Source organism: Salmo salar, chromosome ssa01 (genome assembly GCF_905237065.1).
Source record: "Salmo salar chromosome ssa01, Ssal_v3.1, whole genome shotgun sequence".
Taxonomy (NCBI): domain Eukaryota; kingdom Metazoa; phylum Chordata; class Actinopteri; order Salmoniformes; family Salmonidae; genus Salmo; species Salmo salar.
Window position 1 is genome coordinate 76651817 of NC_059442.1, and position 105252 is coordinate 76757068.

The window sequence follows — 105252 nt, forward strand, 5'->3', positions numbered from 1 at the left end:
TAAAAGGCTGACATCGGTAAAAAAGAATAGGCTATTTTTAGAGAAATGGAAAGGGCATCTGCTAAATGACAAATGTAAATGTAAATGTGATCGTGATCTTAGAGACACCAAGTAACAATAGTCTATAATTAAAGGGATTGCATGTCAATCTATTACTGGGCTCTCACCATCAAGTCACATGCACAATTATGACCTTTCTTATTATTTTGATTACCATTTATTAATTGACATCATAGTGCTGTGCGACACATCTCCTTTCGCATAGAGTTGTTCAGGCTGTTGATTGTGGTCTGTGGAATGTTGTCCCACTTCTCTTCAATGGCTGTGAGAGGTTGCTGGATTTTGGCTGGAACAGGAACACGGTATCGTACACTTCGATCCAGAGCATCCCAAACATGCTCAATGGGTGACATGTCTGGTGAGCATGTAGGCCATGGAAGAACTGGGACATTTTCAGCTTCCAGGAAGACATCTGTGGCATTGTGTTGTGTGACAAAACTGCACATTTTAGAGAGCCGTTTTATTGTCCCCAGCACAACTTGCACCTGTGTAATGATCATGCTGTTTAATCAGTTTCTTGGTATGCCACACCTGTCAGGTGGATGGATTATCTTGGCAATGGAGAAAGGCTCGCTAACAGGGATGTAAACACATTTGTGGCCAAAAAATTTGAGAAATAAGCATTTTGTGCGTATGAACAACGTTTGGGATTTTTTATTTTAACTCATGAAACATGGGACCAACACTTTAAATGTTGCATTTATATTTTTGTTCAGTATAATATGAACCCACTGTGGAAAGGGAAGACTCTCATGAAGACAAAAGTATTATCCATTTTGCCCCCACAAGTGTCACGGGACTCTGAAGGTAGTCCGTACAAATAATGGAAGTATTCAGATAGTTTTGTGCCAACAACAAAAAATCCTGAACTTTCTTATATCTCCTATACGTAGGATAGACACTTCATAACCTGATTCCTTATGATTTATTTTGTGACAGTTTTTGCCAACTATGAATGTGTTTTCAATTTGTATTTGGATTAATTAAGGATACCCATTAATTGCTGCCAATGCAGCAGCTACTCTTCCTGGGGTCCAGCAACATTAAGGCAATATGCAATTTCAAATATTACATGACATTACATTTCATAACACTTTTCACAACACATTAAGTGTGTTCGCTCAGACCACTACTCTACTATCACATATCTACAATACAAAATCCATGTGTAAGTGTGTAGAGTGCGAGTCTATCATTTGTATGTGTAAGTGTGTGTCTGTGCCTGTGTGTGTGTCTCTTCACAGTCCCCGCTGTTATAAGGTGTATTTTTACCTGTTTTTTAAATCTGATTTCACTGCTTGCATCAGTTACGTGATGTGGAATAGAGTTCCATGTAGCCATGGCTCTATGTAGTACTGTGCTCCTCCCAATCTGTTCTGGACTTCGAGATGCTGAAGAGACCTCACTATCAATGTGTTTCTATGGGCTACAGTAGTAAAGGCAAAATGATCCATGGTGTGACCACCTTAAAACAATTCCATATGTTAGCTTAGTTTCCCAGTTCCATTGAATGTTTAAAATCATAGTGTAAGAACACTTTTAAAAGCATCAAAGGATAAGATGATCCAACTTTCAAAACAAGTCATTTTTAGCTAGCCAACATAGTCAACTAGCTGTTTCGCTTTCTAGCACATTCACTAATTTGTTTGTAAACAACTAACAAACAAGCCAATTAGTTACTACATATTCTTGTCAAAATGTCAACAGAGTAGTTAGCAAGCAACAAGACATTTAGTTATTTTATTTAACTAGGCAAGTCAGTTAAGAACAAATTCTTACTTACAATGATGGCCTAGGAACAACAGATTTTTACCTTGTCAGCTCAGGGATTTGATCTAGCTACCTTTCAGTTACTGGCCCAACACTATAGGCTACCTGCTGCCAACTGGGAAACTAAGCTAACATATGGAATTGTTTAAGGTGGTGGATCATTTAGCTATTTGATAACGAATTTAAGGATCTCTTTAGGTATAAAAAAATATATAAAAAAATGATTTGATAAAATATGGAATTTCACCTTTACTACTGTAGCCCATAGAAACGCATTGATAGTGAGGTCTCTTCATAATCTCAAAGTCCAGAACAGACTCGATATGCCAAATGACAGTCTAAAAACCACTTGAGGGCAAACAAATAAGATTTGAAGATTCAGACACATGGCCAGGAATCCAATTTGTATCTGATTACAAACCATTTAAAGTGGTTTGAAATGTGGCTTAAAAAATCTGATTCATTGTGCTTTTTGGCTGTTCAGACTACAGGAAAAATATGAGATTTGAATTGTATATGCAAAAAAAAATTGATTTGACTCACTTCAAACTGCCAATGTGTATGTAACCATTTGTGAAATGGCTAGTTAGTTAGCGGTGGTGCGCGCTAATAGCGTTTCAATCAGTGACGTCACTCGCTCTGAGACCTGAGGTGGTTGTTCCACTTGCGCTGCAAGGGCCGCGGCTTTCGTGGTGCGATGGGTAACGATGCTTCGTGGGTGTCAGTTGTTGATGTGTGCAAGGGTCCCTGGTTCAAGCCCAGGTTGGGGCGAAGAGAGGGACGGAACCTACACTGTTACATTGGTGCTGTGACCCGGATCATTGGTTGCTGCGGAAAAGGAGGAGGTCAAAAGGGGGGTGAGTGTAACTGATGTGAAATGGCTAGTTAGTTAGCGGTGGTGCGCGCTAATAGCGTTTCAATCAGTGACGTCACTCGCTCTGAGACCTGAAGTGGTTGTTCCCCTTGCGTTGCAAGGGCCGTGGCTTTTGTGGCGCGATGGGTAACGATGTGTCGTGGGTGTCAGTTGTTGATGTGTGCAAGGGTCCCTGGTTCGAGCCCAGGTTGGGGCGAAGAGAGGGACGGAACCTACACTGTTACATTGATGCTGTTGACCCGGATCATTGGTTGCTGCGGATGGGTAACGAAGCATCGTTACCCATCGCGCCACAAAAGCCGCGGCCCTTGCAACGCAAGGGGAACAACCACTTCAGGTCTCAGAGCGAGTGACGTCACTGATTGAAACGCTATTAGCGCACACCACCGCTAACTAACTAGCCATTTCACATCGGTTACACTCACCCCCCTTTTGACCTCCTCCTTTTCCGCAGCAACCAATGATCCGGGTCAGCAGCATCAATGTAACAGTGTAGGTTCCGTCCCTCTCTTCGCCCCAACCTGGGCTCGAACCAGGGACCCTTGCACACATCAACAACTGACACCCACAAAGCATCGTGGAACCCACCAACCACACCAACTGACATCCACCAACCACACATGGAAAATGAAACATAGAAACAGAAAACTAGAACAAATTCCCCTAGAAACAAACCAACCCCAAAACACACAAACCAATGCCCCTGCCACGCCCTGATCATACTACTATGGCAAAATGACCCTTTTCACTGGTCAGGACGTGACAGATATAGTATAGTCTGTTTTCAGACAAGTTTAAACAGCCAGCTGTGTGTGCGGGCGGACGTAACAGTCGCCTATGAAGGAGTTCACGTTTTCTGCAGCATTCGCTGTGAAATATAATGCTCTGCTGCGGTGCTTCGATCATGTGCATACTTATATTACGGTATATAAGGAATGGTACATTGCAGTCATTTAGCAGACAGTCTCATAAAAAGCCTTTTACAGTCAACAAATGTGGCCTTGGCTAAACCAGCATTACAGCAAATCACCTGAAATGACGAGTCCAGATTCAAACCCATTACCTCTGTATTTCTGTTCCTTTGCCTGGCAGACAGTATAGAAAACCCCACAGTATCTGAGCAGTGTTAGCTTTGTGTATCTCAGCCCTAGCATGGCAGGTGTATGTAGTATAGAAAACCCCACAGTATCTGAGCAGTGTTAGCTTTGTGTATCTCAGCCCTAGCATGGCAGGTGTATGTAGTATAGAAAACCCCACAGTAACTGAGTGTTACTAAACCGGTGTATCTCTCAGCCCTAGCCGACCCCCGGCTGATGATATTGACAGCTAATGTTAACGCTCCTCGCCTGATAGAGTGGCGGAGACTAGCGTGAGATTGCCAAGATCCGTCAACGTCTGCGAAACACACACCTCCCTGCATCCCCACCTCAACCCCCCCCAGCCCCTCCCCCCTCAGCATTCCCCTCAGCCTCCGGCCTCCAGACTCCCCATCTTCCTGCCTTAGTCTTAACATCCGGATTGTGTCACCGTTTGATCTGACCCCCGTCCACCACACCTCCCTTCACCGGAGATGGACACATCCCTTCATTTTCTTCTCGTTTCCCATTCTCTCGTATTCAGGATCGATCAACTGTTAATGTGGTAGCGCCACAGAGGGAGGGTAGGTGGGTGGAGGAGGGAGGGTGGCAGGGGGGAGAGGTAGCTACAGCAGCGACAGTAGGGTGACAGCCTGCTCTGTCTTAGGGAAATGGGGATGGGAAGTTCTGTTTGTTTTAGCCAGGGGCGTAAGCATTCTTTGAGAGACATGACGAGTAATTGTCCTGATTTATTGTGTGTTCCCCTCCCTACTTTTAGGTGTGTTTGTGTGTGTGTGTGTGTGTGGTGTGTATGTATGCGTGTGCGTGTGTGCGTGTGCATGTGCTTATGAGTGTCTGTGTAAGTGTGTAGATACGTGTGTGTAGAATGAAGTCGCCCCTAGACCGATCTAAGGTCAGTTTTGCACTTTCCCCCCAAATGATTACAACACTTAAATAGGGAGAATAAACTGATCCTACAGCTGTACCTAAGGCCACTTCTAAGTGCTGTGCGGAAAGGAGCAGTGAAATATGAAATGTAGGCCTTGTGCCTTACACACAAGGGCAATTTTAAATCATTGTTACATAAGCTAATGCAATTTATATTCCCTCTTTTATCTATTGCGGATAATTTCAGGTCAATGCATTAACTAAAGACTATCACTTGTAGTTCTCAGGGTTTCCTTATTTCATTTATTTAACATGACACACCACAGTATGTCTCAAAGAAAGCTCTCTTAACTTTTCTCTTCTCTAACTAACTGACTGTCAAGACAACTTTCATTTGTCACAATTCTTCTGAAAAGCACAGACACTGAGCAATAACAATGGCTAGATTTTCTCATTGATTTGACAAATTCACCGGTAATAGAAATAACTCTGAGAATAAGAATCTGAGTGATCTGATTTAGGCCTTGGGTTGGAGACTGTGTATGTGTTTGTGTGTGTGTGTGTATGTGTATGTGTATGTGTGTGTGTGTGTGTGTGTGTGTGTGTGTGTGTGTGTGTGTGTGTGTGTGTGTGTGTGTGTGTGTGTGTGTGTGTGTGTGTGTGTGTGTGTGTGTGTGTGTGTGTGTGTGTGTGTGTGTGTGTGTGTGTGTGTGGGCACGCCTATGGGTCCACATTGGACACGGTGTGTCCTTAAGCATACAATACACTGAGCTGTCAATCAAATGTTAAAATCAAATGTTTTTCAAACGCAAAAATATATAGGAGCAGATCAGGCCAAAAATGTAGGTCAGTCCAGTAGTCCTCATAGCACTGGCATAAAATTCTAGATGCCATCTCCTGCTATTGTGCCCTTGAGCAGGGCACTTAACATATACAAACTGCTCTAGGGGTGCTGAGCCATGGCTCACCCTGGCTTCGCACCCCTCGAGCTGTTGCTCATGTCTTGTCCTATAGCTGTGTGCATCAGCAAAGCGCGCACTCACTGAACAGACTACATCCTCCATACAAGACCCTCTCTCTCTCTTTCTCTCTCTTTCCCTCCCTCCCTCTCCTTGCCTTGTTGCATATCTGTCCTCCCTCTCCCTACCTTGTTCCAAATCCCTCCCTCTCTGTCTCCCTCCCTCCATACTACTGATCATCATTGTGAGTGAGCTCAATCTGAACTATTTATTTGCTTTATTTGCCGGGATCAGCAATAAACAACAAACACTATTAAGATGGTCAATCAATACAGGAACATCAGCGCTCTCCACACAATAGATTTATACTATCTGCCCCAGCTACATAAATCACATATTCATACATTAAATTAAAAACCTGATTGATAGAGGTGCGAGAGAGTGTGTACAAAACCGCATGATGTAAAAAATATTAAATATTATTTTGAGGGGACATTTTGTTCAGAGAGAGAGATTGGCAAACAAATATTTTTTCTTCGATAGGATTTATGTCCTGGTTCTTGTACTTTTCCTTGTTGGTCGGATGTTTAGAAGTTGTCTATATACACTGAGTGTACAAAACGTTAGGAACACCTGCTCTTTCTATGATATAGCTTGACCAGGTGAATACAAATGAAAGCTATGATCCCTTATTGATGTCACTTGTTAAATCCACTTAAATCAGTGTAGATGGAGGAAACAGATTAAAGAAGGATTTTTAAGGCGTAAGACAATTGAGACATGGATTGTGTATGTGTGCCATTCAGAGGGTGAATCGGCAAGACAACATTTTTAAGTGCCTTTGAATGGGGCATGCTATAAGGCAGGCCTGGGCAATTATTTTCCATGGAAGGCCACATTAGAATATATTTTTGCCATAGCGGGCCAGAATCATATTACAGGATTATACATAATGTGTATGACTGTGTTGACAGATATATCTACTGTAAATCACGTCCAGATATGCTACTTATTTAACTTTTTTAACATGCACAGAAATAAACCACATCCATGTTCTCCTTTTGGTAGGTATTTTCAATATTAAACATGCAATGAACTACACAGAGGGAAAAGTACACTGTGCATTCAGCAACACGGACAGAACTCTTGTTAACGGGTATGCACAAAAACACAAGAGAGAGAGCTCAACATTACATGTAAACTACTCAATTAAACATTCTTTAATGAGTTCGCCCTCAACGAATGGCTTGCTATGTTTAGCAATTTTGTGGGACAGTACACAGCTAGGTCTCGCAATTCCGTTGTTTGCTGAATGCAGTTTTGTGAAAAGTCCTTGCTGCTTTTGCAACTGAGAAAGCAACTCTTTCGATGAATTTGCCCTCTGCTCACAAGACATATTCATATATTTCTCTGCATACTTCGTCTGGAAGTGTCGGGACAAGTTGCAGTCTTTCAAGACAGCGATGCTCTCTTTGCACACTAAGCACACAGCTTTCCCTGATACCTCAATATAGAAATATTTCGATGTCCACTCTTGCTGGAACACCCTACATTCATTGTCTACTTTCCTTTTCTTTGAAAATCTTTGAAAAAGTAATTTTTGCGCAATTTCTAGCTAGCTACTATTTGTAACTGTGACGTGTGTGTCAGCTTGTCAGTCACTGTCTGTCCTTGTACAGTTGTTATTTATACGTGCCTTCAAAATAAATGTCCCACAAGTAGTGGGAGTTAAATCATTACACAAAGGCGATAATTCATTGGGCTTTTAATTTGAATAACAGATACATTTTTCAGAACTTTACTATCGCAAATTCTTTATGTGATCTGAGCATGATTCCGCGGGCAGTATTGAATCAGGTCGCGGGCCGCATACGTCCCCTTGCCCAGGCCTGGGATAATGTGACATCGCACCGGTTTGAGTGTGCCAAGAACGTTTGAAATAAAATCACATTTTATTTGTCACATGCGCGGAATAAAACAGGTGTAGACCTTACAGTGAAATGCTTACTTACAAGCCCTTAACCAACAATGCAGTTTTAAGAAAATACACAAAAAAAAGTATGAGATAAGAATAACAAATAATTAAAGAGCAGCAGTAAATAACAATAGCGGGGCTATATACAGGGGGTACCGGTACAACTCCAGCGCTGTTGTGTTTTTCACGCTCAACAGTTTCCCATGTGTATCAAGAATGGTCCACCACCCAAAGGACATCCAGCCAACTTGACACAACTGTGGGAAGCACTGACGTCAACATGGGCCAACATCCCTGTGGAATGCTTTCGACACCTTGTAGAGTCCATGCCCCTACAAATTCAGGCTGCTCTGAGGGCAAAATGGGGTGCAACTCAATATTAGCAAGGTGCATCTACACCTACAGTATTCCAAATTGTTGTATTACTTTACTGATAAGAATATAGGCATTGCACAGGAGGAATTTCAAGGATAAAGAGAGAGAGCGAGAGAGAGAGAGCGAGAGGTATAAAGGGGTGAAGAGAGAGTGCAGAAAGAGTGGGAGAGAGAAAGAGAGAAATATGGCAGCATCCAGGCTGGGCCGGATGGATGGAGGGAGGGAAGAGGTGAATGGAGGGAGAGAGGATGGGGAAAAGGGGGGGGGGTCTGCCAAGGACATTTAAGAGAGCTGTCAGAGAAAGGTGATCTACTGAGCTCCCTGTCGGTGGCTAAACCTACACACCAAGCAAGCAGCATGTCTCTGTCCCAAACGGCAGCCTAATACCCTACAGTATGTAGCCTTATGGGTCCTTATGGGTCCTGCACAAAAGTAAACTATAAAGGGAATACGCATGGTGCTATTTGGGAGGCAGCCCATGTGTATGAAGCATGATCTCAGCACTCAGCCCAGGGCTCTGGAACCCTGGTTCACAAACGCGCGAGCATGAAAGAACACACACACACGCACATGCACACATGCATTCCACACAAACACACACGCTCACACACTCACGTACAGTACCAGTCAAAAGTTTGGACACACCTACTCATTCAACGGTTTTAATTTATTTTTACTATTTTCTACATTGTAGTATAATAATGTTGAATTCATCAACACTATGAACTAACACATATGGAGTCATGTAGTAACCAAAAAAGTGTTAAACATATACAAATATATTTTATATTTCAGATTCTTCAAAGTAGCCACCGTTTGCCTTGATGACAGCTTTGCAAACTCTTGGCATTCTCTCTACCAGCTTCACCTGGAATGCTTTTCCAACAGTCCCACAAAAGGACTTTCCACATGTGCTTCTACACCTGCATTGCTTGCTGTTTGGGGTTTTAGGCTGGGTTTCTGTACAGCACTTTGTGATATCAGCTGATGTAAGAAGGGCTATATAAATAAATTTGATTTGATTTGATATGCTGAGCAATTGTTGGCTGCTTTTCCTTCACTCTGTGGTTCAACTCATCCCAAACTATATCAATTGGGTTGAGGTTGGGGGATTGTGGAGGCCAGGTCATCTGATGCAGCACTGCATCGCTCTCCTTCTTGGTCAAATAGCCCTTACACAGCCTGGAGGTGTGTTGGGTCATTGTCCTGTTGAAAAACAAATGATAGTCCCACTAAGCGCAAACCCGATGGGTTGGTGTATCGCTGCACAATGGTGTGGTAGCCATGACGGTTAAGTGTGCCTTGAATTCTAAATAAATCACTGACCGTGTCACCAGCAAAGCACCCCCACACCATAACACCTCTTCCTCCATGCTTCACGGTGGGAACCACTCATGCGGAGATCATCCGTTCACCTACTCTGCGTCTCACAAAGACACTGCAGTTGGAACCATAAATCTCAAATTTGGACAGATTTCCACTGGTCTAATGTCCAATGCTCTTGTTTCTTGGCCCAAGCAAGTCTCTTCTTATTATTGGTGTCCTTAAGTAGTGTTTTCTTTGCAGGAATTCGACCATGAAGGCCTGATTCACGCAGTTCCCTCTGAACAGTTGATGTTGAGATGTGTCTGTTACTTACACTCTGTAAAGCATATATTTGGGTTGCAATTTCTGAGAATGGTAACTCTAATGAACTTATCCTCTGCAGCAGAGGTAACTGGGTCTTCCTTTCCTGTGGCGGTCCTCATGAGAGCCAGTTTAATCATAGCACTTCATGGTTTTTGTGACTGCACTTGAAGAAACTATCAACATTCTTGAAATTTTCAGAATTGACTGGCCTTCATGTCGTAAAGTAATGATGGACTGTCGTTTCTCTTTGCTTGTTTGAGCCGTTCTTGCCATAACATGGACTTGGTCTTTTACCAAATAGGGCTATCTTCTGTATACCACCCTTACCTTGTCACAACACAACTGATTGGCTCAAGCGTGTTAAGAAGGAAATAAATTCCACAAATGAACTTTTAACAAGGCACACCTGTCAATTGAAATGCATTCCAGGTGACTACCTCATGAAGCTGGTTGAGAGAATGCCAAGAGTGTGCAAAGCTGTCATCAAGGCAAATGGTGGCTACATTGAAGAATTGCTAATATAAAATATATTTAGACTTGTTTAACACTTTTTTACTTTCTAGTAGATTCCATATGTGTTATTTCAATGTAGAAAATAGTAAAAAATAATGAAAAACCCTTGAATGAGTAGGTGTTTCCAAACTTTTGACCGGTACTGTATGCACACACTGATCTAAAAATACATACACACAGGGTGACAATTTAGTTGTCTTGTGGTGCAACAGCGTGGGACTATATATTAATGTATGCACTCATCCAGAGCAGTTTGCAGGGCAAGAACATATTAGAATTCAGCCTGGTGAACTGCACTGTGCTTCCAGTAAATAGAGTGTGCAGTTAATAGTCAATTGTATGGCCATTTATGTCCCTTCCGACCTGGCCATCTAGTGCTTGCTCTCTCCATCCCTCCCCAGCCCATAGCAGGCTAGTTAGCCAGCAGAGTGAGAGTCACCGTGCCAGAGGGTTCACTGCATGGGGACCATTACTAAAGCTTAATGATATGAGAAGTGTTCTCCCTTTCACCGCCCTGCACAGAGGAGATTCATCACAGCATGAGCACAGTGTGTGCGTCTAGATGGAGGTTGTGTGTGTGTGTGTGTGTGTGTGTGTGTGTGTGTGTGTGTGTGTGTGTGTGTGTGTGTGTGTGTGTGTGTGTGTGTGTGTGTGTGTGTGTGTGTGTGTGTGTGTGTGTGTGTGTGTGTGTGTGTGTGTGTGTGTGTGTGTGTGTGTGTCTTTGTGTTTGCAGTCATATAGTCGTTGATAACAGAGCTCAGAAGAGATTAATCAAAATGCTGTAGCACTAGACAGCCTAACACTATGAGAGGGACATTTCTTCTCACCGTAGCAAAACTCCTGAAAAAGGACTTCCGCTATTTTAAGATCAGGATAATTCCCACAGGGGAAGGGGCATGCTAGGTCTAAGAACGGTGTCTATGAGTGTGAGTGATAGATGCAGGGCTTTATTAGCTGAGTAAGGGGATGATTGGGAATTGGAATTTAAGACACACACACACGTTTCCCATGATTCAACTCACGCAGGACCCTGATTCTGCGACAGAGTCAGGAAGTCCTACTATCATTGAGCGATATATTCAGAATGGTGTGTGTGCGTAAGACATTGTTTCCAGGGTTTTTCCAGTCTGACGTTTGTCACTATGTCTCCCTGAGGAAAAGTCACTCTCTAACTGAAGGACGCCTCAATCACTCAACCATAGCTACCTTCAGAAAGTATTCATACCCCTTGACTTATTCCAGTTTTGTTATGTTACAGCCTGAATTAAAAATAATAATAATAACAACAACAATTATCACACATATACACACATAATACCCCATAATGACAAAGGGAAAACATGTTGTTAGATCTTTTTTTCAAATATATTTAAAATGAAATACATAAATATATATTTACATAAGTATTCACACCCCTTTGCTATGACACTCCAAATTGAGCTCAGGTGTATCTAATTTCCTTTGATCATCCTTGAGATGTCACTACAACATGAATGAAGTCCACCTGTGGCAAATTCAATTGTTTTGTCATGATTTAGAAAGAACCACACCTGTCTATATAAGTCCCACAGTTGACAGTGCATGTCAGAGCAGAAACTATACCATGAAGTCCAAGGAACTGTCCGTAGATCGCTGAGATAGAATTGTGATGAGTCATATCTGGGGAAGGGTAAAAACTTTTTCTAGAGTGTTGAACGTTTCCAAGAGCACAGTGGTCTCCATCATTAGGACATGGGAAAAATATGGAACTTTCCAGACTCTGCCTAGAGCTGGCCGCCAGACCAAACTGACCATCTGGGCAAGAAGGACCTTGGTCAGGGAGGTGACCATGAACCCAATGACCACTCTGACAGAACTACAGAGTTCCTTGGCTGAGGTGGGAGAACCTGACAGAACGACAACAGTCTCTACAGCACTTCACCAATCTGGGATTTATGGGTGAGTGGCCAGAGAGAAGCCACTCAAGAGAAAAAGGCACTTGACAGCACTCCTGGTGTTTGCAAAAAGGCATGTGAAAGACTTTGAGATCATAAGGCAAAATATTTTGTGATTTGATGAGACAAATTTAACTCTTTGGCTTGAATGCAAAGTGGAGAAAACCAGGCACAGCTCATCACCAATCTAACACCATCCCTATTGTGAAGCATGGTGGTGGCAGCATCATGCTATGGGGATGCTTTTCAGCAGCAGGTATTGGGTGACTGGTAAGGATAGAAGGAACAATGAATGGAGCCAAATGCAGGCAAATCCTTGATGAGAACCTACTTCAAAGTACAAACAATCCTAGACTGGGGGGTGAAGATTTACGTTCCAACAGGACAATGACCCCAAGCATACACCTAAAGCAACACTGGAATGGCTTCAGAACAAGAATGTGAAAGTCCTTGAATGGCCCAGCCAAAGCCCAGACTTGAATCCCATTGAACATCTGTGGAAAGACTTGAAGATTGCTGGTCACTGCCGCCCCCCATTTGTCAAAAGGTGGAATAAGTCAACGTGTATGAGTACTTTATGAAAGCACTGTATCCCAGTGTCCCACATAAATAACATTGTAACCAGCCACATGGGAATAGCACACAGAGTAAACCTGAAATGCAGGTAAGTTCCAATACATTTTTCTTACATTCTTTAATGTCGGCTTGTACTTCTACCCTACACGGTATTTTGAACTTTGCTGTGCAGATAAAAACAATATGAATGAACTTCCATCTGGAGATGTTATATATTTTGCTTACATAATTTTACAGGAATTTCCTGTTTTCAAATGATAAATTAAATTACTTTTAAATATCTGTAAGAATAGTGTGGAAAGATCAAAATTCTCAAAAAATTATTTATGTTCCAAACCATTTTCTTTATTTGATGGTTAATTGACAAGACATAGGGATTTACACGGTATGAGACAATAACAGTACATACACACACATACACAGACACACACACAGTGTATAACAGTATATTACAGAGGTACGTTACATGACCAAAAGTATGTGGACACCTGCTCGTCGAACATCTCATTCCAACATCATGGGAATTAATATGGAGTTGGTCCCCCATTTGCTGCTATAACATCCTCCACTCTTCTAGGAAAGCTTTCCACTAGATGTTGGAACATTGCTGCAGGGGCTTGCTTCCATTCAGCCAATAGAGCATCAGTGAGGTGGGGCACTGATGTTGGGCGATTAGGCCTGGCTCACAGTCGGTGTTCCAATTCATCCCCAAGGTGTTCGATGGGGTTGGGGTCAGGGCTCTGTGCAGGCCAGTCAAGTTCTTCCACACCAATCTCGACAAACCATGGACCTCGCTTTGTGCATGGGGGCATTGTCATGCTGAAACAGGAAAGGGCCTTCGCCAAACTGTTGCCACAAAGTTGGAAGCAGATAATTGTCTAGAATGTAATTGTATGCTGTAGTGTTGATTTCCCTTCACTGGAACTAAAGGGCCTGAACCATGAAAAACAGCCCCATACCATTATTCCTCCTCCACCGAACTTTACAGTTGGCACTATGCATTGGGGCAGGTAGGGTTCTCCTGGCATCCGCCACACTCAGATTTGTCCATCGGACTGCCAGATGGTGAAGCGTGGTGCATCACTCCGGAGAAAACGTTTCCACTGCTCCAGAGTCGGACTGCCAGATGGTGAAGCGTGGTGCATCACTCCGGAGAACACGTTTCCACTGCTCCAGAGTCGGACTGCCAGATGGTGAAGCGTGGTGCATCACTCCGGAGAACACGTTTCCACTGCTCCAGAGTCGGACTGCCAGATGGTGAAGCGTGGTGCATCACTCCGGAGAACACGTTTCCACTGCTCCAGAGTCGGACTGTCAGATGGTGAAGCGTGGTGCATCACTCCGGAGAACACGTTTCCACTGCTCCAGAGTCGGACTGCCAGATGGTGAAGCGTGGTTCATCACTCCGGAGAACACAGAGTTGGAGCAGTGGAAACGTGTTCTCCGGAGTGATGAACCACGCTTCACCATCTGGCAGTCCGACTCTGGCGAGCTTTACACCACTCCAGCCAACGGTTGGCATTGCACATGGTGATCTTACACTTGTGTGCGGCTGCTCAGCCATGGAAACCCATTTCATGAAGCTCCCGACGAACAGTTATTGTGCTGACATTGCTTCCAGAGGCACTTTGGAACTAGGTAGTGAGTGTTGCAACTGAGGACAGACGATATTTACGCTTCAGCACTCGGCGGTCTCGTTCTGTGAGCTTGTGTGGCCTACCGCTTCGCGGCTGACCCATTGATGCTCCTAGACGTTTCCACTTCACAATAACAGCACTTACAGTTGATCGGGGCAGCTCTAGCAGGGTAGAAATTTGACAAACTGACTTGTTGGAAAGGTCCCATTCTATGACGGTGTCACGTTGAAAGTCACTGAGCTGTTCAGTAAGGCCATTCTACTGCCAATGTTTGTCTATGGAGATTGCATGGCTGTGTGCCCGATTTTATACATCAGTCAGCAATGGGTGTGGCTGAAATAGCCAAATCCACTAATTTGAATGGGTGTCCATATACTTTTGTATACAGTATATAGTGTATATAGGTTCACTAAGTTTATGACCTCAGTAGTTTGTGTGTTTTAAGCATCCCAACCTCACTGGCTTTAAATTATGGTGGGAGATGTCCTTGAAGAAGTGAACGTCTCATTTCAGTGGGGAGTGCATACAAACACACGGGCGCGAACACACACACACACACACACACACACACACACACACACACACACACACACACACACACACACACACACACACACACACACACACACACACAATAAAACACACACAAATGCATGAGCGAACACAGACACAGACAAACACACACACACAGAGACACACACCACACATCTCATTTCGCTGGGGGTCTCAGGGAGGCTAGGTCATCAGAGCATGACCAGGGAATTATACAACTGTAGACCAGCAGCAATAAACCTGCAAAGGCACACACACACGTGTGCGTGTGTATGCGTGTTAGTCTGATCAGTGTCTAAGCAGCACCAACTCAATTCCAATCTCCTCACTTAGCTCTCTGTAGATAAATTGTGACTGCAGAGAGAGCAGGATCGCTCAGTGTTATAACACTGTTTGATGTAACATTACTTAGTTCACTGGAGGGTACTGCCATTCTGAAGTACAAGCCTATGCCTTGTGCAAATGTTGTGTTTCTATTATTCTACCCACAGTCTGTGATATGTTCCTTGCAAGTTGAGAGCAGAGAGATTCTCTTATCTATAAAAAATGACCCTGAGGTGGGATTGCTACTACAGGTAACATATCATAAAATGTTACCATTATTTAAATAGTGGAAAACTAGACAGACCAATAGCACCTGAGCTGCAAAAAGTTTTAAAGCCTATATTTGAGTGGATTCATTTTCACATGGATGTGTTTTTTTCTGTTTGGATTATTGCCATTACATATGAGGGGCAGACAACATGCTTTGATTGGTGAAAACGGTTAACCTATAGCCTATATTTGGGTATATAAGATGTAAAGAGTAGAAAAGTCTCACAGATTCTGTACGCACGTATGAATCATGATGAGGATGAAATGTAAAGGCATTGAAACATCCTCTTAGCCGAACAACCATCTCATCTCCCAGTCCCCGGTCCCCGCTGCAACTCATCTAATATTTTAATGAGCACCTGAGAAAATATACACTCCAGTCGCTCACGTCTCCCTTTCCGCACTATCCATTGGCTGCCTCCTAAAACTTCACGCACGTGTCTGCCGATTGGTTTAAATCTGACACAAGTGATTTCATAAAGCTTTTCTTTTCTAACTAGTGTAAATGGATGAAGAAGTCTGGTACCCAAGAGACACGTGAAGTGGCTAGTCTCTACAGAATTCGCTGACTCGTCCTCTCTTTCTCTTTCTGGCGCTGGAGGAATAGTTGCGTCGGGGTGTCCATGTGATTGCGAGTGAGTACCCTGGGTCTTTTGATAGTTCTGCGGCGGTAGGCTACTGTACTTAACTGGACAGCGCGCAGATAGGGTGCTCTGAGCGCGTCTGTGGAAAGTTTAGCTCGTCATCATTCAACACAGTGATATTCTGTTATATTCTATAATACGAGCGCATGGCCAATGATGTGTTGATATGGGTTCTATTCTAAGCATGTACAATATGTTTGTGTTAGGTAGGTAGGTAGGCTACTAGACTACAGTATAAAGTTGATACCCAAGTCAAAGGTTTGCGGGATTATGTAGCCTATATACAATATGCTGTAATGTTCAGTGATGCTGAATAGTCGCTGCAAAACTTTTCATTTCTGTGTTATATATATTTGATATAGGATAATAGTTGTTCCAAAGCTATTTGCAAGATAATCTATTATGGATTTGAAAGTAATGTCTGTGCAGGCTAAGTCATTTGTATCTAGGCTAGAATGGATTTATTTATTGTAATAATTACTTTAATTAATTCATGAATTAATGGTTGATGAAAAATAACATCTTATAACACCTATCCTAACCCTAAAGTTAACCCTTACCCTTATCCTAGCCCTAACCTTAACCTTTACCCTAACCCTCATTCTAAACCTAACCCTAACATTAGCAAACAGTTGCATATTAACAGATGGTATGGCCATCTGTAGAGCATCTACAATGGACTATCCAAATAAAGAGTGACTCATTATTATAATTATTTTTTTCTTTTTTCGAGCTAATCAGTTATTAATTATTTTTCAGAGCAGATTAATTATTTTTCAATCAGATGTGATTGAATTGTAGTGAAATGTTTAAATACATTCGTAGTTTGTGCTGAGTGTCAAGTTGGACCTATTTGAGAGCAGTAAGTGTTGTAATTGGCCATTAGTATGATTGTATAAGTGCCTTGGCTCTAATTTGAAGATGGTGTGTGTTTGTGTGTGTGATGAGGTCTCTTGCTGCTTTTCACTTTTACGGAAAATCTCCTGATGAAGTAGCATTCCTCTAAACTGTTGATTGGTCAGAATGATTATGACTGAGCTCAACTCAGTGTGTCTGGAACAGTGTGTGTGTGTTCATGCACGTGTGTGTGTGTGTGCGTTCCCCGTAAGTGTGTGTGTTTGAGGGGTGCAGTGATGGTGTCCTTCACAGAGAGGAGCCTCCATACAGCGTGTTGTGTAAGTGAAGATGCTGGTGCTGCATGGGGCTCTTTGTCGCAGTCTTATCAAGATTTGAGTATGGCGTGAACACTTGCTGATGTTTGCATACTGTACTGTAATGGCCTCTTTATGGCCCCATAAATAAAGTCCAAAACATCTCACCATTTCAAACGACAGTATTCCAATCTGTCAAATCATCTTATTTCGTAATTGAGAGTGATATTCTATTGTATTACAGCCCATTGAAGGAGAGAATTTGGTTATTTTCCATAAAGAAAGCAGGTTTTTGACTATATTTCTGTATTGTCCACTGATGTCCGAGTTGTTGGTTGTGTGAGAGTGGGTTTTGATTTAGTTGGCATATCAGTAACTGAGGTTACTCACAGCTCAAATACAACTATGATATATCATATATGACAAACATATTTCATATGAGTTATAGCTACGTACTTTAGAACTTCCTAAACTCTTGTAGGGAGGGGTGTGGAGGGCAATGTGATAAGGGACGTCCCAGAGAGTGTAATGTGTTTTACTGCAGTGGGAGGTAGTTGAGAAACAGGTAGGAGACGCAGATCTGTCCTCGAGGTACAGTAGTACCGTAGAAGCCTAATGTACTAGCAGGGTCCCGTCCTGTCCTTTCTGCTCCTCTCCTGTTGTGAAAGAGCTGGACTGGTGAAAGCAAAAATACCTGGTAGACGTTTTGTTGTCCGATCAGTGCAGAGAAAGGAGAAATGAGAAGAAAGATTCTTTTTTAGACTATTGAGATTAACACAGGTACAACTCTTGGATAAATGCAAATTAAGAAAGGAGGGGAAGAGAGGATGCCACGTTAGACCATTGAGATGCAGTTGCTGTCTCATTGCAGCAGTAGAGCTTGTGTAAGATCTGTGTCTTGGTTTGGCACCAAGCTAGCTTAACAAGGATCTAATAATAAATCAAATCAAATTTTATTGGTCACAAACACACGGTTAGCAGATGTTATTGCGAGTGTAGCGAAGTGCTTGTGCTTCTAGTTCCGACAGTGCAGCAATATCTAACAAGTAATATCTAACATTTCCACAACAAATACTTAATACACACAAATCTAAGTAAAGGAATGGAATAAGAATGTATAAATTAAAAAATATATGGATGAGCAATGACAGAGCGGCATAGGCTAAGATGCAATAGATAGTATAGAATACAGTATATACATATGAGATGAGTAATGCAAGATATGTAAACATTATTAAAGTGGCGTTATTAAAGTGACTACTGTTCCATTTATTAAAGTAGCCAATGATATCAAGTCTGTATGTAGGCAGCAGCCTCTCTGTGCTAGTGATGGTTGTTTAACAGTCTGATGGCCTTGAGATAGAAGCTGTTTTTCAGTCTCTCGGTCCCAGCTTTGATGCACCTGTACTGACCTCGCCTTCTGGATGGTAGCGGGGTGAACATGCAGTGGCTCGGGTGGTTGTTGTCCTTGATGATCTTTTTGGCCTTCCTGTGACATTGTGTGCTGTTGGTGTCCTGGAGGGCAGGTAGTTTGTCCCCGGTGATGCATTGTGCAGACCTCACCACCCTCTGGAGAGCCCTGCGGTTGTGGGAGGTGCAGTTGCCATCCCAGGCGGTGATACAGACAGTGATACATCTGTAAAAGTTTGTGAGGGTTTTAGGTGACAAGCCAAATTTATTCCGCCTCCTGAGGTTGAAGAGGCGCTGTTGCGCCTTCTTCACCACACTGTCTGTGTGGGTGAACCATTTCAGTTTGTCCATTTCAGTTTGTCCCTCACCTCCTCCCTGTTGGCTGTCTCGTCATTGTTGGTAATCAAGCCTGCTACTGTTGTGTCTGCAATCTTGATGATTGAGTTGGAGACGTGCATGGCCACGCAGTCATGGGTGAACAGGGAGTACAGGAGGGGGCTGAGCACACACCCTTGTGGGGCCCCAGTTTTGAGGTTCAGCGAAGTGGAGATGTTGTTTCCTACTATTCACCACCTGGGGGCGGCCCGTCAGGAAGTCCAGGACCCAATTTCACAGGGCGGGGTTGAGACCTAGGGCCTCAAGCTTAATGATGAGCTTGGAGGGTACTATGGTGTTGAATGCTGAGCTATAGTCAATTAATATCGTTCTTACAGAGGTATTCCTCTTGTCCAGATGGGATAGGACAGTGTGCGGTGTGATGGCGATTGCATCATCTGTTGACCTATTTGGGCGGTAAGCAAATTGAAGTGGGTCTAGGGTGACAGTTAAGGTGAAGGTGATATGATCCTTGACTAGTCTCTCAAAACACTTCATGATGGCAGAAGTGAGTGCTATGGGGCGACTGTCATTTAGTTCAGTCACCTTTGCATTCTTGGGTACAGGAATAATGGTGACCATCTTGAAGCATGTGGGGACAGCAGACAGGGATAGGGAGAGATTGAATATGTCTGTAAACACACCAGCCAGCGGGTCTGCGCATGCTCTGTGGACGCGGCTAGGGATCCTTGCGAGGGTTAACACGTTTAAATGTCTTGCTCAAATCGGCCACGGAGAAGGAGAGCCCACTGTCCTTGGTAGTGGGCCGCGTCGGTGGCACTGTATTATCCTCAAAGTGGGCAAAGAAGGTGTTTTAGTTTGTCTGCTCAGCCTTGCGGAGGGAATAAGTACAATGTTTGTATTCGGCCATATTCCCAGTCACCTTTCCATGGTTAAATGTGGTGGTTCACACTTTCAGTTTTGCCCAAATGCCGCCATCTATCCACGTTTTCTGGTTAGGGTAGGTTTTAATAGTCACAGTGGGTACAACATCCCCTATACACTTCCTTATAAACTCACTCACCGAATCAACGTATATTTTGATATTATTCTCTGTGTTACGGGTGTGTACGGGAGGCGAAGTCAGGTGCAGGAGAGCAGAGTGTAGTAACAGGCGCACTTTTTATTCCGGTCCAAAATGAAAGCACCTAAGTACATAAACGTGCCCAGAACACGGAACATGAACAAAAGTCTGGCGCGTGACAAATACCCACATAACATAAAACTATTTCACACAAAGACATGGAAGGGAACAGAGGACTAAATACATGCAGTGTGATTAGGGAATGAAAACCAGGTGTGTTTGGAACAAGACAAAACAAATGGAAATATGAAAAATGGAGCGGCGATGGCTAGAAAGCAGGTGACGTCGATTGCCGAACGCCGCCCAAACAAGGAGAGGAGCCGACTTCGGTAGAAGTCGTGACACTCTGAGGCTACCCGGAACATATCCCAGTCCGCGTGATCAAAACAATCTTGAAGCGTGGATTCCGATTGGTCAGACCAGCGTTGAATAGTCCTTTGCACCGGTACTTCCTGTTTGAGTTTCTGCCTATAGGAAGGGAGGAGCAAAATAGAGTCATGGTCAGATTTGCCGAAAGGAGTTTCCTTGAGGGCCGTTGTGGTATCAGCTTGAGGGGAGATATACACGGCTGTGACAATAATCGATGAGAATTCTCTTTGGAGATAATACGGTTGGCATTTTATTGTGAGGACTTTTAGGTCAGGTGAACAAAATGACTTGAGTTCCGGTATGTTGTTACAATTACACCATGAGTCGTTAATCATGAAACATACACCCCAGCCCTTCTTTTTCCTGGAGAGATGTTTATTCCTGTCGGCGCAACGCACTGAGAATCCAGGTGGCTGTACCGACTCAGACAGCATATCTCGAGAAAGCCATGTTTCTGTGAACCAGAGTATGGTACAATCCCTGACGTCTCTCTGGAAAGCAACCCTTGCCCTGATTTCATCGACCTTGTTATCTAGGGACTGGACATGAATATACTTGGAAGCGGTGGGTGGTGTGCCCGCCTCCGCCACTCCCTCTTCTCCGGCGGCATTGTTTTGGGTAGGCCTCTGGAATCAGTTAACCTCTTGGGGCTAGGTGGGACGCTAGCGTGCCACCCGTGGTGCACTCCATCAACAGCAGGTGCATTTCAAGAGCGGCAAATTTGAATCCAAATAAATGTCAAAATTCAAATTTTTCAAAAATACAACTATGTTACACCATTTGAAAGATAAACATCTCCTTAATCTAACCACGTTTTACGATTTCAAAAAGGTTTTACGGCGAAAGCATAAATTTAGAGTATGTTAGGACAGTACATTTACAAGAGTTGTGTGTAATGTTTTGTCAAGTCAAAGACAGGGTCACCAAAACCATAAAACCAGCTAAAATGATGCACTAACCTTTTACAATCTCCATCAGATGACACTCCTAGGACATTATGTTAGACAATGCATGCATTTTTAGTTCTATCAAGTTCATATTTATATCCAAAAACAGCGTTTTACTATGGCATTGATGTTGAGGAAATCGTTTCCCTCCAATAACCGGCAGTCAAGTCAGCGTAACAAATTAAATAATTAAAATTAGAAAACATTGGTAAAATATTATATTGTCATTTAAAGAATTATAGATTTACATCTCTTGAACGCAATCAACTTGCCAGATTTAAAAATAACCTTACTGGGAAATCACACTTTGCAATAATCTGAGCACTGCGCCCAGAAAAATACGCGTTGCGATACAGACTAGACGTCATGTTGGGGAGATCTAAAATCGAAAATAGTATGTAAATAATTCATTACCTTTGATTCTCTTCATCAGATGTCACTTCCAGGTATCACAGGTCCATAACGAATGTAGTTTTGTTCAAAAAAGCTCATCATTTATGTCCAAAAATCTCCGTCTCGTTAGCACATGATGTAAGCCAGCCGGACTTCTCGTCATGAACGAGGGGAAAAAATATATTTCCGTTCGTTCAAACATGTCAAACGTTGTATAGCATAAATCATTAGGGCCTTTTTTAACCAGAACATGAATAATATTCAAGGTGGACGAATGCATACTCTTTTATAACGTATTGGAACGAGGGTACCCAACATGAACTAGCGCCAGGTGTCTAATGGGACATCATCGTTCCATGGCTCTTGTTCGGTCAGATCTCCCTCCAGAAGACTCAAAACACTTTGTAAAGGCTGGTGACATCTAGTGGAAGCAATAGGAAGTGCCAAAATATTCCTAAACCCCTGTGTTTTTCAATGGGATAGGTTTAAAGTCAATACAACACATCAGGTATCCACTTCCTGTCAGAAAATGTCTCAGGGTTTTGCCTGCCAAATGAGTTCTGTTATACTCACAGACACCATTCAAACAGTTTTGGAAACTTTAGAGTGTTTTCTATCCATATATAATAAGTATATGCATATTCTAGTTACTGGGTAGGATTAGTAACCAGATTAAATCGGGTAAATTTTTTTTATCCAGACGTGCAAATGCTGCCCCCTAGACCCAACAGGTTAAATGACCTGGGTGGGAAAGTCGTATTCCTGGTCATTGTGCTGGTAAGTAGACGTCGCTCTGATATCCAATAATTCTTCCCGGCTGTATGTATAACCACTTAAGATTTTCTGGGCTCACAATGTAAGAAATAATATAAAAAAACGAAATACTGCAAAGTTTCTTAAGGACTAGAAGCGAGACAGCCCTCTCTGTCGGTGCCATCTTGCCACGGATCACCCCGGTACTGCTGCTCATTCCGTTCACCAGCTCTGGAGGTCTATGTCACCAGCCTTCTAGGCGTCACTGAATTGGTTTCCTTACCACCAACCCCGGACTGTCTTGTCTCATTACGCACACCTGGTTCCCTGCCTCCTATCATTATACAACGTGACACATCTTTAATCTTTGTAGTAGGGTAGGAGTGTGCAGCATCGGGTAATTATTAATTGATCAATACATGTATTTTGTTAGTTTGTTTCTATTTAAGTGGTATACCCTTAAACTTTCTCACCAACCACTGGCCAACATTACACCTATAAAACATAACACATTTTCCTTCATATTTTGTGAAGTTATAGTTATTCAGTCAAAGTTCCATTACTCATCTATCCCTTCCTGTCCTCCCCTTTTATAATGTATGTCCTGCCCTCTTATCTATTACAGAGCATTAGCAGGCCTGTAAAACGGCCTGTATTTCTCAGACTCATCAGTCATTATGCTCACTTCTAATGGGTAGAAACGGCCACATCTCTTCCCTTCTCTATCATTCATTAACCCAGAGGCGATGAACGCAAGACTGTCTTTGCTGAACGCTACCCTCTTATCACTGTGCTACCTACACACACACACACACACACACACACACACACACACACACACACACACACACACACACACACACACACACACACGGCCAAGGAAGCTGGTGGGAGGAGCTATAGGAGGATTTGTTCATTGTAATGGCTGGAATGGAATGAATGGAACTGTAACAAACATATGGAAAGCTCATGTTTGACTCCGTTCCATTTATTTCATTCCAGCCATTACAATGAGCCCGTCCACTTATAGTCCCTCCCACCAGCCTCCTCTGACACACAAATGTACACATGGACGTGCACACACACACACACACACACACACACACACACACACACACACACACACACACACAGCTTGCTATTACCCTACCATGATTACTGGGACAATGATGCCGTTTTATCTCAAATTGAATTGTTGAGGAGGATGTTAAAGAGCCATATATCACCCAGACAGAGGCAAAGCAGAACGGTGTGTGTAAGCACTAAGCAGTGAGTGAATCCACAGCACTAGGGGGCTGAGATGAGAATGGTTCTGTTGTATTACATTAGAACTGAGGGACTGTGATGATGGCTTATGGTGTTTATACAGTCAGTTGGTAAATCAAGTTGTCAGCTTTTATAAGGCCATCAGGTTCAGAGTGTGTATGTGTATGTGTGCGCTTGACATTTACAGTGGGAATGACCTTCCCCGGTGGTCAAAACTGGTTGCCATTTCCTCATTATGACATCATGATCAGGTTGTATACTGGTTGTAGAAGACTGTTTTGTTATCGTCTTTTTAGTGGTCAGAATTATTTTTTATGAAGACATGACGAGAGCCTTGCAACCAACGGGCATAATGTAGTGCTGTGCTACGCATTACAGCCCACAATAATAAACTAGCAGATCTGTGTCAGGTGATTATCATACCAGACAGCTGCTTCTAGGTTCTCTACTCCCACCCGCAATTAAATATCGAGCATCAGGAGCATCAAAAACCGTAAGGCTGTAAAATAAATTTGAGTATAAGAATATAGAAGGAGGCCTATATTTCATTCAAAAGTTTCATCTTAAATGGCAAAATAATACTGCATAATATATGCCATTTGAAAATAACTTTATTAGCCTAAATGTTATTTTGATAAAAAAATAAAAAAATAATTCACGAAATTTAGTTCCACATTTCAAATATGGACAGTCCAGGAATATTTTACTCCAGATCTTGATAAGAAATTGCCATACCAGACAATTTTATTTTAAAGACAGTGGTATTTAATGGACTACATGGATTGGAAACTGATTAAATAGTAAGAGTAGGGTACACCAACATAAGTTTTCCATTCATACAAAAATTGCCACAGTAGAGATTATTTCAGTTGTACGGAATGATTGTTAAATAGTCTGGTCAAAATGTAGGACTAAGTTGTTCCGATGATAATATCCACCAGAGGGCGAATATACAGTACCAGTCAAAAGTTTGGACACACCTACTCATTCAAGGGTTTTTCTTTATTTTGACTATTTTCTACATTGTAGAATAATAGTGAAGACATCAAAACTATGAAATAACACCTAAACAATTTAAAATATATTTTTGATTTTAGATTCTTCAAAGTAGCCACCATTTGCCTTGATGACAGCTTTGCACACTCTTGGCATTCTCTCAACCAGCTTCATGAGGTAGTCACCTGGAATGCATTTCAATTAACAGGTGTGCCATGTTAAAAGTACATTTTTAAAATGTCTTTCCTTCTTAATGCGTTTGAGCCAATCAGTTTTGTTGTGGCAAGGTAGGGTCATATTTGATAAAAGACCAAGTCCATATTATGGCAAGAACAGCTCAAATAAGCAAAGAGAAATGACAGTCCAGCATTACTTTAAGACATGAAGGTCAGTCAATTCAGAAAATGTCAAGAATTTTGAAAGTTTCTTCAACTGCAGTCACAAAAACCATGAAGTGCTATGGTGAAACTGGCTCTCATGAGGACTGCCACAGGAAAAAGACACAGAGTTACCTCTGTTGCAGAGGATAAGTTCATTAGAGTTACCAGCTTCAGAAATTGCAGCCCAAATAAATGCTTCACAGAGTTCAAGTAACAGACACATCTCAACATCCACTGTTCAGAGGAGACTGCCTGAATCAGGCCTTCATGGTCGAATTGCTGCAATGAAACCACTACTAAAGGACACCAATAATAAGAAGAGACTTGCTTGGGCCAAGAAACACGAGCAATGGACATTAGACCAGTGGAAATCTGTCCTTTGGTCTGATGAATCCAAATTTGAGCTTTTTAGTGAGACGCAGAGTAGGTGAACGGAGGATCTCCGCATGTGTGGTTCCCACCGTGAAGCATGGAGGAGGAGGTGTGATAGTGTGGGGGTGCTTTGCTGGTGACACTGTCAGTGATTTATTTAGAATTCAAGGCACATGTAATCAACATGGCTACCACAGCATTCTGCAGAAATACGCCATCCCGTTTTTCAACAGGACAATGACCCAAAACACACCTCCAGGCTGTGTAAGAGCTATTTGACCAAGAAGGAGAGTGATGGTGTGTTGCATCAGATGACCTGGCCTCCACAATCACCTGACCTCAACCCAATTGAGATGATTTGGGATGAGTTGGACCACAGAGTGAAGGAAAAGCAGCCAGCAATTGCTCAGACTGTTGGAAAAGGCACACCTGTTAATTGAAATGCATTCCAGGTGATTTCCTCATGAAGCTGGTTGTGTTATTTCATAGTTTTGATGTCTTCACTTTTATTCTACTATGTAGAAAATAGTAAAAATAAAGGAAAACCCTTGAATGAGTAGGTGTGTCCAAACTTTTGACTGGTACTGTATATTCAATGACTTTGGTAGCAAGCAGGACTAAGGTGTCATCGACATCAGCTTTTAGGGAGCGGTTATGAGGTGACCAATAATAATGGTTGCAAAGAGATCAGCTGTGTCGGTGAATTTAGCTGTTCTGAGGGTGTGGAGGGTAGCAAAATTATGCTAACTTGACCAAAATATCAAGGTTTCCAGAATCGGAAGGGAATATGCAGAAAATGTAGAATTTTCCAACCAGGATTTCCAGAAAACTTTGGAATTTTGGGAAAGATACTACAATTTTGCAACCCTAAGGTTGTGAATCTGTCTACAGGTGATGATGTCCCTCTGGGTGTGTATATTCCTCCCTGTCCTCTCTGCGGCCCAACGGTCAGAGCCCATGTTCTCAGCGGTCACAGAGACCATGCTTCCTCCGGACTATGACAACAATCCCACCCAGCTCAACTACGGAGTGGCTGTCACCGACGTAGACAACGATGGAGACCTTGAGATGTTTGTAGCCGGGTGAGTGAGTGACATGGTCATTAGAACTAATCAGAACTAGTCAGAATTGGTCAGAACCAGAATATGTTAGACATAGGAAGCAGTGGATGATCTGGAGATGTTCATAGCCAGGTGAGTAAGTTAGGTCTCAGAACCAGTCAAAGGAACATAGAAGGACCTGTCAAAACAAGTCAGTAGAATATAACACATTAGATCTAGTAAAAGATAATACAAACAAAAAAACATGCATTTTCCAAAAACATGTTTGTTCCATCATTTTTGAAATGCAAGAGAAAGGCCATAATATAATATTGCAGTTTAGGCGCAATTTAGATTTTGGCTACTAGATGGCATCAGTGTGTGTGCCAAGTTTCAGATTAATCCAGTGGAGCATTGCAATACTGCATAGTATTTTGTATCAAGTCTGCCCAAATGTGCCGAATTGGTCAATTGATACATTTTCAAGTACATAACTATAGAGAACATACAAAAATGATATGGTAATACAATATTTAACTTTACACACTCCCAGGAATGTCATACATGATGTATCATTAGCTTGTACACTAACTTTCACACATGTAGATGGCCAGGTGGGGTGGGTGTGGAGCCAGAGACAGCAGGGGTTCAAACTGTAGAACCCAGTTCCTACATTTGAATATAAAAATGGATTTTATCAAACAAAACTATGCTACATTTTATCTCTGGGACCCTCAGGATGACAAATCAGAGCAAGATTACTGAATGTAAGTACATGATTTACCTTCAGAGGTGAATGTAGCAAACCAGTTGCCGTGGTAAAAGTTTTTGTTGTTGTTGTACACTCTCCTCAAGCAATAGCATGGCATTTTTTCACTGTAATAGCTACTGGAAATTGGACAGTGCAGTTAGATTAACACAAATGTAAGATTTCTGCCCATATAAGACATGTCTATGTCCAGGAAAGTTTGCTGTTACTTACAACGTCATGCTAATCACATTAGCGCACTTTAGCTCAACATTCCCGGTATAGGGACACCAATCCCGTAAAGGTTTGTGTTTCCAAGTCTATAGTGTTGTTGTGTAAACAAATTGCATATATGCTTTCACTGGACATTGTCATTGGTTTTGAAAACTATTAGAAATAAATAAACCGCACAACGTGGAAGCGTCAATTATTGAGAAAGTGGCACACATTTTTGCTCATTTATAAAAATAAAAAACTGAAATATCACATTTACGTAAGTATTCAGACCCTTTACTCAGTACTTCGTTAAAGCACCTTTGGCAGCGATTACAGCCTCGAGGGTTCTTGGGTATGACACTACAAGCTTGGCACACCTGTATTTGGGGAGTTTCTCCCATTCTTCTCTGCAGATCCTCTCAAGCTCTGTCAGGTTGGATGGGGATTGTTGCTGCACAGCTATATTCAGGTCTCTCCAGAGATGTTTGATCCGGTTCAAGTCGGGGCTCTGACTGGGCTACTCAACGACATTCAGATACTTGTCCCGAAGTCACCCTTGCATTGTCTTGGCTGTGTGCTTAGGGTCGTTGTCCTGTTGGAAGGTGAACCTTCGCCCCCAGTCTGAGGTCCTGAGCACTCTGGAGCAGGTTTTCATCAAGGATGTCTCTGTACTTTGCTTCGTTCATCTTTGCCTCGATCCTGGCTAGTCTCTCAGTCCCTGCCATTGAAAAACATCCCCACAACATGATGCTGCCACCACCATGCTTCACCGTAGGGATGGTACCAGGTCTCCTCCAGACGTCATGAGAGTTCCCTTAGTTCAATCTTGGTTTCATCATACCAGAGAATCTTGTTTCTTGAGGTCTGAGAGTCTTTGGGTGCCTTTTGACAAACTCCAAGCAGGCTGTCATATGCCTTTTATTGAGGAGTGGCTTCCGTTTGGCCACTCTACCATAAAGTCTAATTGGTAGAGTGCTGCAGAGATGGTTGTCCTTCTGGAAGGTTCTCCCATCTCCACAGAGGAACTCTAGAGCTCTGTCAGAGTGACTATTGGCTTCTTGGTCACCTCCTTGACTAAGGCCCTTCTCCTCCGATTGCTCAGTTTGGCCGGGCGGCCAGCTCTAGGAAGAGTCATGGTGGTTTCAAACTTCTTCCATTTAAGAATGCCACTGTGTTCGTGGAGACCTTCAATGCTGCAGAAATGTTTTGGTACCGTTCCCTAGATCTGTGCCTCGACACAATCCTGTCTCGGAGCTCTACGGACAATTCCTTTGACCTCATGGCTTGGTTTTTGCTCTGACATGCACTGTCAACTGTGGGTTCTTATATAGACAGGTGTGTGCCTTTCCAAGTCATGTCCAATCAATTGAATTACCACAGGTCGACTGTAATCAAGTTGTAGAAACATCTCAAGGATAATCAATGGAAACAGGATGCACCTGAGCTCAATTTTGAGTCTGGATACATATGTAAATAAGGAATATTCTTTTTTTTATCAATTTGCAACATTTTCCAAGAACCTGTTTTCGCTTTGTCTTTATGGGGTATTGTGTGTAGATTGCTGAGGATTTGTTTTTATTTAATCCATTTTAGAATATGGCTGTAACAAAAAGTGGAAAAAGTCAAGGGGTCTGAATACTTTCCGAAGGCACTGTATATGACTCTGGTCAAAACTGTTATAAAACAGCCTATTCAATATACTCTCAATTATGTTTGACCTTGTTACATTTATTCCTGCTTAAAGAAAATCCACAAGGGCATGTTTTATAGAAAATGCACAGGGTGGCCAAAATGACATCAACCTTTATGTAACATTACAGAAACAAACCTTAAACAACCTCTATTCTGTTTAAATTCACTCCTGCCTCAAGAAAATCCACCATGACATGCTTCAACAGTAAGTGAAATACAAGGTGGTACTATCACAAATTATGTCTATTACAGATAATTACATAACAAAATGTCTTCTCTGTTATACAATGTGAAATCCCATTTTGTTTCAAGAGGAAAATTGATTTGTTCTCACAGTAACAGGAGAATCAGGGAGTTTATAGCAGTAAAACGCTTTCTTCCATTTATGGACCTAAGAGACAATTACAGCAATTCCAAGACAAGATAGTGATCTCTCCAATAACCCCAACAAGGTGGGAAAAATGGAAAGTGATCTATGTTTGCTTAACTAAAGTTTAAATAGGTCCTTAGCTCTTGCTCTTATGTTAAGGTATCTTTACTTCACTGAACGAAACGTAGATGAAAAGGGGGAAAGGGATCTGTCATTTCTGACCAAGAGGACAAGATTGAGGGTAGGAAGTGTTCTGTCACTCGCGTAACTAAATGTACAAGAAAAGGGGGGAAGAGATCTGTCAGTGCTTTACAGGATGAAAGTGTATAAGGGTGTCCTGAGGCTGTCCTGAGGCTGTCCTGAGGCTTCGACAAGTGGTGCTCATGAGAATGGATAATGCTGGATGGCGCTACACTGATAGAGGTTTGGCGAGACTGCAGTATACAGGAGAGTGGAGGTAGAGGCAGAGACAGGGATGGTGAAATTAAGCACTGTCATCCCATGACTATGATATAGTTTAGTGAAGTGTGGCATCTAGTTGAAGTTAAGTGATTGGAAGTTCAATAAGAAGTGGCCCTTTATTCTTAAAAACAAGATGTTTTGGCATCAAACCTTTCATCAGAGCAGGCTAGTAACCTTCACATTGTCTGAAAATCTCCTTTTCTTCTCCTTTATTCATGACAAATGGCCAGATTTGAACCAGGTGCAAATATTTTCTAAAGGGAACATTGAGGACACAGATTAAATAATGGTGAGATATATAAAAAAGTACATTGTAAATTAACATAGTTTAATGTTTTAGCTTTTATTTTTTGGTGTTTTAACCTCGCTGAAAAAACCTGGCCCTTTGGAAGTAAACCTGTCCCTCAGACATAAAATACTGGGGCATAGCCTACTGTATACATGTATATCTTTGAGCAGCAGTATTATTCCATAGACACATATTTTGACATAGTTCAGTCTCAACCTCTCTCCCCAGAACCAAATCTCACGCAATATTTGGTTCTGGGTTGTCGAGATGAGACACAGTTTAGAAATAAACCACATAGAGCTAACACAAGGCTATAACCCAAACATAGAAAACAAACCAAGGAAAATTACCCAACATGACACACCCTGACCCAAAATACCCGAGTTCACCTGGTCAGGGCGTGACAGTACCCCCCCCCACCAACGGTGCGTACTCCCGGCGCACCAAACTTAAGTCTATTAGGGGGGGGACCCGGGTGGGCGCCTCACCCTCGGTGGAGGCTCTGGCCCCGGGCGTGTTCTTTCCCCCACCTCCACCTTAGCCCTACCCCTCTGGCCCGGACTGGACCACTGTGGAGCGGCATGCTCAGGCTCCGGAGCGGAGCCGTCGACCGGAACAGGATTGGGCACCGGTGGACCGGACACGGGCCGTGCCGGACTGGGAACACGCACCACTGGCTTGGTGCGGGCAGCAGGAACGGGCCGGGCCGGACTGGGAACACGCACCACTGACTTGGTGCGGGGAGCAGGGACGGGCCGGACAGGACTGTGGACACGCACCGTGGGCTTGGTGCGGGGAGCAGGGACGGGCCGGACAGGACTGTGGACACGCACCGTGGGCTTGGTGCGGGGAACAGGAACGGGCCGGACAGGACTGTGGACACGCACCGTGGGCTTGGTGCGGGGAACAGGGATGGGCCGGACAGGACTGGGGACACGCACCATTGACCTGGTGCGGGGAGCAGGGACGGGCTGGACAGGACTGTGGACACGCACCGTGGGCTTGGTGCGGGGAGCAGGGACGGGCCGGACAGGACTGTGGACACGCACCGTGGGCTTGGTGCGGGGAACATGGACGGGCCGGGCAGGACTGTGGACACGCACCGTGGGCTTGGTGCGGGGAACAGGAACGGGCCGGACAGGACTGTGGACACGCACCGTGGGCTTGGTGCGGGGAACAGGGATGGGCCGGACAGGACTGGGGACACGCACCACTGACCTGGTGCGGGGAGCAGGGACGGGCCGGGCCGGACTGGGAACACGCACCACTGACTTGGTGCGGGGAGCAGGGACGGGCCGGGCCGGACTGGGGACACGCACCACTGACTTGGTGCGGGGAGCAGGGACGGGCCAGACAGGACTGTGAACACGCACTGGTGAACTGAAGCGTGGAGCCGGTTTAGCCACTCGTCCTGGCTGGATGCCCATCCTAGCACGGCATGTGCTGGGCATGTCCACCGGATGCACCGGGCTGTGCGGGCGCACTGGCGACACAGCGCGCAACTCCGCATCCCATGGTTCCTCCTCCAGATCTTCCCTCAGCAGGTCCTCAATCAACCGCCTCATCTTCATCTCCTCCTCCGCCGTCATCCCCCATGAGAGCAGTGGTCTGGGCTCTTCCTCTGCCCTTCCGGACCACCCCATTAGCCCCCCCAAAAAAAATTCTTGGGGGTGTCTTCCGGGCCTCCTCGACCGCCGCCTGCGACTCCGTCCACCGGCTGGCATTACCACCTCGACCTGGGAATCCTTCCGCCAGGGTCCTTTCCCCGACATGATCTCCTCCCAGGTCCAGAACTCCTTCCCCTCGCGAGCCCATCTCTCGCGCTCCTTATCCTCCCGCTGCTTGGTCCTGGTTTGGTGGGGTGTTCTGTAACGATCGTCGTCGGGTGATGAGGAAGCGGACCAAAACGCAGCTGGGAGCGAACACATGTTTATTCGTTACACTGAAATAAACACGTACACAAAAATCAAGAAAATGCCGATACGTTAACTGCTCAAAAACAAAGAGACAACACCCCACAAACAGCGTGGGGGAAAAATAATTTAAATGTGATCCCAATCAGAGACAATTAGCGACAGCTGTCTCTGATTGGGAATCGACAGAACCCAACATAGAAATAAACCACATAGAGCTAACACAAGGCTATAACCCAAACATAGAAAACAAACCAAGGAAAATTACCCAACATGACACACCCTGACCCAAAATACCCGAGTTCACCTGGTCAGGGCGTGACAGGTTGGGACGTCCCAAGGATGATGTATAGCACTGATCGTCAGATAAGTGTCCATAAATGACAGGTTTACTCTGTTTGACCTCCCATCAACTCTCTGCTCCATCTATTGCCTATAACAAACAGCCTTTAACATCTACGGCCTATAACATCCAGCCTATGTGTATCGGTGTGTATAGCACTTTGTGACATCTGATGTAAAAAGGGCTTTATAAATACATTTGATTGATTGAATCTAGGTAACATAAAAAATCAATCGGCTTAAGCTAGAGATATCCGTGTTTTTGAATGGGCTGTGTCTCAATTCTCCACATCTGCTTATGTTTCACTGCTGCATCTGCGATGTAAAGTGTCAGAGCTACAGCACTGTTTCAGACCAACAGACATCCGGAAAATCCGTCTTCTCACAAAAACACCTGTAGCATCTGAACGGTTTGGCCTACAAACTAATACCATTCTATAGAAAGGAGAGACTCTCACAAACATGATGCTGTTTTCTGTTTTGCTCAACGACCCCCACAAGCCTCACGGGACTCGTCTGAAATCAGTAACGCTAATTTGCCAACTTTTGTCTGTAGTGTCAGAACCGTTTGGGCTACAAACTAATATGACCCCAGTGGAGACTTTCACGAACATGATGGTGTCATGGGCCTATAAAAATAAGGGGTTAAATGTGAGAAAAAAAACTACAAATATTTCCAAAGCTTTCTTATATTTCCAAAAACGTAATATTATAAATAATTGCTTGAATATTTCTGGGGGATACCTAAATGGGTCCTAAAATTCAAAATCAAATAGTTAAATGATCCATGGTGTGACATTCCTAAAACAATTCCATATGTCAGCTCAGAACCCCCCCCCCTCAAACGGCATAGACTTTTAAGAAATAACATTGACGGCCTATAACATCCAGCCTTTAACGTCTGCGGCATATAACATCCAGCCTTTAACATCTACGACCTTTAACATCCAGCCTATAACGTCCAGCCTATAACATCTACAGGCTATAACATCCAGCCTATAACTACTGTAGTAACTACACACGGTTTTAGAAACTGACTTTTCTAAGGGAACTCTCATGAACCTTAGATGGGGCTTGAACATTTTTACATTATTCTAAATACCTGAAGGTATGAGACATAAACTGGTGTTTGCTAATACCTCAACTTTAGCTCAGAGGGTTAACACGATCTTGAGGCGATTAAATACAAGAAGGCAATTACTCCCTGTTGTTCCCCATGATTGATTGATGATTTTAGGTGCAGCCCTATGGGCGACATTTAACTCTTCTTAAAACAGGTAATATTTGCCCTAACAATACCTCACAAATCTTCAAGTGGGATCTCTCAAAACCTCCGTTAGAATAATGTCCATGAAAAGGTAACGATTATTTATGCAAATATTAAAGTAAACACTGGAACTCTGTGCCCTGTAACTCTGTTGCTATTGCCTAGCTCAAAGGTTTTACAAGATGTGCAGCCTTCAACTCTGTTGTTGGCCTCTTATAGGTACAATGGTCCCAACCTGGTTCTGAAGTATGACAAGCAGAGGAAGAGACTGGTCAACATTGCTGTCGACAACCGTAGCTCCCCTTTCTATGCTCTGAGAGATCGCCAAGGCAATGCAATCGGAGTGACAGCCTGCGACATTGATGGAGACGGAAGAGAGGAGATCTATGTGCTCAATACCAACAACGCCTTCTCAGGTAGACACACATACACACACACACAGATGTATGGTCATGTTTAAGCATACATACATACACCCACACATGCACTAATACGCACACACGAGTACACACACACATACACACGGATCACGTCCTCTCATCTCTCTGCAGACACAAACACAGAAGGGAGGATCAATATAGCAGAGATAAACATTTCTAATCACAGACTTCATCAGGTAACAGATAAGGACTTTGTGTCGCTATTAATCTTCTGAGAGTTTATAGGACTGACTGCCAAAACTACAATATCACAGCTTTATCATGTTCTCTTTACTTTATTTACCCCAAAATGGTTGTATAGGATTCTAGATGTTTTATCTTCATTTAAATCTAAAATATTCTCTGTTCTTTTCTCTTTTCTTCTCCCATCCCATCCCCTCCCCTCTTCTTTCCTCTCCTCTCTTTCTCCTCTCCTCTTCTCTCCTCTCCTCTCCTATCCTCCTCCTCTCCTGAAGGTCGTGCCACCTACTCTGATAAGCTCTTTAAGTTCCGTAATGGCCGGTTTGAAGATCTGTTAAACGACGACATTAACGAACACCGTGATGTAGCCAACCGCTTGGCTGGACGATCTGTAGCCTGCGTAGACCGAAAGGTACAGGAGCTACACACACACACACACACACACAGACAGATAGAGAAACACACTCACACTGCAGAACTCACTATACACAGCTCTCTCTAAACAGATCTGTATTTCTATGTCAGTTTCTGTCCTTTACACCCCATTACTAACCTCTTATCTCATTTGAGCATATCAACAATAACTCAGGCTTTCTGTTTAGTGTCTCTTCTCCCAGCCCATATTATGATGTGGGTTTTATGTTTGTGTGTGTGTGTGTGTGTGTGTGTGTGTGTGTGTGTGTGTGTGTGTGTGTGTGTGTGTGTGTGTGTGTGTGTGTGTGTGACGGTAGGTGCATAGTCATAATTCATGCTTGCTGTGTGTCCCACCCTCCTCAGTGTGTGTTATGACAGTTCATTAGAAGAGAGATGTGGTGTTTCGTCTCCTCTTTTTCTCAGTGCACCGCTGTAATTACAAAACAATGGGCTCATTCATTCTACAGACAGACATACAAGGGGAGAAATTATGTCTACACACATTTATACACACGGACATGCATACATACAAAGACACAGACAAACACACACATTTAAACAAAAATGCATGCATGCACTTGCACACACACACACACACACACACACACAGACACACACACACACACACACACACACACACACACACACACACACACACACACACACACACACACACACACACAGTAAAGTAATGTGGCAATGGATGTCCAGTGTATGGGCCAAATGGAGATGGGCAGAACAGCATATTTCTGTAATCATGACTGCAGTCCTCTCTACCCCACCCCAGGTTGAGGGATAAAGCTGTTACCCAGTGAGGTACAGTACGGACGGTATTAGAATCGATTTTCTGACTGCAGTCTCATCTGACTGGGCATGGGAGAGGAGCCAAGCCCATTGGAAAGAGATCTCCTTTTAATATGACAATACCTTTAGAATGGTCCAAACTCTTAGTCTCCTTGAGTTTGTGGTCTCCTTGAGTGTGTGTATTGTGTGTGTGTGTGTACTGTGTGTGTGTTTGCACACGGGCATGTGCCTGCGTGTGTGCGTGTGTGTGTGTGTGTGTGTGTTAATTTCATGAGATGGATGAGAGAATAAAGCATTTTCCTTTAGCTATAAAAATATACCTATCCTATACTTTCTGAGAGGACCTTATTCTCCACAGTTGGAGTTAAGTTTACAGCAGTCATTGATGAGCAGGGTGTGAGCCCACCTCATGTAATGGAGATTTATCATCATTGTACTGTAATATGATACATAATATATAAATTATAGCCCCATTGGAGCAGCATCACAAGGTTATAAAAGACACTGGTTTGACCAGTTTGAGCAGCTTCTCACAGCAGGAAAATATTCCTGCATTATAATTAATTGACATTTTTGTAACTGTTGATATACTTTTTGTTAGGGCAAATTGAGTCTGACATTTTTTTAGGTGTAAATTACAAACTTTAGAAGCCTTTTTAAACCTTGTATACACTCCATGTTTGCATTTCCTGCTGCACAGGAAAATTCCATTCGACAACACAGATCAAATTAAGATATAGCATATTTGTATTTGTGCTAGGAAATTCAACTGATCAATCAACTTCAATTTTGTATCACTCACGTCCCTAACACACTTTATAGTGAAAGACAGTGTGAAAAAAGGGGGAAAAGACAGAGAAAAATGTTGTAATAAGGCCTAAGATGTGAACCTCTCTGTCTTGTTCCCGCTTTCAGGGGACCACCAAATCACAGTCAAAAGCTCTTGAAGACCACAATTCCCTGAGCCGCAGAGATTGTTTTAACATAAAATATGTTGTCAGTCAAATGTACAGTATGTATGCATGTGTATATATAGTACCAGTCAAAAGTTTGGAAACACCTAGTCATTCAAGGGTTTTTCTTTATTTTACTATTTTCTACATTGTAGAATAATAGTGAAGGCATGAAACTATGAAATAACACATATGGAATCATGTAGTAACCAAAGAAGTGTTAAATAAATCAACATATATTTTAGATTCTTCAATGTAGCCACTCTTTGCCTTGACAGCTTTGCACGCTCTTGGCATTCTCTCAACCAGCTTCACCTGGAATGCTTTTCCAACAGTCTTGAAGGAGTTCCCACATATGCTGAGCACTTGTTGGCTGCTTTTCCTACACTCTGCGGTCCAACTCATCCCAAACCATCTCAATTGGGTTGAAGTCGGGTGATTGTGGAGGCCAGGTCATCTGATGCAATACTCCATCACTCTTCTTGGTCAAATAGCCCTTACACAGCCTGGAGGTGTTTTGGGTCATTGTCCTGTTGAAAAACAAATGATAGTCCCACTAAGCGCAAACCAGATGGGATGGCGAATCGCTGCAGAATGCTGTGGTAGCCATGCTGGTTAATTGTGCCTTGAATTCTAAATAAATCCCAGACAGTGTCACCAGCAAAGCACCCCCACACCATCACAACTCCTCCTCCATGCTTCATGGTGGGAACCACACATGTGGAGATCATCCGTTCACCTACTCTGCGTCTCACAAAGACACGGCAGCTGGAACCAAAAATCTAAAATTTGGACTCATATCACAAAAAGGCCACTGAAAGTGTGGGGGAAAAGAGGAAAAAAAGGTAGAAAGACGAATGTGTTTGGTGTTATTTACTTCTAAATAGACTTCTATCACTCACTCAGAGATATCTACTCATCTAGACCACTGCATCTTTCTTAGTCTCCTTCAGTGTGTGTGTGTATTTCGCATACGTTCCTCCGTATGTGTGTGTGTGTGCATGCCTCCGTATGTGTGTTTTTTAGTCTCCTTGGGAGGGAAGTGACATCATTTGTCTTTTCCAAACTGATGAAGGGAAGCTATTGATTTAAGACATGTGAAAGTGATAGATGACACTGAAACAGGACCACTTTCAGACAAAGAATAGTGACCGAAAATGAGCTTTGGGGTAAAGAGCTATCTGGAAACGATTTACACTTTTAGCTCCAAATGGGAATATTTGGTCCTACCCGAATTTCAAAGTTGATTTGTTGACTGTAATAGCCTCCCTAAGTCAAACAACGTCACAATGTGAAAGGCCTTCAAAACACGCACATACACATGCCCACACAGCCATTCATGCATGCATGCACGCATGCACACACACACACACACATTATGTATAGTCTCCTGATAATGACTGTAATGACTGGTTACAGAAATGAGTGTGAGTGAAGCATCATTACCGAAAACCACTGACTTTTAACACCAGTAACACATTTTCAATGGCCTTGGAGCCTGCAGCACTAAATCGTACTTGTGTGTGTTTGTTTCTATTACCTGAGATGGATGTGCTGAGAGAGTGAGCTGTGACGATCTGATGCTGGTGGTGACATTTACATTCCTTAACAGTCATTTTCCTTTTAGTCCCGCAGTAGAAATTAGATTAGATTGGATTTAGTCACATGCACAGGGTCACAGATGTAGTTGCAGTGTACAGTGAAATTGTTAAGCTCCGAGCTGATTGTCTGGGGGTAGAAGCTATTGCCCAGTCTCTTAGTTTTAACCATGATGCTCCTGTACTGCGTGCGTCAAAGTGATGGATGCGAGGAGAACAGGCCGTGGCTCAGGTGGCTGATGTCCCTGATGATCTTCTTTGCCTTCCTGTGACATCTGGTGTTGTAGGTGTCTTGGAGGGCAGGCAGTGTGCACCCAATGCTGCGTTTGGCTAAGCGTACCACCCTCTGTAGTGCCTAGAGGTTCGCGGCGGTGGAGATTCCATACCAGGCTGTGATGCAGTCCGACAGTATTCTCTCGATGGTGCTCCTGTAGAACACTATGAGGACCCTCTGGAACAGGTACATTTCAGCCGAATTTCTTCAGCCTCCTGAGGTTGAAGAGTCGCTGTCGTGCCATCTTCACCATGGTGTCTGTGTGGTTTGACAATTTCAGCTCCTCCGAGATGTGTACGCAGAGGAACTTAAAGTTTTTGACTGTCTCCACGGAGGCCCCTTTGATGAGGATGGGGGCGTGCCCAGCCTGGTTCCTCCTGAAGTCGACAATCAGCTCCTTTGTTTTGCTGACGTTGAGGGAGAGGTTGTTAACCTGGCAACACACCATCAGAGGGCCTATCTCCTCCCTGTAGGCCGTCTTGTCGTTGTTGGTAATCAGGCCTACTACTGTCGTGTTGTCAGCGAACTTGATGATGGAGTTGGTACTGTGTAAGGCCACATAATCGTGGGTATACAACGCAGCCACTGCTAGCTAGCCTACTTCACCAGCCAGCAGTACTGTATCATCTTCGTCATTTTAGTCAATAACATTTTTGCAACGTAAGCTTAACTTTCTGAACATTCGAGAAGTGTAGTCCACTTGTCATTCCAATCTCCTTTGCATAAGCGTAGCCTCTTCTGTAGCCTGTCAACTATGTGTCTGTCTATCCCTGTTCTCTCCCCTCTGCACAGGCCACACAAACGCTTCACACCGCGTGGCCGCTGCCACTCTAACCTGGTGGTCCCAGCGCGCACGACCCACGTGGAGTTCCAGGTCTCCGGCAGCCTCTGGAACTGCCGGTCTGCGGCCAACAAGGCAGAGTTCATTTCAGCCTATGCTACCCTCCAGCACCTCGACTTCTTGGCACTGACGGAAACATGGATTACCACAGATAACACTGCTACTCCTACTGCTCTCTCCTCGTCTGCCCACGTGTTCTCGCATACCCCGAGAGCATCTGGCCAGCGGGGTGGTGGCACTGGAATCCTCATCTCTCCCAAGTGGACATTCTCTCTTTCTCCCCTGACCCATCTGTCTATCTCCTCATTTGAATTCCATGCTGTCACAGTTACCAGCCCTTTCAAGCTTAACATCCTTATCATTTATCGCCCTCCAGGTTCCCTTGGAGAGTTCATCAATGAGCTTGACGTCTTGAAAAGTTCCTTTCCTGAGGATGGCTCACCTCTCACAGTTCTGGGTGACTTTAACCTCCCCACGTCTACCTTTGACTCATTCCTCTCTGCCTCCTTTCCACTCCTCTCCTCTTTTGACCTCACCCTCTCACCTTCCCCCCCTATTCACAAGGCAGGCAATACGCTTGACCTCATCTTTACTAGATGCTGTTCGTCCACTAATCTCATTGCAACTCCCCTCCAAGTCTCCGACCACTACCTTGTATCCTTTTCCCTCTCGCTCTCATCCAACACTTCTCACTCTGCCCCCACTCGGATGGTATTGCGCCGTCCCAACCTTCGCTCTCTCTCTCCCGCTACTCTCTCCTCTTCCATCCTATCATCTCTTCCCTCTGCTCAAACCTTCTCCAACCTATCCCCTGATTCTGCCTCCTCAACCCTCCTCTCCTCCCTTTCTGCATCCTTTGATTTTCTCTGTCCCCTATCCTCCAGGCCGGCTCGGTCCTCCCCTCCTGCTCCGTGGCTTGACGACTCATTGCGAGCTCACAGAACAGGGCTCCGGGCAGCCGAGCGGAAATGGAGGAAAACTCTAGTAGTTGTCGTATATTATCTTGAATGTATCGTCCACGTAAAACACCTGTCGGATCAGGATGAACAATACCTGGTAAAACCCTTTTAATTCTGAGTGCTACGCTAGTATTTTTGCATCACAACATTGAAATGTAAGGCACCTCCAATTTTTTAGATAGACTGGATCTTTATATTTGCCATCTGGGTCTTGTTTTAATAATAGTGAAATCAGACCTTCCTGCTGAATACCTGACAGACCATTTCTATAGGAGTAGTTAAAACAATCTAAAAATTGCGCTTTTAGTATATCAAAAAAGGCTTGATAGACCTCTACCGGTATGCAATCAAGCCCTGGGGTTTTTCCAGACTGAAAGGATTTAATAGCCTCAAAGTTAGTCCTCTGTAATTTGGCCTTCACACTGATCTTTCTGTACATTTGTTAATTTTTTAATTTTTGGTTTTATTTGGAAATAATTCCCTACGGTAATCTTCATTCAGTTGGAGAGAATGAGACAGAAAAGAGAACATCTGCTTAAAATATTTAGCTTCCCCTTTTAAAATATCATTCGGAGAATCATAGATGATATTTCAAGGCCTATCTTCAAACTCAGTGCCTCTTTGCTTGACATCATAAGGAAAATCAAAGGAAATCAGCCAAGACCTCAGATAAGAAATGTAGCTCTCCACAAGTCTGCTTCATCCTTGGGAGCAATTTCTAAACACCTAAAGGTACCACGTTCATCTGTTCAAACAATAGTACGCAAGTATAAACACCATGGGACCACGCAGCCGTCATACCGCTCATCTCCTGGAGATTAATGTACTTTGGTGCAAAAAGTGCAAATCAATCCCAGAACAACAGCAAAGGACCTTGTGAAGATGCTGGAGGAAACAGGTACAAAAGTATCTATATCCACAGTAAAACGAGTCCTATATCGACATAACCTGAAAGGCTGCTCAGCAAGGAAGAAGCCACTGCTCCAAAACCACCATAAAAAAGTCAGACTACGGTTTGCAACTGCACATTCCCCACAAAGATCGTACTTTTTTGAGGAATGTCCTCTGGTCTGATGAAACAAAAATAGAACTGTTTGGCCATTACGACCATCGTTATGTTTGGATGAAAAAGGGGGAGGCTTGCAAGCCGAAGAACACCGTCCCAACCGTGAAGCACGGGGGTGGCAGCATCATGTTGTGGGGGTGCTTTGCTGCAGGATGGACTTGTGCACTTCACAAAATACACAAAATGTATGTGGATATATTGAAGCAACATCTCAAGACATCAGTCAGGAAGTTAAAGCTTGGTTGCAAATGGGTCTTCCAAATGGACAATGACCCCAAGCATACTTCCAAAGTTGTGGCAAAATGGCTTAAACAGTCAATGTATTGGAGTGGCCATCACAAAGCCCTGACCTCAATCCTATAGAAAATTTGTGCAGAACTGAAAAAGCCTATGCGAACAAAGAGGTCTACAAACCTGACTCAGTTACACCAGCTCTGTCAGGAGGAATGGGCCAAAATTCACCCAACTTATTGTGGGAAGCTTGTGGAAGACTAGTCGAAACGTTTGATCCAAGTTAAACAATTTAAAAGCAATGCTACCGAATACCAATTGAGTGTATGTAAACTTCTGATGCGCTGGGAATGTGATGAAAGAAATAAAAGCTTAAATAAATCATTCTCTGTACTATTATTCTGACATTTCACATTCTTAAAATAAAGTGGTGATCCTAACTTACCTAAGACAAATAATTTTTACTATAATTAAATGTCAGGATTGTGAATAACTGAGTTTAAATGCATTTGGCTAAGGTGTTTGTAAACTTCCGACTTCAACTGTGTATATTCTTAATTTCTTAATTTTTACTTTTGGATTATGTGCGTTTTGTTTTCTAGGTATTATTACTGCGCTGTTAGATCTAGATACACAAATATTACGCTGCACCTGCCGTAACATCTGCAAATCTATGTACGCGACCAATAAACTTTGATTTGATGTGTGTGTTTGTGTGTGTGTGTGTGTGTGTGTGTGTGTGTGTGTGTGTGTGTGTGTGTGTGTGTGTAAGGGCCAGTGGGTAAGTTAGCTCATTGTAATGGTAGTGTGTAATCTATTAGGGTGGTTCCGTCTGTGCCTTTGTGTCTGCAGGGACCCTCACTGATAATGGAGTGTGAAATTAACCTCCAAAGGGATGAAGACAAAGATGGAAGGAAGAGAGTGAGAGAAGGAGGGAGGAGAGAGAGGAGGGATGAGATGGAGGGCTGGAGAGAAAAGAGAGGGAAGGAAAGAAAGATGGAGTAAGAAGACAGAAAGAGGGAGAGAGAAAGATTGTAGGATGAAAGAAAGAGAGAGAAGGGAGACAGGTAGAGAGGGGAAGAGAAATTGTATGTGTGTGGGGAACTGAGTAGGGAATTAGGGAATAAGGGAACAAGGATAAGGGTTGAGTTAGATGAGTGAAAGATAGGGGTCTAGAGTTCCAACCTTTTTGTGCAGTCAATGGTTCCAACTTTTCACGTCTCTCCTTCCTTACGGAACTGGGTGTGATGCCATGGACAATGTTTGTTCACATTGCTTACTAAAGTCTCTTATCCAAATAATTCCTTCTCCTTTCATATGGTACATATCGTTATGCCATCTTCTAAATACTGTTACAAACTTCACCTATGTTCTTCTCTTCATTCATGGTTGTTTTAATAACCAAATTTACCAGCGGTAACTTAAATCTAACTCAAAGTCCATGTCTTCTTGTCTCTAGGGTACAGGTCGTTATGCCATCTACATAGCTAACTATGCCAGTGGTAACGTGGCTCCCCATGCCCTGATAGAAATGGATGAAGCTGCCAGTGACCTCTCCCGAGGCATCATCGCCCTGTCCAACGTCGCAGAGCAGGCTGGCGTCAACAAGTTCACAGGTAGATCTGTGTGTGTGTGCTTGTGTTCCTATGCAGAGTTAGAGAGAGAGTAAAAGTGAGAGTACTAGAATGAGAGAGAGAAAGACAATTTGAGAAAAACTGAGGATTAATAGAGGGAAAGGGAGGAAGAGACCATAATCCATTGCGTGCCTATTTGTCCGGTCTGTGTTTCTTTTACACCTAAGTAAAATACAGACGAATGGGCTATCGAGAAAGACAGAGCAGTTGCTTTGCGAGGTCTCTCCACCTGAAAATATATGATCTAAGTGATTGATAGTTGTTATTCAGCAGTCCTAAAATTATTTTTTAAACATTTTATTTAACCTTTATTTATCTAGGCAAAGGTATGCCTTATTTACTTTGAAGAACTACTAAAATAGTGATTTTGTAAGACAGCATAGGCAGCAGCTCTATAGAGATGAGAATGAAGTAATAAAGTAACCAAATAAAACAAATGTAATGCAACAACTGAAATAAAAGTAAAGTATTGTGAATAAATGATGGTTACACAGCAGTGGTCACCATACCTGTGTGCAATCCCAGGACCACAAAACCTGGTTTAGCTGCTTACCTAGACCAAATCAACCCCTAGCCCTGATCTCCTAGGCAATTGTGTAGATCTGAGAGAATTGGATAGGTATATCTTGCCTAGCAGAGGAATATATGGTGAATAAGAAGTAATGAGCAGTCACTACCATTATGGGACTTGTATTAACTGTTTTATTCTGTGTTACAGTATTCAACCCACATAATGCATACTGTATTTTCATGTTTTAAAAAATAATCGAAAACAGTGATTTTTTAAATAATCAAACCGAAACCGAGCCAACCTCAAAAATAACTAATTGCTTAACACTACTTTGGGATAGTTAAAACATTTGCTAATAAAAAGGTATGCCTATTTCTGCACACTAAGAGTTCTTTGGGAAGGGTGATGGTTTTATGGGGAACCATAATGAATCAAAGAACCCTTCAGTGGTTCAATCGAATATTTAGGGGCGTGATTTGCTCACAGCTCTTATTGTACAACTGTGAGTGAGAGTCATTCCATTTGATCTAATCTGTTGTGTTATGCCATTCCATGCTATATATGACTATGGCCAGTGACTGTGTCTTGTGAAAGAGTCACGTATGGTCTTGTCAATTGTGAACGGTCGACTAAGTCAGTGGTTAACAATTCTCTCCTCAGGGACCCTCAGCTGTTCCAAAGCTAGCACACCTGATTCAACTTGTCAATTAACACAATAACAACGCCTATGGAATTGTAACAATATAGAATACAGAACCCTGTATTGTTCTTCAAAAGGATCTACATATAGCCCCCAAAAGGTTTGTAACCATAGTGGAACCCTTATATGGTGCTATTATAGAACCTTTTTTTAATGGTCCTTAAGATACCTTAGGAAAGGGTTCTTTATAGCACCAAACAGGTTCCATTTAGAACCTTATTAGCATGGATCTTTATAAAACCTTAAAAAAAGGTTCTATGTAGCACCAACAAGGGATCCGCTATGGTTACAACCGAGCCAGATGAGGACTGGCCACCCCTCAGAGCCTGGTTCCTCTCTAGGTTTCTTCCTAGGTTCCTGCCTTTCTATGGAGTTTTTCCTAGCCACCGTGCTTCTACATCTGCATTGCTTGCTGTTTGGGGTTTTAGGCTGACTTTCTGTATAGCGCTTTGTGACATCAGCTGACCCTAGCTAGCCGCGAGCCTAATAGATGTAATAGGCGCTCACGTTGCCCCTAGTGGACGGTATTGAAGCATCCCCCGACATCCTGCAGTGGATCTGGTGTGACCTGGCTGGTGTGTGTGTGTGTGTGTGTGTGTGTGTGTGTGTGTGTGTGTGTGTGTGTGTGTGTGTGTGTGTGTGTGTGTGTGTGTGTGTGTGTGTGTGTGTGACTAGCCATGTTCTTTGTCCCGAGCCTTATTTACAGAGCGACCAAGTCCCACTGAAATATAGACCTTTTTACTACAGACACACCTCTAATAGAGAGAGAAAGAGAGAGAGGGAAAGAGTGGGAGAGTAAATGTGAGAGCACTAGAATGAGAGAGAGAAAGACAATTTGAGAAAAATGGAGGAGTGATAGAGGGAAAGGGAGGAAAAGAAACGAGACATAAAGGTGATATAAGAGAGGAGAGATAGAGAGAGACTGCCTTGTCAGCTGTTTACTCCAGTCAAAGTCATGAAGTGAGGGAGTGTACAGTAGGAGAGGAGAAGAGAAGGGCGACACGCACATACATCACCCTGGACTGGCTCAATGACATTACTCACTGCTTAGTAGAGCTGTGTTCGTGCGTTTGTGTGACAGGGAGTAGAACGGACAAATCCCAAATGTACTCCTTGCCCCCCTTAGGTCTAGATCTAAGAAGATTGGATAAGTGTAAGCAATATCATTGGTAGCTCCATATATTCCTCTGCTAGGCAAGATATACCTATCCAATTCTCTCAGATCTACACAATTGCCTAGGAGATCAGGGCTAGGGGTTGATTTGGTCTAGGTAAGCAGCTAAACCAGGTTTTGTGGTCCTGGGATTGCACACAGGTATGGTGACCACTGCTGTGTAGGAAGGCATCCAAACCACTAGGGGGCAGAGTGTTCAGAGTGAGTAGATTAACAGTCTACCATCACTGTTTCATAGTGATCTAGATGCCTTCATTTTACGCTCATTAATCACACTGGAGGAGGAACAGACTGTGAGGTTGTATTTTTAATCGTAACATCGTCGAGGGGGGGGAGTAAGTTCATATTTTATGACCTAAAGGAGACAGTTTTGTTGTCTAAACTGATAGAGAGAGATATTCAATCAACAGATAAAAATCTGACACCAGGGTGACTCTGCAGATTGTAAGACTGAGTCCCGACTCCCCCCCCCCCACTCCCCCTGGCCCCTCGCTCTCCTCCCTTCAATCTGTGTTGTCCTGATATAGGGGGGACAGATATTATACAGGGAGTATTTTGGGTGGCTAGTTCGACCCATTTCATTCAAGCCAGCATCGGTGCAATATTTAAAGCAAAGTGATTTGAGCAATTAATACAAAAGGGCTTTTGGCTTCAATAAATGAATTGTATGGTACAGGGTGTTTCGCGTATCTGTGTTAACCTGTTAGGGCTAGGGGGCAGTATTTGCACGGCTGGATAAAAAAATGTACCCGATTTAATCTGGTTACTAATCCTACCCAGTAACTAGAATATGCATATACTTATTATATATGGATAGAAAACACTCTAAAGTTTCTAAAACTGTTTGAATGGTGTCTGTGAGTATAACAGAACTCATTTGGCAGGCAAAACCCTGAGACATTTTCTGACAGGAAGTGGATACCTGATGTGTTGTATTACCTTTAAACCTATGCCATTGAAAAACACAGGGGCTGAGGAATATTTTGGCACTTCCTATTGCTTCCACTAGATGTCACCAGCCTTTACAAAGTGTTTTGAGTCTTCTGGAGGGAGATCTGACCGAACAAGAGCCATGGAACGATGATGGCCCATTAGACACCTGGCGCGAGTTCATGTTGGGTACCCTCGTTCCAATACGTTATAAAAGAGAATGCATTCGTCCACCTTGAATATTATTCATGTTCTGGTTAAAAAAGGCCCTAATGATTTATGCTATACAACGTTTGACATGTTTGAACGAACGTAAATATATTTTTTCCCCTCGTTCATGAAGTGAAGTCCGGCGGGCTTAGATCATGTGCTAACAAGACAGAGATTTTTGGACATAAATTATGAGCTTTTTTGAACAAAACTACATTCGTTATGGACCTGTGATACCTAGAAGTGACATCTGATGAAGAGAATCAAAGGTAATGGATTATTTACATAGTATTTTAGATCTCCCCAACATGACGGCTAGTCTGTATCGCAACGCGTATTTTTCTGGGCGCAGTGCTCAGATTATTGCAAAGTGTGATTTCCCAGTAAGGTTATTTTTAAATCTGGCAAGTTGATTGCGTTCAAGAGATGTAAATCTATAATTCTTTAAATGACAATATAATATTTTACCAATGTTTTCTAATTGTAATTATTTAATTTGTGGTGCTGACTTGACTGCCGGTTATTGGAGGGAAACGATTTCCTCAACATCAATGCCATAGTAAAACGCTGTTTTTGGATATAAATATGAACTTGATAGAACTAAAATTGCATGCATTGTCTAACATAATGTCCTAGGAGTGTCATTGATGGAGATTGTAAAAGGTTAGTGCATCATTTTAGCTGGTTTTATGGTTTTGGTGACCCTGTCTTTGAAATGACAAAACATTACACACAACTCTTGTAAATGTACTGTCCTAACATACTCTAAATGTATGCTTTCGCCGTAAAACCTTTTTGAAATCGTAAAACGTGGTTAGATTAAGGAGATGTTTATCTTTCAAAGGGTGTAAAATAGTTGTATGTTTGAAAAATTTGAATTTTGACATTTATTTGGATTCAAATTTGCCGCTCTTGAAATGCACCTGCTGTTGATGGAGTGCACCACGGGTGGGACGCTTGCGTCCCACCTAGCCCATAGAGGTTAACAAGATCTCACGGTTTTACCAATTTTTTACTTCAGATTCTAACGTTTATCCACGTTTTTACTAACGTCAAATTTAGAAGTGGAATCAGTGGAATTCGAGTATGATAGCTAAGGAAATGGAGAAAACACCTGTCTCCAGATTACATCTTCAAACATTTTACATTTACATTTACGTCATTTAGCAGACGCTCTTATCCAGAGTGACTTACAAATTGGTGCATTCATCTTATGATATCCAGTGGAACAACCACTTTACAATAGTACATCTATCTTTTTTGGGGGGGGGGGGTAGAAGGATTACTTTATCCTATCCCAGGTATTCCTTAAAGAGGTGGGGTTTCGGGTGTCTCCGGAAGGTGGTGATTGACTCCGCTGTCCTGGCGTCGTGAGGGAGCTTGTTCCACCATTGTGGTGCCAGAGCAGCGAACAGTTTTGACTGGGCTGAGCGGCAACTGTGCTTCCGCAGAGGTAGGGAGGCGAGCAGGCCAGAGGTGGATGAACGCAGTGCCCTTCTTTGGGTGTAGGGACTGATCAGAGCCTGAAGGTACGGAGGTGACGTTCCCCTCACAGCTCCGTAGGCAAGCACCATGGTCTTGTAGCAGATGCGAGCTTCAGCTGGAAGCCAGTGGAGTGTGCGGAGGAGCGGGGTGACGTGAGAGAACTTGGGAAGGTTGAACACCAGACGGGCTGCAGCGTTCTGGATGAGTTGTAAGGGTTTAATGGCACAGGCAGGGAGCCCCACAAGCAGCGAGTTGCAGTAATCCAGACGGGAGATGGCAAGTGCCTGGATTAGGACCTGCGCCGCTTCCTGTGTAAGGCAGGGTCGTACTCTGCGAATGTTGTAGAGCATGAACCTACAGGATCGGGTCACTGCCTTGATGTTAGCTGAGAACGACAGGGTGTTGACCAGGGTCACGCCAAGGCTCTTAGCACTCTGGGACGAGGACACAATGGAGTTGTCAACCGGGATGGCGAGATCATGGAACGGGCAGTCCTTCCCCGGGAGGAAGAGCAGCTCCGTCTTGCCGAGGTTCAGCTTGAGGTGGTGATCCGTCATCCACACTGATATGTCTGCCAGACATGCAGAGATGCGATTCGCCACCTGGTTATCAGAAGGGGGAAAGGAGAAGATTCATTGTGTGTCGTCTGCGTAGCAATGATAGGAGAGACCATGTGAGGATATGACAAAGCCAAGTGACTTGGTGTATAGGGAGAATAGGAGAGGGCCTAGAACTGAGCCCTGGGGGACACCAGTGGTGAGAGCACGTGGTGCAGAGACGGATTCTCGCCACGCCACCTGGTAGGAGCGACCTGTCAGGTAGGACGCAATCCAAGAGTGAGCCGCGCCGGAGATGCCCAACTCGGAGAGGGTGGAGAGGAGGATCTGATGGTTCACAGTATCAAAGGCAGCAGATAGGTCTAGAAGGATGAGAGCAGAGGAGAGAGAGTTAGCTTTAGCAGTGCGGAGAGCCTCCGTGACACAGAGAAGAGTGGTCTCAGTTGAATGGCCAGTCTTGAAACCTGACTGATTTGGATCAAGAAGGTCATTCTGAGAGAGATAGCAAGAGAGCTGGCCAAGGACGGCACACTCAAGAGTTTTGCAGATAAAAGAAAGAAGGGATACTGGTCTGTAGTTGTTGACATCGGAGGGATCGAGTGTAGGTTTTTTGAGAAGGGGTGCAACTCTCGCTCTCTTGAAGACGGAAGGGACGTAGCCAGCGGTCAAGGATGAGTTGATGAGCGAGGTGAGACAGGGGAGAAGGTCTCCGGAAATGGTCTGGAGAAGAGAGGAGGGGATAGGGTCAAGCGGGCAGGTTGTTGGGCGGCCGGCCGTCACAAGTCGCAAGATTTCATCTGGAGAGAGAGGGGAGAAAGAGGTCAAAGCATAGGGTAGGGCAACGTGACGTTTGACTTAACAAACGAGGATCGAATGTCGTCAACCTTCTTTTCAAAATGGTTGACGAAGTCATCCGCAGAGAGGGAGGGGGAGGAGGATTCAGGAGGGAGGAGAAAGTGGCAAAGAGCTTCCTAGGGTTAGAGGCAGATGCTTGGAATTTAGAGTGGTAGAAAGTGGCTTTAGCAGCAGAAACAGAGGAAGAAAATGTAGAGAGGAGGGAGTGAAAAGATGCCAGGTCCGCAGGGAGGCTAGTTTTCCTCCATTTCCGCTCGGCTGCCCGGAGCCCTGTTCCGTGAGCTCGCAATGAGTCATCAAGCCACGGAGCAGGAGGGGAGGACCGAGCCGGCCGGGAGGATAGGGGACATAGAGAGTCAAAGGATGCAGAAAGGGAGGAGAGGAGGGTTGAGGAAGCAGAATCGGGAGATTGGTTGGAGAAGGATTGAGCAGAGGGAAGAGATGATAGGATGGAAGAGGAGAGAGTAGCAGGAGAGAGAGAGCGAAGGTTGCGACGGCGCAATACCATCTGAGTAGGGGCAGAGTGAGTAGTGTTGGAGGAGAGCGAGAGGGAAAAGGATACAAGGTAGTGGTCGGAGACTTGGAGGGGAGTTGCAGTGAGATTAATAGAAGAACAGCATCTAGTAAAGATGCCTTGTGAGTAGGGGGTGACGGTGAGAGGGTGAGGTCAAAAGAGGAGAGGAGTGGAAAGAAGGAGGCAGAGAGAAATGAGTCAAAGGTAGACGTAGGGAGGTTAAAGTCACCCAGAACTGTGAGGGGTGAGCCATCCTCAGGAAAGGAACTTATCAAGGCGTCAAGCTCATTGATGAACTCTCCAAGGGAACCTGGAGGGCGATAAATGATAAGGATGTTAAGCTTGAATGGGCTAGTGACTGTGACAGCATGGAATTCAAATGAGGAGATAGACAGGTGGGTCAGGGGAGAAAGAGAGAATGTCCACTTGGGAGAGATGAGGAGCCAGTGCCACCACCCCGCTGACCAGATGCTCTCGGGGTATGCGAGAACACGTGGTCAGACGAGGAGAGAGCAGTAGGAGTAGCAGTGTTTTATGTGGTAATCCATGTTTCCGTCAGCGCCAAGAAGTCGAGGGACTGGAGGGTAGCATAGGCTGAGATGAACTCTACCTTGTTGGCCGCAGACCGGCAGTTCCAGAGGCTGCCGGAGACCTGGAACTCCACGTGGGTCGTGCGCGCTGGGACCACTAGGTTAGAGTGGTAGCGGCCACGCGGTGTGAAGCGTTTGTGTGGCCTGTGCAGAGAGGAGAGAACAGGGATAGGCAGACACATGGTTGACAAGCTACAGGAGAGGCTACGCTAATGCAAAGGAGATTGAAATGAACACTCAATGACACTCAATGACACTCAAATATAACTTTCCAACTTCCACTTTAGAAATTATAATTGATGTGATCTCCAGTGGTTCGATGTTACCAGGAATAGGGTCAAACTTAGTTTATTCAGCTAGATAACTTGGTACAGTATTCTTCCAGTGCACCGTATCCTATGACGCCGTAGCTAACTAGCATGCTAGCATCCAATAACACACGGTTAGCACCAATACTTGGTTACAACAAACTACCAATGGATCATTCGTGTCCGTGTCTAGTACCTTTCATAATTAAAGGTTGGCTAGCTAACACAAAGTCAGTCCTGCTAGCTACACAAGTGGACTACACATCTCGAATGTTTAGAAAGTTAAGCTTACGTTGCAAAAATCTTGTTGACTAAAATGATACAGTACTGCTCGCTGGTAGAGTTGGCTAGCTAGCAGTGGCTGCGTTGTTGACGTTGTTTGAAAATTTAGCTGGCTAGCTAACCTCGATAGCTACTCTGTACGACACCTTTATCTATGATACAAAGACAACTATGTAGCTAGCTATCATTACACTAATCAAATTGTTCTGTTGTAATGTATTTAGTTTCTACTGTACTGCTAGTTGGTAAAGCTAGCTAGCTAGCAGTGGCTGTTGTGTTGGCTTTGTTTGTAAAACGGCGTCGCTGCGAACGAGTACAGCTGGCTAGCTAACCTTGTTAGTTTCTCAAAGCTACACCTCTATCCTTGATGCAAAGACAGCAAAGACAACTATGTAGCTAGCTAACATTACCAGCTAACATTACACTAACCAAATCGCTCTGTTGTAATGTAATGAAATGTAATAAATGTAATATTACCCGGGGAGCGAAGTACAGCACGACTCCTCACTCCAGCATCCGGTCAGGTCATCAAACAATGGGCAACCATGGCATTCGACAGGAGACGCGTCCATCCATGATGTATACGTGTAAGATAGTCTAGCTAGCTACATTTTCAGATGTTACACGTTTCTAACTCGCTAGCTAATGTTACGTGTATGCTTGGCTAGTTATAGCCTAATGTTAGCTAGCTAACATTGAACCTGGTTGTAGATTCATGCAGGGTTGTAACATCATGAGTTGGGATTATGTTGATTGTTTAGCTAGCTATCTACATGCTTTAACAAAAGACTCCACTATGCAAGTAACCATTTTGGGTGTGTTCGTAAATTCAATATGGCCATCTACTCCGATTTCAGAGCACTCTCGTCTGAGTGTGCCAGAGCGCAGAATATCTGATGAATTTACGAATGCTCAACACCCGTTGAATATGGCCGGTGTCAGTAAACATCGACAAAAAAGCGTAATTCAATTGTTGCCAGCAGGACAGTTACATTCACCAACGCTCTGGATAATATGAAAACAGCCTAACCAGCTCTGCTAGGGCGATTAAAATGGGTGGGGGCTAAAGCTTAAGAGGGTGTAAACGATTCTGAATGGGTGTAGAAAAAAAGAGCTCTTCAGTACGTACCAAAACATTGAAAGGCCTCTCCAGTAGGTTCCAAAACATTTCCCATTGTTCCTCAAATGCAGTGTATGATATACCATTTTGTAGCTCTGTGTCTCTGCTTTTATCCATTGTAAAAAAAAAAAAATTTACTTGTTTTTTACACCATGGGTTGCTCCTCCTACTCCGCATCATTCTGTTTCTCCAAACGTTTCGCCAAACATTTCGAATTTAAGGATTAAGGTTTTGAAAAGGGTTAAAACATTAAGTTTACGAATTCATTCTGAATGGTTAAGGGTTACATTTTGAGATAAGGTTAAAAAAAAATACAAAAAATGAGTGTCTACCATTGGGATTGAATTTACTACTTTCGGATCAGGAGATTACGCCTATCTGCCACCGCTGTCCACAACACCTTAGCAAAACCCAAGCCTACTTGATGGTAATAGTGCTCACTGTTGCCCCTAGTGGTCGGGTTTGAAATCATTTCCCAACGTCCTCTGGACATGGACAGGCGTTACATTTCTAAGTCAATCTTGAGCGATCTGGCTGATCTGTGCGTACTGTATGTGTGAGCGTGCGGTTTTGCATGCATGTGTATGTGTGTGTGTGTGTGTGTGTGTGTGTGTGTGTGTGTGTGTGTGTGTGTGTGTGTGTGTGTGTGTGTGTGTGTGTGTGTGTGTGTGTGTGTGTGTGTGTGTGTGTGTGCGCATGTTCATGTGGTCATGCTCCCTGTGATGTGTTGGCAGTTGGTGTGCTTTCTCTCTGTGAGGTCTGTGTCAGCAAAATGCCCTATGTCCCGTTCAGGGGAAATGGCCTGGAAAGACTGTAATGATCTCTCTGATCGCTTTTCTGATGGAGCCTGCTCTCGCCTTCTTTCCTCTCTCACTCACTCTCACTCTCTAGCTCTCTCTCTCTCACTGTCTCTCCTTTCTGTTCTCTTTTGATGTCTCCCTGTCCCGCGCTATCCCCCCAGGGGTTGGAACAAAAATTACAGTGCATTCAGAAAGTATTCACACTCCTTGACTTTTTCCACATTTAGTTGTGTTACAAAGTTGGACTAACATTTATTTAATTGGCATTTTTTGTCAACGATCTACACAAAATATTCTGTAATGTCAAAGTGGAAGAAAAATTCAAACATTTGTAAATAAAAAAAATAAAACACTTGATATTGTATTAAGTATTGAACCCCTGAATCAATACATCTTAGAATCACCTTTCACAGCGATTACAGCTGTGAATTGTTATGGGTAAATCTCTAAGAGGTTTCCACACCTGGATTGTGCAACATTTGCCCATTATTCTATTCAAAATTCTTCGAGCTCTGTCAAATTTGTTATTGATCATTGCTGGACAACCATTTTCAGGTCTTGCCATAGATTTTCAAGCAGATTTAAGTCAAAACTGTAACTTGGCCACTCAGGAACATTCACTGTCTTCTTGGCAAGCAACTCCAGTGTAGATTTGGCCTTGTGTTTTAGGTTATTGTCCTGCTGAAAGGTGAATTAATTTCCCAGTGTCTGCTGGAAGTAAGACTGAACCACATTTTCCTCTAGGATTTTGCCTGTGCTTAGCTCCATTCATTTTACCTTGAAAAACTCTCCAGTCCTTAACGATTAAAAGCATACCCATAACATGATGCAGCCACCACTATGCTTGAAAATATGGAGAATGTTACTCAGTAATGTGTATTGGATTTGCCCCAAACATAACACTTTGTATTCAGGACAAAAAGTGAATTGCTTTGCCATATTTTTTGCACTATTACTTTAGTCAAAACATTTTTACATTAAATGACTTCACCAATCAGTGGAGCTAGAGCAGCTTGCTATGGAGCAAGTTAAGTGCTTTAATCTGTATAGTAAAGTTGTTAAGAGCAAATTGTATTTTTCCGCAACAGCACGCACTGTTAATAAATTGTTTTCTAACACTAAAACTAGTGGCAACTGAGCTGCCACCATTGTTAGGGAGACAAAACCTTAACTTTGCTGGAGTTTACACCAATCAGGCCCCTGAGGACTGTAATTGCCCAGGCCTGGTGTATGGGGTTATGAGACAGATTTAAGGTATACTGAAACCAGTGGCAATTTAGGTATGTAAATCTTGGTTGGGAAAACTCTATTTTTTGAGGCGGGGGATACATGCCAGCAAAGCCACAACACTAAACAATACATGAATTGCACTATAACGGTGACAAACGGTGCCCGCAAACTGTTAGGGCCTACATCAAATCAAATCTATTTATATTGCCCTTCTTACATCAGCTGATATCTCAAGGTGCTGTACAGAAACCCAGCCTAAAACCCCAAACAGCAAGCAATGCAGGTGCAGGTGCAGAAGCACGGTGGCTAGGAAAATCTCCCTAGAAAGGCCAAAACCTAGGAAGAAACCTAGAGAGGAACCAGGCTATGAGGGGTGGCCAGTCCTCTTCTGGCTGTGCCGGGTGGAGATTATAACAGAACATGGCCAAGATGTTCAAATGTTCATAAATGACCAGCATGGTCAAATAATAATAATCACAGTAGTTGTCGAGGGTGCAACAAGTCAGAACCTCAAGAGTAAATGTCAGTTGGCTTTTCATAGACGATCATTGAGAGTATCTCTAGCGCTTCTGCTGTCTCTAGAGAGTTGAAAACAGCAGGTCTGGGACAGGTAGCACGTCCGGTGAACAGGTCAGGGTTCCATAGCCGCAGGCAGAACAGTTGAAACTGGAGCAGCAACACGGCCAGGTGGACTGGGGACAGCAAGGAGTCATCATGCCAGGTAGTCCTGAGGCATGGTCCTAGGGCTCAGGTCCTCCGAGAGAGAGAAAGAAAGAAAGAGAGAATTAGAGAGAGCATACTTAAATTCACACAGGACACCTGATAAGACAGGAGAAATACTCCAGATATAACAGACTGACCCTAGCCCCCCGACACATAAACTACTGCAGCATAAATACTGGAGGCTGAGACAGGAGGGGTCAGGAGACACTGTGGCCCCATCCAATGATACCCCCGGACAGGGCCAAACAGGCAGGATATAACCCCACCCACTTTGCCTAGCACAGCCCCCACACCACTAGAGGGATATCTTCAACCACCAACTTACCATCCTGAGACAAGGCCGAGTATAGCCCACAAAGATCTCCGCCACGGCACAACCCAAGGGGGGACGCCAACCCAGACAGGAGGACCACGTCAGTGACTCAACCCACTCAAGTGACGCACCCCTCCTAGGGACGGCATGGAAGAACACCAGTAAGCCAGTGACTCAGCCCCTGTAATAGGGTTCGAGGCAGAGAATCCCAGTGGAGAGAGGGGAACCGGCCAGGCAGGGACAGCAAGAGCGGTTCGTTGCTCCAGAGCCTTTCCGTTCACCTTCACACTCCTGGGCCAGACTACACTCAATCATAGGACCTACAGAAGAGTTGAGTCGTCAGTAAAGACTTAAAGGTTGAGACCGAGTCTGCGTCTCTCACATGGGTAGGCAGACCATTCCATAAAAATTGAGCTCTATAGGAGAAAGCCCTGCCTCCAGCTGTTTGCTTAGAAATTCTAGGGACAATTAGGAGGCCTGTGTCTTGTGACCGTAGCGTATGTGTAGGTATGTACGGCAGGACCAAATCGGAAAGATAGGTAGGAGCAAGCCCATGTAACGCTTTGTAGGTTAGCAGTAAAACCTTGAAATCAGCCCTTGCCTTAACAGGAAGCCAGTGTAGGGAGGCTAGCACTGGAGTAATATGATCACATTTTTTGGTTCTAGTCAGGATTCTAGCAGCCGTATTTAGCACTAACTGAAGTTTATTTAGTGCTTCATCCAGGTAGCCGGAAAGTAGAGCCTTGCAGTAGTCCAAACTAGAAGTAACAAAAGCATGGATTAATTTTTCTGCATCATTTTTGGACAGAAAGTTTCTGATTTTTGCAATGTAGATGGAAAAAAGCTGTCCTTGAAACAGTCTTGATATGTTCTTCAAAAGAGAGATCAGGGTCCAGAGTAACGCCGAGGTCCTTCACAGTTTTATTTGAGACGACTGTACAACCATCAAGATTAATTGTCAGATTCAACAGAAGATCTCTTTGTTTCTTGGGACCTAGAACAAGCATCTCTGTTTTGTCCAAGTTTAAAAGTAGAAAGTTTGCAGCCATCCACTTCCTTATGTTTGAAACACAGGCTTCTAGCGAGGGCAATTTTGGGGCTTCACCATGTTTCATCGAAATGTACAGCTGTGTGTCATCCGCATAGCAGTGAAATTTAACATTATGTTTTTGAATGACATCCCCAAGAGGTAAAATATATAGTGAAAACAATACTGGTCCTAAAACGGAACCTTGAGGAACATCGAAATTTACAGTTGATTTGTCAGAGGACAAACCATTCACAGAGACAAACTGATATCTTTCCGACAGATAAGATCTAAACCAGGCCAGAACTTGTCCGTGTAGACCAATCTGGGTTTCCAAAATCTCCAAAAGAATGTGGTGATCGATGGTATCAAAAGCAGCACTAAGATCTAGGAACACGAGGACAGATGCAGAGCCTCGGTCTGACACCATTAAAAGGTCATTTACCACCTTCACAAGTGCAGTCTCAGTGCTATGATGGGGTCTAAAACCAGACTGAAGCATTTCGTATACATTGTTTGTCTTCACGAAGGCAGTGAGTTGCTGCACAACAGCTTTTTCTAACATTTTTGAGAGGAATGGAAGATTCGATATAGGCCGATAGTTTTTTATATTTTCTGGGTCAAGATTTGGCTTTTTCAAGAGAGGCTTAATTACTGCCACTTTTAGTGAGTTTGGTATACATCCGGTGGATAGACAGCCAGTTATTATGTTCAACATAGGAGGGCCAAGCACAGGAAGCAGCTCTTTCAGTAGTTTAGTTGGAATGGGGTCCAGTATGCAGCTTGAAGGTTTAGAGGCCATGATTATTTTCATCAAGATATAGTACTAAAACACTTTAGTTTCTCCCTTGATCCTAGGTCCTGGCAGAGTTGTGCAGACTCAGGACAACTGAGCTTTGGAGGAATATGCAGATTTAAAGAGGAGTCTGTAATTTGCTTTCTAATGATCATGATCTTTTCCTCAAAGAAGTTCATGAATTTATTACTGCTGAAGTGAAAGCCATCCTCTCTTGGGGAATGCTGCTTTTTAGTTAGTTTTGCGACAGTATCAAAAATAAATTTCGAATTGTTTTTATTTTCCTCAATTAAGTTGAAAAATAGGATGATCGAGCAGCAGTGAGGGCTCTTCGATACTGCACGGTACTGTCTTTCCAAGGTAGTCGGAAGACTTCCAGTTTGGTGTGGCGCCATTTCCGTTCCAATTTTCTGGAAGCTTGCTTCAGAGCTGTCCCAACAGCAGAGCTTTCTTTTCAGCACCATGGAGAGAATCCTTACCACCACTACACCTGGCTATCTGCGGAGCCTTGTCTGGCAGCGGCACAGTTAATTCAGCCTCATTTACTACCGTTTTAAAAAACATATCTTATATGACTGACTCGCTAAAACAAATGTGGTTTCTACTGACAATTTAGCTGTACAAACTATGGCATAAGGGAACTATAAGCGGATAAGATGTAAACCATAATTTTGATTAAGACATTAATGAGCGAGCTAAGATGAACGTAGTCAATAAGACGGATGTAGTCAAAACTATTTGTTCAGCACTTCTAAAATGTACAACGACAGAATTCAGAACATGGGCCATTCTTACAGTAATCTCCCAGTACACCAAGTCAGAGCTGTCAGATAAATAAAGGGGGAATATAGGCAGACAATGAAAGCTCTTACAATATTCGATGATGACATTTCTCTAAAACAGGTTATAGGCTACATGTGCACCACCAAGTCAGAACAGTAGGCTAAGTTATGAGGGGTAAAGGGACCAAGTTATTAGGGTGTGGCACATGGGCTACTAACAGCTTACTACACAACATACATTTAGTATTACTTTCTAAGCTACAGTATATATATCTCCCTGGCATTTTACATCATTTATTCAGCAGCATACAAGTCATTTTTGGAGTCACCGTTGTGCTGTGCTCACTTGAACAGGAAGGTGGTGCAAGGTCCTTCTTGTGGGCAAAGTTTGTCATCAAAGTCTGTCATTCTCTGGATTTATGATGCTTTCAAGACAACTGGGAACTCCGCGAAAAAAAACAAGGTTGAATCATGACGTCAGTGATCTTCAGGTCGGAGCTCGGAGCTCTTCCTCAGTCGTTTTTTTCTGTGTTGCCAGTTGTCTTGAACTCACTGAAGTTTGAGATTTTCCAGTTCCTAGGAATGACAGCATGGCCAATGTATTCAACTTTTTCTGGCCCATGGTGTTGCGTGTGAATTTTTATCCTTTTAAGCTTGGAAAAGAGACCCTTAAAACCAGACTTGGACTACACACCCTCTCCACTGAATAGCAGGGTAAGCAAAACAGTGATTCCTTTGCAACACTTGCAGTTAGCCACTGATTCATTCCAAAATAGTAATTGTTGAATTTGCGATTTCAAAATTGTTGTGTAATGTTTATGCCAAATGGCCGATGAGCACCGATACATTTTAGCTATAATTTGTCTTCATATGACAAAGATTGAAAAGGATTTGCCAGTAGATTGTCCGCTTGTCTAGCTTGCTAGCTAAGATTTTGAAAGTATGATGTTGAAATTATCAGTCCAATCAAAGCTACGGTAGATATAACAGAATTTAACATACAGTTGAAGTTGGAAGTTTACATACACTTAGGTTGGAGTCATTAAAACTCGTTTTTCAACCACTCCACAAATTTCTTGTTTACAAAGTATAGTTTTGGCAAGTCGGTTAGGACATCTACTTTGTGCATAACATAAGTAATTTTTCCAACAATTGTTTACAGACAGATAATTTCACTTATAATTCACTGTATCACAATTCCAGTGGGTCAGAAGTTTACATACACTAAGTTGACTGTGCCTTTAAACAGCTTGGAAAATTACAGAAAATTATGTCATGCTTTAGAAGCTTCTGATAGGCTAATTGACATCATTTGAGTCAATTTCAGGTGTACCTGTGGATGTATTTCAAGGCCTACCTTCAAACTCAGTGCCTCTTTGCTTGACTTCATGGGAAAATCAAAGGAAATCAGCCAAGACCTCAGATAAGAAATGTAGCTCTCCACAAGTCTGGTTCATCCTTGGGAGCAATTTCCAAACGCCTGAAGGTACCACGTTCATCTGTACAAACAATAGTACACAAGTATAGACACCATGGGACCACGCAGCCGTCATACTGCTCAGGAAGGAGACACACGTTCTGTCTCCTAGAGATTAACGTCTTTGGTGCGAAAAGCGCGAATCAATCCCAGAACAACAGCAAAGGACCTTGTGAAGATGCTGGAGGAAACAGGTACAAAAGTATCTATATCCACAGTAAAACGAGTCCTATATCAACATAACCTGAAAGGCCGCTCAACAAGGAAGAAGCCACTGCCCCAAAACCGCCATAAAAAAGCCAGACTACGGTTTGCAACTGCACATGAGGACAAAGATCATACTCATCGGAGAAATGTCCTCTGGTCTGATGAAACAAAAATAGAAATGTCTGGCCATTATGACCATCATTATGTTTGGAGGAAAAAGGAGGAGGCTTGCAAGCCGAAGAACAACATCCCTACCGTGAAGCACTGGGGTGGCAGCATCATGTTGTGGGGGTGCTTTGCTACAGGAGAGACTGGTGCACTTCACAAAATAGATGGCATCATGAGGCAGGATAATTATGTGGATATATTAAAGAAACATCTCAAGACATCAGTCAGGAAGTTAAAGCTGGGTCGCAAATGGGTCTTCCAAGTGGACAATGACCCCAAGCATTCTTCCAAAGTTGTGGCAAAATGGCTTAAGGACAACAAAGTCATGGTATTTTAGTGGCCATCACAAAGCCCTGACCTCAATCCTATATAAAATGTGTGGTCAGAACTGAAAAAGCGTGTGCGAGCAAGGAGGCCTACAAACCTGACTCAGTTACACCAGCTCTGTCAGGAGGAATGGGCCAAAATTCACCCAACTTATTGTGGGAAGCGTGTGGAAGGCTACCCGAAACATTTGACCCAAGTTAAACAATTTAAAGGCAATGCACCAAATACTAATTGAGTGTATGTAAACTTCTGACCCACTGGGAATGTGATGAAATAAATAAAAGCTGAAATAAATCATTCTCTCTACTACTATTCTGACATTTCACATTCTTAAAAAAAGTGCTGATCCTAACTGACCTAAGACAGGGAATGTTTACTATTATTAAATGTCAGGAATTGTGAAAAACTGAGTTTAAATGTATTTGGCTAAGGTGTATGTGAACTTCCGACTTCAACTGTAATTTTATCTGTGAGCCTTCTTGGACGGACACTTCTAATATAAATCTAAGGCAGCACCCAAGGGCGCTTGAACTTTCTTTTTTACTTTTGCCCAATTTTCCTCCCCAATTTCATGGTATCCAATTGGCAGTTACAGTCTTGTCTCATCGCTGCAACTCCCATACGGACTCGGGAGAGGCGAAGGTCGAGAGCCATGCGTCCTCCAAAACACAACCCAGGCAAGCCGCACTGCTTCTTGACACAATGCCTGCTTAACCCAGAAGCCAGCCGCACCAATGTGTCAGAGGAAACACCGTACACCTGGCGACCGTGTCAGCATGCAATGTGCGTGGCCCATCACAGGAGTTGCTTTAGTGTGATGGGACAAGAACACCCCTGCCGACCAAACCCTCCCTTAACCTGGATGATGCTGGGCCAATTGTGCGCCGCCCCATGGGTTTCCCGGTCGCAGCCGGCTGCAACAGAGCCTGGACTCGAACAAGATCTCTAGTGGCACAGCTAGCACTGCGATGCAGTGCCTTAAACCACTGCGCCACTCGGGAGGCCAGGGCTTGAACTTTCTATCTCTCCCTGTAGATTTTGCTGTGATGTAGTGTACCCATAAGTGACAGAACACTGAGCCAATCACAGCGCAACTAGATAAGATTACCAACCCCTACACTCTGTATATTCCGCTGGCTGCCCCTCCACCACAGAAAGCCTGAGCTTGGCTGAAACATCTGCATTTTGGAGCTGCCTTCCTCAAGAAAGCAATAAAAGAGACCATGATTGTATTAACTAAATATATATATTTACATTGTTTGCCAAAATAACATGCAAAACAGGCAACAACATTTCTTTTTGGTTTTATTTATTTTTTAGCTAAACAGGTGGGGCTCAAAACAGGTGGGTCTCTGCCCTGAATGAGGGGTCGCCACTGACTGAAACATTCATCCTAAGGTGTTCTGAAACAGGACATGGTGTGTCGTAACACCACATAGCCAAAAGTTGTGAAACACCTTGCCAGAGACTGCGAGTAGTAACCCGGAAAAGGTTGAAAACACTATTATGGTGTTTCGAGTCCTGTTTCAAGCAGAATTAGATACTTTCTTCTGGAGATTCCAAATACTGTAAATGGGCGTCCCTCTTCTTTTTGTATTTTCCCTGCTCCTATATGGTGTGCTGATAAACTCCTCATAGATAATTCCAAAAGGTCAAATGTACTGTATTATTAACAAAGGATATGAGAAAATATAGTTTTGTGAAAATACGTTTGTCCAGGATAATAATTAACGAGTACAAAAGTGCTTTTTAAAGACATGATTTTGAAGCTTCAAATGCTTAAACTTTTTTCTTTGCAAATTATCAAATGACAAACCATTAACAGGTCTTTAACATTTTTACATTGATAAAGTAAGACAGTTCAAAGATCTGTAAGTTATTTATCATATTCATATTCTTCAAAATCAAGGGACATATGGTATTATATTTGACATGAATAGAAATAAAATACTGCTAATGTTAGAAGTAGCACTAATACAAAACTTGTACAAGACTTCAGCTCAGGGCTCAATGTGATCCACCAGTCATCCATTATGCTAATGTCTCTGACCTGAGTTTTTATATTCAGATGATGGTACATGGAAGGTTGTTCAGATGGCTTGAGTCACAGTACAATTACGTTAGATGATATGATTGACAGGTCAGTTGGCATTAGTCTGTGATCCTTGTCTAAATTGGCTTTGGTTTGGATTGGCCAGCCTGTGGCAAATGTAGTATGTTTGTTTTTCTGCATGGAAACTGAGAAATAGCAAATAATAACAAGCAATAATGATAGTACATGAATGCGTATTTCAGTTATTAACTGCTTTAATATTAATAAATTGCAACATGAATATACAATTATTAAACATCAATAGCCATATATGCAAAATGCATATACATGAATGAAGCTATGCAGATATAGAAACAAGATAACACAATGAATGTCAAAAGTTGGATGCAATAACATGCTTTTTCCGGTGAGATACATTCAGGCTCTTGCGAACTGAAGGAAAATTATGAAACACGGAGGCGAAAGACATAATTTTTTATTTTTTCTTGGTAAATTTTGGGGGGAAGGCTGGGTTCCCTTGGCATACATGAGTACATGCCACTAATAATTACTGCCATTGTCTACCCTAGGAAAAGTGTTAAATTCCCAGTGTATTCTTTAAAATGTTGATTAAAATATTGTCTGCAAAATAGTACCTGCAAAACACCAGTCTCAACATCAACAGTGAAGAGGTGACTCCGGGATGCTGGCCTTCTAGGCAGAGTTGCAAAGAAAAAGCCATATCTCAAACTGACCAATAAAAAGAAAAGATTAAGATGGGCAAAAGAACACAGACTCTGGATAGAGGAACACTGCCTAGAAGGCCAGCATCCCGGAGTTGCCTCTCCACTGTTGACGTTGAGACTGGTGTTTTGCAGGTACTATTTAATGAAGCTGCCAGTTGAGGACTTGTGAGGCATCTGTTTCTCAAACTAGACACTAATGTACTTGGCCTCTTGCTCAGTTGTGCACCAGGGCCTCCCACTCCTCTTTCTTTTCTGGTTAGAGCCAGCACAAACAATACATCTGATCTTGAGAAGCCCCTCTCTGTAGCAGAGATTGACCAGTCAATAAAATCAATGAAAAGCGGGGATGGTTACCTACTTTTGTCTTGTGGATAAAGGCCCTATATTCAGCTCCTCAAGCATCTGTTCATACTAACAGCACCCTCACAATATTTCTCCCTGCATAGAGGAAATTGTCAGGGCTGTCCGCAGGAGTCCTCTGCTGTTTGATATAACCTTCGAACCCCTAGACATCTCCCTGAGAGGTGGCGCAGGGATGACAGTTGAGGAGGGCAGGTCCACAAACTGTCTCTGTATGCTGACGACCTCCTACTGTATATCTCAGACCCCATCACGTTTATCCCAATCACTATTGATATCATCTCCAGATTTGGCAATGTTTCAGGTTACAAAATCAATTTCACAAAAAGCTTACTCTTTCTGCTCAATAAGCAAGCAATAGATCTATCTTTGGATTAATTTCCTTTCACGGTAGCACTCAATACCTTTACATGTTTAGGGTTCTGTGTGACTCTGAACTTGAAAGACCTGTTCAAATTTAATTTCAAGCCAGCCTTGGAGAAGGCTAAGCAAGACCTCAATCGCTCCCCATATCATTCGCTGAGTCAACTTGGTCAAGATGGTCGTCATGCCAAGATTCCTGTATCTATTTCAGACTATTCCTGTCTTTATTGCAAAATATATATATTTTAAACTGGATAGACATCTACTTTCATTTGGAATAAAAAGATCCCATGGTTGCGTAAAGTGTTTTTGGAGAGACAGAAACGAGAGGAGGGTCTTGCCCAACCCAATTGCCTCCATTACTATTAGGCTGCTAAAATTCACAAGATAATCTTTTGGGTCTCTACATTTTTAGAGGGGGAAGAACCGGTGTGGTCCCTTATGGAAAAGCACTCATGTCAAACATCATCCCCAGTCTCCTTATTCTGTGCACCCCTACCATTGAGCATTCAATACCACTCAAACAACCCTACTGTGAAAAGTTCACTCAGGATATGGTCTCAGTTTACGATCCACTTTGGACATAGACAAGCTATCTCATCCATGCCTTTTATTTCCAACCCACTCTTCAAACCTTCCCTCATAGACACAGCCTTCCAGCTATGGTTTCAGAAAGGATTGAAGAGTGTAAATACCTTTTCCATGAGCGTATATTTACCTCCTTTGAACATCTAGTTAGAGCACAGTATACCTCAGACACACTTTTTCAGGTACCTGCAGATTCGTAACTTTACAAGAAAGATTTTCCCCTCATTCCCATCTCTCCCACCCACCAGCTGGCTCAATGAATGTCTGAACCTGGATCCCTATGTAAAGGGAAACATTTCGAAGTGTCACGTGTGCTCCCTCTCCGGTCTCTAGGTCACCAGCCTGCTCGTTATGACGCACACCTGTCACCATCGTTACGCACACCTGCGCGTCATCAGACTCACCTGGACTCCATCACTTCCCTGATTACCTTTTTATTTTTATATTTCACCTTTATTTAACAAGGTAGGCTAGTTGAGAACAAGTTCTCATTTGCAACTGCGACCTGGCCAAGATAAAGCAAAGCAGTTTGACACATACAACAACACAGAGTTACACATGGAATAAACAAACATACAATCAATAATACAGTAGAAAAATCTATATACAGCATGTGCAAATGAGGTAGGATGAGAGTTGGGAAGCAAGTTCAGGGAGTGAGTGTTCCCTATACTGTATATGGCACTCCCTTTGGTTCCTTCCCCAGGCGTTATTGTTTCTGTTCCTGGGTCATGGCTGTGCGTTGTTTGTGTTACGTGTTTGTTTCATTTATTTATTAAAACACTCACTCCCTGAACTTGCTTCCCAACTCTCAGTGCACATCGTTACTCTAAGCTATATGACAATATTCAGAATATTGCATGCCCCACTCTTGACCATGTAAAGCGTTCATGGGAGGAAGAGTTTGATTTCCGATATGACCTGGCATTCTGCAATTGACAGGATACACTCATCCTCTATTGGCATTAGACATGGGTTATTACAGTTTCAAGTATTTCATCACCTACACTTTTGCAGGAGTAGACTTGCCAGATTGTTTCCAGAAATAGACCCAACCTGCTCTAGATGCCATCAGGCACCCGCCACGCTGTATCACACATACTGGTCATGCACAGCACTAGTTCCATCCTGGTCCTCTATATTTGAGACTTTCTCAAATATATGGAATAAGGAAATTGCCCCAGATCCCTACTCTTTGTAACACCCAAGTAGACGCCATAGCCTTCTGGCCCTCCAACTCTTTCTTTTGAAGTGGAAGTCATATATTGTTTAACAGCTATTGCATAGGATAGTATCAATGTAACTTGTTGCTGTATTTATGTTGTTACTGTCCATTATGTTCCATCTACTTTTAAAAATCAATAAAACCAATTTTTAATCTCTTTCTCTCTTGAGGTGTGAGAGTCAGATTGTGAGATGTGTTCTTTCTTTCTTTCTCTCTCTCTCTCTGTCTCACTCTCTCTCGGGGTGTGACATCAGAGTCAGATTGTGAGCTGTGTTCTGTCTCTCTCTCCAGGTGGCCGTGGTGTGGTTGTAGGTCCCATTGTTAGCCAGTACTTGTCTGATGTGTTTTGTGATAACGAGTACGGACCTAACTTCCTGTTTGTAAACAATGGAGACGGAACCTTCACTGACGTGGCTCAGCAGGCAGGTGAGAGAAAGATGGAGAGACAGCTAATTGAACAGGTTTATCTATGTATTTTGATTGCCACACCATGTATTACTGTGGTGTTTTTCATTTTAAAAGTTAAAATGGGAGTTCCCTCCTCTGTGTACCAGGTGTGGAAGACCCCATGCAGCACGGTAGAGGGGTGACTTTAGCTGACTTCAACAGAGACGGAAAGATGGACATTGTCTACGGAAACTGGAACGGGCCACATCGACTCTACCTACAGCTGGGCAACAACCGCAAGCACAGGTTCAAGGTATGGAACACAGGTTTAAAAACAGATTCCACATATGGTACTGTGGTTCAAGCACAGGTTCAAGGTTTGATAGACAGGTACAAACACAACTTCAGCACAGGTTCAAGTTACAGAAAGTAGGCTCACACACAGCTTCAAGGTACAGTAACAAAGGTTCAAGCACAGTAATCAACTAGCATCCTACCGTTTGTTCTATTGAGCAGTACATTGATCTTAGCTAACCTTCAGCTACTGTGCTTAATGATTGTAGAGGGTACAGCAGATCCTTCCTCTGACACACACGCACGCACGCACACGCTGCTGCTGCTGCTCTGTCTCCTCTGAAAATAATCAATGGCTACTTTCCTTCTAGGCTTGAACAAAGCCCAGCTTTTTAGATCCTGAATCCCATTATTATCAATGTATTTTTATGGTCTTAAATACTTTCGGCTGATGATTTATCAATTACTTCTAACTGTAGTTAAAAGTAAAATAGCTAATTCAATTAGTTTCCAGTGTATGCGTGTGTGTGTTTTGTGTGTGTGTTGTCAGGGATTAAGCTGTCCCAGTGAGGCCTTACACCACAAACCCCATAAACTTTGGCTGGGCTGATGTTTCTGTTAATCCAATGAGTCCCACTATCACACCGGCGTGATTTATACTGATCAAAAATATAAACGCAACAAGCAACAATTTTACTGAGTTACAGTTCATATAAGGAAATCAGTCAATTGAAATAAATAAATTAGGCCCTAATCTATGGATTTCACATGACTGGGCAGGTGAGAAGCCATTGGTGGGCCTGGGAGGGCATAGGCCCACCCACTTGGGAGCCAGGGCCACCCACAGGGGAGCCAGGCCCAGCCAATCAGAGTTTTTCCCCACAAAAGGGCTTTATTACATACAGAAATACTCCTCAGTTTCATCATCTCTCCGGGTGGCTGGTCTAAGGGGATCCCACAGGTGAATAAGCTGGATGTGGAGTGCCTGGGCTGGCGTGGTTACACGTAGTCTGCGGTTGTGAGGCCGGTTGGACGTACTGCCAAATTCTCTAAAATGTTGTTGGATGCGGCTTATGGTAGAGAAATGAACATTCAATTCCCTGGGAACAGCTCTGGTAGACATTCCTGAAGTCAGCATGCCAACTGCACGCTCCTTCAAAACTTGAGACATCTGTGGCATTGTGTTGTGACGAAACTGCACATTTTAGAGTGGCCGTGTATTGTCCCAGCACAAGGTGCACCTGTGTAATGATCATGCTGTTTAATCAGCTTCTTGATATGTGTCACGTATACTCCCTCTCTGGCCTCTAGGTCATCAGGCTGCTGATTATCCCGCACCCCTGTCACCATCGTCTTGCGCACCTGCACCTCATGACACTCACCTGGACTCCATCACCTCCTTGATTATCTTCTCTATATCTGTCTCTCCCCTTGGTTCTTTCCTCAGGTGTTATTGACTCTGTTTTCTTGTCGGTGCGTTGTTTGTTTCGTGTTCATTGTTTCTTTTATTTATTAAAACACTCACTCTCTGAGTTTGCTTTCCAACTCTCAGCGCACTCGTTACAATATGCCACACCTGTCAGGTGGATGGACTATCTTGGCCAAAGAGAAACGTTCCTTAACCAGGATTTAAACAAATTTGTGCACAACATTTTTTATTTTAGCTCATGAAACATGGGACCAACACTTACCATGTTGCTTTCATATTTTTGTGCAGTAGGACTTTTAACCCCTTTTTAAACATTGTGTGTTTGACCTACAGACTTCTGGGTTGTACCATTGGATTTGTCTATTTCATCCGTAGATACCAACAATGAGTCTGTGTGGTTAACAGGGGCTGAACTAGAGCGGGGTTTGTGAGACAAGGGTGGATCCCAGGTATTTGTTTACAATAATGTCTGTAGAGTCAGAATGGTTTGAGCTACAAACTATAAATATATATACATATATGAAAAGCTGAGACTTCCACAAACGAAGACCATAGGAAATCCCAGGACATAATGACTATAATACCAGAATTAGCTCACATAGTTGCTGTCACAACCTCAAAACTCTCTCTCACACACAGTATCTGGGTTGACCTTTGGCATTGGTAATTAAGGTGTTTTGTCACTCCAGTAATCTACTGAATAAAAGGAGCTGAAGCAGCAGCTTGGCTGGACAGTGGATGGACAGGGGGAATAGGGGAAAGTGCCGATTAGGGCTGTTTTAACTCTATGGCTGCAGCGACCACACACACACACACAGACACACACAGACACACACTTGCACACTCACACATGCACGCAAAAACACAGGCACAGACACTCATCTTAGCAGTCTCCCAGCCCCACCAACCGTAACTAAGCATAAATCTCAGAAGACATGATGTGAGCTAATGGGGCATCTTGATATGAAATATGTCAGCAGGGATTCAGTGAAAATCACTATCATGTTGATTTGAATTGAACAAATCTGAGATTTGACTAAGTAGTTGGTCCTCTTCCCTAGTCTGGCTAACAACTAACTCTCCAAGTCCTGCTGGCTTCAGTCTGGGATGGCTCATTGATGTTGTCGGCATAATGCGTTGATAATGAAGGGGGCTGTACTTTTTACTGGTTGTCTCTCCTCTTTCTATTTCGCTCAAATACCCACTTATTGTGCATAGCCCTGAGCGTCGCCCCTTCCATTACAACGGTTGGATTTTCAAATCCAAACAAGTTGAGGTCTCAACCCCAGAGGAAAAAAAAACATTTGAGAGAACCAATCAAGGCCTCCTTTCTAGACCAGTGTGTCACAACTCTCCCTGCACTGTGAGTCACGTGGGCCGCATCAGCCAGGCTACTACTTCCCAGTATAGAGCACCTCACCCCATCTCCTTTGCCCCTCTCTTCATCTCCCCTTCCCTATCTCACCCTTTCTGTATTTCCCTTCCCTCTCTTCTCTTGTCAACTTCTCTCTCTCCCCTCTCCCTTTTTTTGGGGGCCTTTCCATCCTCTCATTCACCTAAACAACAGAAGATCACTTTCTGCCCCTTTCTTCTCTTCCCTCGTTCCCTTTCCTTCTCTCCCTCTTTCTCTCTCCTCGCTCTTCCTCCCCTCACCTCCCTCCTTCATGCCCTCACTTGGCTATCCCCTCTCCTTCACCTAAACAGTAGAAGGTCACTCCCCTCCCTCCCCGCTTTCCTCCTCTCCGCCCTCCCCTTAGGCTTTATGATCCATATAATTAACACAGGGAGTAAACACTGTAAGGAGAGGAGAGAGGGAGGAGATAGAGGTGAGAGAGAGAGGAGGAAGAGGAGAGGAACATATACACTACAAGACCAAAAGTATGTGGACACCTGCTCGTCGAACATCTCATTTCAAATCATGGGCATCAATATGGATTTGGTCCCCCCTTTGCTGCTATAACAGCCTCCACTCCACGAGCCCAGTACTAAATCACCTGACTCAGCTAACCAACAAATGAAGACTCCCTTCCCCCTAGTGTTGTAGAACAGTACAATAGTTTGGGCTTGAGCCTCCCAAATACTACAACGGTTGACACTATGCCTGGTCCTGGATAGGATGTGCTGGTTTTTGTTACAGCCCAGCATTACACCAGCTTACTCAGCAGACCAACTACACATGACTCACTTTGCTTATCCATACTCACAGTGAGTCCAGCAGTCACATTTCATTACATTTGACCACAATTGCACATTTATTACCCTTTTAAGAAAACTAATTAAAAATGCTTGCAGACAGGACCGAGTGACCCACTATTTAGGTTTGGTTGAGAGTTTTCCCGCTCGACAGATAGTACATTTACAGAAATACAATATTATGAACAGGAATATCCCCCAGTGTGTATGTAATATCAACACGAAACATTGCCTAAACCCCATGAGGTCGCCATAGTGTAATGTTAGCTACCTGGAGTGAGTGTACATAGTGAGTATCCCCATAATGTTACATTGGTCTCCTGGTGTGTGTGTGTGTGTGTGTGTGTGTGTGTGTGTGTGTGTGTGTGTGTGTGTGTGTGTGTGTGTGTGTGTGTGTGTGTGTGTGCGTGTGTAGGTGTGTGTGTGTGTAGGTGTGTGTGCTTGCATGTAAACGCATGCATATGTGCGTTCGTGTGTGTGTTCCTGTGTGTGTGTGTGTGTCTGTGTGTTAACATATTATCTCCCTCCCCCAGGACATAGCGTCTCAGAAGTTCTCCATGCCGTCTCCGGTGCGTACGGTCATCGCTGCAGACTTCGACAACGACAACGAACTAGAGGTGTTCTTTAATAACATTGCTTACAGAGGGTCGTCATCTAACAGACTGTTCAGGTACACACACACACACACACACACACACACACACAGACACATGCACGGAGACGTGCACACACATACACACTCACACACATGAAATATATCAGTTTAATCATCAGTTCCAAAAAGCAATTAAACTAATTTAATTTCCATGTAAATTTGAGCCTCAAATCTTAGCTAACATTTGTTAATGTCAGATCTCTAATTCCTCAGTTATTTTGGACTTAAAGCATTTCTGTAGTCAGGAAGTAGTCATAATGACTGAATATTCCCAGACGTGTGACTATTGGTGGTGGTGTGTGTGTGTGTGTGTGTTGTGTGTGTGTGTTTGTGTGCTCATGTGTGTGTCTCCTTTGTAGCTATGCAGGATATCTGTGGTTTGAAATGGTGATCGATCCAACATCCAAAGCCCGAGGCTCCACTTGTACCATATTAAAACCTGAGTTGAAGTTTCAATCATGAAACAGAATCCACCAAATTAACGGTTATGTATTGTCTGGCAATGAAATACCCAGCTTGAACTATTGTCCTCATTGAAGCTAATTGATTGAATCAATCAACGTTGTACTGGGTTTGAGTGCGCTGAAAACCTCTGCATTATGTTCGAAGTTGACAATGTTCTGAAGTTGAATAAAGTTGATAGAAAAACACATTTGTGACCCAATCTCAATATGGAACATTTTGTTAGGTGAGGCGCTGTCCAAACTATGAGATGTTACGAGGGAAATGACAGTGATTAGTACCGGATGTGTAAATGATTGAACTTATCCATGCCAGGATAATCAGGACAAAATAGCTGCTGTGCTTCATAACATCCAACATTACGAATGTGTAGTGGATATGAAACTCGTCCAAAGTGTGTTGGCTGGAGTAAATCAGTGACATCACTGAGATCTAAAAGGCAACTGTCATTCAGAGAGTGACAGGTTAGTCCAGGGTTCTCCAACTGGCGGCCCGCCTGCCAAATTTGGCCCGCATGTGGTTTTATTTGCCCCCCCCCCCCAAAAAAAAATGTATTGGGGGTGCCTCTCGTGCTTCAACGCCAGTCGTGATCCTCGGAAACGTTCCCGGTCCTTACCAGCCATTCTCCATGGGCCCTCTCCGGCCATAACTTGCTCCCATGTCCATTTCTCCCTTTTGTCCAATTCAAAATCCCACTGCTCCTTCCTCTGCTGCTTGGTCCTGGTTTGGTGGTGGGAGATTCTGTCAGGGATTTCTTCGTCGTCAGACGATATAGCGAAATCATCGTCGGAAAAAGAGGACCAATATGCAGCAGAGTTGAGATAGTTAATTTTGAACATTTAATAAACTCAAAAAATGAACATACAAAATAACAAAACGAACTCACGATTACTAGACAGTCCTGTTAGGCTCACACACGCTAAACAAGAAACAATCTCCCACCAATACACAGACAAACACACCCAACTAATATAGGACTTCCAATCAAAGGCAACACCACACAGCTGCCTTCAATTGGAAGTCCACCCCAATTAACCAAACATAGACATACAACCAGCTAGATCAACATAGAAATACGTAAACAAGGGACAGTGACCAAAAACCCCGGAATACTTAAATCAAATGCCCTTTTAGAAAAAACACCACCCCGAACCACATAAACCAAATACCCTCTGCCACGTCCTGACCAAACTACAATAACAATTAACCCTTATACTGGCCAGGACGTGACACCCGACTATGCACTCAAGAACAAATTGGCCCAAGGCTGAATCAAGTTGATCCATGGACTATTCTCTTGCTTTTTTGACTAAGGTGGTTGGCTTTGAGGGGCATTTGTTGCTGTGCAGAATGTTGTGAGTTCGAGTCCTACATGGGGAACAACAGAATGCACCCTGAGTGATGGTAGCTGGGCCTGGGTTATTATGGGGGGTTTAACAGATATCTGGTTGCTATGGCAGGGTAACTAGGAGAGAACATGGGGACCCCCAGATTGAGGAGCTGAATGTGGGGGAGGCAGCCGAGCCAGAAGGACGAGGAACAGGTGAGGGTTGGGGGTCAGGGGAGTGCACAGGTGTATGTGTATGGGGGGTAGAAATACCTATTAGGCTTACACTGTGATGAACTGTTTATCATTAACCTATTCTACACTGTAAATGTGTAACACACATCGATTAAATAGTGTAATTCCTACTTCCTCCAAGGGATGGTGCTAGATATCTGTGGTTTGAGATTGTAAACTTGACTAATCAGCTCTGGCAACTCTGATCCTAGCTCCTTATCAGCCTCTTTTCTCAATGTGTGTTCTCTTATTATTCTTATTGTGTTGTATGTTCGTGTCCTCTCAGTGACCTGTGTCTGTTGTTAGTTCGATGCGTGTGTTCTAAGTGTTTGCATGTGTGTATGTGTTGTCGTCTATCAGGGGCGGCAGTAACAGACTTTGATGGAGACGGACGTCTGGACCTGCTGGTATCTCATGGAGAGAGTGCTGCACAGCCTCTCTCTATCTACAGAGTCAACCAGGTACCACTGTGTGTGTGTTCTGACCGCGTGTTCTCGTTGTGTGTTCTCTCGCCATATTGTAATTCAAGATGTTGTATCCCACACACATCTCCTTTAATCTGCTCCCCCCCCTTCTCTTTCTCTCAGGGGTCCACTAACTCGTGGCTGCGTGTTATCCCTCGTACCCAGTACGGGGCGTATGCCCGGGGGGCTAAGGTAGTGGTCTACACCAAGAGAAGTGGTCCACACACACGCATCATCGACGGGGGCTCCGGATACCTCTGTGAGATGGAGCCTGTAGCACACTTTGGGCTTGGTAGGTCTGACACATACAGATGTACGCTCATGCACACACACATGCAGGTAAATACAGATGTACGCTCATGCACACACACATGCAGGTACATATAGATGTACGCTCATGCACACACACATGCACGTAGGAAACAAACACATGCAGCGTGCACACAGACTGAGTGTGTGTGTGTGGAAAGCATTGACAGATCCATGTGGAAAGCATTGCCTTAATACCCCTTCTGATTGGAGGCCCGGGGGAGAGAAAGAGAGAAAGGGGAGGAGGTGAGGGGGGAGGAGGTGGAAGGGAAAGGGAGAGGCAGGTGCAGGTGCAGCAGCTGGAAGGCCTGGATAGAAACCCCTCTACAGCCCCTCATCCCCATAGTCCAGCCAAGACAGTTAACTTCTGCCGGTTCAGACTAGTACTAGTACTAGTGGTGTGTGTGTGTGTGTGTGTGTGTGTGTGTGTGTGTGTGTGTGTGTGTGTGTGTGTGTGTGTGTGTGTGTGTGTGTGTGTGTGTGTGTTGACATGATATAGAAACATTAAAGGAATATTATGGGGATTTTACGGGAACATTATGTAAACATTCTGACAATGTTATGGAACATCATGAGGATGTTTTGGTGATGTTACCTGTCTCTCTTACCTGTCTCTCCAGGTAAAGACATAGCCACTAATGTTGAGGTGTACTGGCCAGATGGGAAGTCAATAGCCAGGCCTCTGGAACCAAGTGAGATCAACTCTGTCCTGGAGATCCCCTATCCCAGAGAGGAGGAGGGCACACCTGAAATAGAGATAGAGGTAAGGACTGTCTTTTTATCTCACTCTTTCCTACTCGCTCTCTCTCTCTCTCTTTTTCACTGTTTCATTCTCCCTCTCACTGCCCCCCCCTTCTCTCTCAATTCAATTCAAGGGGCTTTATTGGCATGGGAAACATATGCTAACATTGCCAAAGCAAGTAAAGTAGATAATATACAAAAGTGAAATAAACTATAAAATGAACCATAAACATTACACTCACAGAAGCTCCAAAAGAATAAAGACATTTCAAATGTCATATCATGTATATATACATTGTTGTAACGATGTGCAAATGGTTAAAGTACAAAAGGGAAAATAAATAAACATAAATATGGGTTGTATTTACAATGGTGTTTGTTCTTCACTGGTTGCACTTTTCTTGTGGCAACAGGTCACAAAACTTGCTGCTGTGATGGCAAACTGTGGTATTTCACCCAGTAGATATGGGAGTTAATCAAAATCAGGTTTGTTTTCGAATTCTTTGTGGGTCTGTGTAATCTGAGGGAAATATGTGTCTCTAATATGGTCATACATTTGGCAGGAGGATAGGAAGTGCAGCTCAGTTTCCACCTCATTCTGTGGGCAGTCTCTCTCTCTCTCTCTCTCTCCCTCTCTCTCTCACTGTTTCTCTCTCTCTCTCACTGTTTCTTTCTCCCTCTCACTGTTTCCCCCCTTCTCTCAATTAAATTTCAATTGAATGGGCTTTATTGGCACGGGAAACATATGCTAACATTGCCAAAGCAAGTGAAATAGATAATAAACAAAAGTGAAATAAACCAAAAAAATTAACAGACAACATTACACTCACAAAAGCTCCAAAAGAATAAAGACATTACAAATGTCATATTATGTCTACATACAGTGTTGTAATAATGTGCAAATAGTTAAAGTACAAAAGGTAAAATAAATAAAAATAAATATAGGTTGTATTTACAGAGGTGTTTGTTCTTCACTGGTTGCCCTTTTCTTGTCGCAACAGGTCAGAAATCTCGCTGCTGTGATGGCACACTGTGGTATTTCACCCAGTAGATATGGGAGTTAATCAAAATAGGATTTGTTTTCAAAATCTTTGTGGATCTGTGTAATCTGAGGGAAATATGTGTCTATAATATGGTCATACATTTGACAGGAGGTTAGGAAGTACAGCTCAGTTTCCACCTCAAATAGTACACGCAAAACACCAGTTTCAAAGTCAACATTGAAGAGGCGACTCCAGGATGCTGGCCTTCTAGGCAGTGTAGCAAAGAAAAAGACAAATCTCAGACTGGCCAATAAAAATAAAAGATTAAGATGGGCAAAAGAACAGACACTGGACAGAGGAACTCTGCCTAGAAGGTCCGCATTGCGGAGTCGCCTCTTCACTGTTGACGTTGAGACTGGTGTTTTGCGGATACTATTTAATGAAGCTGCCAGATGAGGACTTGTGAGGCGTCTGTTTGTCAAACTAGACACTAATGTATTGGCCTCTTGCTCAGTTGTGCACCGGGGCCTCCCACTCCTCTTTCTATTCTGAATAGAGCCAGTTTGCGCTATTCTGTGAAGGGAGTAGTACACAGTGTTGTACGAGATCATCAGTTTCTTGGCAATTTCTCGCATGGAATAGATTTAATTTCTCAGAACAACAATAGACTGACGAGTTTCAGAAGAAAGGTCTTTGTTTCTGGCCATTTTGAGCCTGTAATCGAACCCACAAATGCTGATGCTCCAGATACTCAACTAGTTTAAAGAATGCCAGTTTTATTGCTTCTTTAATTAGGACAACAGTTTTCAGCTGTGCCAACATAATTGCAAAAGGGTTTTCTAATGATCAATTAGCCTTTTAAAATGATAAACTTGGATTAGCTAACACAACGTGCCATGGGAACACAGGAGGGATTGTTGCTGATAATGGGCCACTGTACGCCTATGTAGATATTCCATAAAACATCTGCCGTTTCCAGCTACAATAGTCATTTACAACATTAACAGTGTCTACACTGTATTTCTGATCAATTTGATGTTATTTTAATGGACAAAAAATGTGCTTTCTTTCAAAAACAAGGACATTTCTAAGTGACCCCAAACTTTTGAATGGTAGTGTATATGTTGAAGAGGGTGGGGCTTAAGCTTCATCCCTGGATCACCCCCCAGCCCTGTGGGAAGAAATGTGTCTGTTTTTAGCCAATCTTGTTTGTGTTAATGGATTTTATAATGTTGAATGTTTTTCCACCAACACCACTTTCCATCAATTTGTATAGCAGACCCTCATGCCAAATTGAGTCGAAAGCTTTTTTGAAATCAACAAAGCATGAGAAAACTTTGCCTTTGTTTTGGTTTATTTGTTTGTCCATTTGGGTGTGCAGGGTGAATACATGTTCTGTCGTACGGTAATTTGGTAAAAAGCCAATTTGACATTTGCTCAGTACATTGTTTACGCTGAGGAAATGTACGAGTCAGCTGTTAATCATAATGCACAGGATGTTTCCAATGTTGCTGTTGACGTATATCCCCCGGTAGTTATTGGGGTCAAATTTGTGTCCACTGTTGTGTATTGGGGTGATCTCAAACCACACAATGGGACTTCAAAGCAAGTGGCTGAGTCCTTTGACTCCGCACATAATGTAGTTTCTCTCTCTCTCTCTCTCTCTCTCTCTCTCTCTCTCTCTCTCTCTCTCTCTCTCTCTTTCTCTCTTTCTCTCTCTTTCTCTCTTTCTCTTTCTCTCTCTCTCTCTCTCTCTCTCTCTCTCTCTCTCTCTCTCTCGTTGTTAATAATTATTGTCCAGTGACTGTATTCTGTACTTATCATAAGATCTTGTGTTATAAGATGATACAGTTTCTCGTTTTCACCGAGACAGTATTGAAGGTGTATCCCTTTCTTACAGTGTGGCCAAGGGTTTGCTATGAATGAGAATGGCCGGTGCACAGGTAGGTTGAGCCCCACTATACGTCTTTAACAATCCCTGTCCTGTTTGCCAATGTGCTATCCTGCCTCTTTTTCCCTGCAATAAACGTCTTCTCCCACTACCTTCCTTCTCTCTCCCTCTCCTCCCACTTGCCTCCCTTCCCCCTTTACCCATCCCATTCTTTCCCTCCTCCCTCCCTCCAGATAAGGATGAGTGCACCCAGTTCCCCTCTGTGTGCCCCACTGACCGTCCTGTATGCACTAACACCTATGGCAGCCACAAGTGTCGTGCCAATAAGAGGTGCAACCAGGGCTTTGAACCCAACGATGATGGATCGGCCTGCGTGGGTGAGTGGGCTTACCCTGGTCCTAGATATGTTTGTGCTGTCTTGCCATCTCTTGTAAATGCCATGCCATGTTTGACCATAAAAAGTGGCTACACAGCACTAACAGATCTGGGACCAGGCTAGAATGGGCTACGATATACAATAGATATAGCTTCCCAAGCGAAATAGTTTTTTTGAGGCTACAGTCCTTCCAACGAGTGATCGTAACATTCTCCAAACTACTTTTCTCCTCTCAGCATCCCTGTACCTGCATGACTTACTGTTTGCACTGGCTTTGCACTGTGAGTTAATCTATGGCTGTTATTAATCTTTCTCTGTCTTCTTTGTGCCTCTCTGCAGCTCAGGTAGCTTACTTTGGGGGGACACGCTCCTCGGGGGTCCGAAGATGGGCCGGCTTCTCTCTCTGGCTTCTTTCTCTCTGTCTGCTGCCTCTCCTCTCCTCCCGTCTGCAAACCGGACCACTGTAGCTGCTACACACTTCCTCTCCATTTCACTCTGGAACCTTCCCTCCTTCGCTCTCCTCCCTCTCTCTGGGGGAGTGTGCAGTGACTCTCGAAAACAAACTGAACATGAAAGTCTCTTCTCTATCTTCATTCCTCTGGAAAATTAACTGATCATGGAAGCATCTACCATCTTTTCACTTGTCCTGAAACAAACTGATCATAGATCTCACTCCCTCTCTTCACTCTCAAAACGAGCTCTCCATGAACATTTCTTATTCTCTTCACTCCTCTCATACGTAACAAATCATGGACTTCTTCCTCCTTTCTTCACTTGTTCATGGACTTTTCATGGACTTCTGTTTGTCAACACTTAGCTCCCAGCCCCCTCTGAACTGTAGAATTACACACACACACACACACTGGGAGCATGCTGCTGTGAGTTAAGGAGTTAACAACGAACTGCAGAGTCCTTCACACCACCTCATCAGCTGGACTAGACCTGGACTTCAGTGTGTCTGTGTCTATATATCGCACACTATTCCCTCTAGAATGCACCGATACATACAGTAAGGGAAAAAAGTATTTGATCCCCTGTTGATTTTGTACGTTTGCCCACTGACAAAGAAATGATCAGTCTATAATTTTAATGGTAGGTTCATTTGAACAGTGAGAGACAGAATAACAACAAAAAAATCCAGAAAAACGCATGTCAAAAATGTTATAAATTGATTTGCATTTTAATGAGGGAAATAAGTATTTGACCCCTCTGCAAAACATTACTTACTACTTGGTGGCAAAACCCTTGTTGGCAATCTCAGAAGTCAGACGTTGCTTGTAGTTGGCCAACAGGTTTGCACACATCTCAGGAGGGATTTTGTCCCACTCCTATTTGCAGATCTTCTCCAAGTCATTAAGGTTTCGAGGCTGACGTTTGGCAACTCAAACCTTCAGCTCCCTCCACAGATTTTCTATGGGATTAAGGTCTGGAGACTGGCTAGGCCACTCCAGAACCTTAATGTGCTTCTTCTTGAGCCACTCCTTTGTTGCCTTGGCCGTGTGTTTTGGGTCTTTGTCATGCTGGAATACCCATCCACGACCCATTTTCAATGCCCTGGCTGAGGGAAGGAGGTTCTCACCCAAGATTTGACGGTACATGGCCCCGTCCATCGTCCCTTTGATGCGGTGAAGTTGTCCTGTCCCCTTAGCAGAAAAACACCCCCAAAGCATAATGTTTCCACCTCCATGTTTGACGGTGGGGATGGTGTTCTTGGGGTCATAGGCAGCATTCCTCCTCATCCAAACATGTTGAGTTGATGCCAAAGAGCTCCATTTTGGTCTCATCTGATCACAACACTTTCACCCAGTTGTCCTCTGAATCATTCAGATGTTCATTGGCAAACTTCAGACGGGCATGTATATGTGCTTTCTTGAGCAGGGGGACCTTGCGGGCGCTGCAGGATTTCAGTCCTTCACGGCGTAGTGTGTTACTAATTGTTTTCTTGGTGTCTATGGTCCCAGCTGCCTTGAGATCATTGACAAGATCCTCCTGTGTAGTTTTGTGCTGATTCCTCACCGTTCTCATGATCATTGCAACTCCATGAGGAGAGATCTTGCATGGAGCCCCAGGCCGAGGGAGATTGACAGTTCTTTTGTGTTTCTTCCATTTGCGAATAATCGCACCAACTGTTCTCACCTTCTCACCAAGCTGCTTGGCGATGGTCTTGTAGTCCATTCCAGCCTTGTGTAGGTCTACAATCTTGTCCCTGACATCCTTGGAGAGCTCTTTGGTCTTGGCCATCAATCTGATTGATTGATTGCTTCTGTGGACAGGTGTCTTTTTATACAGGTAACAAGCTGAGATTAGGAGCACTCCCTTTAAGAGTGTGCTCCTAATCTCAGCTTGTTACCTGTATAATAGACACCTGGGAGCCAGAAATCTTTCTGATTGAGAGGGGGTCAAATACTTATTTCCCTCATTAAAATGCAAATGAATTTATAACATTTTTGACATGCGTTTTTCTGGATTTTTTTGTTGTTATTCTGTCTCTCACTGTTCAAATAAACCTACCATTAAAATTATAGACTGATCATTTCTTTGTCAGTGGGCAAACGTACAAAATCAGCAGGGGATCAAATACTTTTTTCCTCACTGTATGTGGGTCATGTTCAAAAGGGCACACCATAGAAAAACGTTTCCATATATTAATATATTTCACTCTGTTCCAAAACGTTTATTTCGTGCCTACTGAACATAATATATTCCATTTAGCAGACGCTTTTATTCAAAGCGACTTAGTCATGCATGCATACATTTTACATATGGGTGGTCCCAGGAATCAAACCCACTACCCTGGCGTTACAAGCGCCATGCTTTACCGACTGAGCTACAGAGGACCCTGCTTTGGGTTTCCCATGATGGAAGAAAGGTAATGTCTGCTTTATTTGATACACAAAGGACATGATCTTCATCATGTTTTTGACATTAGCATTGGATGATTCTCGATAGATGCTTTTCATGAAAACATATTGCATAACAAATACATCTCTAAACACATATCACACAGTCATAGCCAAGCCTTCAATGCCAAACAGTGTTCTTCAATCCTGCTTCTAGGGTTCCGCAAGACTTTCCTTCCGTCCCAGCACATACATTCCTGATTCAAACTCAGTTGATCAGATGAATCTGGAATGTTAACGTTGTGGTGGAACAAAATCCTGCACAACATATAGATCTGCAGGACCAGCACTGAAGAACACTGATGTAAAATGATGCTCCCGGTACCTCAAACCAGGCTTTCCACCAAATGTTGCATTGCCTCCTTACTGTAAATAAATTATGATGATGATGATGTATAAATTATGATGTTCAACCTGTTTTCAAGTTAATTGCATTGCTTATCGTGTCTCCAATGTCAAATAAAAGTGTCATTATTATATAAAAGAGCCATGTGCAATGTGATTAAAAACGTAAAATCCATCTCATTATAGGATAAATCCTAACCTGAGATTCCTGCATGTACTGTAACTCACACTTTCAATATGAATCACAGATGTCAATCAGAGATATGTATATTTAGTACTAATGAAACTCAAGTTAGGTTCTGACACTCTGTTCCCGATGTTAGCCTGTTAATGTATAGCCATGAGAGACAACACACAAGCTGTACAAAAAGGAAACAGTGACATTGTGTGACTAAGGTCGGGATTCAGTCTGATTGCGGGTACAAATCAAGACAAATTGTATTTGTCACATGCGCCGAATACAACAGGTATTTTACCTTACCGTGAAATGCTTACTTACAAGCCCTTAACCAGCAATGCCGTTCAAGAAATAGAGTAAATATTTGCTAAATAAACTAAAGTAAAATAAAAAGTAACACAATAAGATGACATAACAATAACAAGGCTATATACAGGGGGTACCGGTACCGAGTCAATGTGCAGGTTAGTCGAGGTAATTTGTACATGTAGGTAGGGGTAAAGTGACTATGCATAGATAATAAACAGTATTTGGTTTTAAATATACTTAAGCATCAAAAGTACATGTCATTTCAAAAATATACTTAAGTATCAAAAGTAAAAGTATGAATCGTTTCAAATTCCTTATATTAAGCAAACCAGGTGGCACAATTTCATATTTTTTAAATTTATGGATAGCCAGGGGCACACTCCAACACTCAGACATAATTTACAAATGAAGCATTTGTGTTTAGTGAGTCCGCCAGATCAGAGGCAGTAGAGATGACCAGGGATGTTCTCTTGATAAGTGTGTTGATAAAACACACCAACAATAGCCTAAAAATGTATTGTATATTTCTTCTTAGTGAGACAATGTAATGGGATAAGACAAGAGGTCTGGAATTTCAATTAACAAAGGGAATCAGTGAGGGATCTCACTGGATATCTGCTGGACCCATAATGATACTGTCACAATTCCCATGTTCTGTGTTCTATGGAATGATGGTATGAATAGATCATAATCTATGGAATGAGAGGATTATTTGGTTTCAGGATCATCTCAGGTGAAGTTCTCTTATATTTTACAGAAGAAACTTAGCCAAAGCAGCAGCATTCACAGTTAGACAATGACCAGCATAAAACATCCAATCACCTTTTCGGATAGATCAGGGATGGGCACTTTTCTGGAAAACCAGGTGTATGGCCTCCCTGACCAATCAGTGACATTAATGTACCAATGAAGTGCCAGGGAGAGGAAAAAACCAGTAAGGCCCTAGACCTGAGTGGCCCATACCTGGTCTATGATGCAAGAAGGTACTATCTGACTCAACCAACTGCAAACTGTAAACAGGATCTTTGGTTAGTTCATGAACCAATAAACAGTTCAGTGGAAAAAATAGGGTGATTCACACATACCTGGTCAAGAAACAGAGATGATTTGATAGAATGGAAACTTGCCATTGTCAACACAGTTTAGGGGTTACAAATTCACTTAATAAGGTTCATTCTAGGTGAAGTCATCTGTCCTCATGGCTGCTAAGGGGAACTTCCTAGACTAGAAGCAGTGGCCCTTTGGACACTACATCTACTTTACCTCTACCTTTTGTACTTCTTTTTTGCCTTTACCTTTTGGTCAAGCTTCATTCAGCCTCTCTGTATGGGGGGACCTGGAGAGAAAGATGGCATATGCTAACCTGCAGACAGCGCTAGAAAGAGTAAGTGTCACATCACAGTCTACATTCCTTTGGAGTACTTTCACCTTTACCTTTACCTTCTGGTCAACCTTGGTTCAGCCTCACAGTAACATGAAGAGATGGATGGGAAATGCTGACCTATAAAGGTGAACAGTACCGCTTTCTCACTGTGTCCTGTAGACAGAGCCAGTGAGCGTTTGGTGATGTCATGTTCCTCTGTTCAACTGAACCAACAGCTGTGTTTCTACTGACTGTGTGCGTGTGTGTTTGTTTGTGTGTTATCTTGTTTTTTACATTTACGGATAGCCATGGGCACACTCCAACACTCAGACATCATTTACAAATGAAGCATTTGTGTTTCGTGAGTCCGCCAGATTAGAGGCATTAGGGATGACCAGGGATGTTCTCTTGATAAGTGTGTGAATTGGACCATTTTCTGTCCTGCTAAGCATTTAAAATATAAGTACTTTAGGGTGTAAGGGAATGTGTATGATGTAAAAAGTACATTATTTTCCTGTAATGAAGTAAAAGTAAAAGTTGTCAAAAATATAAATAGTAAATAAAGTACATATACCCCCCCAAAAAGACTTACGTCGACTTAAATACACCACTGTGTGTGTGTGTGTGTGTGTGTGTGTGTGTGTGTGTGTGTGTGTGTGTGTGTGTGTGTGTGTGTGTGTGTGTGTGTGTGTGTGTGTGTGTGTGTGTGTGTGTGTGTGTGTGCGTGCATGTGTGCATGTGCGCATGCATGCTTTGGGAACTGAGAGATGTAGAGGGAGAGAAAAAGAGAGTAAGAGGCAGAAAGAAAGGGGGAACAGACAACAGGTAGACTTGAAAAGAGAGGGAGAGAATGAGAGTAAGTAAGCGATGTAAAAATAAAGTGAGATTAGATCTGTGGCGAAGTGATCCAAACAGACCAGTGGCCCGTGTTGTTGGACTGATGCTACAGCTCAGTGTGTGTGTGTGTGTTGCTGACCCAATGGGGACATTGAACTGTTTGCACACCTTCCGTATGGGGACATCATGACTAACTGGGGACAAAATCTTGGTCCCCACAAGGCGGACCATTGGAACTGATAGAAACTGGTATGCTAATATGCCTAGTGTGAATATCTCGTTATTTGGGTTTGGTCCCCAGAAGGTCTTTTTTTCTGTCACGGTGTGTGTAAGTGTGTATCTGGACAGCGCCCCCTGTACCTGGGTTTTGGGACTGCAGTGTGCATATTTAATGAGGCACTGCCTTCATTTGCATAACATTTGCATATTTGGGGGACTTGTGGAAAGGGTATCAAGGACCTTGGCTCCGCCTGCATTTGCATAATATTAGCATATTTGGGGGTCTTGAGGAAGGGGTATCAAGGAGGACCTTTCTCACTCAACATTTTGAATTTCTTATTTTAGTGTTGATTTGTTTTATGCATGTCAGTTTTACATAAAAGTAAATTAATAAAATATAAATTATACCTGACCAGAAGTGTTCTCAATATAAAATACGCTGACCAATCTAATCCTATCAGACAAACATATTATATTTTATATTAGGTCTATATTATATAGTAAAACTAAAACACTAGCTAAATGCATTGTAAGACCAACCAAAGAATATCAGATAGATTTGCAAAACTCCCATTTATAGTTCGCAAGCATTATTGGAATACTATACATACACTGAAATCGTTGTATCATGCCTAAAACGTATAGATTTATTGATAAAACAAAAGTAGAAAGACAAGTCCCCTTTCCAATGATTCCACGACTACTACCTTAACCCCAAAACCTAACCTTAACCCCAAAACCTAAACCCTAACCCAAATTCTTACCCTAAACCCCCTAGAAATAGCCTTTTTCTTTGTGGGGCAGGGGGGCAAAATGTACCCAGTTGGTCGAATTTCTTTTAGTTTACTATTCTTGCAGGGACTTTTGGTCCCCACAAGTATAGTTAAACATGTCCACTCTATCACACTCAATATACACACATTATTAATTAGTTTTATTGTTTGTATATTGTTGTATTTTAGAGAAAATTTTGATTTACTCCTAGATGTTTGGGAAATTTTCGGCAATAATATGCTCAGTCCAAAACTTTGCACAGAACCACAGACTGAAGTGCTTGCCTCAGATAAGATGCTTGCATGTCTATGAACTAGGAAGAGTGGACCCTCATCTATCCTCCGCATCAGCATAAAATGGGTCCCTAACAAACTGCATCACCTCTGTGGGGAGAATTAACTCATCAAATCTTGTTTCAAAGTTACCTTTCAGTTTAATTACAATCTCTGACATCACTGGAGTACTCTGTTCTGATGATGAGTACTCTGTTCTGATGGATATAGTTACACACTGTAGGGAAATTAACCTCTCTAGGGTAGGGAGCAGTATTTGCACGGCCGGATAAAAAACGTACCCGATTTAATCTGGTTATTACTACTGCCCAGAAACTAGAATATGCATATAATTGTTGGCTTTGGATAGAAAACACCCTAAAGTTTCTAAAACTGTTTGAATGGTGTCTGTGAGTATAACAGAACTCATATGGCAGGCAAAAACCTGAGAAGATTCCTTACAGGAAGTGCCCTCTCTGACCATTTCTTGGGCTTCTACACTCTCTTTATTGAAAACTGAGGATCTCTGCTGTAACGTGACACTTCCTACGGCTCCCATAGGCTCTCAGAAGGCGGCAAAACGCTGAATGATGCCTTTGGAGCCCCTGGCTGAAAAACAGCAGCGCATTTGGATAGTAGTCGATCAGAGAACAATGAGACTGGAGGCGTGTGCACGAGGCGACACCATGTTTTTATTTTTTCATCTTTGAACGAAAACTGAACGACTCCCGGTCGGAATATTATCGCTTTTTTACGAGAAAAATCGCATAAAAATTGATTTTAAACAGCGGTTGACATGCTTCGAAGTACGGTAATGGAATATTTAGATTTTTTTTGTCACAAAACGCGTCGGGCGCGTCACCCTTCGTCACCCTTCGGATAGTGTCTTGAACGCACGAACAAAACAGAGGATATTTGAACATAACTATGGATTATTTTGAACCAAACCAACATTTGTTATTGAAGTAGAAGTCCTGGGAGTGCATTCTGATGAAGAACAGCAAAGGTAATCCAATTTTTCTAATAGTAAATCGGAGTTTGGTGAGGGCCAAACTTGGTGGGTGTCAAAATAGCTAGCCGGTGATGGCTGGGCTATCTACTCAGAATATTGCAAAATGTGCTTTTGCCGAAAAGCTATTTTAAAATCGGACATAATTCTTAAAATAATTGTTATGTTTTTTGTGAACGTTTATCGTGAGTAATTTAGTAAATTCACCAGAAGTTTGCGGTGGGTATGCTAGTTCTGAACGTCACATGCTAATGTAAAAAGCTGGTTTTTGATATAAATATGAACTTGATTGAACAAAACATGCATGTATTGTATAACATAATGTCCTAGAAGTGTTATCTGATGAAGATCATCAAAGGTTAGTGCTGCATTTAGCTGTGGTTTGGGTTTATGTGACATTATATGCTAGCTTGAGAAATGGGTGTCTGATTATTTCTGGCTGGGTACTCTGCTGACATAATCTAATGTTTTGCTTTCGTTGTAAAGCCTTTTTGAAATCGGACAGTGTGGTTAGATTAACGAGATTCTTGTCTTTAAAATGGTGTAAAATAGTCATATGTTTGAGAAATTGAAGTAATAGCATTTCTAAGGTATTTGAATAACGCGCCACGGGATTCCACTGGCTGTTGAGTAGGTGGGACGATTTCGTCCCACATACCCTAGAGAGGTTAATGATTTTGTTTTGGGCTCAAATCAGAGGAGAAAAGAACAAATGTATTTTGAAAAGCAATACATTTTTCAAGCATGCCATTAACTGTTAAATCCCTCCCTTTTAGTCCCAAATTAACTCTAAATGATATTAGCATGATATTATTCCTCTTCATCTAGAGCGCACAGACTAATTTCCAACTGTGGGTTCCTGTTTCCAAACTCAGAATTCTTCCTCGTTTGGGAAGAAACAAGCCTGAAACCTTGAACAAAGACTGTTGACAATTAGTGGAAGCCATTGGAAATGGATTTAACATAGTCCCTATACGTTCTAATGGAAAAGCATGGGATCTCAACAAAAGAAAATGCAGTTGGTTTTTCTTTGGATTTTCTCCTACCATATCTATTGTGTTATAGTCTCATACATTATTTTAACATTTCTACAAACTTCAAAGTGTTTTCTATCCAATGATACCAATTATATGCATATCCTGGCTTCTGGGCCTGAGTAAAAGGCAGTTTACTTAGGGCACGTCAGTCAGACAGGAAGTGGAGAAAATAGGGGCCTATCCTTATAACCAAATACTTTCCCTGCATTCAATAAATCAGGGATTAGGTAGGTTACTTCAAAGCAAGGTAACTAACTAGACATGTTTATATATAATGCTCAAATGTTCATGTTTCAGGGGAGATCTATGCACAGTAAGTTATTTGTAAATTAGGCTATTCTTAGAATATTTTTAACATTGTCGCAATTACATTGCTACTGTTAAATAGAGGGGAATCCTAGCTGGAATGAAATACCCTCAACCCTAAGCTATGTTCAATGTCAGCAGTATTTTCCAGTGAGAAATGCTCAGACTGAAGCCATTCGGCTATGTGTTTCACAGCCCTATAATCATGATACAAGTTATAACAGCTTTCAAAGTTCTTTTTACAACCTATAGGGTATAAGATGTTATCTGACACCCACCAAGTTTGGCACTCACCAAACTCAGATTTACTATAAGAAGAATTGAATTACCTTTGCTGTTCTTCGTCAGAATGCACTCCCAGGACTTCTACTTCAACACCCAATGTTGTTTTGGTTCCAAATAATCCATAGTTATATCCAAATAGCTGCGTTTGTTCTTGCGTTCAAGACACTATCTGAAGGGTGACGCGCCGGCGCGTTTCGTGACAAAACATTTCAAAATATTCCATTACCGTACTTCGAAGCATGTCAAACGCTGTTTAAAATCTATTTTTATGCGATTTTTCTCGTAAAATAGCAATAATATTCCGACCAGGCGACCTCGTTTTCGTTCAAACACTGAAAATGTAAAATTGACTCTTCACATGCATGCGCACGCCTGTGTCATTGTTCTCAGATCGACCACTTTCCAAATGCCCTACTGTTTTTCGCCTAGGGACTGCAGAGTCATCATTCCCCGTTCTGGCGCCTTCTGATAGCCTATGGGAGCCTTAGAAAATGTCACGTTACAGCAGAGATCCTCTATTTTCCATAAAGAGGCAATAGAAGGACAAGAAATGGTCAGAGAGGGCACTTCCTGCATGGAATCTTCTCAGATTTTGGCCTGCCATATGAGTTCTGTTATACTCACAGACACCATTCAAACAGTTTTAGAAACTTTAGGGTGTTTTCTATCCACATCTACTAATTATATGCATATTCTAGTTTCTGGGCAGGAGTAATAACCAGATTAAATCGGGTACGTTTTTTATCTGGCCGTGAAAATACTGCCCCCTATCCTAAACAGGTTAAGATAGGAATGGGATTTTAGGAGGTATAAGATAATCGATTTTCTATAAACTGTGCACAGTAAGTAGCCACGCCCCGAGTGAGGTCAGAGAGCTTGTCAGGCTGACGGAACCATCCCCCTCGGCCAGAGTGCATAAAAGGATTTCAGAAATGTACATTGGACCAGAAAAGGGCAGAGCGTAGCTTCACGTTTGAAATGGTTGGAACGTTGAACCTCAACACAAGGGGAAGAAAATAAACTCACTACAGACTAGACCAGAACATCGCCAGGCTGCAGCTGCGCGTGTAAAGTGGGTAAAAGAGAGGAGAAAACTCCCCTTTCGGACAATAACTTTTACAGCTGATTAGCTGTCCTAAGTCAAACTATCTAGGTAAGTGAACTCTTCAAACCATCCTACTACTCTTCTCAAATCATCGTATTCTCCTACCATCATCACCAATGGGAACCGTCGACACGGCTGGCTATCTTCCCAGGAGGATCTTCCAGAGTGAACAACAGTAGAAGAGACGGGACAGGACCCTTTCGGACAATCAGAGCCTTACAAGCGTGCCGCTGAAAGGCCAACCCACATCCTTCCTAGGAAGGCCTGGTTCCGACAGAGATAAACGGCGAACAAAGACACTCACACATAAATACATTAATGATTTCTTATTCCAAACGGGTGGCGGTTCATGTGCAAAGTATATGATTACTGTGAGAATAGTCTCCCCTTCCCCATTTTCTGTGTAACAAGCCGCCATATGTTGTCAGTCCGCTAGGGACCCTTTTCTCATGTATTAAGTGTGTATATTTTTTCTGTGTTATTATTTTATTATTTAGTTAGCTAGCAAATAAAGGCTTGGGTTCTTGCAGATCCAAGAAGGTTACGACTGTTCAGGATGACGATATGATAGGAAGAGGTTATGATTCACGTTGATGTTGACTATTTTATAGATGTGATAGGTAAAGACCTTTAGAGTTAAATTCGGGAGATGGTAACTCTTTAAAACCGCTCTCATGGTGCCCCAAATCCTATTGAGTTAATTGTTACATGATTAATTTAATTGGTACAGTTCTAGCTCACTAGCTACATACATGAACAACAACACTGAATGGCTCAGAGTGGGAGTGAGAGGTTATGTGATTGACTGCCGGCACCCGCCATTTGTATCAATAAATCACTATCAGAAAATGTGTTGTATGGTAATTATTGATATGTTTACTGATTTATTCACATGTTTTCAAGTAACGGTGATAAATCATGCATTCCGATTCTTGCATAGATTGTAATGGGCACGTATAATGTGTGTAAAAAACTTTTTTGAAGGTTGTTCTGATTATGATGAGCTAAGCTAATTCCAGCTATGTGTGTGGAGCCATGTTTGTTGACATACAATGCATTCTGGGTTTCACGTAATCGTCTGTCTGACCAAAGATGCTATAACAAAATGCGGTGAGTAAGGGTTCACTCATTTTTTGAGAACTTCAGGAAGTGAATGGCGGGATGTGAACGATGGTAGACGACACACCCCTTCAAAATGCATACTATAAACAGACCAAACTCAACTTGTCTTCTTTTATTATCTTTGGTTTCTGTGGGGGAAAAAAGCATGGCGGCACGCTGAAACTAATCGTCGGATTACTTTCGATTTCTAGAAAGTGTTTTACTCAATTATTTCGATCAATAGTGAGCTCACCCCTGACGTGATTAATTATAAATAGTAATTGCTATTAGCTAATTCATATTGTAGTTTGTCAGCCAAGAGTTACACAAATATGACCGCTTGTGTTGCGTCAATCTTTCCTCAGCGCTAGGACAAATGTAGCCTACATTTTTCCGGTTAGGATGATTGTGTTATGCTATAGATACTTCTGTGAATATCTGAACATTGCATCCAAAAATAAACTGCTCACATTCTGGACATAACTTTGTAAGGACTGTGTTTGTGTAAATAGTTTCTGAAAAAAAGTGTGGCCAGCTGAAATGCTGATTGTTGCATTATTCCAAACTGGCCGTTCTAAATGAGCGTTCTAAATGAGTGTTCTAATCACACGGGGTGTGATCGTACGCTTCAGGAACCACTGTAGAACGATCACACCCCGTGTGATGGTACGTGTGAAAGGGTTAAATTCAAACTGTAACCCAAGAAAATGTGGAAAAAGTTAAGGTATGTGAATACTTTCTGAAGGCACTGTATGTCAGATTTCAGTATGTGTGTATGTATGCCATTTGTTTCATTTGTGTGTGTGTGTGTGTATTTTTTTCATGTGTGTGTGACCAGGAAAAGGTTATATTATGGTTACTGCAGGTGTTAATCTATGATCTGAGCCAATGACTGTGAAGACATTACTTAACTTTGCCGACCCTCCGCTCTCTCACAAATATGAATGAATAAGGTACATTCAACTTGCAGGCTGTCTGGGCAACTCTGACAACAGACTGACACAAGGTGGAAACTTATGGGATGAGTCCCAAATATTCATATAATGCAGTACTTTTAACCTGAGCCCTATAGGCTGGAGCCTATGGTCAAAAGTAGTGCACTGTAGAGGGAAGGGTACCCTTTGGGACGCAGGCATGAACTTGATGCAGAATGACAGTCTCTGCCACTCAACCACACAGCTCAATATGTCATCATCAACAGTAGGTGTTGTAATGGAAATAACCAGTTAAATCTTCTTGTTATGTATTTAGTTATTTGTTGCCCAGCTACAAGGGGGTTTAGGCAGTGTGGTTGTTGGGATCATAGTTGAGACTATTAAGGAATCCTAGATTAGCACTCCTACTCTGAGACGCTTTATGAATATAGGCCCTGATATACATTTCACTGTTAACAAATTCTAAATCAATGTCTAACTGTAACCTAAGCGTAGAGATGTGATTTTTCTTAGTTTGTTGGTACTCAAAGCTTTAGTGGTATATATTTTGAGTGGTATATCTTTCAATCTTTTTAGATGGTCTCTCAACTAGAACTATGGCAACTTTCCCAAAATTCCTATTTTCCAGAAGTCCTAAACCTCATGGCACAACACCTATCCCCTATGTGAACTAAATAACTTCTATTAACAGTGTACTGTATTTAAACTGATGCACAGTGGGGTCTGAAATTAATGACACACTTGATAAAGATTAGCAGAAATTACTGTATTAAATAAATAATTCAAATACTGAGCTAAATTGTATGTAAAAAACATTTTTTGGAGTATAAAATAATTAAATAAATAAAAAATTGCCATACAATTTAGCTCAGTATTTGAATTCTTTATTTTAAAAATAAATGTTTGCTCATCTTTATCAAGGTTGACAATAACTTCGGACCCCACTGTATATCCAAGATATACTAGACTGAGCTGGGAGGATGGGTTGATGTGGAGGAGAGCTTTGAAGACTTGTCTCTAATCTACATCCAATAACAAACACACAGGGCCACACACTGAGAGAGGGAGACACAGAGGCAGAGAGAGACAGCGAGAGAGAGAGTGAGAGCAAGCTAGCGAGAGAAAGAAACACACTCACACACACAGAGTTGGCCTTCCCGTAAGCCCATTGCCAGACATGCTGTCTGTCTGCAGCAGTGTGTGTCCCAGCTTGCATTAACAAACTAGCTCCTCTGATGTTCACTAGATCCACTGACAGGTCTGATCACTATCTGATTTGGCACAGTGGGTTACTTACCACAACTTGTACATTTGAAAGACGAACCTGGGGTTGGAACTAATATTATTTTTCAATTGTTTCGTTCTTAACAGAACCATAACTTTTTTCGTTCCATTCCAATGTTCTGACCAGAAAAATAAAGTTCTGAACTGGTTTGAACCCCTTAAAAGTTACAATTTATATCTTCCTTTTCCTGTTCCTTTTTTAACCTCTGAAATGTACATTTAGCTCGACATCAAATTACTTCACCAATGGATGAGCAGCTTGCTATGGAGCGGTCAAGTTATATACATGCATTGGACAGACAAGTGTAGTGTAGGGTGTGACATGCGGCTGAAATTTTGTGGCTGAGAAGAGCGCTGGGCATGAAGCGCTGGGCATCTTGTTGTTATGGCATGCATTATCTGAATTAGGTCCACAGAATTATACTTATGGAGGAGTGGCTTCTATGAAGGAACTTTGAATGTCTTTGAACTTCAGAGAGTTGGCTTAACTAACGTTGGACCAGAGCTAGCCCTTGCTCATGACTCTCAGTTCCATTACATTACACACAATGCCATCTAGTTTTCAAGAGCTAGACCAGAGCTTGCTATCAAGCTAGCTAGCTAACAAGCTTGTGTGTGCAGAGCGGCATCAGAATTAAAATGAAAACATGTTTTACCTTTTTGTACTTATTAAATACAATGTGATACAACGTGATAACTATTGTATCCTTAACTAGCATTGAAAAAGTTAATCCATTGTTCTCTAATAAAAAATCTCTCCCTAATTTCTGAATCACGCCTGCAACGTCTGTAGCTACAGTAGACTATGCATGCTTCGGGGGAAGGGGGATGGGCAGGTAGCCTACACACACACTGGCAAAGATTTTCAGCTGGCAGGCAGGCAGACACTGAAAAAAGTTTCTGAGTGACAGTGAGGGCTTTGCAAAGGCACTTTGTTGCGTTTTTTTGTGGGACTGGAAAAAAATTCCCGGAATGTAAAATAACATTATTAACCTGTTCACATGGTTTTAAAATAACGGTTGTGTTCCGGAACACTATAGATCACTTTCGTTCTCACTTCTGGTTCTGTTCCTCAATTTTTCTTTGTTATTTTCCGGTTTTCGGTTCTGTTCCCTGAACCAGTTCCAACCCCTGAGACAAACTGACTTATTTTGATGTCAACTGTTGTTTATACGACTAAATACGCCTATTCATCACATGATCCATAAAGTGTGTCCCAAATAGCACCTAACTCCCTACAGCACATATATTTATAAAAACAGGACGTTATGGTGCCATTTGAGATGCACAGTATATCTCTGTCATATTCTTATTCCAAGTGTTTAAACTAGCTCTACTTGGTTAATTAGTGAATCTGCTAATTCCCATGCTCCGATGCCAATACATTTTGTTGTTATTCGGCATTCCTAAATCCGCTGGGTTAGCGTTAGCTTCTAACCCATACACAACAACAATACTGTCAATCTCAGTAAGGTTAGACAAACCATAGCCAAAGACAACAGACATTGGGCAGCACAGAAGGCTGTGGAAGGGGAATAGGGATTTAGGAGAAACGTTCCAAGACCAGGCTCAAGGACAATAAATAAAATGTGGTCAAAACATTCACTGACTGAGAAGTCTGGTACTTTCCATCGTTCTATCCCTTTTCTCTAACAAATAACACCTTTTTCACTCAACCTCTCTCTCTCTCTTCCCTTCCTCTCGCTCTCCCTTCTTCAAAGTCGCTCTCAGCAATGTGGTTGCCTGCTCCTGCACATGGAATGTCATGAGTGATAAATATTCCAAACAAATGTTGAGAATCAGAATAAATATTCCTAATGTTCTGACCTTCCAACAGATCAGACCTGTTCTGTGAGGTCTGCATGGGGGCCAAACTCTCTCTGCGTGTGTTGTGAGACGTTGTGTGTGCGTGTGTTGTGTGAGAGTGTGTGCGTGCGTGTGTCATGACGGTTCAATGGTTGTTACTGTAGGGTATTGTCCTGTCAAAGGCAGGTTCTCTGGGTTTGTAAAGAGCAGATGCCAGCTGGCATGATGGAACACTACTGTACTGTGACTTGGTTAGGGTTGGAGTGTGTGTGTGTGTGTGTGTGTGTGTGTGTGTGTGTGTGTTTGTGACTTAGTTACCTTCTCTTGATCTGAGGAAGAACGGTAGCCTTGTGCAGCCTCTGAGCTGAACGTACAGCCTCTGAGCTGCTAGCTATACTTTTTGCAGTTGCTTATGTTCTATATTCTTATAACTGTGACATCTTGTGAGTTATCACATGTCTAAAGGTGCCTTAAAACACCTCTGTCTGTTCAAAGACTCTTAGCCTATACATTTTGTCTTGTCAACTCTTATAATATGGTATTTTTGGGGGGCGTTTGAGTTGAGAAGACCACACAAACACAAACAGGTCTGGGACCAGTGGGATCAGGCTATACTACAGATAGGAGACTGTTGCACTGATACTGAGCTCAGGAGTCAAGCTGCTCACAGGGAGGAGATATCCCTCCTTAGCTGGAATAACAACACACAGGTTTATGAGTCAGTAAAGCAGAAAACAGCATGTCAGAGAGCACAAACACACACACTCACACATAAACACTCACACAAACACACGTACACACACAAACAAACACATGTACACACACTTAAGTGATGCGGTGTGTGTCTCAGTATTACTTTAGACAGACGTTTAGGTGAGCTCAGCCAAATACTAATAAAGTACACTCTGTTCAGGGATAGAAATATAACTTTTTAATAGAAACAGAACTTTTTGAAAACATTTGTTATGGTCAGTTATTTAAAGAACTGGGTGACTAGAGTCAAGCAGTTAATTCGAAAAATAGGAAGACATAGAGCGCGAGGGAGGTAGAGTAAGAGAGGCAGAAAGGGAGAGCAGGATAGAAAGAAAGAGGCTGAGCAGAGGGAGAAAGAGGAAGAAAGGTAGACGGAGAGAGACCTTTTAGTCAGGGAACAAACCCCCTCTGTGAAGGAGCAAGGGCTTAGAAAACTAAGCACAACAGCAAAACTGACCTTTTAAAGAGGGACGGAGAGAACAGGAGGAAGAGAGAGAGAGGGAGAAATAGAAGGGTTTGAGAGGTGGCCAAGAAAGACGGAAGGAGAAAGAAAGAGAGTGGCCGGTGAACATAAAAGCTGACCTTTTTTCACAGGTGTAGTGCTGTTAGCTTACTCTTCTATCTTCTTTGAACTCATCCTCTGTTTCTTTGAACTCATTCACTGTTTCTTTGAACTCATCCAATCTTTCTTTAAGCCGGTGGATTTAAAAAAGCTACTGTATCTTTATCTCTCAATATTAGCTGGCCTTGACAGATCTGTGCTGCACATACACACTGACACCCCTCTGAAGGCTTAGACTATCACCTGAGTGATGCTGTTATTACACAATAAGATGAAAGTGAGACAAAATTAAGTTTGAAGTGTGTGTGAGAGAGAGAGAAAACATATGTGTGTGTACAGCCAAAACACTGGCTCAGAAACATAACGTGAGCAATACAGTGAGCAAAAGTATTGGGACACTGACACATTTTGTTGTTGTTTTGGCTCTGTTCTCCAGCAAATGTAGTAATGACTATGAGGTTAAAGTGCAGACTGTCAGCTTTAATTTTGGGGTATTTTAATCCATATACGGTGAACAGTTTAGGAATTACAGCACTTTTTGTACATACTGTAATCCGCCCATTTTAGAGGACATAAAGTATTGGGACAAATTCACTTATACTGTATGCGTATTAAAATAGTAAAAAGTTGAGTATTTGGTCCCATATTCATAGCACGCAATGACTACATCAAGATTGTGACTCAACAAAAATTGTTGTATGCATTTGCTGTTTCTTTTGGTTGTGTTTCAGATTATTTTGTGCCCAATAGAAATGAATGGATACGACCATGGTTACAGATAATCCTGAATGTATCATGAATAATGATGAGTGAGAAAATTACAGAGGCATAAATATCATACCCCCCCAAAAATGCTAACCTCCTTTGTTATTGTAATGGTGAGAGGTTAGCATATTTTGGGGGTACAATAATTGTGTGTCTTTAACTTTCTCACTTATCATTATTCAAGATTATCCATAATCATGGTAGCATCCACATTACTGTGGAAGTGTTTAGAAACAAATTCTATTCTGAATCCAAAAGGACACAATACATTATTTACCATTAATTTCTATTGGGCACAAAATAATCTGAAACCCAAACAAAACAAACAGCAAATACATCAAACAAATTTGAAGAATCACAATCTATAGTCATTGCGTGCTATGAATATGGGACAAATACTTAACTTTTTACTACTTTAATACACATACAGTACAAGTGAATTTGTCCCAATAGTTTTGGTCCCCTGGGGGGACTATGTACAAAAAGTGCTGTAATTTCTAAACGGATCACCATATATGGATATAAATTAAAGGTGACAATCTTTACTTTAACCTCATAGTCATTGTATCATTTCAAATCCAAAGTGCTGTAGTACATAGCCTAAACAACAAATAATTTGTCACTGTCCCAATAGTTTTGGAACGGGGGACATGTCACGTCTGTAGGATGACTCCTGTCGTTATTTGGCCTCAGATTGGAGCTGCTTTGACCGTGATCTTCCTAGTACTGGCATGTGTGTGTCTAATCAAATCTTATTTTATACATGCTTTGTAAACCTGTCACGTCCTGGCCAGTATAAGGTTAATTGTTTTTGTAGTTTGGTCAGGACGTGGCAGAGGGTATTTGTTTTATGTGGTTCGGGGTGGTGTGTTTGTGTAAAGGGTGTTTGATTTAGTATTTCCGGGTTTTTGGTTTGTATTCTATGGTTAGTCTGGTGTGTGTGTTTCTATGTTTGGTTAATTGGGGTTGGGACTCTCAGTTGAAGGCAGGTGTTGTCTATCTGCCTTTGATTGAGAGTCCCATATATTAGTGTGTGTTTGTGATTTGTGGGTGATTGTTCTGTGTTGAGCCTATGCTTTGCCAGACTGTTGGTTGTTCGTTCATTCTCGTGGTTTGTTATTTTGGCATTCATTTTGAAAATAAATAAACATCAAGATGAGCCTGCCCATACCTGCTGCGTTTTGGTCCTCTTCTCTCCAGTACGACATTTTTAAGGATGAGTACGACTTATTCTATGACAAAACCACAGGTGTAGACTTATAGTGAAATGCTTACTTACGAGCCCTTCCCAACAATGCAGAGAGAACAATTAAAAACATATAGAAAAATAATAACGGGAGGAAAAAATGCACAATGCGCAACGATATCTTGGCTATGTACATGGGGTACCAGTACCGAGTCGATGTGCAGGGGTACGAGGTAATTGAGGTAGATATTTAGATATACTTTAGGTAGGGGTAAAGGGACTATGCAACAGGATAGATAATAAACAGTTGCATTATGTGAAGAGTGCAAAAGGGTCAATGCAGATAGTCCAGGTAGATATTTGGTTAACTATTTAGCAGTCTTATGGCTTGGGAGTAGCCCTGTTGGTCCAGACATGGTGCATCGGTACTGCTTGCCAAGCTCCCTGCCATCCAGGTGGAGTCTTTGACACATTTTAGGGCCTTCCTCTGACACCGCCTGGTATAGAGGTCCTGGATGACAGGGAGCTCGACCCCAATGAAGCACTGGGCCGTACGCAGTACCCTCTGCAGCCTCTTGCGGTCAGATGCCAAGCAGTTGCCATCATGCAGCCAGTCAAGATGCTCTCAATGGTGCAGATGTAGAACTTTGAGGATCTGAGGGCCCATGCCAAATCTTTTCAGCCTCCTCAGGGGGAAGAGGCGTTGTCGTGCCTTCTTCACGACTGTGTTGGTTTGTGTGGACCATGTTAATTCCTTAGTGATGTGGACACCGATGAACCTGAAGCTCTTGACCTGCTCCACTACAGCCCCCTCGATATGGATTGGGGCATGCTCGGCCCTCCATTTTCTGTAGTCCACAATCAGCTCCTTTGTCTTGCTGATGTTGAGGGAGAGGTTGTTGTCCTGGCACCACACTGCCAGGTTACTGACCTCCTCCCTATAGGTGGTCTCATTGTCATCGGTGATCAGGCCTACCACCGTCGTGTCGTCAGCAAACTTAATGAGGGTGTTGGAGTCGTGCACGGCCACTTAGTCGTGGGTGAACAGGGAAGGGCCCCCGTGTTGAGGGTCAGCATGGGGGACATATTGTTCCTACCCAGGATCCAGTTGCAGAGGGAGGTGTTCAGCCACAGGGTCCTGAGCTTACTGATGAGTTTGGAGGTTACTATGGTGTTGAACGTTGAGCTGTAGTCAATGAACAGCATTCTCACATAGGTGATCCTCTTGTCCAGATGAGTGAAGGCAGTGTGTAGTGCAATAGAGATTGCGTTATCTATGGATCTGTTGGGGCGTTATGCGAATTGGAGTGGGTCCAGGGTGTCTGGGTCGATGGTGTTGATGTGGGCCATGACCAGCCTTACAAAACATTTCATTGCTACAGATGAGAGTGTTACGGGGCGACAGTCCTTTAGACAGGTTACCTTGAAGTTCTTGGGCACAGGAACTATGGTGGTCTGATTGAAAAGAAATGTCAGTGAAGACACTTGCCAGCTGGCATGTGTGTGTGTGTGTGTAACAAGGCAGTTTAGGGCTCTCCCACGCAAGGTAATGGTCGAGATATCCTGTCCTGTCCCAAAGCCTGATCCACCACTATCTATCTACCTGTCGGCACCATCTTACAAAGTCAACATAAAAGATGAGCAGTTGAGTGCTGAGCAGTTGAACTCTGGAAAGACATCAAGAAGATAAAAATCAACAAATGAAAGCAAGTAGTTACTGTAGGTACAAGGTAACGGGAAACAGGACAACGACCCTGTCAATGACCACCGTTGTTTTATCATTCGATTTATACAAATAAAGTTTGGGAGTAGTAAAGGGAAAAGCTTTCATTTGACAAGGGAGAAACTTTCATTTGACAAGGGAGAAATGTGAGAGATGGAGAGGGAGAAAGAAAGAGACAGAGAGGGGGATAAGGAGAAAAATTGAGGGGAAAAAAAGTTACAGACGGAGGTTTGAAAGAGAGAAAGAGAAAGAGGGAATGGAGAAAAAGAGTTAGAGAGGAAGAGAGATAGAGAAAAAGGAAAGAGAAGGAGAGAAATTGTGAAAATAAAGAGATGTTGAGAGGGAGAGAAACAGAGGCAAAAAACGAGGGAAAGAAAGAGAGAGAAGTTGAGAGGGCGAAAAAGATGAAGAGAAAAAAGAGAGGTTAAGAGGGAGACAAATAGAGGGAAATAAAAAGAGACATCTCAGCTCTTACCTCAGATGAACTGGTGTCCATAGTGTTTACTGGGACTGAGAGACAACATGGAATCTGTTGCTAAACAACTGAAGGCTGAGGCTATTCCCATGGACCAAGCATAGCTAGGACACACACACACACAAAGACCAGCACACACAAACACCAGCACACACACACAAACATGTGCACACGCACACACACACAAACACACACACACAGCCTGCCACAATAAATCAATCGTTCAAGTAATAACATGTTTTTTATCTTCCAGTGACTGTTCAAACATTCAAGGCTCACATCAATAATAATAATCTTGGTGAAAATTAAATACATAACTCTGACTGATAAATACTAAATAGGATTACGCAAATACTTAAATAGGATACTCTAAATACATAAACAGTATTAAGTTAAGTTCCAAGATCCTCTTTTTCTCATTGCAGCAGACGTGAGTTGTGTTAACTCTTTGGAGATCCCTGTTGTAGACTACCTTTCACAAGGAAGAAATTATTTTAGCACTCAACAGCCTTAGCCTGGGTCGTATTCATGAGAGCAAAATAGTTTGCAACGGAAAATGAAAACACGTGTTTCTAGGCTAGTCCCTCCCTGTTTCAGTCTCTTTTCTTCCGGTTGGTGCCTAAGGAACACAAGCCAGAGTACCTGACTGTTTCTTTATTTAACACCATGCTACAATGTTGCATTGCCAACAACAGTAAGACAATGACAAGTTGATTGAAGCAGAAACAGAACCCAGCTTACTCAACATTACAAAACATCTGGGGCGTGTACATTGGGGCAAGCAATGGAAAACATAAAAAAATGTTTTGCAACGAAAAATGTGTTTCTTAATCGACACGTCAAGGTAGTTCTTACATTTTTCTCCTGTTTTTCGAGCCTAATGAATACAACCTTACATTATAGGAAGACCGGATTATCACTCACTTTCACAGGTTTTACATATCAGAACATACAGTTGAAGTCGGAAGTTTACATACGCCTTTGCCAAATAAACAGATTTTAAATGTATCACAATTCCTGACATTTAATCCTAGGAAAAAGTCCCTGTCTTAGGTCAGTTAGGATCACCACTTAATTTTAAGAATGTGAAATGTCAGAATAATAGTAAAGATAATTATTTCTTTCAGCTTTTATTTCTTTCATCACATTCCCAGTGGGTCAGAAGTTTACATACACTCAATTAGTATTTGGTAGCATTGCCTTTAAATTGTTTAACTTGGGTCAAACGTGTCGGGTAGCCTTTCACAAGCTTCCCACAATAAGTTGGGTGAATTTTGGCCCATTCATCCTAGACAGAGATGGTGTAACTGAGTCAGGATTGTATGGCTCCTTGCTCGCACACACTTTTTCAGATATGCCCACAAATGTTCTATGGATTGAGGTCAGGGCTTTGTGATGGCCACTAAAATACCTTGACTTTGTTGTCCTTAAGCAATTAGGCCACAACTTTGGAAGTATGCTTGAGGTCATTGTCCATTTGGAAGACCCATTTGCGACCAAGCTTTAACTTCCTGACTGATGTCTTGAGATGTTGCTTCAATATATCCACATCATTTTCCTGCCTCATGATGCCTTCTATTTTGTGAAGTGCACCAGTCCCTCCTGCAGCAAAGCACCCCCACAACATGATGCTGCCACCCCAGTGGTTCACGTTTGGGATGGTGTTCTTCGGCTTGCAAGCCTCCCCCTTTTTCCTCCAAACATATCGATGGTCATTATGGCCAAATAGTTATATTTTTGTTTCATCAGACCAGAGGACATTTCTCAAAAAAATATGATCTTTGTCCCCATGTGCAGTTGCAAACTGTAGTCTAGCTTTTTTATGGCGGTTTTGGAGCAGTGGCTTCTTCCTGGCTGAGCGGCCTTTCAGGTTATGTCAATATAGGACTCCTTTTACTGTGGATATAGATACATTTGTACCTGTTTCCTCCAGCATCTTCACAAGGTCCCCTGCTGTTGTTCTGGGATTGGTATGCACTTCTCGCACCAAAGTACGTTCATCTCTAGGAGACAGAACACATCTCCTTCCTGAGCGGTATGACGGCTGAGTGGTCCAATGGTGTTTATACTTGCGTACTATTGTTTGTACAGATGAACGTGGTACCTTCAGGCGTTTGGAAGTTGCTCCCAAGGATGAACCAGACTTGTGGAGAGCTACAATTTTTATCTGAGGTTTTGCCTGATTTCTTTTGATTTTCCCAGGATGTCAAGCAAAGAGGAACTGAGTTTGAAGGTAGGCCTTGAAATACATCCATAGGTACACCTCCAAATGACTCAAATGATGTCAATTAGCCTATCAGAAGCTTCTAAAGCCATGACATCATTTTCTGGAATTTTCCAAGCTGTTTAAAGTCACAGTCAACTTAGTGTATGTAAACTTCTGACTCACTACAATTGTGACACAAGTGAAATACGTGAAATAATCTGTTTGTAAACAATTGTTGGAAAAATGACTTGTGTCATGCACAAAGTAGATTATAGTTTGTTAACAAGAAATGTGTGGAGTGGTTGAAAAACGAGTTTTAATGACTCCAGCCTAAGTGTATGTAAACTTCCGACTTCAACTGTGCATACAGTACCAGTCAAAAGTTTGGACACACCTAGCCATTCAAGGTAAAACATTATTTTTTTTTTTACTATTTTCTACATTGTAAAATAAAATAGTGAAGACATCAAAACCATGAAAGAACACATATGGAATCATGTAGTAACCAAAAAAGTGTTAAACAAATCAAAATATATTTTAGATTCTTCAAAGTAGCCACCCTTTGCCTTGATGACAGCTTTGCACACTCTTGGCATTCTCTCAACCAGCTTCACCTGGAATGCTTTCCCAACAGTCTTGAAGGAGTTCCCACATATGCTGAGCACTTGTTGGCTGCTTTTCCTTCACTCTGCGGTCCAACTCATCCCAAACAATCTCAATTGGGTTGAGGTCGGGTGATTGTGGAGGCAAGGTCATCTGATGCAGCACTGCATCAATCTCCTTCTTGGTCAAATAGCCCTTACACAGCCTGGAGGTGTGTTGGGTCATTGTCCTGTTGAAAAACAAATGACAGTCCCACTAAGTGCAAACCAGATGGGATGGCTTATCGCTGCAGATTGCTGTGGCAGCCATGCAGGTTATGTGTGTCTTGAATTCTCAATAAGTCACAGACAGTGTCACCAGCAATGCACCCCCACACCATCACACCTACTCCTCCATGCTTCACGGTGGGAACCACACATGCGGAGATCATCCGTTCACCTGCTCTGCATCTCACAAAGACACGGCAGTTGGAACCAAACATTTTAAATTTGGAGTCATCAGACCAAAGGACATATTTCCACCAGTTTAATGTCCATTAATCGTGTTTCTTCGCCCATGCAAGTCTCTATTTCTAATTGGTATCCTTTAGTAGTGCTTTCTTTGCAGCAATTCGACCATGAAGGCCTGATTCACGCAGTCTCCTTTGAACAGTTGATGTTGACATGTGTCTGTTACTTGAACTCAGTGAAGCATTTATTTGGGCTGCAATTTCTGAGGCTGGTAACTCTAATAAACTTATCCTATGCAGCAGATGTAACTCTGGGTCTTCCTTTCCTGTGGCAGTCCTCATGAGAGACAGTTTTATCATAGCACTTCATGGTTTTTACGACTGCACTTGAAGAAACTTTCAAAGTTCTTGAAATTTTCCATATTGACTGACCTTCATGTCTTAAAGTAATGCTGGACTGTTATTTCTCTTTGCTTATTTGAGCTGTTCTTGCCATAATATGTACTTGGTCTTTTTCCAAATAGGGCTATCTTCTGTATATCACCACTACCTTAACACAACACACTGATTGCCTCAAACGCATTAAGAAGGAAAGAAATATCACAAATTTACTTTTAACAAGGCACACCTGTTATTTGAAATGCATTCCAGGTGACTACCTCATGAAGCTGGTTGAGAGAATGCCAAGAGTGTGCAAAGCTGTCATCAAGGCAAGGGGTGGCTACACTGAAGCGTCTGAAATATAAAATATATTTTGATTTGTTTAACACTATTTTGGTTACTACATGATTCCATATGTGTTATTTCATAGTTTTGATGTCTTCACTATTATTCTACTGTGAAGAAAATAGTAAAAATAAAGAAAAACCCTTGAATGAGTCGGTGTGTCCAAGCTTTTGACTGGTACTGTATATGACATTTTAACATCTACAATACATCTTTTTACACCACATTTTTGATGGGTTCCAGTGGGCAAGCTTACAGCGGCCTATGAGCGGTCTGACATTTGCAAATTCAGTGTCCCATCAGATTTACAAAAAGCCAACGACATAACAACTGTTGGGGCTCTATTCAATATGTATCGCCGAGTGTTACAGGTTGCGCGATAGAAATGTCAAGGTAATTTCAGATTGAGCCAACAGGCTCTGCTGACACAAGAACATTGGCTTTAAATTTCAATCACGCTTTAACGCTGAACGCAATACGGATTGAATAGAGAGCCCTTGGTTAGTTTTCTGTCTTCCCTTCCATCTCCACAGTACCGAAACGTTCAGCATGAGTACATCCTCTTCTCTCAATATATACAGTTTTACGTCTTTACGTCTCTCAGTATGCTACATTCCCATTGCTGGCTCAATAAAAATGCTACACAAAATATAACATGCTGTCAGTCAATACAGTATGTATGCATATCTTCTCTTTTATATATTTGGCACCTTCCACTCCTCCTCCCCTGAGTATCCTTCTCATCATCATCATCATCATCATCATCAAAGATTTACACAAAAACAAGACTTGGTCACTCGACTCGATGACGGCACTTTTACAGAATAGATACTAAATGGCCATGGTAGAAAAAAAATGGCAACATCATTCAAATGAATGGGCAAATGTTGTTGATTAGGGGTAAAGCACCATATATCTTTGCCTTTTTCTAGCATGGCCAGATAGTGACGATAGAGTCTACACATACAAAAGTTCAAAGGTTATTTAGATGTCCACCGATTGGTTCATATACATGTCCATAGAGCCCACCGGTTGGCTCGTTGGCAGTGTTAGTCTTTGTGTTGGTCAGTCAGCCCCAGGTTGGGTAACCAATTCACAGGGATGAAACATGAAGGCATTAAAAGCATAGGAAGCTGGTCAGAGAGCAGATTTAGGAGGAATCGAAGCAAAGGAGGCTGCACAACAAGCATGGCCAAACTGATATGAGTGGAGATTAAGAGGGTGTGCTCTGGATGGTTGCTTGGTGGGTGATCTGATGTAAGTGCAGATTAAGAAGAAGCATATCTGATTGTTGGGGAATTTGGCTAGAGGTTGCTCTTAGGCACAGCACTCGAATCAGATTATGCTCCCTAGATCCTAACCGTGATCATCAGTAGTAAATCACAAAACTGACCTTAGATCTGTGTCTTAGGATAACTTGGTGGTACCACTACCTCAGTCCACACACTAGAGGGTGATATAACTGTGTGTCACATAAAAAGGGAAAATGAAAAATAATAGTGAAATGGGTGGATGACAATGTGAGACAGAAACTGAGACCACCTGTGTTTCCATGGAGACTTCTTTCGGAGACATGATTTTTAATACTATTCATGTCAGCAGTGTTCCAGAGATTCAAAATTGCAATGTGTTTGAGTATGTGTGTGTTTGATTGAGAGAGATAACGAGAGAGGGAGAGAAGGAGAGAGAGAGGGAGAGCAACTACATTATGTGCAGGGTCAATGGACTTAGCCACTGGCTTTGAAGTCCCATTGTGTGGTTTGATAACACAGAAGTTATACCCATGGCAATAATGCTTTATGTTATTTTATCCATCTGTATGGTTGACTGTGATAGCCAAGAGTCCACAGAGGAAAACCCAGTCAGACCCAGCTGGCATAGAGAAATGTAATCAGTCTCCACTTTACTCCTATTCAACTGATCTCTCTCTCTCTCATAGAGAGGCAGTCAGTTATGTCCATTGTGAGAAAGGATCAAATATCCCTCTCTCTTTGTGTGTGTGTGTGTATGTGTGATAGAAAGTGTGTGTGCGCATGTATGAGTGAATGTGAGAGTGCGTGCGTGGGGAGAATCCTCCAACATACACACTAGGGGCCATCATTATTAGCACCCATTCATATACAGAGAGACCAGAGAACCAGAGAGCAATCGTTATCCAGCTGTAGTGTTAAAACTACACTGAGTCAATCCTCTGTGAACCACATCTGTCTAAATAAACTTTATACAGGCCTCGTTTGGAGTGACGAACAATCTGCAATTAGCCAGGCAGTTTAGCAGTGCTACAGGCCGGGCCAGGGCAGCATTGCTTTA

The 105252-nt window shown here is 42.7% G+C and overlaps 1 protein-coding gene across 3 annotated transcripts; it reads left to right on the plus strand.

Moving 5' to 3' along the window:
• Nucleotides 1-15860: 15860 nt before the first annotated feature.
• Nucleotides 15861-80812, plus strand: crtac1b (cartilage acidic protein 1b). Of its 3 annotated transcripts, none has more exons than XM_045722596.1 (15): nt 15861-16047; nt 26444-26634; nt 34111-34307; nt 34787-34923; nt 43111-43267; nt 65977-66111; nt 66240-66385; nt 70522-70658; nt 72566-72648; nt 73027-73127; nt 73254-73422; nt 74060-74202; nt 77064-77106; nt 77288-77431; nt 80488-80812. In XM_045722596.1, exons 2-15 carry the CDS (start codon nt 26447-26449, stop codon nt 80529-80531), a joined length of 1824 nt encoding a protein of 607 aa, XP_045578552.1. In that variant the 5' UTR covers nt 15861-16047; nt 26444-26446; the 3' UTR covers nt 80532-80812. The 3 variants fall into 3 exon arrangements, with proteins under 3 accessions (XP_045578552.1, XP_014070293.1, XP_045578551.1); XM_014214818.2 differs by lacking the exon at nt 80488-80812 and adding an exon at nt 77770-78990; XM_045722595.1 differs by lacking the exon at nt 80488-80812 and having other exon boundaries at nt 77288-77569.
• The last annotated feature ends 24440 nt before the right edge of the window (nt 80813-105252 follow it).

What these genes read in the sequence shown, in the direction of transcription:
- crtac1b (XM_014214818.2), top strand. Translation starts at nt 26,447, where the DNA reads ATGATGTCCCTCTGGGTGTGTATATTCCTCCCTGTCCTCTCTGCGGCC. An exon ending in TGGCGTCAACAAGTTCACAG is followed by an intron (nt 43,268 to 65,976) that starts GTAGATCTGTGT and finishes CTCTCTCTCCAG; the next exon opens with GTGGCCGTGGTGTGGTTGTA. An exon ending in TGACGTGGCTCAGCAGGCAG is followed by an intron (nt 66,112 to 66,239) that starts GTGAGAGAAAGA and finishes TCTGTGTACCAG; the next exon opens with GTGTGGAAGACCCCATGCAG.